A 144,179-nucleotide genomic window follows, 5' to 3' on the forward strand; every position below is an offset into this window, starting at 1 on the left:
AACACCACAGTTCAAAAGCATCGATCTTCCTTCGCTCAGCCTTCCTTATGGTCCAGCTCTCACAGCCATATGTTACTACTGGGAATACCATTGCTTTAACTATGCGGACCTTTGTTGTCAGTGTGATGTTTCTGCTCTTAACTATTTTATCGAGATTGGTCATTGCTCTTCTCCCAAGGATTAAGCGTCTTCTGATTTCCTGACTGCAGTCAGCATCTGCAATAATCTTCGCAGCTAGAAGTACAAAGTCTTTCACTGCTTCTACATTTTCTCCCTCTATTTGCCAGTTATCAATCAAACTGGTTGCCATAATCTTGGTTTTTTTGAGGTTTAGCTGCAAGCCAGCTTTTGCACTTTCTTCTTTCACCTTCATCATAAGGCTCCTCAGTTCCTCTTCACTTTCAGCCATCAAAGTGGTATCATCTGCATATCTGAGACTGTTAATGTTTCTTCCAGATATTTTAACTCCAGCCTTGGATTCCTCAAGCCCAGCATGTTGCATGATGTGTTCTGCGTACAAGTTGAATAGGTAGAGTGAGAGTAAACAGCCCTGCCGTACTCCTTTCCCAATCTTAAACCAGTCCGTTGTTCCGTGGTCTGTTCTTACTGTTACTACTTGGTCGTTATACAGATTCCTCAGGAGGCAGAAAAGATGACTTGGTATCCCCATACCACTAAGAACTTGCCACAATTTGTGGCAGTCAAAAGCTTTAGAATAGTCAATAAAACAGAAATAGATGTTTTTCTGAAACTCCCTGGCCTTTTCCATTATCCAGCGGATATTGGCAATTTGATCCCTAGTTCCTCTGCCTTTTTTAAACCCAGCTTGTACATCTGGCAATTCTCGCTCCATGAATTACTGAAGTCTACCTTGCAGGATCTTGAGCATCACCTTACTGGCATGTGAAATAAGTGCCACCGTTTGATAGTTTGAACATTCTTTAGTGTTTCCCTATTTTGGTATGGGGATATAAGTTGATTTTTTCCAATCTGATGGCCATTCTTGTGTTTTCCAAATTTGCTGGCATATAGCATGCATTACCTTGACAGCATCATCTCGCAAAATTTTGAACAGTTCAGCTGGGATGCTGTCATCTCCTGCTGCCTTGTTATTAGCAATGCTTCTTAAGGCCTATTCAACCTCACACTTCAGGATGTCTGGCTCTAACTCACTGACCATACCGTTAAAGCTATCCCTGATATTATTATCCTTCCTATACAGGTCTTCCATACATTCTTGCTACCTTTTCTTGATCTCTTCTTCTGTTAGGTCCTTGCCATCTTTGTTTTTGATCATACCCATTTTTGCCTGGAATTTACCTCCGATGTTTCTAATTTTCTGGAAGTGGTCTCTTGTGCTTCCAGTTCTATTGTCTTCTTCCACTTCTGCACATTGCTTGTTTAAAAATAATTCCTTATCTCTTCTGGACAGAGGAATTAAAGGATATAAAGCACACAAGAAGGGTTCCATGAGTGTTTTGTATATTTGTTTGCCCCACCAAGCCATTGTGAACCTATTTAATGAATGGGGTGTTAAGAGCAAGTAACTCAAGTAATGTGAAGTGATCACTGTCAGGGTAAATAACTACTTCAAAGTGAATTGCCAATAGGTAGCGTGTTGGATATTAACATGATGTAGCTCCTGGAGGACCCAAGACAGTAAATTTTTATTTCCTGTCACCAAGAGGTGAACGAGGATGGTTAAAATAGTCAATCTCAAACCTCCTTTTGTTATTCCTTTATCTTGGAGTGGGAGGGGTCAAGATGAAGCAGTAGTCAGACACAGTATTAGATGTATTAAATCATAGAAACAGGGATTTGTCATTGTGTCCCTGTCTGGCACTGAAATCACCTTCTAAATCAAATCTGAGTTATGAAATTAAAAAGTGAAATTTTGATATAAAATCCTCAAACTAGTCACAAGAAGCATGTTTTTGAGTTGTTTTCTAATGCTTATACACAAGATGCATTCATACATTGTGAAGCTTGGAATGGGCTCGAGTTATAAAGTAATTATCCCTTGGCTGAATTGCTGCTAGGCACCAATCCAGAGCAGCTGCAGAAGCAGGTACTTACATAGAGACTATTTGTGGGATGGTGGGTCCGGTAGTTCAGTGTTATGAGCAAGAGTGGATATAAGACTAGGCAAAGTAGAAGAAGAATGAGGTTGAACTGATTCAGTAATTAGCAAGAGAATGTAGGAACTCTGTCATTGACAATGAATTATTCTAAGGACTGTTTCATGGAGTTGACAGATGGGGTTGTTTTAAACAACGAACTGTCAGAGTGTAGTTTTAATAGGCTTTTTAGGTCCTCTATTCTGTGAAGGATAATTGCTTGCTCCAGCTTTGTTAACTGTGTAAAGGAGTACCAAGGTTTCTTTGGGGAGTTGAGAAAGTTAAGCAGTTCTTGGGCAAGTCATTACTATCTGTGCTCAGGGCTAGCTGATCTTCCGAGCTGATGTTATTTGGAACTAGTTCAGTTTTTCAGTGAAGTGACTTGGCCTGTGTTTTATACTAGGCATAAGAAGCTTGATGTTGAAGTCACAAAAACACATTTTAGGTAGCTTTGAAAGGATTGCAGATATTTTTTTACTTAGCATGAGTGGGATAGTTGAATTTTATCAAAATTCTGTGGCTGATGGGACTAAGAAACTCCTTTGTGGGGTGCTGCAGAGTTCAGTACTCTCTCCTCTCCTTTTTAATATCTACATGAAACAACTGGGTGAGATAATCTGTCTCCACAGGATGAGGTATCATCAATACGCTGATGATACTCAGCTATACATTTCCATCCTGGGGGAAGTAAGTGATGCTGTGGCTGCCCTTTCCAGGTCCCTGGGGGCTGTTGGGGTCTGGATGGGGAACAACAGGCTTCAGCTGAACCTCGGTAAGATGGAGTGGCTGTGGCTTAATGGCCCCTCAGTTCCCAGGAATTTGCCATCTTTAGTTCTGGATGGAGTTGCACTGCCCCAGATAGACACGGTGCATAACTTGGGGGTCCTGGTGGACTCACGACTCCTGCTTGAAGAGCAGGTGGCAGTCGTGGCCAGAAGGGCCTTGGCACAACTTTGTGTTCTGCGCCAGTTACTCCCCTTCCTGGAGTGAGAGGCCCTTCGAACGGTCACTCATGACCTGGTCATCTCACATGTAGACTATTGTAATGCGCTCTACATGGGGCTACCCTTGAAGAGTATCCAGAAGCTACAGCTGGTCCAGAATGCGACTGCACGGATGATTTTAGGTGCTTCAAGATCAGCACATATAACTCCGCTGCTCTGTGAGCTGCATTGGGTACCAGTTTGCTTCTGGGTCCAATTCAAGGTGTTGGTTATCACCTTTAAAGCCCTACATGGCATGGGTCCAGGGTACCTAAGGGACCGTCTCATCCCCATTACATCAACCCGTCCCACCCGGTCATGCAGAGAGGGCATGCTACGGGCCCTGTCTGCAAGAGAACCCCATCTGGTGGGGTCCAGGAGGCAAGCCTTCTCTGCAGCAGCTCCTGCCCTTGGAACATCCTTCCACCAGAAATGCGGTTAGCCCCCTCTCTTCTGGACTTCAGAAAATAGTTTTGTCACCATGCTTGGAGTGGGGAGAGGAAGAGCCATTCCTGGGGCTGGTTAGTTCCCTAGGCTGCAGGGACCAGGCTTATCCCTTATGGGCTGAATTTGATCTGCCCTTATTTGGATTTTATTGTATTTTATATTTTATATTTATTGAAATATTAGTATTATTTATAATTTTATTGAATATTATTTTTTTTTTATTGTGAACTGCCCAGGGTCCCCCATGTGGGGGAGATGGGCAGTTATGAAAATATTATAAATAAATAAAATAAATAAATAAAACAAGTTTCAGCCATCCAAGTCAGCCTCAAAACTGAAGATTGACAAGTTAATACCAATCTTGATGAAATCTCAGTAAGTCAGATGAGTTATTTGCTTCAAGTAGCCAATTAGACCCCCTACATTTGATAGGAAGTGAGTGTGAAGATCTTCAGAACAATGGAAAAAAGAGCCTATCCTCCTCTTTGTAAGTGGACTCATGGTCAGAACCTACCAAATAACTCAGGCTCAGCAGCTTTCTCTGAACCGGATCTGCTGGCAAAACAGTATTTTTTAATAGCTGACACAGGGTCTTTGATATATCTGAATCTTACAGCCATGAATGAAAAACGTGATACTTTGCACAACGTTTAAATTACTCCTCTGACTGCTGGAGAGCTGAAAGGCTACAGCTTATATATGGGGAGGGCCAATTTATTGCTCCTTGGAAAATACTGTAAGCAGTTTAAATGCCAAGCTTTTTCTTTGCTAAGTTAATTCAGAGATCTACTTACAGGTTTCTCATGTAATCTGCATTTTTACCCTTTGCAGTATTTAATATACTTCGCAAGAAGCAAGACAGATGCATATTATCTGTATATGCATGCATGCACACACACACACAAGCACACAAGCATTAATATATATGCACACATGGGCTGTTCACAGAACTGGAAGGACATGTTAGCAGATGCTCACGTGATCAGAGAAAATATATTTTTTCCTGTTGAATGAACACTTTATGAAAGATTACTCAGTTTTCAATGTGCTTTGCTTCATCTCTCTTTTTAGCTATTTAAAAACCTCTTAAACATGAGACATTTTTCCCATTAAGCCATGAACTACTATATGATTCAGCAGATGCAATTTTATTTTGCTCAGCTATTCAATTTGATTGCACTGTTTTTAGTATACATCTTTAAATTGTTCCAAATTACTCTTCCCTTTCTACCCTAACTTTGCATCTTGCCCTTAAATACGGTGATGCTGAGCAGACAGCAATGGCATAAGACTTGTAACACAAGATTGCTTTTAATTAAAGAATTCATGCAACAACAAAAACAGCCTTTTCCACAAAATGAAATTGGACTCATTCAGTGTGATTTATAAATGACCCCACCTTTAAAAATTGTGCTCTGTGTAATACAGAAATCTTCTTTCTTGCCTGTCTTAGATTAACATGGGATTGAAGCCATGGAGTGGTATACTTTCAACAAGCCTGAAGCTGAAATTTATACAACAGAGAGAATTGGCCTCGTTCCTCACTCATTTTTAGACTTGTAACTTGTACCACATAAAAGCCAATATTCCACACGTTGTAATATTTAAGCCAGTTGTTCTCATTCATAATTGAACAATTCAGTCTTTGGTCTGAGGCTGCTGCTTAGAGATTCTAGATAATCTCTGATTTCACTCCAGATATCTTCACATACCTTTTATTATATTATGGTTTGTATTCTTACACACAATTAGTGACTGTTGAGTTCTATATTAAAGAATGCTCATTTGGTTTTCCCAAAAAGTACATCATTTATTATTAACATGTAATAAATTAGAGGTTCTGAATTAGTACCAAACATGGCAGTTCTTTAATCTGGCTGATACTCTCATATGGTCTAGTGGTTAAGAAACCAGGCCAGAAACCATGAAAGCCATCTGGGTGACTTTGGGCCAGTCACTTTCTCTCAGCCCATCACACCTCACAGGGCTGTTGTGGGGAAAATAGGAGGAGGAAGGAGTATTAGTTATGTTCCCCACCTTGAGTTATTTATAAAAATAATAAGGGCAGGATTAACAATATTTTTTTTTTAAAAAATCATGCTGAAGTTTGATAAAGACTATGAAGAGTGTATATGTCATGAGTAAGGATGGCGAGCAGGGGGCTCTCACCCAGACTGTCAAGCGCATGCGTAGCACTGAGGAACTGTTCAGCCATTCAAAGAGACACAGATCGGGACCGCCTTAACCTTTGGGGTTTATATGGCTGGGTTTTCCCACGCTTTCTCAGTTTGTTAGGATTCTTGTTAAGTACTACTAATAAATATTAGAGACCAAGTCCTCGCCTCAGTGTGTTTCCTGGTAATCAGGACAGTATAAAACACTTCTAGTGCTTTAAGCTACTGGATTCATTTGGGCCATGGAAAAGTTTCTTGACCCAGGCGTAAGCCAAAAGGTCACTCAAAGTGTAAGCATCCAGATTTGACATTTCATATAACTTAAGGGGGGCACTATTGTAAATTCTACTGCAGTGTCTCCGGCACCCAAATACATAGCCAGACACATTTTCTATCAACTCCAATAGCCTATCCTCCTCTCATTTTTACTGCAGATATTAGATTCCCACACACTCTTTTCCTTTTACTGGATATCAGCTGAGTGTTTGAGTATGTATCTTGGTGAGAAAACCACAATGCATTGAATTTATATGTTTATTATTATTATTAATAATAATAAATGCCCATCCACCATAATTGCTCAATCACAAACCTATCTATGCCAAACAGTTTAGCCACATTTTTGGAGCCCACAGAGCAGCTTGAATAGTCTCTGAAATACACCATTGCCTCCTTTCTTTCTTTATCTGTCCTCTGCCTGGTTTACCTTGTGATCTCTCTGAAGAAACCATATATCTGAAAATTGATAATCAAAATATCTATTCATTATAATACTGTCTTTCTGGAAATTTGGAGTTGAAATCTGGAGTTTATGCTTTTGCTCTCTTGGGGCAGAATTTCTCCATGATTTTTTTAAAAAAAAACAGTTACTGCTGGTAAACTATAGACATTTTTCTCAGCTATTTAATAGAAAGAATGGGAAAACACCCAGTTCAAAAAACATATCGTTATTTTGAAATGCATTTAGAAATGAAATGTGGATGGTGTCTATACTTGCTGTGATTTAAGTACATGAGGTCAGTGATGCAGTTATTTGAAAACTAAAAATAAAAGAATGAAAAATGTAATTTTCAGCTGGACTGGAAAAACATATCAACAGACAAGAGAAGAATTCTTTTCCACAAGTTGTTTCTCCTCAGATGCTGACATATGAAAGATGTTGATAAACTGGAAAACTGAGGAGACACAAGAGTATAATAAAAGGTGCTAAGGAGTTTTGAGAGCATAATATATCAAAATTGGCTGACATATTTTGTAAATTAGCCTATGAACTATAGCCTGCTCTCATTTAAAAACTAAGGGGACAGTAGGTGCACAGTTAACATTTAAAGCAGTATTTTTCAAACTGAGTTCCAGAGAATCCATTAATTCATTAAAAATGTATTAGGCATTTAAAAAAAATGAGAAAGTTAGTAATTGCAGATGTTTTCCTGCAATTTTGGTAACTTTCTCTGGTAAGAAGGCCTCCAACGCAAAAGGTGTAACAAATGCTGGGGCAGAAATTTGCATAGTCAAGCTCCACTTTAGAGTCTCTTACAGCTTACCTAGATCACAACATAAAAAATTAGTGGCCTCTTGACATCGCCATTACTTTGCAATCTTTAGACATCAACAATAATGGCAGAGATAACAATCCCCAAGGCATACATAAGCATACTACAAAGGATAAAGGACTCAACAGCTAGCACAAACTAGTGTAAACCAGACCAAAGATTGCTCCACAAAGTGCCAGTACTATGTTTCCACAGCTGTGCAAAAGTTACTGGATACCAAGTCAACAATTGTGGCAAGTTCTTAGTGGTATGGGGATACCAAGTCATCTTGTCTGCCTCCTGAAGAATCTGTATAATGACCAAGTAGCAACAGTAAGAACAGACCACGGAACAACGGACTGGTTTAAGATTGGGAAGGGAGTACGGCAGGGCTGTATACTCTCACCCTACCTATTCAACTTGTATGCAGAACACATCATGTGACAAGCTGGGCTTGAGGAATCCAAGGCTGGAGTTAAAATTGCTGGAATAAACATTAACAATCTCAGAAATGCAGATGATACCACTTTGATGGCTGAAAGCGAAGAGGAACTGAGGAGCCTTATGATGAAGGTGAAAGAAGAAAGTGCAAAAGCTGGCTTGCAGCTAAACCTCAAAAAAACCAAGATTATGGCAACCAACTTGATTGATAACTGGCAAATAGAGGGAGAAAATGTAGAAGCAGTGAAAGACTTTGTAATTCTAGCTGCGAAGATTACTGCAGATGCTGACTGCAGTCAGGAAATCAGAAGACACTTAATCCTTGGGAGAAGAGCAATGGCCAATCTCGATAAAATAGTTAAGAGCAGAGACATCACACTGACAACAAAGGTCCGCATAGTTAAAGCAATGGTTTTCCCCGTAGTAACATATGGCTGCGAGAGCTGGACCATAAGGAAGGCTGAGCGAAGGAAGATCGATGCTTTTGAACTGTGGTGTTGGAGGAAAATTCTGAGAGTGCCTTGGACTGCAAGAAGATCAGACAGTCCATCCTCCAGGAAATTAAGCCAGACTGCTCACTTGAGGGAATGATATTAAAGGCCAAACTGAAATACTTTGGCCACATAATGAGAAGACAGGACACCCTGGAGAAGATGCTGATGCTCGGGAGAGTGGAGGGCAAAAGGAAGAGGGGCCGACCAAGGGCAAGGTGGATGGATGATATTCTAGAGGTGACGGACTCGTCCCTGGGGGAGCTGGGGGTGTTGACGACCGACAGGAAGCTCTGGCCTGGGCTGGTCCATGAAGTCATGAAGAGTCGGAAGCGACTAAATGAATAAACAACACACCAAGTCAACCTGGAAAGGTATTTCAGAAGATAGACTGTTGGAAATACTATTATCCAAAGTTCTTGGATGGCATTTGCTATATACCTAAAGTAGTTAAATCAAGGCTAAATGAGATTTTATGTGTAGTTTTGTGGACAACATATACATGAGTTCTTACAATAACCTCTTTGCAATCACTTCTGTGCACATATGCAGCTTCAGTTTAATAGATACAATCTACCCCCCCCCCCCTTGGGACTGTAACATCTGATTCACAAGTATCACACTACCACTTCTCACACTGTTTCCAAGGGCTATTTCTTTCTAAAAATAAATTTCCAGCCTTTTTAATAACTTGTTTTCTTTTTTCCAGAGGGATAAACATGCTAGAGTAATGTGACTGTTTGAAGACCAATAAATTATGGTGCACATTTTTATATAGAGTATTAGATGCATGAAATATATGAAATACTATCCTAAGGCTAGAATATATGATCTAGGGGTGTGGGATGCTTTGTCTTAATGAACAAATTGAATCAGATTGATTGCACTGCTCCACTCTCTTCAGTAAATGAAGGAATTCGTTATAATAGACCTATTCTAACTCTTCACTGAGACAATGCAACTGAGTATTTCAAGTTGTAGAGCTGTGTTAATGTAAAACAAAAGCAAACCTTGATTAGCATGTTTCTAATATGTGAACACTGATGGTTGGATAGTGATAAAGGAGAAATAGTAAACAATAAATTCAGAGGAAAATGAAATGCCAGAATAGCATTCAAGTGTTCTCCCAATTTTAAGAATTAATTTATATTGACATTTTGGGTGTTATATTTGTATGCATTTTGCACAGAGATTGGCCATTTTGTCCTATTTAGAGTGTGGTTAGATACTGCTGATAAGTAATGGCGTATATAAACTGAACATATAGAAGCCTGTATATATGGCATTTTAATTTAATGTCATTTAATATCGTGTAATACTGTTATTAGATATGGGGATAGAATTACCATCTAAATTTTCAGGACTAATTTTCAGCGTGCTTCATGCTGTTTAGCTTGTAGCTAGTTTTAGGTGTGTGTCATCTTTCAATAAATTCAGCCTACTTGCAGATCCTCAAAAATAAAAGCTTTATTGTCCAGGTTGTACTGTAGATAATTAAAGATATATATCAGCGAATTTTTTTCCTTGGAAGTAGAAATAACCACAAATAAGGTTTTGGTTTTTACTCTTCTCATATTTTTTGTAGCAGATTATAGGTTTCATGTACTACTGGATTATGCATTACTCTTATTAAATGAGTATTCAACAGATTAGAATCAATTTTGCAACACTTTTACCTCAGGTCTGGCCCAGATGGAAAGCATTGGTAGATAGGATATCCTTAATTGTCTTCAATTTTCTCTCCTTTGATGACAAACCTAACGGATCAGTCACCTGGAGAAGGAAAGCTTAATTTTCACAGTTGTGCATGCACTTACTGCTTTTTAAAAGGGTCCATGTACTATCCAACTTCCTCTTTGATTGCAGAGCTACATCTGCAGTGTTGAAATTCACTCTCAGTAAAAGGATAAAATGCACACCTCCATTCAGATGACATAGACTTCACCCAGATTTACATACATTGTAGAGGAAGGGTATTGTAGTTTAGATTCAACTTTGGTTGTAGCCAGAACAAAATCCTGCCAAATTTTCTGATTGATGGATATGAAAATGTGGGATTTATTACTCTTATGATGAAGAATTCCCAAAATGCATTTAATTTTTAAAATTGGGGATTGGTTTTGTCTCTTCTTGAACACAAGTTTCTTTTCTTTTGTGTAAAAGGAGAATTGTATCAATCATGTCTATGTTTAAACTAATATCTCAGATTTAACACAGTGGCCTGGAGACAGACTGTTCTATTGAGTTAGTTTACTTACAAATGCTACCTTAAAATAATTACAGTTTAAGTCATTGTTGGAAGTAATGAATATTTATATTTAGTATAATCATAGAGGAATCTGCATTCCAATTCATAATCTGAATAAACACAGCTTGCAAAGATAACTCTAGTTACATTATTTTGAGAACTGAAGCCATCTCCTGTAAATCTCAGAAGCATCTACAGGACATTCCACTTGCTGTAGATACCATAAACTCTTACTATGAGCAGCTGTTCCTAATGCAGTTTAGGCATCTGCTTTATAACTTTCACTTTCTTAATAGGACCAGATGAATTAAGTGTTTGCTCCAGCATTATAGATGCATGAGTAGTTTGCACAGTGACATTTTGCATGTACAAGTCACTCTGAAACTACACAACAATCTTGGTATGATGTTTGTTCATATAAGACAGCAGGATGGCAGAATCTAATGGGGTAATTTGCAAAGCAAAAGTAGAAGAAACAAGTAAAAAACAGGGAAAGGTTCTAGTTCAGCCCCATTAGAACTATTTTGTTTCAGTAATTGTTTGCATTATAGCTTTTAACCAGAGTGGAGTCTTCTGTTGTTCCGACTTTTTGGGCAGATCAAACTGAAGCCACTTGACCAGCAGGAAGAAATAACTGCCCAACCCTGCAGACACAATGTTACTGTTATTTGATCACTATTACATTTTGCCTGTGGTTGGTATTAAAGACAGTACGCATCATGGTGAATCTGTGATGGGGACTGGATCAAATCTGGTTGGTATTTTTTTCCAGGAAAGAAGGAAACCACAGTGGAGATAGACACAGGTTGCCCTTATTTCATGAAGTTGGTGAAATGGTTCAGAATGTTTTTTTTTTTTTAATTTTTAAAGTCCATCATATTTACAGTAATGTTGGGTTCTTTGAAGAAGAGGGGTTTCTTCCAACATTTCTGTCTGGTCACGTTACCAGGCTTCTACTTTGGTGCGGCTCAAAGTGCAAGGCCAATCTGTGAACTTTCCTATTGAATTTTAAATTCAAAACCAATAAAAACCAGCAAGATCAGAAATCTGTTTCCATCCCCACCCCCCACCCCCAAAGATGGATAAATGGAATGCAATAATCCTATCTAGTAATCTCTATAAGTGACAGCTTTAGCAATAAATACAGGATTGCTTGCTGGGAGTTTAGTGATATAAAGTCACCCTATAATTCAATAAATGCAATGTTTTTCCACATATAATGTACATATAATGTACCTAGAGGTTTATCATTCATTGACGAATCCATAAAATAATGGAGCAAATCAACCTGTAACTCAGTGACTTCCCTGTCCCTAACATTTTCTAAGATTCATCTCTCTCTAATTCTAAAGAAATGTTCCATAGCAACCTATAATATAGTAACACATGTTAAGGGTAGTATACATATTAACAGTAGTAGTATTTTTGTTTAATTGACCTATATTTCACACTTAGGAGTTAAAATATAGCAAATCATATACGTGTGTACAAGGATGTGTGTGTGTGTGTGTGAAGTCTCTATGTAACTGTGTTTCTATGTTTCTTTCTATACACACATATACACCGGAAAGTACAGAGCCCTGGCTACTATGACGAGAACTGATCCAAGAAACAGAAAGGTGTCATATATTACTGTCTTTCAGGGAATACTGTATAAATTTATGGCATGAAAGACAATTTATGGTTTAAATGATGTCACCATTAAATTATCAAAAACATTTGAATTTAGTTATTTGCTCTGAAAAGTTCCTGATATTTCCCATAGAAGAACTTCAGATGTTTGGGATTATCCTTATGACTTGCCAAAAACACATTTCCTACTTCTTGGACATTTTTAAGTTTTTAAATTACTGTTCACTATTAATATATTGAAGGACTCACTTCATATTTTCAGCACAGAGTGTTCACGGAGCAAGGATGTGAATTATCAACATGGTGCATTAATGTTGCTGCTTGTGAACCAAAACACTACAAAAGCTAATTGGAGAAAATCAAAACGAAATGCTTAAAATTTTAATCAGGTTTCTCTTCATAATTATGAACTCAAGTTTAGAATTTATAATTGCTATGAAGAGTATTTAGAATTAAAAAACTCTGGATGATGATGATGATGATGATGATGATGATGATGATGTTACAGTGAAGATTTAGAAAGGTGACAAAAGTTTTTCTTCATTAAATATCTGAGTTTGGCAATCAACTTTGATTCATAATTAAATAATAATAAACTGGAAACTTTCAGTTGGTTCCAAATTCATCTGCCAGATTTATAAGAAAGACTGTTAGAACATTCCTCTGAGAAAAGAAACTTCACTTTCAACTAAAGTAGTTACTTTTTTTTAAATAAATTGTGAAGTTGCTATATGGCTTGAAATTCAGATCTGCAAGTATAACTGAAAGATATAACTGAAACTGAAGTAGAGAGAAAGAAAGTGGGACAAAGAACATGAATTGTGTCCCAAACTCCAGCCAGATTAAGAAGATGCTCATAATGCCAACTACGAGGCTAGGCCAAGGATAGACCTTAGGCGTTTTCAGCCCAGAGTCCAATGGGGGTTCTGTGAGTTGTGAAGATCTGGATTTAACTGAACTTCAGTCAGCCTGTTTTCATTTCAGCTGGCCCTTGGTCCTTTTTGCTACTTAGAACTGGGATGTTAACCATAATGCTGAAAACTTCCAAAAATTATTTTTGTACACTGAACTCTCATTCTTTCCCTAATGTCTCTTAACAGATCATCCTCATAGAGGTGATCTTTGGGAATCTGAAAATAAAAAAAAGGAGTTGTTCTTATCCTTTCATCTGAGACCTTTCTCACTTTCCCATTTCTAGGACAGGAAATAATGCTTCTTTATTATAGAAATGCACATTTTAGTTCAATGTTATGAAAAACTTCTTAACAGGTGATAGAACTAATCATTTAGTACAGTGGTGGGGCCCCATTCATTTGATGTGTTCAGACAAAAGCTGGAGATCTATCAAGGATTCTGTAATTTGGAATCCTACAAGTTAGACTTGAAGACTTAAATGCTTCCTTCTAGCAGTATGGCTCTATGGTCCCATACTTCTGTCTCCTATGAAGATGATAACAGCCTTTTTGGGGATTTTTTTTTTTTTTTGGTTTGGACATCCGTCTTCATATCTTCCATTTGATACTCACTCCTTTTGGCCAACTTATACCTACCAATAAATAGAATCCAGTTCTGCATACAATCAGCTTGCACATTAGTGTAATCAGAGAAGTTCAGTTGGTTCCAGACTGATTTCTCTGCTGCCAAACAAAAGCAAATCCTATCCTAGTTCACACCAGAAAGAATCTTACTTTCTTAGACTTTCCTGTTGATTAAAGTATCACCTTCTGGTAATGCTTAGCGAAGTCTGTGACTTCTTGGCTGTTTTATCCAGGAATTACACTATTCAGAATTTACAGCTGTTCCTGCTTTCCTGAAAGTGATCTCATTCTGATACATTGCTTCCATTTTGCATTTTCCCTTTTGTTCTCTGCATAAGCAATGAAGTCAGCTTTAGATCTTCTGAGCAATGGAAAGGCAAAACAGTGATTCCATATCCTGCCTAATTATGAGAAACCTACAGTATAAGTACCCTTTTTTCATAGCATGATAGAGAAAGAAAACAAATAATGGCTCGTTTTCCTCTTCCTAATAATGCACTTTTGATGAGAGAATCGCATTTTCACTTTACATGAAAATAAGAACATAAATCCCAAGTGGTACTTAATGGATTGATTTTTACATGCAGTTTTGGAAACCAAGTGGCTGAAAATTGTGGAAATTTCAAATAAAAATAAGTGCAACACATATTTTAAAATTAATCTTTTCTCAAATAGTAAGCCAGAGTTTCTCAACCAGGGTTCTGTGGAACCCTAGGGTTCTGTGAGAGGTCACTAGGGTTCCATGGGAAATCACAATTTATTTAAATAATTATTTCAAATTTGGGCAAGTTCACATTAAAGAGGTAAGTTTCATTCTTTATTTTTAGTTTAAGAACACAGTTAATGCCTATATACAGGCCTACACATGAAACAAATATGATTTTGTAACTTCAGGCCTATATTTGAGCCTGAATGTGTAGGGGTTCCCTGAGGCCTGAAAAATATGTCAAGGGTTCCTGCAGGGTCAAAAGGTAGAGAAAGGCTGAGCTAAGCAATCTGACAACTACTACAGGCTTAAATACCCCTGATGCATGTAAGTTTTCCTAAGGAACCAGAGTAAAATCTCCAGTGAGTACTTGCTTACAAAAAATGGGTTGCTAACGTAACCTTTGAGAGAAATAATGCTAAGGCTCCCACTCAATGGGAGCTGAGGAGACGGGCTGCCACCACCCTTTGCCATCTGAGGTAACAATCATCCAAACTTCTTAGCCTTCAAGAAGGCCTTAGACTTTTTTTTTCTGTCATCTGAGAGTGTATTAGTCTTAATAGTAATAGGGCTGCCTTAATAGAATTAGATTGATTGAGGGTTGTAAAGTGTAAACTGCTTAGAATATTTTGGGGAAATGGGCAGTCAATAAATAATGATGGAAGCAAGGGAGGAAAGAAAAGAGGGAAAGGCAACTAAAACTCTTGTACCCAGATGCAAAAACATCTTAATAAATTAGATGAATTCATTAGGTTTTGACAATATACCATAAGTAGTTATATTGATAAATGATCAAAATGTTACAACCTAGACCATAATTTTCTTTATTAATGCACATGTATACCTACTTCTACATACTCTCCTTAATCTTCACTGAACTATGAGTTCACTGTAAGTTCTCTGTATATTTAACAGCTCTGAATGAACAGAGGAAAGGTGCCATATTGTGTAGTAGCACTTGATGCAGAAATCCCTTTCTGAGTACCTTATCCTTTAACATCTTATATCCTGGTAACAAAAGTACCCTTGATATGGGATCAATGTCTGGCTGGAAATGTCAAACTTAGTAATATTTTCCACAGAAAGCAGACAAGGCTCCTATGCCTTGAAAATGTTAACTTCTCCAATTAAATAGCTAAATCAAAACAATGCAAAAATAAAGAAAAACATCCAAATATGCTTAATGTATATATTTTATATAGGTTGTAGCATTCAGCTGTCATTGGCATAGAATCAGATTTAGCTTGGCATAAAGCAAACTGAGTCCTGTACATTCCCAAGACTTTGTAAGATTAATTACTTGCAGTTCCCTCATCTATTTCTTATTTCTCTCCAGCTGTCTTAATGCTTCTCTGCATCCTCCCCCATATTCTGTATACTCTGAACATTAGACAATGCTCTCTGAACCATTGTTTGCACCTGCATTTCACCTAAAAAAATCTTGACACATATGGATCTTCTTGGCGAGAACTCATGGACTCTTGTGTTTGGTTTTGGACTGTAAATAAATGTTGATTAATTGACTATCTCCCAATTTAATTATAGTAAACTGTCTTCGGCCTTGAGACCAAATCTGCAGCTGCTTCCCCTAAGCAACCCACACCCACTAAATCTGAAAGGACACACAATTTCCATCACCACTGGTATTCTGGCATCTTCCCAAGCATTACACTCCAACAGAAACTTTCAACGTTTCTGTAAGGTACTGTAGACCACTACCCTAATATGATATTGTCCTGATTGACTGTCTTGCAGTATAGTTAGATCAGACAACAGAAATTCAAGATCCAGATATAGTAAGAAGTAGGGATAATAATGTACAAACTTAAAGGCAGACTGTCCTGCTTACTACTATTTCAGCTATGGATGATGATTTTAGCAAAACACCCCCACGTACACTCCCACACACAATTAGCAATATCTAGAAGGAATCATTGATTGATAACTGGCAAATAGAGGGAGAAAATGTAGAAGCAGTGAAAGACTTTGTATTCCTAGGTGCAAAGATTACTGCAGATGCTGACTGCAGTCAGGAAATCAGAAGACCCTTAATCCTTGGGAGAAGAGCAATGACCAATCTCGATAAAATAGTTAAGAGCAGGGACATCACACTGACAACAAAGGTCCGCATAGTTAAAGCAATGGTGTTCCCCGTAGTAACATATGGCTGCAAGAGCTGGACCATAAGGAAGGCTGAGAGAAGGAAGATCGATGCTTTTGAACTGTGGTGTTGGAGGAAAATTCTGAGAGTGCCTTGGACTGCCAGAAGATCCAACCGGTCCATCCTCCAGGAAATAAAGCCAGACTGCTCACTTGAGGGAATGATATTAAAGGCAAAACTGAAATACTTTGGCCACATCATGAGAAGACAGGACACCCTGGAGAAGATGCTGATGCTAGGGAGAGTGGAGGGCAAAAGGAAGAGGGGCCGACCAAGGGCAAGATGGATGGATGATATTCTAGAGGTGACGGACTCGTCCCTGGGGGAGCTGGGGGTGTTGACGACCGACAGGAAGCTCTGGCGTGGGCTGGTCCATGAAGTCACGAAGAGTCGGAAGCGACTAAACGAATAAACAACAAAAGAAGGAATCAGGTCACACTTTGGTAGCATAAAATATGTTCACATCTCCAAAAAGATTAAGCTGATTCTCAAAATGTCTTTAATAATAGGAATTACTATCTTTAACAATAGGAATTATTATTTATTTTATAATTTAAACATTATTAAAGAACAGTAACAGGAATATGTAGGCAGTTATTTCATTGTAATTTCAAAATTTGAGTCACCTCTATAATCTAAAAAGCTGTCCAAAAGTGGGTGGAGCTGACTCACATAATTTAGGTTTTTTTTCCCTATTGAAATCGTATTTTTCAGGCAGTGCTCAACTGCCAAGGCACTGGTTTTTATGTGGCAGTAACTCTTTCTTTTTAACTAGGCTGTGGTACACGAAGTTGGAAATAGTAAGATGTTATGTAATCAACAGTTTCTCAATAAAGGTTCAGTAAAGATTTGGGAAATAATTCTCCTTTTGAAAGCAGGGGTGTGCTAATTTTTACTTTTTCAAATGTACCAACTGGTACTGAAATATATTACTTTAGCTATCCTTGAATAATGCTTAAACAAAATGAACATTTAAAGTTTCCAAGTGCAAGTATAATTACATAATTGCATGCAGTTAGAGTGAGATGCAGATAAATTTGCAATCTAAAATCCCCTTAAGAAATCTCCAACTGTGAATGACTATATAATTTGTAGTCCTAAATTGCTCAGAAAGTATCAAACTGGTATTTTAAGACAGAGTGGTGATATGGCAATACATAAATAGTAAATATATATAATATAAATAAAAATACTTTACTTGAGGTGAATGTCTTTTTTGGACACTTCAATATTAACTTTTCGCAATATTAATATTGTATTTTCTATTTATAATCTATTGTCCATAATATTAGTGCACAGAGATGAATTAAAACACATATGGACACAACCTGAAAAATGATACATTTTTTTCTAGAAGTTCATGTAGAGAAACAACCATACTATACCTCATAATAAAATGTATCAGTGCTTTGGACAATAAAAACAGGATGAAAAATGAAAATTGTAAGATGTTATCAAATTATTTAGGGCAAATTGGGTAGTTTTAAAATTACAGATAAGTGTTTTTTTCCCCTCAGAGAAACGAAACAGGTTGAGAGATAGCTGATTTGATACATCAAATGTCAACCGCCCAGAGTCGCTCTTTGAGTGAGATGGGCAGTGACTAAATTGGAAATATAAATCAATAAAAATAAATTTTACAATTTAATTCAAAGATTCAGTTTGAAAGTATTGTTCAGTCTTGTCATTACATTTATATAAATATTTGTCCAAGGTACTCCATGGTGATTTGCTTTCAGTGGGGAAAAGTAAATTGATTCAGTTTCTGTTCAGAACTTTTGGCTATGTTTGGGAACATACTATTTTTGTTTTTCATTAGTACTTTCTTGTGAACTGTAACAATAATTTGAAACTAGTATCTTTTCAGAGATTTTGACCAAGAACACTTAATTTGTAGCACACCAGTGCCACCTTGTGGTCAGTCCAAAATACTGCATTCTTTTGGATTTTTCATTTTTAACTAATTTACCGGCTTTTCTGTTACTGTGATACAAAAGCTGGTAAATTAGTGATATCTTCTTCCACACTGTTTGCATTTAGTGTATAAAACTAACACTTAAAAAACAATGACTTTCTATCTTTGTGAGTTTGGTTTATCTCCCAAACTGGGAAATAAGGGCTGGATCCTCTAGTCAGCACACCACTGCACTATATGGACAGAAGGTGGTATTATAAACATTATTTCAAGGAACTAACTATGGACTTCAGTTGCTTTTGGTCCCTTTCTAGCTGTTTCTCCTGGAGGTTTTCCTTCCACTGCTACTGCTGAGCATTGTATATCCTGATGCCATCATGGTCCTGGCTCCTCCTCCTCTTGTTCTATTGTTGTTTCCTCTGCTGGCTCCAGCTTTGTCCTCCAACTTTCTTCTTAAGGGTTCCATCACTTTCTCCTAACAGTTCCATCCATTTTTTTCTACAGTCCGTTCATTCACCTTATTCCAATCTCCACCAACATTCCTATCCTTCTTCTGGCCCTAGTTGTCCTATCTGTATCCACCAATCCACCAATCTGTATGCATCTGTCCTCCCCATGGCCTTTGGTACAGTCTTAGCCTGTCTCCTATTCTGACCCCGATCTCTTTCACTCCCCAGAGTGGAGCTTGAAAACCAGATGTTGCTTCAATTCCATATTAGGTAAAGGTAAAGGTTTCCCTTGACGTAAAGTCCAGTCGAATCCGACTCTAGGGGGCGGTGCTCATCTCCGTTTCTAAGCCTTGGAGCCGGCGTTGTCATAGACACTTCCGGGTCATGTGGCCAGCATGACGACTCGGAACGCCGTTACCTTCCCGCCGAAGCGGTACCTATTGATCTACTCACATTTGCATGTTTTCGAACTGCTAGGTGAGCAGGAGCTGGGACTAGCAACGGGAGCTCACCCGGCCGCGCGGTTTTGAACCGCCGACCTTCCGATCGACAGCTCAGCGGTTTAACCCGCAGCGCCACCGCGTCCCTCCAATGCCATATTACTATTTATTTAATTGGATTATGTGGCCACCCATCTTGTAAATGAGACTCTGGGCAGCTAACAACACATTTTAAAAAATACCCCTCTCCCCCCAAAAAATCACAAAACAACATACTCAGGAAAACTTATAAGCAACAGTAATGTTACATGGGCCAAGTAATGTCCCGATTCCCACAGAAACAGCCAGGTCTTCTGAACTCATTGAAAGGATGGTAGGAACAGGGCCAATTTAATCATGGGAGGTATAGTATTCCAGAGAGCACTGGAACAGAAAAAGCCTGCTTCCTAGATCTCATTAAATGACATTCTTTAATTGAGGGGCCTGGAGAATGCTTCCTGCCAGGCCTAGTGGAACAGGTAGAACCAACTAGGAAGGGCTTTATAGATGACAACCAACACCTTGAATTCTGTCTGGAAGCACAATGGGATCCAGTACAGCTGGCAGAGCAGAGGTGGAACATAGGTGTGCCATGATGCAGCCATAACTGCCCATGTTGCTGCATTCTGGAACAGATGCAGCTTCTGGATGATCTTCAGGGTAGCTCCATGAATAGTGCATTGCAGAAATTTACTCAGGAGGTGACTGAGGTATGAGTAACTGTGAGCAGTCTGCCGATACACATACATTATTGTAAGCTGCTTTTCTGTAAGTAGAAAGTGGCATACATTTAATATAATAATCATGTAATTATAATATAACATTAAGCAGAAGTATTTTTGGACTGAGTTTTATTTACAAATCACAGTGATTTTCATTGTGCAATGAAGACTGACTTATGCATTTGTACAGTACTTATACACTTGAGACAGAATTTGCAGGCGACCTCTCTTATATCAGTTAGCCTTGGATATTTTATCAATTTGGTTTTGTACATAGATGAAACTCACTTATTTAACTGTACATTGGTATTTATAAAGCAGTTGTTTGCCATAGAAAAGTGCAAAACAGGAAATCTGTACATAGTACAGTACAATGGAATCATGCTACATTTCTTGAAAGCTGAAAAATTCTGCAGTATAAGAAGTACTGGCTCTTAATTCCTCCATATACCAAGATGATTGGCTTGCTATATTCCATGTGGTTTTCAAGATGTGGTCCTTTAGCTAAACTTGGTTTAGTACCTAATTTTGATAGATTAACATTGCTTTTATACATATAACCTTGCTTAAAACTCAATCTCACAAATATTAAATAATTTTACAAGATAACCTATGGATAGATATGGATACAGCCAGATAGAAATTTACAGGTTGTTTGGAAAGTCTTAATGGTTAGTTGTTTTGACTTTGCTCACCGATCCATCACAAATGTTTTCCTGATGTGAAAAAACCTTCTGCTTGAAGTATAAACAAACATCCATAAAAAATATTAGTTCTAATAAAACATGTCTGTTTCTAGGGTGATTTAAAAGAAGCTGTTTTCATAAGCATAATATACACAATCAAATTGTCATAAGGTTTTCTGTTGCCCCCAGTAGAGCAGTGGCCTTGTATGCAGATTATAAAATGTAGCACTGATGTAAATTCAAATTAACTTCATAATGAGTGGAAATATTGCTCATAGCAGCTGTCTATTCTCAACGGAGGAACTGCTGTGTGTTTAATGGTAATTGTCTTGATGATCTATTACCATCTTTAATAGCTCGAAACAGCTTCAGTGCTACCCACAACACTGCCCATCCCATTTTGATTAAGATCTGCTGGAAAAGCCCTTTTGAGCTGCCATCACACACAGAATTTTGGAATACTTTCACTTCAGAACTAAGAAAAATGATTTGAAAAGGAATGTTAGATACATGCCACTTTGTGATTTGGCCGTGATAGGTTTTTATATTGTTTTAATTCTTCAATATGGTCTTATTTTTACGTGAGTTCTGGTTACTGGCATAATTATCATTTTTGGTCACTACTTTGGTAATGTCTGGTGGTATAGAAGTTTCCTGGTTTGAAGAAAAGGAACCACTTAAAAGGACATGAATTCCACTCCTTTCGGGAATGCAAATGAAGCAAACCAGCGATGTGTGCATACAGACATGAAGGCACCCTGGAAAAGTCCTTGAAACACCCATGCTGAGTGTTTCGAGAAAACTAGCTTTCTTGATGGTTTAAGGATGCACTTTTTGAATGCTGTGCACTGTTCTATTTACGACACTAATTGTAAACACTATTTTGGCATTTTTAAAAATAGGACATTTGAATTCATGATATAGAAATTTATGGATGACCAGATTTCCATATTAAAAAATTGGCTTGTGCCTCCATTTTGTTGCTTAATGGCTCACTCCCAAGCTTCCTCATTAAGACACACAAATGAAATACATTAAGAATCAGCAGACACAGAAGCAACATAGCAGCTTGAATAAATTAATTTGCTACTGGGGAAATTATAGGGAGCTGTGTAAATGAAAGTTGCACCTACTGCTATGTATAAGACCATTAGGATACTACAGGTAGTCCTTGTTTAGCGACCACAATTGGGACTGGCAACTCGGTCGTTAAGCAAAGTGGTCACTAAGTGAAACCGCAACTGTGCTTGTGATCTGACTTCAGCTTTCTTGCTTTACAGACCTGCAAAGGTCATAAATGTGAAGATTGGTTGTAAAGCTACTTTCTCATCACCATCGTAACTGCAAACAGTCACTAAAACAAGGCAGTTGTTAAATAAGGACTACCTGTATAGTCATTTCTTACTCCCCATATTTTCTACAGTGCACTTTAGAAACATATTCAGTGTCCACAAAAAGTGGTAGCTGAGATTTTTGGAGTGCTTTGGCTTCAGACAATCACAGCCATGCTCTGTGGAGAAAGCTCATTAAAATCAATATTAAAAATAGAGAATCCCTATACATATAGACTATTACCAATGTGTTATCAAGTACAGGAAGAAGAATCACTAGTTTAATGATATTAAAACAACTTCTAAAGATCATCTGGAAACTGGGTAAGCTTAAGCCCTAACAGTAGTATTAGCTTTGAACAACAGAGATCAGCAATTCTTAGTTTAATGTTAGTATCTCATAAATGTCTATTCTTACACTGCAGTTTATATTCTACGTTTGTCGTATATTCTGGCAGGACAAATTGCATGAGTTATTTCCATTTATAGAGGTTTAAAATGGAGAATATTCAGTTTCACAAGATGTTCATCCCCTAAAAATTCATGTGATGATATAGGCAGGCAAATTTTTGGCCCAGTAGACTCATTTGAATTTTGAGAATGCACTTTTAAAAAAACTTCCTTGCAAATGAGCAAGTGGTTAAACTTCCAAAGAAAACACTGGGCTGCCACCATCCCACCCATTTTTATATTCTGAGGGACCAAAAGGTCCCATATCTTGGGAATAATGTTTATTTGGGAATTTCGGACTTTGCTTTAAAACGTAACAGCCTCCTCTCTATTTAATATAAATTTATTTTTTTTTCTTTTATATCCTGCCTTTAATTTATTTTGCTTGCTACTTTTCACTCTTTTCCTGCAGCTTTGCATGAAGTTGCTTAAACTGAAAAGGAATTGCAAGATGGGTATGTATATATGCATTTAATTAAAAGAATTTTAAAATGTCAAATGTGGGTAGGATGCTTGGCAGTTACTAAGGTAAAATATCTGCAGGCAAACAAATGCCAAGTTGATTGCTAAGTTTTAGCTGATTATATAAAGAACGTGTTAAAGGTAATGTCAGGTAACACTGGACATTCAATTGTGGCTCTTAATCAAGTTGTTTTATCTACTGAAGTTTGCAATTATTCAATAATGGGCATGCAAGTGCAAATCTATGTTTAGATAGTGAGCTTGGTTTTGATGACCTTCAGGTACTTGAAAGGGTAATAATTAACAACACTTGTTTCAGTATATTTTGCTGTAATTTCTTAAATTTAAGGAATTAACAAAAACACCTTTTACATAGTATGTAGTCATGAAGAATTAGGACATACAGCCACACCATTTTAACATAACTTTGTAAAGAAAATACCATGCACAATGACAGGGGAAAATAGGACAATAAGTTGTACCAGGTCTTTTTTATCTTTCAGCTTTCAAGATGTATGGCTGCAGGTGTAAAGCACTGGAAATGTTACCATTTTCTCAAAAATTATGTGTATTTTTCTTTTTACAAAGAATTATAAAATGTATAGAAGATGCTGAAACATCTATCATTTCAAGATTTGTTTTACTTCTAGGCAGCATCTTGGAAAATATTTAAGAATAAAAACCATAGACTCTGTAAAATACAAAAATTTACATTTCTGCACAGTTTCTGTGCTTTAGATGTACTGATTTCATTATATACATATACACTAACTTGTGCTTTAAAGGACAATTTTAGTATAAACTTATATAATTAGTGTATGAAATAACTATGCAAATAAAATTTGGGCACAGCAATAAACAAAACTAAATTTGAATTTAAAAACCCTATAATTTCAGTATCTATATATCAGGGTAGGTGCGTCAGTATTTTTTAAAACTGAACTAATGCCAATTCTATACTATTGAACATATTATCTATTTTTTAACTTTTAACATTATTTCTTTAAAACTTATGCATAATGTGGTAATATTCATTTCCAAGACATTTTGGAAGTATTTTCTGTTCTTCTTTTCCAGTTCCCACCTATCACATCAATCTTCTTCCAGTTTCTAGCAAATAAATAAAAATAAATGTTCAATGTACTGGTATTCCATTGTAGTAAATATTTAACTTTTTTTCATTAAAGTTCAGAAAATAAGATTTTATTCTATCCTATCATGTGCAGAGATTTATACTTCTTTTTATACAATGAAAAATGCAAAATAAAACCCACCTAATAAATTGCAATTGTGCCTATAGAAGCAATCTATCCAGTCTTCACAATAGCCAAAATAATTCCAGAACATTGTATTAATATTATATTTTTATTAAAAGACAGTAATGGAGTCTTAAGGCATTTTTCCTTCTATTTTTAATTTAAAAAAATCAGTGTGCGATTTTATAAATTAACTGCATGCAACAGCGTAAAGATTAACATTAAGACCGTAAATACATTGGGTTATAAAATGGTGCTTTTGGAAGACAAGTATCTAATACCTTAATGACTTGTTGTATCACACATTCAGAAGTTTTTGAAAATTTCTAAATCTTTAGGAGGTACTGGTGGTATTTTGTTCCAGTCATCTTCAGGGTAAGCTTCAAAATTAGATGTATCACCATCATTTGATACTTTCGGCACTATAGGAGGCTGAATGAAACAACAACATAAGTTTTGAGTAAACAAATATAATCTCATATGAAGCTGAGGCCTGAAAAATATATTTTACCCTACTTTTTTGAGATTCTGTTGGCTCAAGAGTGCTAATAGCATCTGGGATGAGTTTAAGTTATCTAAGATTATTATTACTTGTTCTGTGGACTGGGGTAACTGATAGACCTTGATCCCTTCCAGTCAAGTTTCAGACCCAAGTGTGAGATGGAACTGCTTGTTCTTTTGGATGACTTCTGTTGGTCCTGGAGGGAGGGAATTCAAATCTCTTGAACCTATTAGAAGTCTACAGGGTTTTTAATACCATACTATCAAGCACGGTATTTAACAGGACTTGTTAAAGTTGGAGGTAGGAAACACTGTTCTACAGTGGTTCCAATCCTTCTTGACTAGGCAGTTCCAGGTGGTAGTTATAAAGGAAAGAGTGGTTCAACTTGGCCACTCATCTGTGGGGTGCCCACTTCACCCATATTGTTCAGCTGCTACACAAAACTGAAATCATCCTTCTGTTTGGGTTAAGATACCATTCGTATGCTAATGATCTAGTTATATATCTGTAGCTTGTGCAAAGCAGGAAATACAATCCAGCGGAGGTCATGCAATCCCTGCCTCTTTTAGTCTTTAGGAAAGTGACAAAATCTGACTTTTCCCACCATGCCTTTGGGGCCTAATGTTGCAATGGTAATTTTACTTATTGCCTTTTTTATTTTGTTAACTTTATTTGGTTTATTAGTTCTATTCTGGCTTGATTGTTATTCTGATTCTGGGTTTTATTGTAAGCCACCTGGCTTCTATTGAGTTAGGCTGGACCAAAGGTATGTAAGAAATACACAAAATATTATTATAACTGATATATGTTTTTAAGAACATTAGGTCTAAAGGCTTTGGATTTAATATAAAAGCTTGGACTTGCTGACTACTAGGACACACTAATTATATAACAACTGCATGTTGTAATTAATCATGAAAGAATAAATGTTGGGAATGTGCCACATAGCGATTGCATTCTTCTTTGCATTCTTCTGCTGGCTTCTTCCTTCTATCTGGAACTTGGTAATTAAATATGCCATATGTATGCAATGTGCACATTATTTCCAGCTGCTGAAAATTACAGGATGAAACTTCAATTTGTAGTATTCTAATTTCAGGTGTAGCAAATAACCTGAAAGTAGATTCTATCTTGCACTTGGACAAATTATTCAACTATGAATGGGTGGTTTGGAAGCTGTGCGGCCTGGCTACTCATAGGAGAAACCTGCATATGAAGCGCAGATGTACAGAGCACATCAGAATGGCAGATTCATCACATAAACATTTCAACATACAATCATAGGGTTGGAAGGGACCTTTGGAGGTCTTCTAGTCCAACCCCCATGCTTTTATCTTTAAGCATGACATATAAAAAGGCCATAATAGGTCTTTCATGTAGATTTTTAAACACAAAACCCCTAATGTTAATTAAATAAATATTTCTTGAATGAATTTATTCCAAAGGGGAATGTTTTTGTGCACTTCACCTTTAATTTCCTCTGTGGTACAGCATCCCAGTCTATAGACCTGAACCATCGGTGTCTCTTCACATCATCAGCTCCATTCTTTGGAAAAAAAACAAAAGTTTATTTAATACAAGAAAGTCCCTAAATATGTTATGGCATAAACTCTATATACTGAGATGGCACTGATTTCTGCCACTGTAGTTTGAAGGTATATGTCTAATACACATTGTTCAAGATGACCAATTTTTTGGGTATTGAACAAAATGCTGGATTTTCAGCAGCTTCTATAGAGGCTGCACGTCTCAACATCAGCAAGATGGTGGACAGAGTGTTGTGAGGTAAGCCCCTCCACCCGCTTTGTATCTACATCAACACTAGATGCCTATACAGAAGGAGCAGGACTCGCATCACAATGCTTTGTCCACTATCTTGCCAATTTTGACTCTTTCCCTGCAGATATCATGGATTTCAAATAAAACATGCCCTTAGAGATTGGTCACATTCCATTTTTAAGTGTCACTGTTAGAACTAAAGTGCTATCTTACAAACAGAGAATACAATTCTTCCTCTGGCTATTTAGAGTAGCAGCTGCCCTTGCCAATTCTGTATTTAGCAATAGTTTACTATGTCAAATTTATAGATGAGTTCACTATTTCCCATAAACCCAAAGCCACATTGGGTGACCTTATCTACTTGAATTGTTCTTTGGCTCCAGGACCAAATGTGCTGCATGAAAAAAAAAATGCACTGGGACATAACTCTGTATGTAAGATACACAGGTTTACATGTTTTCTAATCTCTTTAGATAAAGAATAATGAGCTAATGTGACCTTTGTATTACTTACATGAAGGGGATTTGTAAGCTTCAATGCTCAGTAAGACTATGAAGTTCCCCCAATCTATCTACTATACTGCAATGGGCCATGGCTAAAGTACATTAATTAAGTAAGCTTGCAATTATTTTGTGCCAAGTTTTATCAGTGTTAACAATCTCTAAATATAAGAACCAAGACTTAAGGCATAGGGCTTGCATGCCTGAAATCCATAGTATTAATATGGTACTACTACACAGTATCCATTATAGAAGTATTAATATTAGTATTCAGTTCTTCTGATTGCCCCCCCCCTTTTTTATCCATTCAATCGTGTCCAATTGGAGACTGCCTGGACAAGTCCATGCAGGTTTCTTGGCAAGATTTCAGAAGTAGCTTGCCATTGCCTTCTTCCTAGGGTTGAGAGAGAGGGACTGGCCCAATGTTACCCAACTAGCTTCATGCCTAAAGCAGGACTAGAATTCACTCACAGTGTCCTGGTTTCTAGCCTGGTGCCTTTACCACTACACCAAACTAGCTATCTGCAGTTTGTGCAGAGATACTATACAGTATAGATACTACACAGTATCTATTGTAGAAGTATTAATATTCATATTTAGTTGTTCTGATTGCCCATGTAGTATGCATTAAAAAATTACCTGATGAAAAGAAATATTGCTTCTTTAGGGGAAAAACTGACTAGGGATTATAGAAATTGCATTCCAATGCATCCAGCTTGCTACATGCTTCTGTCACATGTAAATTTGAAAACTTATTTCAATTCTATATTTAAAGTGAAAATATCACAATGCTAGATGCTTGACAAATATAAAACAGTAACCCACCCATGGCTTAAAGAGTCTTGCAGTTTTTATGTAATGAAAATACTTTTAAGTCTCTTCCCCCACAACATATCTTAATAATTTGAAATTTTTTCTTGAATAGAGAAACGTTTCCTTAATGAACTGAAGTAATGAAAAACTCTTTTTTAAAGCATACCTTCATGTTTCCTAGTCGTCTTGTTCTGTCAACCACAAGAAGCTTTTTAATAAGGTCCCTGGACAAATGAAGAAATTTTTTTTTAAATAATACTGTTCATATAGTTATCTTTTCACTGATGGAATTACATCTCTAGAAAGTTGGAATTGTATCTATAGAATGTTTCCAACACTGAGCTGACCAGCAAATAACTTTGACAGGGTGGGAGGAAATAAAGTCACCTATCTACCTGTTTCTGGCAGAAAATTAAATTAGTACAAAAGCAAACATGTGTGAAGGTAAAAACGTCTTATAAACTATAAGGTCTGATTAACTGGACCGTATCTCTAGCTGTGTTAGTATATAAATCTTTTTTTCCCTCAACATCTTCCATTTCGTTAAATATTTGCTAATGTCCTTTTAAGCGGTTATAAATAGAGTTAAGCAAAAAAAAAAGTTTTGGTTTTGGTTTTGCTTTATGTTTTTTTTTTGTTTGAAATCAAATAATGTCCACTCTCCCCTCAAATTTTCAGGAACTTTTTTTCCAAGATCTGGGTGCTAGCTGGAATTACACCAAAGTCTCCAAAGGCTTTTTATAGTTCCAAACAATCACAAAGTTCTTAAGCAGTCAAGCTAGTCACCCACCATGTTTATGAAACCATGGTGAGTGACTAGCTTGACTGCTTAAGAACTTTAAGAACTTTATTCAGGACCCGACTTGAGACAGTGGTCTCACTCTAGACTTGGTTTTCTTGTCGGAGCAGTGGCAACATAATCTGAGGGGAGAGCCGCATCTATCCCCATTGTCATGGTCAGATCACACCCTGGTGGCCCTGAGATTCTCCTATAACGCCCCCTCCACAGGGAGGAAGGACCCATTCAGTTGGCCCGCCCACAGCGACTGATGGACCCAGTGAGGTTTCAGAGGGAACTGAGGCTTGTACTCGAGGATCTGCTGCACGGTCCAGCGGAGGCCCTGGCTGCTGCCTGGAATAGGGAGGCAGCCAGGGCCTTGGACAGGATCGTGCCTGTGCGGCCTCTCTTATCCCATCGAACCTGACACTCCCCATGGTTCAAGGAGGAGCTGAGCATTTTGAAGAGGCTTAAGAGACGTCTAGAGAGCTGGAGGAAGACAAAGACCAAATCGGACCAAACACAAGCTAGAGCCACTATTAAGGCCTACCTTGTGGTGGTAAGAGTGGTGAAACGGCAATATTTCCCCACTCTTATTACATCCGCAGATTGCCATCCGATGGCCCTGTTTAAGATCACACATACCCTTTTGGGGAAGGTGGGCCCAGTGACCCACCTACAGGGCTGTGCGGAAGAGTTTTCTGAGCATCCACAGGATAAAATCACTCAGATCCGTTCCAAGTTGGACTCCATGCATGAAGCAGGGTCTGAGGAGATGCCGAGGGAACGTTTTAGCCTTGTTATCTGGGACCAGTTTGATCATGTTGGACCTGAGGTAGTGGACAGGATCCTCTGGGTTGTGAATGCCACCACCTGTCATTTAGATCCATGCCCCTCCTGGCTGGTGAAGGCAGCTTGGAAGGTGACGTGTGGTTGGGTCCAAGCGATGGTAAATACATCCTTGAGTGATGGGGTGTTCCTGGCTGCCTTTAAAGAGGCACCGGTGCACCCCCTCCTCAAGAAGCCATCGCTGGACCCAACTGTGCTGGACAATTTTTGTCCAGTCACCCACCTCCCCTTTTTGGGGAAGGTGGTGGCACTGCAACTCCAGAGGATCCTGGATGAAACAGATTATCTGGACCCCTTTCAGTCAGGTTTCAGACCAGGATATGGGACAGAAACTGCATTGGTCGCACTTATGGATGATCTCTGGCGGGAGCGGGATAGAGGCAGTGCATCCATCCTTGCTCTCCTTGACCTCTCAGCGGCTTTCAATACCATGGTATCCTTTTGGGACAGCTCAGGGAGTTGGGGGTGGGCGGCGTAGTTCTGCGCTGGTTCACCTCCTTCCTCCAGGGCCGATACCAATCGGTGGTGATAGGAGAGGAGAGATCCGACCCTCGACCACTCTACTGTGGGGTGCTGCAGGGTTCGGTTCTCTCTCCTCTTATTTAACATCTACATGGAACCACTGGGTGAGATCATCTGTCACCACGGGATGAGGTATCATCAGTATGCCAATGATACCCAATTATACATCTCCATCCCTGGGGAGGTAAGTGATGCAGTGACTGCCCTTTCTCAGTGCCTGGGGGCTGTGGGGTCTGGATGGGGAACAACAGGCTTCAACTGAACCCTGGTAAGATGGAGTGGCTGTGGATTGATGGCGCCTCGTCTTCCAGGAAATTGTCATCTTTAGTTCTGGATGGGGTTGCACTGCCTCAGACAGACTCAGTGCGTAATCTGGGGGTTCCCCTGGACTCACAACTCCTGCTCGAAAAGCAGGTGGCAGTTGTGGCCAGGAGGGCCTTTGCGCAACTTCGGGTTGTGCGCCAGTTACGCCCATTCCTGGAATGAGAAGCCCTCTGAACAGTCACTCACGCCCTGGTCATCTCCCATATAGACTGCAATGCACTCTACATGGGGGCTACCATTGAAGAGTATCCAGAAGCTTCAACTGGTCCAGAATGCAGCTGCACGGGTTATTTGTGGTGCCCCTAGGTTGGCACATGTAACACCTTTGCTGCGTGAACTGCGCTGGGTGCCAGTTTGCTTCCGGGTCCAATTCAAGGTGTTGGTTATCACCTTTAAAGCCCTACATGTCATGGGGCCAGGTTACCTGAGGGACCGTCTCATCCCTATTACATCGGCCTGTCCCACCCGATCATCCAGAGAGGGCATGTTACGGACCCTGTCCGTAAGAGAATTTCATCTGGCGGGGTCCAGGAAACGGACCTTCTCTGCACTGGCCCCCACCCTTTGGAACATCTTGCCCCCAGAGGTGAGGCAGGCCCCTTCACTCCTGACCTTCAGGAAGGTCCTGAAGACTTGGTTCTGTCATCTTGCCTGGGGCGTGAAAGTGGGCAACCATTCTTGGGGGTGGCTCGCACCCTAGAGTCCCCCCCACCAGCTTGGAATTTTATACCCTCTTGGATTTTATATTTATTTATTGCATTTTATAATAATTGTAATGTTTCTGGTTTTATGAGATTTTAACGTTTACAATCGTAGTTTGATTTTATTGTAAACCGCCCAGAGTCCCTCTCTTGGGGGAGATGGCCGGCAATTACATTTGAATAATAAATAAATAAATAAATAAATAAAAAACCAACAGAGTTTATGAAACCAACAAGCTTTCTGGATAATCTTGAGAAAGCTTCTTAACTGAATGAGCTAACACTTTGGTAGGGGGCCTTTGGTAAGACAACCTTTAGTCCCCCTTGCCTGCATGCAAGATTGTTCATTTAGAAGCTTACAGAAATAGTAGAAATAATTCTGCCCAAGAATTTAACTCATAGTGAAAAAAATTCCTACAACTGGTCAAAAATAAGTTTTGGGATTCCATGCCTTTTATATTTGTAGTTTGCCTGTTATATTTGAACTTTGAGAAAATACCATAAAGACTTAAAATAAATAAAAATATATGCCTATTTAATAGGTTTCAGCTACAGTTTACATCCAGAACTTGGATGGCATGAACATTTTTTGCAATTCACTTAGCTGTTATGTAAAATCCCCTCTTCGTTAAACATGCAGATTCTAATATGAAAATAAGGCCTAATGAAAGTCTGATTCTTCTTTAATTAAAAGGAGTATTTACAAGCTATCACTCTGAACTTAGTCCCCTGAATATTATCCAATGCCTGAAAAATGTACATTAGTCGTCTGTCTTAAATTAGTTTCCAAGATTTAATTTACATTTACTTGCTATCAGCATGGGAATATTTTAGGCAATGGCTTTTTTTCATTCTAATGGGAATATTTGCATAAAGAAATTGCCTACTGATTCTCCTTGTGAGACATCACTAGCAGCATGCCACCCTTCCTTTAGACTGCCATGACATACTATCAGGCAGTTAGGAACCGATACTGAGCTCCATTTGGAAAGAGTAGGGATTGCACATAAGTCTCCAGTTGGTAGCTTCAGTCAGTATTTTCCATGAAACATCAAATTATCCCAGATATACCTCCCCAACTTGCTGTTTTCCAGGTACGTTGGGACTAGAATTTCCAAATTCAATCAACAAGGCCAAAAGCTCTCCTGGCTGAAAATTCTGAGCATTACTGTTCAAACATGACTCTCTGGCTACAAGCCAAAGAAATCTTCATCAGAGATCACAAGAGCTCTAGCACTTTTAGCACAATTTGATGAGAGGCCAACTAATTTGTTTTGCCTATCCCAAAACTAGTACAAAGACAGGACAACCAGCTCTGGCAGCTTGAAAACTTAATTAAAATTGTAATTAAAAGGAACATATAATTGGGAAAAAAAAAACCCTAATTTATCCAGGAATTTTTACTTTGTTTAGAACAGGAAAGGTGAGTAGTCAACTCTTCAGAGCCTTATGTAGTGGGTTTTTATAAATCTTTTAGAAGGCTGATATGCTTGTGAGTGAAGAACCCCTCAAAAGTCACTTTTTCAAGTGTTAGGATTAGTACATCCTCCCAAAAACTTGGTGCAGATGCTTTGAGGCCTTCCAAGGACATCGGTACATCAGGCACATAAAACACTTTTGCCAGAACTATTAGTGAAGCAAAGGGGTATTTATCATGGAATACTTGAGATGCTAGTTTTGACCCTATTGTCCTTCTGTAAGACTATGATGATCTGGCTTTCCTCTCTGATCTTGGGGCTAAGATATTAGCAGAGCCTGATACGTGTGTTTTAGTGTTTGAATTGATGTGATCTGGTATGGCGCCTTTATTATTATTTTACTAGGATTATTCTTAATTGTATTTTGTTTTGTTTTATATTGGTTTTATAATACCGTTTTTTGTACTGGCTGCTGTCACTGTTTATGATGAGTGGCCATATAAATTATCTAAATAAATAAATCAGCAAACAAATTCATCTTCTCTGTATTGGTTGCTTTGGTTAGCTACCTAAAAGCATACTAACGCAAGCATATTGAGAACTGTTTATGTTTGTAAGAAACTTTGTTTATGCTGTGCCATCTATTATTTATGCTTCTTTATAGATTTAATAATAATAAAATACATAACAGATTAATAATAATAAATTAGTGTTATTGTGGTTGAATTGTTCAATCTTCCTTTCTGTGTTGTTTCTGGGAACGAACTGAGTAAATTAAATTTGTGCACTGCACATGGTAGATAATTGTGGAGAGTGGGAGATTTGACATATGCAAAGATATTTAAGAAAATATTTAAGGAAAATCAGTCTGCTGTGGAAGTATCCACAACATTGGTACAAATAAAAGGGCTTCCCTTTCCCATTTGATGTAAACTACTCTAGCTTGGAATGTTGCTGTAGCAGGACAGAGCAATCTTAATGCAAAGTGATATGGGGGCAGTTTTGATGAGTATATAAAAACTAAGAAGGCTAGTGACAGGAAGAAACTTTTACTGTTTCTGCAGTCAGAAATTTGTAGGTTGCCTGTAAACAAATTAAGAATGTAATACATTGCAGGACAAAATTGGTGAATTAATCAAAAAAACTAATTAAGTACAGGCTTGAACATTGTACATTGAAGTACAGCAATGATTTGAAGATTATTCTATAGCATTATTCAGGGTAGAAAAAATAAGACTTTAGTAAAAATTCTAAAGGGAGAGTTTAGAGGTTTCCAAAACATGGGAAGAGGCTATACCAGGACTTCAGGATTTAAAAGGTACTTTTACAAGGTTGCAACTAAAAGTTTAAAATGAATCTACTAAAGAAGTTAGTAGATTAAGTTATAAATAATGTATTTTAAAATAAGTTGATCCATGGAAATGATTTGATCCTTCTCTGTGTGATGAATGAGAATATTGGAATCATCCCTGTTGCAGCTAAATTGGCCCAGATAGTAGCTATTCAACATACTGCTACTAAATCTGGGAGGAAGGTCATTACACTGTGAATCATTTTGTCCTCTGGAGAAATATAAAATGCTGCTACCCTTATTGTCTCCCTTTATGAAAAACAAGCTTTAGAGTGATGTGTAGAATGACTATAACAGAACAAGCAACATTCCAGCCTTTAACCAGTCCTATGAAGGAATAGACAGTAAAGAACAAAGTAGCTCTAAAAGGAAGAAATGTTTTGATTATATCAGCAGTGGTTCTTGATGAAATATCAGGTTGAAAAATTAAGCAGAATATAGTGAACAAACAACAACAACAGGGCTAGGACTTAAAGGGCATTACTGTGTGGCCCTTGATAAGGAAGAACTTGGATCAACAGCAGGAAAGTTCCATTCCATTCCAGTGGTTCTTCCAAGGTCAAAAGGTTGAGAAAGGTTGCTTTAAAATATGATGAGCAACTTAACACGAACAAACAAACAAAAACTATGTAAGTTTCTTTTTTCCTGCCCATAGGAAGATAGGAAATATGATGATGATAAGGTGGTGTCACCTGATAAGCTGGGGCCATGTCAGCTTTTGGGGAAGTGGAAGCAGGATCCAAATGCACACTGTTGAAATAAGCCTTGCAGATGATCAACACAGATATAATTGGTGTTTTTCATTAAAAATACTTTATGTTTCAAGGTTGGATGCTAAAATGTAGCAGTCCAATCTGATTGGAGAAAGAATTGGTGACTACACCCTGCACATGATGCCCACTCCCACTTTAATATAATGCTGAAAATAAAGAAAATAAACTCATTTTTAAGATCACTTACTTTACATATAAATCCAGGTGCCTGGGGAAATCTATTTTACCAGCTAGAATCTTCTGATATATTCCAAATGGGTTGTCATCAAAAAATGGAGGAAATCTATTTAAAGAAACATAACAACTTCAGACAGTTGTTTCTGAAAGTCTGAAAAAATGTACATAGAGATACTATAACACAATAATCTATAATAAAAATGCTTCTTTCATTAGGTATGAAATTACTTTTACAATGCAGATGGACAGTACTTATCCTGATTTCAGTGACTTCAAATGTTACTTATGCCTGCCCTTGTGCAGGAAACAAAAACAAAAACACCTGAAATTATTATATGAACTTGTATTACCAAGTTTCTAGAAACTAGATTTTTACTAGTACTTATCTGTTGTTCCTTTATGTGATATATCTTGTCACATCAGGTTGGTATATTATATGGCAAGGTTTAGAAACTGATTTGGTACAATATTGTTTTGATGCTTATGTTAGACAGGCAATATTTGTATATGTAGATAGGTATGATATACATAACACATGAGCATTAGTTAAAAATCTATTTAGGATTTTTTAAAAATAAAATTACCTGGATCCCTCTGTTTTCTGTACAAGAGCTTTATATAAATGCTTATTTAGGAAGTATTTTAATAATACAAGAACACCTCTCAGTTTTGTTTTTATTATCTTAAAGGAAGTTTTACAGGAAAGGAAAAGCTAGTAAAACATAGACTAAAACCACAGGCTTTCAGTTAAATCTTATATTCAAGGCTCTCATTTTATTTATGTTTACAAATACAATCATTTGAAAGTTACTGCATTTTTGTTATTTGATAGCCATAATGATAAATATTTAACTACTGAATATATTTCTTAGAAATCACTGAAAGGGGAGGAATGAAGTAAAACCCTGACTTTCACACCCTTTTAGTTGCTTATTTGTAAGAAAATCTCTTTGAATATTATATGAAGTACAGGATGCAGTTCTATATTTAAAATGCCTAAGTAATTACCTGTAAGACATATTATTGAAGGGGAAAATCATGAATAAAGCAGTGAGCATCCACAAGAATTGATAGATACTGTCATTGAGATTCATTGCAAAGAACGTCTTTTTGTTATTCTACAGTGACTTAATCAAAAATTCTTAATACATTTTACTCAGTCGTTGTTAACTACACCTCATTTAAACAAAACAATTTATTAAACAGAATTTTCACTGCTGCTTTTTAGAAATGAAAAGCAGTGAGTCAGGAGCTACATAGTATGTGATTATGGTGCATTCCCCTTCTCCTTTCTTACTTTTACATACGCTCCACAAGAAAACACATACATACTGTACATACATATACAATCTGGTGCCATGTATTGCACGGATCTATGGAATGTTTAATTGTAGTTTGTTGGGTAATCTAAATTAGCTAGGATCACTTGTGAGGCCAAAATACAAGCTATATTGTATGAAGATGGGAGTGACAATCAACTAAATAGAGTGAGGTGCACAATCTAAATATGGAGAATGGCACCACTGGTCTCCTTTAAACTATCATAACCCTATTATCTAGGCTGGACATCCTCTTCCATCAACCACACAGCTGTTGGAGGGACACACATAGAGAGAGGCAGGTTACACCCACCTAAACAGCCACCTATCCTGAGAGAGGCAGAATATACCCAATTAGTTAGCCAGATCACCCTGGCAATTAATGGCTGACAGATGTTGCAGCCAGAGTGCCTTCACATCCAGGAAGTCACAACAAAATTCAGTCGGGCTTTCAGCTGTGGTTTCATGCTGCAATTTAGGTGTTCAATGAACATACGTAACTGGCAACCTGTGGATTATATACATGACATCTAAAGATATGTATGTAAAGTTATTAATGCTACTGACCACCATAAATTAAAATGCATGTTGATAGCACAGAGTATCACACAGAACCAAGTGTTTGCCTGAAGAAGAAACATGGAATGTGTAGGACAATTTTATATATTTATTCATTTTAACAATGCATATACTACTGTGAAACTTATTTTTTTTTGAGAAGGCTTATGAATAATACTTTGAAACAAACAAAAGCATTTAAAAATCATATATAAGGAGATGCTGCAGAACACTGTAACACTCATGCTTTATAAAGCTTCTACAATAATGCCTTGATTTATGTGCTTGTTGCTTTGTGATGGCATTGACTCAATTGTAAAAGATACTTTCTTCTACAAGAATAATTTTAATCTCCATTAACTGGAAACAGATAAGATGCATTCTCCACAGCTTTCAAAGACAGTACACAAGTAATCTAATTCATGTCATTGTCAAGAAACTGTAACAAGGAAAAACATTCAGTTCCAAATCTAAACTAAGTATTTGGATTTTTGGCCCTGGACATTTATTTTATGCTTTATTTCTAATAATGCTAGCAATAAAGCAAGGAGATCATCTACATATTGCTCTGAGAATGCTACCACCTAGTGGATTAAATGCATTGCTGGGATCATGTAACATTTAAATTCTCCCTTATTTACACCCACAGAAAAAAACAACCAACCAACCAACACCCCTGGAAGCTGAAAGTGGTAGCATGCCCAATCTAACAGGCAAAATAAGCTAACAAATTTTCGTTCTTTCGTAAATATGAGTCCCAAAATATCAGAAATGAAACATATAGGATTATCTTAATATACTGTGCACCCTGTATGAACAAAATCCTCCTGGAACTGGGGGCTATCCTAAATATATTGTTAGTTTACTATATTTATGTACAATATTGTTGGTTTCTTGCTGTTCTCTGAGCTTTGTTGTTTTCCTATAGACATTTCATTACCAAAGTAACATCAGTGCATGGAAGAGGGACGTTTGCTGGTTATTTACATATAGTAGCTGTCATGTTCACCTTTCCAATGTTGCTGGTACATCGTAACGTTTTGCATGTCATGTCATTTCACTGATATGTCATGTCATTTCATCTGGGAAGGGTGGAGGATTCCATCTCGGGGAGTTGTTATCTGTTGGCTGCTGGGTTGGAATGTGTTTGGGTTATCTCATGTGTTCAAGGTTACTTTCCCAGGATGGCAGTTCAAACGGTTACCAGCACCTGGGGGGGGGGGGAGTTTGCAACGGCAGGGCGAGGGGAGGGATTACGTTTGAAGCGAGGGTTTTTAGTTTGTATTTGGCGCGCTTTTATTCATTCTCAGCTTTCTCTGTATTTGCATACTATTCTTACAATAAATCAGATATCATTAAGTTCCTGCTTGTGAGTCTGACTCTGTTAGGATAGGCAATCATTACATAAAGCTGAGAATCTAAAAATTTCTTCCGTTAGCCCCTTTCCAGATTTATTTTGTGAGGGGAAGTGCTAGCGATGAGCAAACCAAACCCACAAGCTATGGAAAGCGAGGAGTCGAGCGAGGGGGAACCCAATTCTACAGTGGTAAGAATGGAGAGAGTCCCCCCTAGAGAGACTTCAGAAGTTCGGGAGGGCTTGAGCTTCAGCCTAGGGGATGAGGAGGCTGGAGCCAAGAGAGCCCCTGAACCGACCGGCGAGTCACCGGGTGAGTTGATCACCTGGGATGAGACACAGGGACCCCTACCCGGGATGTCAAGAACGTCTTGGAAGCAGCGGTACCTGTTGTCCCCAACCGTGGTGAGGCAAGAGAAACAGGAGGGATCCCAAACCCCTGATCGAATAAAACTGCTGGAGACTAAATTGGAGTCCTTAGAATTTATGTTCCGAAAAATGTCCATGGACTGGGGTCCGCGAGAGAGGAGGAGAGAGGAGTCCAGTCATAGGTACTCGACTTCTTCTTTGCCCCCACCTTCCCCAGAGGAAAGAAGTAGGACCAGACACTGAGAGGAAGTAAGAGCGCCGAGGGTGAGAATTTCAAGGTCCCCTCCTCGAAAGCAGAGATCCTTGGGGGCTACGAGGAAGCCCCATCATCCAGCTGTGACGAAAGGGCCGCCTGGAGTGGGGATAAAGGACTTTACCATTAAGTTTGATGGAGATCCAACCAAGCTGTCGTTCTTCCTTACCAATGCAAGAAGTTATATGGACTGGGAAAGTGCTTCCATTCAGAAAGGGCCAGGATTAATGCCATTGCCACTAAGCTCAAGGGGCGGGCGGCCGATTGGTACGTGCAGTTGTGTCAATCGGAGGCCCCTGAGTTATAGGAGTTTGAGGAATTCCTGTGGGCATTAAAATTACACTTTGAAGACCCGTTAGCTAAGGAAAGAGCAAAATGGGCATTGAAGGAACTGTGCCAGGGGCCACGATCGATGGCAGACTACGCTCTGGAATTTAAGGCTTTGGCTGGGAAAGTTGAGGATTGGTCCCAATCCACCTTAATAGAACTTTTTAAGGACGGTTTGAATACGGAGGTCCTAAGGTGGTCACTTGGGCGAGATGATCCGGACTCCTTGTATGAGTGGATACAGCTGGCAGGGAAGGCTGAGCATGCCCAAGAAACTTTTGCTCACCGAAGGGTGATGAAATATGCTAAGCTCAGCAAGGGTTCCCGCACCACTGCACCCACTGGAAAGTCCAGGCAACGTGCGTGGGAAGAGGAGAGAGAGCGCCGCTACGCGAAGGGACAGTGCCTCCGATGCGGGAAGGAAGGTCACCGAGCGGCGGCGTGCCCGAAAGGAAAGACCGAGGAACGTCCGGGAAAGTCGTCGGGGAAATCTCCCTCTTTACCCAGGAAGATGAAGGTGGCTTTGGCTGAGACCGAGGCAGAGGAAGTCCCTTATTTCGGGGATGAGGGGGAGCCCGATCTGCTCCAGCCGGCGGGAAACGCCAGCCACCTGCTTTAAAGGGTGCCGCTGGGCAGGTGGTAGAGGAAGGGTGCGACCACATTTCGGTGAGTGGCAACTATCCCACACTGACAGTGAAAGTGAAGCTAGGCTCCTGCACAAGAACTGTTGAAGTGTGGGCTTTGATCGATTCAGGGTGTTCACGTTGCTTGATGCACCCTGATGTGGTGGCTGCTTTGGAGCTACCCAGGTTTACGTTAAAATGTCCCATGATTTTTACCCAGCTGGATGGTTCTATGGCGGGGGGGAAGCCAGTCACCCATTCCACGGGCATGGTGGCGTTGCAAATGGGCAGCCACCATGAGGGGCTGCCGTTTGTAGTGGTGCTGGTGGGGGGTTCTTTGGTCATTCTGGGGATTCCTTGGTTGGTCCAGCAAAACCCGTATATAAATTGGGTGCACAGGACTTTGACTTTTGGGGATGGTTTCTATCAAGCCCCTGGAGAGGACGACGCTCCGCAGGCTGCAGTGGGGAGGGCGGCAGCAGCAACCCCGCACTTCGCTGCCACCCCACTGGAAGGCTTGCCAGAGCAATACCAGAGTTTTGCAGATGTGTTTGGTGAGAAGGAGGTGGATCAGCTCCCACCTCATCGAAAAACTGACTGTGCCATAGAGTTAGTCCCAGATGCACAACTACCCAAGCCAAAAATCTATGCCATGACACAAAAGGAACTGGCGGCGCTGCGGGAGTTTGTGGACAAAAACTTGGCCAGGGGTTTTATTGAACCAGCTAATTCGCCAGTGGGCGCCCCCATTTTATTTCGAGCGAAGGAGGATGGGACATTGAGACTTTGTACAGATTACCGTGGATTAAATGCAGTTTCGATATTAAACAAATATCCTTTGCCAATAATAAAAGACATGTTAGCACATCTGGCCAAGGGGAAGATCTTCTCTAAGCTAGATTTGAGGGAAGCCTATTTCCATATCCGTATACGGAAGGGGGATGAGTGGAAAACTGCTTTCAATTGTCCTCTGGGCTCTTTCCAGTACAAGGTTTTGCCTTTTGGATTGGCGGGGGCACCTGGGGTGTTTATGCAATTGATCAATGAAGTGTTACATGAGCATTTGTTCAAAGGGGTACTGGTTTATTTGGATGATGTTTTGATTTATACTGAAACGGTGGAGGAACATGAGCGCTTGGTGAAGCAAGTACTTAGCAAACTGAGAAAGGCTGAGCTTTATGCTAAACTGTCTAAGTGCCAATTTCATAAGACTCAGCTTGACTATTTGGGGTACAGGATTTCAGACAAAGGTATTGAAATGGACCCTACAAAGATTCAAGCTATTCTGGAGTGGGAGTGCCCGCACACTTGCAGGCAGCTCCAGAGTTTTCTTGGCTTTTCCAACTATTATCGCCAGTTCATTCAGGGGCTCGCAGAAATTGCATTACCTCTCACTGATTTGTTACGTACGAGGGGGCTGGGGGATACACGAAAGGTGAAGAACCCGGGAGCATTGCTCAATTGGACGCCTGACTGCCAACTGGCTTTCGACAAACTCAAAAGCCTGTTCACTGCTGAACCTATTCTGCAACACCCTGATCCCACTAGACCATTTGTGGTTCAAGTGGATGCTTCCGATTTCTCAATTGGAGCACTCTTGCTGCAGGCGGATGCTGCAGGCTGCCTGAAACCCTGTGCGTATTTGTCCCGCAAATTTTCTGAGACGGAGAGGCGATGGCATGTTTGGGAAAAAAAGGCTTTTGCAGTCAAGGCTGCTTTGGACACATGGCGCCACCTCTTAGAGGGGGCCAACTGTCCTTTTGAAGTTTGGACTGACCATAAGAATTTGGAAGCGCTCAGTACGCCCTGTAAACTCAGTCCTAAGCAGATCCGCTGGGCTCAATTTTTCAGTCAATTTGATTTCAAATTGAGATTCATTCCGGGCAAGAAAAACTTCCTGGCTGATGCGCTTTCCCGACTGCCCCAGGATTCGGTCCAGGCGCCTGACGTTGTGGGTACACTGTGGACGGAACCCCAGTTGGGATTGCAAGCTGTCACTCGCAGTCAGACTCGTGAGCAGCTGCCCTCAGATTCAGTTTCACCAGCTGTGGGACGACCGGCGGTTCCTTCGCAATTGCAACAAAAGTTTCTCTCCGAACTGAAATCTGACACTTGGTTGCAAGCGAAGAGAGACAATGTTACCTTTGACAGAGGCTTCGCTTGGAAGCAGAACCACCTCTATGTCCCTGACAGTTTGCGAAGAGAGGTTCTGAATAGATCTCACGATGATAAGGTTGCTGGTCATTTTGGCTTCGTGAAGACCTTACACCTGGTACGCTGCCAATTTTGGTGGCCTACATTGAGACGTGATATCAAGGAATATGTTGCTTCGTGTCCTACCTGTGCCATGCCTAAACAGAAGGGGGGCAAACCGCAAGGCTTGCTGCAGCCTGTGGCCAGTCCCTCCCGCCCTTGGGAGGAGATCTCCATGGATTTATTGTTGAACTGCCTCCTAGTCAGAGAAAGACTGTGATTTGGGTGGTGAAGGACTACTCTCCCAAACAAGCCCATTTCATTCCCTGTGCCTCCATTCTGTCTGCTCAGCAATTAGCCCGGCTATTCCTAGTCCATATCTACAGGATTCACGGGAGCCCCTTCCGCTTGGTCACAGACCGTGGAACACAGTTTACTTCTCAGTTTTGGCAGGCATTTTTGAAACTCGTGGGCACTAAGCAAGCATTGTCCACTGCGTCGCATCTGGAGACTGACGGATCTACAGAGGCTCTTAATTCTACTCTTGAGCAATTTTTGAGGGCATTTGTCAACTATCAGCAAGACAATTGGGTTGATCTCCTGCCTTTTGCTGAAGTGGCTTACAACAACGCCGTCCATCAGAGCACAGGGCACACCCCTTTCCGTACTGTGTTTGGCAGGGATTTTGTTCCCATTCCTGATTTACCTCAACCCACAACACCGCCCTGTTCTGCTTCTGATTGGGCTGAGCACCTGGGTGATTCCTGGCCAGTTATTCAACAAGCATTGGCAGATGCCCAGTCCACCTACAAACTGCATGCTGATAAGAAACGAGCCCTTCAACCTGCTTTCAAAGTTGGTGATAAGGTCTACCTTTCCATCAAGTTCATTAAGTCTCCTCAGCCCTCGAAAAAATTGGCTCCTAAATTTGTTGGTCCTTTTCCCATTATGGGAGTTGTGAACCCTGTCACGTTTAAATTGGATTTGCCTCACAACCTTAGACATTTACATCGTTTTTCATTGCAGCTTGCTCATGCCTGTCAACCACTCCAATCAGTGGCATCTGCAACCTACACCTCCTGCGCCAATTATGATTGACGGACAGCAACATTTTGAAGTGAAGGAGGTCCTTGATTCTCGCAGGCTTCGTGGCACCTTGCAGTATCTCATTCGGTGGAAGCATTTCCCCTACCCTGAGTGGGTGGCTGCACACGATGTTCAGTCTCCTGTTTTAGTTAGATGCTTTCATCTCGCTTATCCTATGAAACCTGCTCCTTAATTTTTTTTGGGGGGGCGGTATGTCATGTTCACCATTCCAATGTTGCTGGTACATCGTAACGTTTCGCATGTCATTTCACTGATACATGTTTCATCTGGGAAGGGCGGAGGATTCCATCTCGGGGAGTTGTTATCTGTTGGCTGCTGGGTTGGAATGTGTTTGGGTTATCTCATGTGTTCAAGGTTACTTTCCCAGGATGGCAGTTCAAACGGTTACCAGCACCTGGGGGGGGGGGGAGTTTGCAACGGCAGGGAGAGGGGAGGGATTACATTTGAAGCGAGGGTTTTTAGTTTGTATTTGGCGCGCTTTTATTCATTCTCAGCTTTCTCTGTATTTGCATACTATTCTTACAATAAATCAGATATCATTAAGTACCTGCTTGTGAGTCTGACTCTGTTAGGATAGTAATGATTGCCTATCATTACAGTAGCTTGATTTGGGTGTGGTTTCTTCCCCAATTGTTTATCTGCTTATTTGCATTTTGGTTGCTAGAAAGGATGTGCTCTAGGTTTATTTCCTTATTGACTTTGGGTTGTATCTTTTAAATTGCATGTAGATCAGATGTATATAATATTGTAGTATCACATTTATATTCCATCACCTGAAACCCAAGAAATGCATATAAAGATCTTCTTTCCTTTTAATCTTAAATTGATAATGACTAGCCCAATCATACAGTAAGTTCCAAGTTTCAGTATATTGTCTTTAGACTCCATTTTGATTCTACACATCATAAATTGAGAGGGAGAGGGAGAATCCTGCTAGAAAGAGGGCTGAAATTCCATTTGAACTTTCCTGACACTAAGATACTATCTAAAGGGCATCTTTAACATGATATTAAATGTTAAATTTGGCATATTTATCTATTTGATCTTGTACAAAATAAGTTCATTCTGTGCCTCCAAAACTGTTTCTATACACAGATAAAATTAATATTTGGGACATTTCAGTTTTTGCATTTTCTTAATTCCACAATTCCTTACCCAGACAACATCTCAAATATCAAAATGCCTAGGGCCCACCAGTCTACTGCTCTTCCATGACCTTTACTTTGTATGACTTCTGGGGCAAGATACTCTGGTGTTCCACACAGTGTCCATGTCCTAAATAAAAACAAAAGAAAACAAAGAAAATTAGAAATGAATTTCCTATTAATTAGGATTCAGTTTCCATAAAAGCCAGGTCATTCCTTGGAGTCAGCTTTAAAGATGTGCAATTATTACCATATGATAATTGCATATAGACACAACTCTCCTCTCAGAAACCAAAGAAGGCCTGAAACATCTGATCAAAAGATTAAAGAAGAAAGCAAGGAATTTGGGCTTTTCCTAACATCAAAAAGACCAAACTCATCACCACTGTGAGGAATGGAAATGTCAAAATAACAACTGACAGTGAAGAGATCGAATGTGTGCAAGAATTCACTTTCCTAGGTTTGCTGATTGATCAAAGCAGTGAATGCAGTCCAGAAATAAAGCATCGAATCACACTGGATCACATAGCAATGATGAGCTGAATCGAGTAAGGAAAAGCAAGGATGTCAGCCTGGCAACTAAATGCAGATTAGTCTGCACTATTGTGTTTCCTATAGCTACTTATGGTTGCGAAAACTGGACCATGAAAAACCTAGACAGGAAGAAAATCAATGTGTTCGAGCTGTGGTATTGGAGAAGACTCCTGCACATTCCTTGGTTAGCAAAGGTAACAAATAAACAAATACTGGAGTGTATAAAACCAGACGTATCACAAAACTCCACCTTACTTATTTCAGCCATGTCATGAGATCAAAGTCGCTGGAAAAGGCAGTTATGCTTGGAATGGTCAGCAGTAAAAGGAAATGAAGCCGCAAAACAAACAAACACAAACAAAAAAACAGTGGCTAGACACCATCAAAGTTGATACCAGCCAGAGCATAAAACAACTAAAAGAAGCTATACAAGATCAGAAAAAGTGGAGAGAGATGGTCCATAGAATCACTGAGAATCAGACACAATTGAACATACACCATCATCATCACCAAGGTCAACAACAAACCACCCAGATATAAACAGCATTAATTTCATTTTAAAAATTTCATAAAAATCAAGTATTTAAAAATCCAGAAAGTCTGGACATTTTGTCTCGAGTACTGAATTTCCAGTTTGATGACTAAATATATTACACTAAACAATGTTCCATTAAAATTGAGAACTTAAATTAGTATAAATAAATAAAAAAGTATTAATACACAGGGTATACCAAAAGCATACACTGATACTTTATTATATAAATTACATTAAATGCTTGAATTGGTTGCCTTTTCTTCTAAAGACTTCCTTACTCATTTCACACATGGCCTTTGAACTCTAACTCTAACACACTAACATTTTCTCTGGAAAAACAAACAAACAACAACAAAAACATATTGTGACTGGCTATGGGGCTGAATTTTGTTACACCCTGTATATTAAAAACAATGTCATCATTCAAAGTAGTTGTTGTAAAGCAATGTAATTTTTGCCCATTCTTTTGAAATTAGAGGTATGGAAGTCACAGCTCTATGTAATATTACAGATATTGTCAGACTTTTGTGACCTACTTATTTCAAGGAATTTAGTAGCTTGGTTCTAAGCATGAGCTTGACATCACCATGACAGACAGACAGACAAGAACAATAAGTGGTTTGTTAAAAATGTCCTTTATAGTTCCTTTCTATAGAGAATAGTACTGAAGTTCAAATAAAAGGATGAGACTGCTTAGATGTATAAATCTTTAATATGCTTAATTCTTGTTCCTCACATGTAAAATACAGTAATGTCATAATAAAGCTTCACATCTTGTACCTCAAATTAGATTCTGAAACTTTTCCCCAGCCAACCTCTCACTATGAGGAACAAGTGATATATACTAATCTTCCTTTGCCTCAAGTAACACATTGGCTCCCAGAATTTCCTGCTAAGTTGCCCTTTAATCAGACCTTCATGTGAAGCCTTCTGGTATTCATTCTGCCACAAGGCTGAAGCTTCACCACAACCTTACTACATAATTTTCCTGCTCCGACCACCCGTCTATTCATATGCCTTTTCCAAGTAGGATTCTTTCAAGGACCAGCCTTCTTTTTGTCAATTGTGAACTATGCTTCAACTGACAGCCATGACCTCGTGATAGATATCTCCTTATTCAATTGTTAGACTTCAGTTGAAGCTTTACTTTTGTAACAGCCATAACAGCTGATTGGAATCCAATACACAACGATAAAGCCAAGCTTCTTTCATGGACTTGTTACATTATATCTTCACTGGATTTTTCACATTATCTCCTCTATACTTTATTCATTACTTCTAAAATAAGACTTTATGCCAAGATCCTGGAAAAGTAAGGCATGCACACTTCCTAATCAAAACAACCCAACTGTGCTACTGTACTCCAAAAGAATAATGATTCAATTACAGCAGCATGGAAGAAGTGATAACTTCACTCCCCCTTCACCGGATCTCTAAAATATGTTGCTTTGCATGTGTTTAAAGAGTTACCTTCATCACTTCTTGCAGCACAGTAGTGCATTTTAATTCAAAAAGTTACTTTTTTCTTTTTTTTGTCAAACAGAACACACACATTAAAAGCTTATAATGTATACTTTGTTCTTATATCCCAAATACTAGCATTTTGGATTTAACTTCATCCTTCTATAGAAAAATATGCACAATCGTTAACCATGAGATCTTGGAAGCACAAATATCCATGCCCAGAATAGCATGTTTTATTTAGACTCTTATGCTTCTATATTTAAATATACCAACTTTAAGGCCTGGCCTTTTGCCTACAGCTGCTGTATGCAAACTATTTTACACTACATACCCCATTGTAAATACTTAACTGGTAATAAAGTAAAATAGTTCAGCACATACTTGGCAAGATATTTTCCTAAAATACAATGTGAGCTGTCCTTATTAAAACAAAAATAAAGCTTCATAAATATGAAACCTCTATATTTCCTACACAAAACATTCTGTATTACAAAAGTATTAACATTTAAGAAATAAACAATCAAGGATTTTAAACACCAGTCACTCATACACTAAATATCGTTGAAACAGTTTTAAGAGTCTATAAGGGAAGGTGCTGGTTATCAGTTAATTATGCATTCCACCATTCCATGCTTATCTAAAACAATTTATCCCAGATTAAAGCTGACTTCAAATACATGCAAATATATCTTCCGTGTAGACCTTAACTATCAGTGCAGCCATATGTTATCCGTAGCAATTGACCCTTATACTTCCTTTTCCCTTGTTCAATTTTTATTCATTTCACTTGGTATTTTTTTCTCTTGTAATGAAAGATAGGTAACACCATTCCAAGAGAAGAGAAATCATTGAAATAAAAAAAGGAAGTTGGGTTCTGTTAACAAAAATGGAAATATTTTTTGGCTTAGATTTTACAAAACTCCAGGCAACAAGCATCTGCCTTCATATTGTCTAGACCATTTTTTCAGAGTAGTTCAGTAAGGAATAGATTTTTTTTTTAAAAAGGCATCTTTTTAGTAGTTCTGAAGTACGATGTTTTCAATTAAGCCTGTTGCAGCCTATTAATTCCTACAGTATTTTAATTGTGGTTTGTCCCATTTAAAGAGAAAGGGAGCCTTCCAAGTCCAAGGCATCACACTAAATTCCGATTTGGTATACTGTGTGCATAAAGTAATATTTCCTATCACTGAAGGCAGCATTACCTCCAGTAGCATATTTGTACTTTTTCGTATCTTATCCACATGGAATTCTATGGCAACTAAGGTCTCCTCCTCCCACAAGAAATTGCAACTATATAGTTATGTTCACCTAGGACTACTTAATCTACGGTAGAAAAGCAATGCTGTTTTACTTATGCTCATTAGAAAATATGAGGATGGATAAAATATTGATATTTTGGAGGATTAGGGTGGACATTTCTAGCCTCATGGGACTGGCAATTAAGAAGTTGCAGAATGGGTAAATCAATTCTACCTCTTTATTTCCTTTTCTCAATCTTCAGAAATCCATATGGTACTAGGAACTACTATTTGCTGTTAATTCATATTCACCATGCGTATTCTGTTTTGAATATTTCTCGAGAATCTTTATGTTATTAGATTTATATTCCACCCTTCCTCCAAGAGCTCAAAACAGCTTGATCACCATTTTATCCCCACAACACTATGAGATGGATTTGGCTGAGAGAATGACCCAAATTCACCCAGGGAGTTTCCATGGTTGATGGTGGACTTGAATCTGTGTCTCTCCAATTCTCATCCAACACCTGAACCACTATACTACATATTTACTTACTTCCCATGCTATTCCCTTCTGTTTTGTAATTCTATTTCCTTTCACCTTAATTGCTCACAGAAAAAAAAAACAACTTCCACAAGGAGGTGGCAAAATGAGCAAGTGAAAGGTGAAGACAACTGTGAAGGAAGTTTCACAGCTCACATATTATGAACCCTTTACATGTTATGTTAGCTTTCAGTCTGTGTTTCAACCAAGTCATAAGTCACATGTAAATGATTCACAGAGCAATCTTAGGCTTGGTCACTTAGAAGACAATATTTCTTAAGCTGTACACCCAAGAAAATATGCATATAATTAAAACTGTTGTATGCAAAGCAGCTGGAAGACAGTGGGCAGATGATGATTCACCCTGCAGAATGAGAGACACCAGGTTTGTCAATCCATTCATAACCTGGAAGAGATCTGCTAAATGGCATTCCATAAACTTAATAATAGAAATGTCTGTCTTCTTCAGTTTATTCATATCCTTTAAAAACAAACACAGATGGATGCTACAGGATGTTATCAGCATGAATCAAGCACCAACTGCTCTGTAGTTATCCAGCTTCACAACCTACTCATTGATTAGAAGTGAGTTCCACAATTTATAGCAAGTCAAAAATTGTGTTGGTAAGAGCCCTAACCTCCCATTCTTCATGTTTCTGAGATCATTGCTCTACAGTAGATCACACTGTGATCCACACAATATTGTATACATAGAATTGCAACTGTGTATCTTAGTTGACTGGCACAAACCTAGGAATCATCTGAACATTTTCTACCTTCCAGGAACACCTTCCATATAATTTGGTATGCTGAAGCATTTCTGCATACTGCAGAGAATCCTGGAGTTGGGTCTGTAGTACACAGCCAGCTTTCATGTAGCTGCATGTTGCTAGGAAATGTTAAAGACAGAGGGAAAGTTGCTTCAGATAAGTTTGCCTCCTGCTAATAGTCTTAACGCTGAAGGTAATATGACTGAAAGATACAGTATTTAACTCTTGCTGGCTAAAGCCAGTCCAAAGGATTCATATCAACCATCTCTAAGTAGGGTTTGTTGTTACTGTTTATAAACCAACCTTTGCCCTCTCAGTATGGCTGGTTATAAAATAGTTAACTAAATGGTGCCAATACCTATTGCATTGTATGCAGTAATGTCTCAAACTTCTTAAGACTTCTGTTTCAGACACTGACCTGGATTACTTGTATAACCTAAAACTGTATTTTGCAACTTCTGTATATGAGTCATTTGGTTCTTTGACTTAGCTTAAGGCCTACCATCTTGGTTCCTTCTGCTCAATGGTAACAATTCTTTGTTCCCTACCTCTTGATCCTATAAAAAAATAATAAATTGTTGTTCTTTGAAGTATAGCCTATGTCCATTGATTATTGCCTATTTAGATTTAAGGATTTGTAACAGCTTTGTTCTGTAAGTTGTGCTTAGCACAACAGTTATGGCACTCAGGCTTCATAATCTTTTTCTTGAGGTACAGGCTCATACCACAAGCACATCCTGGTTGTACTCTGGAACCAGTTGCCTTTTACATTACACATGGGTTATGATAAGGTTAGGCTTCTAGTTTATATAGAATTTATTATAATGTACATTAACTTATGCTTTATACAGCAAGGGGATTTTCTCATTTTATTTCTTATCATTTCCTGGTAGTCTTTTATACTAACTTGAACTGTTAGAAGACTTCTGGGTTTTTGTGCTGCTTCTTTTTCCCAACATGCTGGCAGTAACCTAGGTAGAAGTGAAACTCTCTGGTACCTTCTTTGGTCAATGGGTCTGAAAAGAACTAATTTTCTTGTGTTAGTATCAAGTTAATTATATCCATTATTAATTAGTTACATCATGTTCATGTATAACAGGAAGGAGGGAGCTGTAACTTAGATATGCCCTTAACAGTATATTTTTCAGAGTCCCCTTTTTGGGAGAGATGGGTGGTGACAGAAATTTGAGAAATCAATCAATCAATCAATCACTGTTGTGTGAATGTATTTTGTTGTTGGATATATAAACATCTCTTAGAAGATTTTATTTATTTATTTATTTGTCAATTTTTTATCACCGCCCATCTCCCCAAGGATGTTCTAATGAAACTTTCGATCTATAACTGTTAGTAACACCAGGTATAAAACATAAGACCTTAGCATATTTTTTCTATATTGTTAATTAGTATAGTTTTAATGAACTGACTTGTATTGCTGGTTTGGGTTTGTGTGTGTTCTTAAGTATATCAACATTCAACAATTGTATATAGCACTCACATCTAGTTCCTGAAGCCATGGTTTCTGACTTAGACCATAGCTGATAGGCCATTAGTGGGAAACTGTTATTAACATTTAATTCCTTCACTTTATAATGCAAGGGTCTTCTTGTCATTAGTACTGGAAAAAAATAATAAATTGAGACTAGTCAGTTTATTCTCAAAGGATTTTTTTCTTGCTAATAAAAAATTAAAAGCTCCTATTAAAAAATGAGGTAGTACAAGGAAGCTGAACAGGAAACACAACTCAGTATTTCAAGAAGTATAAAAGTTCTGTTGCAGTAAGACCAAGTTTTAAGACATTTTGATACCAAAATGTAGACAATTCTACTGCAAAATGTATTTCCTATTTATCATTCCTAAAAAAAAAATTAACAAAATGTAGACCTTGATCTATTTTCCCACTACTTTATTACAGTATCCATGCTTCTTTCATAAAAGGCATTTTTTTTAGTAAACATGAAATACCTAACTAACATATAGCTAACATATCAGATAGAATAATGATTTTGAATTCTGAACCTTTAATTATATTGTATGCCTTTAGAACAATGTTTCTCAAACTTGGCAATTTTAAGATGTTTGGATCTAAAATCCCTGAATTCACCAGACAACACATCTTAAAGTTGCAAGTTTGAGAAACACTGCTTTAGAACAAGATTCCACACAAACTAAGCAACTTACTGTTTAGGAACAATATATATTGGGCAAAAGTTAGGCTGTAAAATGAACAAAAGAAAGAAAAAATAAATGTCAATAAAAAAGCAGCAATACAATAAAAATTGGACTACAGACTTAATCATAATCTGCTTCAACTAATTCATTATGCTTTTATTTAAACTTTATTTAAACTGTTGATTCATTGCTATTTTTAAGTGTCAGCCATAGAATCTTCACATAAGTAGGACAGCAAATTATACTGTTTACTGCAACGTAAGAGTATACAGCAAGTTATACTGTTTCCTAAACAGCGTGTGAAGGAAATAAATGCCTACAGAGCTCTTTATCTAGTTAGAAGTTAAAACTACTGACACAAAGAAATAGCAGTTTTGCCAACCATAGTATTTTGTTCTCTATACAACTTTGTTCACCATGTGAGCCATAGTTTTATTTCTAAAACTGCTTCACCAGTATGGGATATAAAATGCTTAGTTAGCATCTGGATGGTTTGGAATACTTATGCAAAAGTTTTCTGTATGTACAAAACTAATTTAATATTAGCCCCTTTTTCACAATGGAACTTTGTTCAAGCACCCTGAACTATGCAGTTAGATCTAACCAAGCATCCTCTTTTTTTGGGGGGGGGGGAGGAGAGCATTTCTACTATTTGAATAAATATTTTCGATTCTTTCTTGTAAATGATACATGTCTGATTGTGCCCAATGAAGCTAAATTAAACTCAGGGGAAAGCAGGGGGAAAAACCTTTCAAGAAATTGTGAATCAGATTTCAGTTCATCAGTTATAATAGCAAGTGATGAAGATGCCCACACAAATTAGCTTTAACATAAATTAAACATAACTCAAGTACTTTTCTTCAATTACCTAGAGTAAGTAGAATTTTTTAAAGTTTTCAAACATGCTACCTTCAAATTCTTCAAAATTTATATTCAAACATTTCTAAATCAAGTAATTGAGTGATGACCTTATTATGGAATAGTGTCATGTTCACTGTTTCAATGTAGTTTATACATCGTAACATTTCACATGCCATGGCGCTGACGCACATTTCTGTTTGGGAGGGAGCTGCTCTGAGACCTTGTACCAAGCTCTGTATCCGAATTCATTACAATGGAATGTGTTTGGGTTATGTTATTTGTTCAAGGACTTTTCCCGCAGACCATCAGAAACCGTTAGGAGCACCTGGGATTGTGAACTTGGGAAGATTCTACGGGGGGGGGGGATTTCATTTGCACCGAGGGTTTTTTAGTTTGCATTTGGCGTGCTTTTATCATTCTCAGCTTTCTCTGTGATCCTGCATACTATTCTTTAATAAATCAGGTATCTTTGAATTCCTGCTCATGGGTCTGATAGTGTTTTAGAATAGACAACCATTACATAAAGCTGAGAATCACCAAAGTTGTACTGTTAGCTCCTACCAAGATTAGTTTTTTGCAAGGGAAAATAGTTAATGATGGCCGAGTCCAAGATCATGACTGGGGGACTTGAGGAGACGGCTAGCTTGATGCCCGAGTCGACGGTCAAGAGCGGAGAACTGAGCCTTGCCCCAGAACATTCAGATTTCTGGGAGGAATCGAGTTCCAGTCCTGAGGTGGAGGAATCTGACGATGGGGGAGAACCAGAGCAACCAGCACCCAGCGAATCGCCTGCAGAATTGATCACCTGGGATGAAGTGGGATAAACCCAGCCAGGGACGTCCCGGGCATCCTGGAAGTATCGGTTCCCGCTGACCCCAGACATAGAATCTACTACGGTGTCAACAGACAGACAGCCGAACATGCGAGGGAGGGAGGAATCTCAAACCCCTGAAAGGCTAAGAGTGATGGAGGCCAAAATGGAATTGATGGAGTACATGCTAAGAAACCTGTCTCTGTCATTGGGGGGGCAGGGGAGGCGCGGAGGAGATCCCAGCTTCCCACAACCATCCCCCATCCTCCCATCCGGACCGCCAGTGGAGCGGGGCCGGAGACGGCTCTGGGATGAATCTCCACCCCGCAGGGCTCGACCACCAGTGTCCCCACCCCGAAGAGGGAGAGCTACTGTAACCTGGGGCCCAACCACTCAAGTAGCTGCTGATTCCGCTCCAACCGGAGTGGGGGTGAGAGACTTTTCTGTCAAGTTTGATGAGGATCCAACAAAGTTATCTTTATTTTTAACTAATGCTAAAAGTTACATGAGGCAGTTTGGAGCATACTTCCCTTCCGAATAGGCTAAGATAATTGCCATTGCCACCAAGTTGAAGGGTCGAGCAGCTGACTGGTATGTTCAATTAAGTGATGCTGACTCCCCTGCACTTGATGATTTCGATTATTTCATGTGGGCTTTAAAGCTGCATTTTGAGGATCCTCTGGCCAAGGCAAGAGCTAAAAAGGCACTGAAGGATCTTACCCAGGGCCAAATGTTATAGCTGATTACGCCCAAGAGTTTAAGGCTCTAGCTGGGAAAATCCCCAACTGGTCTCAATCAACCTTAATAGAACGGTTTAAAGAGGGACTCAACCGGGACGTCCTATGGTGGGCATTGTGTAGAGACGGCCCAGAGTCATTGTACGAATGGATCTGTCTGGCAGGCAAGGCTGAGCACGCTCAGCATACCTTCATGCAAGCTAGAAGATCTGAAAGACCACCCGCCACCATGAGGGGACCCTGAAGTGCTGCGACTGCTGCCCGGCCAAGCTACAGAGCCTGGGATGAGGAGAGAGATTGGCGCTACGTGAGGGGTCAGTGTCTCCGATGCAGAAAGAAAGGGCATTGAGCAGCTGATTGCCCAAAAGCCAAGGCTGGAGATCGAGTGGGGAAGCCGCCGGCCAAATCACCCCCCCCCCCGTGGTGGATGACAGCAGCCAAGGGTGGAGCTGACGCTGAGGAAGTATTCTACTTCTCGGGAGAGGCTGAAGACGACTCTAAGGAGCTGGCGGAACGCCAGCCACCTGCCATGAAGAGCGCCTGTGGGCAGGTGGAGGAGGATGGGCGCGAAGATGCTATGGTGAGTGCTGACTGTCCCATTTTAGCAGTAAAAGTGAAATTGGGCTCCCGCATGAAAACTGCTGAGGTCTGGGCTTTAGTTGACTCTGGGTGTTCCAGGTGTTTAATTCACCCTGATCTGGTTGCTGCTTTAGACCTACCGAGCTTTCCCCTCCAGCAGTCTTTGATCTTCACACAGTTGGATGGTTCAATGGCGGGGGGGGGGGGGCGGCAACCCATTTCACTGGAACTTTCGCAATGCAAATGGGCAGCCAACATGAGACTTTGAAATTCATTGTAGCACCTGTTGGCAATCCCTTGGTAATTCTGGGGATCCCCTGGTTGATCTATCGAAGCCCTTATATAAACTGGGAAAACAGAACTGTGACTTTTACAGATGGGTTTTACCAAGCTCCTACAGCGGAGAGAGCTGCACGTGCGGGGGTTGGAAGGGCTGCGATTGCCACGCCGCGCCCTAACTTGGCACATTTAGAAGGCTTGCTTCATCGATACCAAGACTTTGTAGACGTATTTGGGGAAATGGAAGCAGATCAATCTAGATCTGCTTTAGAATAGGCAACCATTACAAATAGTCTGTCTTCAGGGTGGTTTTGCTTACTTTGCATTGTTCTGTTACAAGATAAGTGTTTGTATGTGTTGTTAAAACAAAGAAAATCATTCTTTGCCTAATTTATTTAATTTTATTTATTTTCTATCCCGCCTTTATTATTTTTATAAATGACTGAAGGCGGTGAACATACCCAATACTCCTTCCTGATCCTATTTTCCCCACAACAACAACCCTGTGAGGTGAGTTGGGCTGAGACGGAGTGACTGGCCCAAGGTCACCCAGCCGGCTTTCATGCCTAAGGAAGGACTAGAATTCTCAGTCTCCTGGTTTCTAGCCTATTGCCTTAACCACTAGACCAAACTGTTAGTTTGATGAAAAATTCATCTTCTGTACCCATTTTCCCCTGCAGAAAAAAAAGGAAAAAAAGAAAAAAAAAGTCAAAGTCAGCATGAAATAACTTACCTATCAACAAGCTTTTTAGCAAAGCCAAAGTCTGTGAGTTTGATATGCCCCTCTTTGTCTAATAAAATATTTTCTGGTTTTAAGTCTCTGTAAACAATTTCTTTTGAGTGGAGATATTCTATTGCACAAATTATCTCTGCAGAATAAAACAGTCCAGTGCTGTTATTAAAGCGTCCCATATTGCGTAGATAGCTAAAAAGTTCACCTCCAGGTACATATTCCATCAGCATGTATAAAAATCGTTCATCGTGATTAGTCCAAAATCTGTAATAATAAAAATACATTCAGTTTTGCAGAAGTTTAAAAAATTCAACATATTAATAAAACATAAATATTGCAATTATTTAAGGATATGAAATAGAAACTTAAAATAAAATTTATAAGGTTCAAACTGAGTATGTACTATTGCATAATTTCAATTAAGGTCAAATACTTCTAAGGTCAGAAACCTTAAAATACTTTCTTTATCCCAGAGACTCCAGTACGAGCACTGGGCTTACTCATTAGATGGCTAAAGGTTGACAGAAACATCACAACTTGGTCCTAAAAAGGAGTTCCACACACTTACAGGAAAAGGAGCAAAGGAGTTTGAAGGCAAGTAGTCAAACAAAATCACTGCAATTTTTAAAGATTAGTCTGTACAGGGATAGATGCTTAATTCTCTGTGGGTCTCTGTGATTTTGCATCAAGGTTGAAGTACAATTACCAGAAAACAAAGGAAGAACAATTAAATGAAATACAAAGTTGCTGAGTGGGTTCTCTTTATCTAGTTTCATGACTTTTGTGGAGAACAGATCATGTTTTAGCTCATATTTATGCGGAAACAATGAAAATTCAAAAGGCTTCATAAACCTTTAAGCAGCACTGTATATGAAGCTCTGAATAAGAGCTTCAGTTAAAGGAAACAAATGGAACTTCAGTTTGATTAGATATAGCATGAAATAATACATAACGACCAGCATCCATCCCTTCTATGGAGGACAGATCCATTATATCAAAATGTTATTACTTCTAAATAGCCTTAACAAGAATGTGACACCATATATTCTGCTAAGCTATACATACAAGAAAGCTACCAGGTTCGTACCCATTGGTCATGGTTTATATACCCTATTTATTTTAACTTTGTCATGTATTTTTATGATTCTGTTATTTGTTTAAAATTTTTGCTTCTGCTCTATTGTATTATTTTTGTTTTTATTCTTGATGCAAGATTTCCCAATTGCATATACAGGTAGTCTTCATTTACCGACCAGCTGCTTAAAGGCTGTTCGAAGTTACGATGGTACCCCAAAAGTAGATTTCTGACGGGGGCCCAAAATTATGACCCTCACAAGGCCTTTGCAATCATGTGACCTGGATTTGGCCACCTTGGAAGTGGCAGCCATTTTGGGTCACATGACTACCCTTTGGTACCAGGAAGTCCTCCAGGCTTACGATGCTGGATTTCTGAGGCAGCAGGCCCGGTCACATGGTCGCACTTCTTCCTGTGATTTAGCAGCCTGCAGAGGGAGCCTTGTGTGTAGGAAGCTGTACAGGAGCCTTCCTGCATAGGAAAGGTAAGTACTTTTTCCATGCCGTACTATACTTATGCTTGCCTTTTATTTTTTCCCAGTTTTTGTTTAACTTTAGTGAAGATTTGTATGGTGGCATGCATGTTCATTCCCCTTCCTAATTTTTAATTATATTTAACAATACTGAATGCTGGTTTACTATTTTTAAAACAGTAGTTTTGTAAAAATCAGATTTATATACAGTACTGTACAGTAACAAAAGCTGCAGAGTTTACTACAGCAGGAAAAAAAAGTTACAGTACTGTACAGTACCTTTACAGTACTGTACTACAGAACAAAGATTCCAATGAAGACCTTACAGTAAAAGTTTTTAATAATCAACCATTAATATTAGTTGAAATTAACAATACTATTAACTGAAAATAATACTCCTGTAGCCACAGAAGCATTTCCATAGACATGTTTTGGTGGAAAACATATGACTATCACACTCTGCCCCCCCCACAGAACTGCAAAGTAACTCCTGGTTCGCTTAACAACTGTGCTGTTCAGTTAACAACTGAAGGAAACCACAAGCCCCAATCTTGAATCACTTAATGACCACTGTGACTTGCTTAACACAATAAAAAAGGTTGTAAAAACGAATCTGGATTCACTTAACAACCATTACAACTTACAACCAAAAATCTGGGCTCAATTGTGGTCGTTAAGTGAAGACTAGCTGTATGCAATTAAAAGAGTTAAAAATACAATGTTCTTGGCAGGAAAATAAAGTATGGTGTGAAACAGACACATATACAAGGTATCATTAGAATCTTCATTAATATTTTTAAATACCCCAGAGTTGGGTCAGTGCTAGAGGAAAATATTCTGCTGAAGCAAGACAGAAATATCCCAGCATTTGCTGGCCTCCCAAGTAGCAATTTTTTGGTAGCTGGTCTGGGATTTTTTTTTTTTTCCAGACTGAAGCAAATGGAAAGATCCTGCCCATTTTAGAAATAAAATCCAGACTTGCAGCTGAATCTGCAATACAGGTGATGTAACAGCATCCTACACTACACTTGAGGGACACTTCCCGAATTAGGTGTTGTAGGATAGACTACATGGAACACCTAGCTCTGCCCTCCCAGTACCTCACAGCTCTCTGCATTCCCCCAGATCTGCTGCTTGAGTGGGCTGCTTCAGTCTTTCCAACTATAATCAGGTCTCCTTTCTGAAGTACTTTCTGGAGTCCCAAATTCAGAGAGCACAGGACAAATAAGAAAAATGAGTTGGCTGTCTCTTGTAAACAAAAGTGCTTTCTGTTAGGGGAGGGTGCAAAGATTTATCCATCTAAGGCAAACAATCTAGAACTCTATAAATAGCACAATTAAAGGTAGTTCTTTAAAGGTAGATTAAATTACTTTAATCCAAGTTATGTCGTATCTAATGTGCATTCAAAGAGGATTGCATAAGTGTCCCACACCACTTTTTGTAGCATGCCACAACTCTAAGTAGACTAGGGCTTCACAGAACCCAAAATCTCAGTTCTGTCCACTCTCTACTATGAAAAGTTGTTCAGAATATTCCATACTATCTTGAGATCTGGGGTTTGGCTCAATCTAAATATGTTCCATAGTTTTTGTTTGTGCAAAGCCATACTCAGGTATATCCAGTAGTGTATTTATTAAAGAAGGAAAAGAACAGCAACAGCAATGGCAGGCATTTGTATATAGCTTGTGTTGTATGAGTATTTTATCATTCTTTTTTCGTTCAATCTTTAAAGTATTATGCATTTTAAGAAAATGGATCAAGACAAAGAATTTAAGGTTCTTTTTGCTTAAAGCTGTGGACAAACATGTTTGTTTTAGCAGAGCAGGGTTGGTAGCTCGTTTTTTAGAATTTTTTAGACTCAAGTTTCCAGAAGACTTGAGTCAATACTGCCAAACACCACAGATGACAAGATCTAAATGGCCACAACCAGATCCTGCATTAGCACAAAACCACCTCTAGAGACAGTCCAATAAATTTAGTATCCCAGTGCACTTCTATTTCTTCTCTCCACTCATTCCTTCTGAATGAATTGACCATTACTTGTATAATTTACAACAAAATTGGTTGAGGAGCACTCAGAATTTTTTTACAAATTTATTTATCAGAGTCTTTACTGGTAGACAAGAAATGCATTTTTAACTGAGCTTGCTATCCTTTGTTTTCTTTGTCAATTTCATCTGATCAGGATAAAATCTTGTTATGTTGAAATTACTTTCACAATAGTACTTACACCCCTCCCTTTCCATCTAGTTTAACTTGTGAAATGCTGACATTTCCGGTAGTGTGCATTACTCCACCCATTACCACAAGATATTAAAAAAAAAGTAATGAACTATATACAGAAACAGATTTCATGCAGTTTCAGTCAGAGGGAATTGTAGTTTGTGTACTGTCAACATTCTGCATTCATCAGCAAGTACAGTATTAAAACACACTGAAAAGGGAACAAAATCTCTAAATTCTTTCCTTCTAAAGAAGACTACTGCCAACTCTTACACAAAACTGCTGCATTTGAGAGAACACATTCAAAATGGGAGTAATTTTACTTATTGAAGACATAAACTTTCATGTATTCATTCCTCCTTATATAAAAAAGGAATAAGGTAGTGTCTAATTGACAAAAGGTGACTGGAGATAAATAATCCTTAGCTACCAAAAGTCATACAAGTGGAATACCACTACAGAGATTTTTCTTGTAAAAGGGGAAAAAGTGGTATTTACAGATTCCACTTTTGTTCTGCAGTACCCATCTCACTGCTTCCAATGACTTAAAAATGTTTCAGAGCTAACACTAGAGATACAGGCAACCTTCTCTCTTGTGTTAGCAAAACTTTGGTGGATTAGAGCCTTTTCTAGGAATAAAACTATCCAAGGCTTGTGTCATGAGAAAAATGTGTAAAAAAGCAAGCTGAATGCACAAAAAGGAAGGTGGGGAACAAAATTCATTGACTTTCAGAAATATTCTAATATATACACACACAGACGCACCCCCCCACCCCCCATGAAAAACAGTCTATCCCAAGCAATGCTATAAAACTCATATATCAGTGTAATCAGTGTACCATTTTGGAAAAGCAAACAGAGACAACAACAACTTGTTTATAAAGTATATATTCCATTTTTTTCATCAGATAGGTTTCCGGTTACTATTGAATATAGAAAGAAAAAATTGAAAATTTGTCACCCATAGACTTTGATTGCTAGAACTGATCATGTCTGAACTCAGAGGATGAAGCTTACAATCTGATCAGAAATGGATGATTCACTTCCTTCAAAACCGATTTTTCATTGTGTACATGCTGTTCTTGTTTTAGCCGAATAACGTCTGGAATGCTCATTACTTTCAATGCGAAGTAGCATTTAGCAGCTTTCTCTCTCACCAGATGAACCCGCCCAAAAGTACCCGTTCCTGAAAACCAGAGAGAGAGAAAAGTCTATCAGACATATGGTCACATTATAAAATGAAACATATGTAAGAAAAAAGATCCACATAAACCAACCAATAGGTGTCATACATTCTTGTATAGCTTGGGCCTCACTGATACAAAGTTCTGAACGACAACTTTTAAAAAGGAAGAGGGTAAAGGAGTAGCCACATCAGGTCTCCTGGCTGATGCACTTTTACTTAAATCAAGGTAAAGGGCTATTTGATGCTCTTTTCTGTAATGTGAATATTAACAAAGGCTGGAACTTTTTGAAGCAGCTCTTATACATGATGAACTACCACCTGACAACCTCAAGATATTTCAGATTATAATGCCCATTAACTTAAAAAAAACATGACCATTCTCTGTTTTAGGTTTGGGTATAATCATAGGAATATTCTTCACCCTTACGTTTAGCAATAAAAATTCCTTTGGTAATCTATCTGCCTAGGTAATCTTTGTAGGGAGTAATTATTTGTATAATGGTAAATAAGTACACAGTATATTCTAGTAATGCATTTTAGAAGTATTTTTTCCCTTTGTTTTATGTTACTTAAAATCATTTAAGTGACACAGGATTTATCCTATTTTTTTCCTACATAAATAGTTTAAGATGATGATTTTATTATGTAGTAACTCAGAATAGATTCAACAGATCAGATAGTGGCTAAAACCCACAGTAATGATGTTGGTGAAGATACAGATACAAACTGAGAAGAAAGCAGTATAAACCAGTAAAGATACCAGCTATAACAACTCATATGTTTATTACTACTTGCTTGGACTTCTGTAATGTGCTGTGCATGGGACTGGAGTTGGTTCAAAATGCTGTGGCCTGCCTATTGATTGGTGCTCACTGATATTACATGTATTTTGCAGATCCTATGTTTGTTATCAATTGGTTTCTGGGTCTAATTCAAAGTCCTACTTTTGACTTACAAAGCCCTATGTGATTTAGTGCCAAGGAACTCATATTATCACCTTTTGCAACTTTGGTCAGCCCATTATGAAAGAAGATGCTCATTTTTGTGAGATGAAGACAGCTGTTGCCATAAAGTAGTATTTTTCTGTCATAGCTCCAATTTTTTTTTTTGAACAGCCTATCCCAGAAACTAGACTGGCCCCTCAGTGACAGTATTCCCAAAGTCAATCAAAACTGAACTCTTTTGGGGGCTTTTGGAGTTGAGTGTTTACTATCTGTCACTGTGCTTGTCCTGTGGAAAAACATGGCCCCTGAGATCCAGATGGGCCTGACCCTGCCATGATTGAAGGTGAGGTAGACACAGTCTTTCCATTCCTAGTTCCATGCTTTAACCTTTGAAATTGATAATTTTTATTGTTAGTTTAACACTTACAAAATTTGTATTACTGCCTAACTGTGAGAGAACCTGATACCAGGATCTTGGGGAAACACTTGATTACTACTCACATCTGGGAGTAATAAGAGGGGGGGATATATACATGTCTGAACATCTGCACTTTGCAGCACAATGCAACAGCATACTTGTATGACAATAAATCTTTAAGAAATTTAATTAGGCCCAATTTTTTATATCTGATATAAATATGTCCAGATGTTCCATTTTTCTTGGTGGAATAGCAACTTCAGTCATCTAGCTAATTTTTTAACTCAGCATTCTTGTATACATATATCCATAAATACCTGTCACATTATTCCCTTTCAGAGTAAGTTGGTGTATACAAAGTGGGAAAATTTTCTGTAAGCTGCTAGGAATCACCGTGTGTGAGTTGAGTGCCCATATAAATTTGTCTAATAAATAATAAATAAATAAATAAATAAATCTTGCTCCTTTTTGTTTTCGTACTTATACTTTTTCAGTAACTGATTCCCATTGCATTCAGCTTATTTCTGTCTTTCTCCTGATATACCCAAGTCTCGCTTCCATATGGCAAAGTGGGGAGAGGATCAGTCTTGTACATTCATTCCTTGTAGCAGACCATATCCCATCCACTATCTTCCAGCATCTACACATCTTAAAATTTATCCAACTTTTTTCTCCATCTTTAGTATGGGACAGAAATTCATACATTTGCTTGATTATTGGGGGGGTGGGGAGTTGTCAATTATGTATTACATGCAATGGTTGCATGCTACAGCCTAGCATTTGCAGCAAATCATTTGAGTTCTCAGCCAGCAACATGAAATGTATGTGTAAGTACACACAAACTCACAACTAATATACCTCAATATCAAAAAAGCTTATTAAACAAGCAAGGGAACATCACATATCTGTCTCTTACTCCCTGCTCAATGTTCAACCATTTGCTAAACATTCAGTTTATCTGCATACCTTTTACTTCCATCATATTCCATTCTTTCTACATCATATTAAAAAAAAATCTATTCTTTAAGCCTATTTACTTTATCATATACTTTTTCTAAATCACAAATATATATGAACTTTTTTTCTCACAAATGCAAAAGAAAGGATAAATACTATCAATCAACTACAATCAACTAAATCGACTTTTTAAAATGCTAAGACAGTTCTGTATAGATCATTTGGTAGCTAAGAACATGGCACAAACTAATGTACTATTGTTGTTTGCTCATTAAATTTACCCCCCCATTTCCCCCCCAAAAGAAGTGCAGTTTGTTTAGTTTCAAGATTTTAAACACAGCAATTCAAAGTATAATTTTTAATCCACAAACTGTAAAAGACCTTTCATACAGTTGTTTTGAAAGTTACTATGTCAAACACACAATTTAAGTTAGTGATTATAATCATTTGAGACACACATACACACACACACACCCTGTTCTCTAGAATGAGGTAGCTCAAATTAATAAGTACAGAAGCGGAGGGCAAAATCTTCCCTGAGGCAAATACATAAAGGCTAAAAAGGGCAAACTCATCTTCTACTCCACCTATGCATGAATTTGTAAGCTATTCTCTTCACAAGGTACTAAATAAATTCGTATGATAGAACAGTTACTGATACATTATAGCAAATTACTATAGCAAAAAGCCCAGTGATTTTAAATAAACATAATTCCAGTATAAATTCCTATATGAAATATTACTAAACAGGTTCTTAACTTGTTCATAAATTAACAGAAACAGACTCATATCAGTAAAGACAAAAATAATCAAATACCTTCTAAATGCAAACTGAATTGACAGCAATTGCTTATCTTACCCTGCTTGAATTACAGTGCTTTGATGTAAAAATAGAAATTGTAAACAGTTTCTAGAAAATGCCTATTAACCTATTCAACCATGTCATTTAATCACCTTGGGAAATTTTACATTTGATTAAATCCCTTAACACTGTTGTTACATTGCATAACATACTAGTAAACAACCTTGTTTTCATGGTGGGCTTGCAAAGCAATACTACTTTGATTAATATAGTAACTTTGTAGTTTAACTGGAACATAATCTATACAATTCTAAATCAGGATGATGATGGAATTATGCTTTTGATATTTTGCTTTATGCTTATTGTACTACTATAGTGTCTGTATTTTTCTTCTTGTGAGCTGCTTGGAATCAAAATGACTGAAACAGCAAAAAGCCTTTGTAACAAAATGAATGTAATATGTGTAACATTGCAGGAATTAAGAATACCAATTTTTTAATAATATAGTTTGGCTAGCAATTGTTAAAAAGAAGTTATTAAAATATAGCATTACAGCAGCTGAGAAATATGAAGGTAAGAACCACAATACATGAAAAGTGTCTGCATTTGACTATATTCATCTAGCAGTGGCATTCTAAAAAGTAGAGTCACTGATGAAATACAAGTAAAACTAGAATTCCTATGCAAAACAAAATATTTACCTTTAGGACTTCAGAATTTAGAAGTGTTCTAGGCAAAACTATTCAAGTAAGTCACTCCTACCTTGCAAAAGGTCAACTCTTCTCACTGATTACCTCTAGCACCACACGCAGTGTGAGAATCATAGGTTGTTGGGGCAATATGCCCTTTTTTAAAATTCTATCTAAACATCAGAACTGGTGACCTCAGGCTAGTATCAGATTATGCTTATGATAATTTAATATTTCTTCTCTCTCTCTCTCATGCACACACACACAGAGAAACATATATACATACATGAGCGTGTGTGTGTGTGAAAAAGGCAGAGAGAGAAAATTATTGCAATTCTGTGAATTGTGGAATTGTAAATATTGCAAATATTCACAATTTCATGTTATGACTTACTCTGTGCTAACCATGTTTTGCTTACAGCTTAAGCGATTTTCAAGCTTTTAAAATGATATAAAATATTCAGTTATTAACAATCAATTGTGAGTAATATACTGTAAAATTATAATCTCTATGACCTTTGTAAATCCCTTTACTCATTTGTATACTACTCCTTTTTCCCTTCCCTGTTTATATATTTTCTTTAAAATGTCTAATTAAAATATATTAAAAATAAAAATAGATATCTGGTTGGCCACTGTGAAAAAGATGGGCCTTGGTTTGATCTAGCAAGGCTAGTCTTAAATTCTTAAGAAAGATAAAATAAAGTTACTTCTTGAAAACAAGTATATTACTGTTTTAAGGACCACTTAAAAATATGTGCCTAAGCCAACAGCAACAAAACCAACCGATCAAACAAAGAATATATAATACATAATCAATATAATACATTTTTTGCATAGCACTCATTTCTTTCCTAAGGAATTCAGCTAATTATATTCAAGGGTATTTTCCTATAAATAAAATACATCAAAGAGCTTATTAAATATGCCAATGGCAAACTTGCTATTATGATGACAAAAGACGCAGACAAGAGTGGCCACTCATATACCCTTCAGAAGTTGAGATTTAATTATATGTCGCTGAATGCTCAAGCATTTGCATTTTTGCATTCACAGCAAATTCTGAACACACATCAAACATACCGTAGCAGTTGCAGGTAAATGGATAGGGTTGGTATGCACAAGAAAATGCAAGACAATAAAGCAATTAGTTTCTTTTTTCATTGTTAGCATTCCAAGTTTCATTCTATGTAAAACTTTTTTGCATAACAAGTTATAGCTATTCAGGCAGGGCCCAGTAAAATTTGTTGTTTTGCAGAAAGTTACAATGCAGCTTTTAAATATCTCTAAGCCCAAAAGAATCTTTAAGTTAAGAAATGGCACAGTAATGAACAGCATTAACAAACCATTATTGTCCACTTGCTTTAAAATTTGATAGCTTTCCTTCCCATAAAAATATTCACACGTTTTATTTTGGAAATCCTTGTTAAAGAGATTTTTCACATCATGTACGTTATTTTTTTAAAAAAACCTTCAGTTCAGATTACATTTATAGGTATTACTGTTGAGGATTTTTTAAAAATGAAGTGTATTCTGCTGTTCACTAAATCTATATATGATGTAATGAAATCTTACAGTGCTTTTCTCTAAGACTGAAGAAATAAAAAGCTTCCTTTCTTTACTTAAGTAGTATAAGAATTGTTATTTACATTTTTTACATTTTTAATCCAGAAGTTTGATACATCTCCTCTTCCTCTTCCTCCTCCTCCTCCTCCTCCACATACATATACATATACAAATACACACACACACAGAGACACAGACTCACAGTACAATGGCAGCATGAAAGAATTCCAAATGTTCTCTTGGTAGAGAATCATGATATGGTCCAGCCTTTTTGTTGTTGTTGTTAAGGTTCTAAACTTTGGACATCAGCCTTGGCCATTCAGTAAGTTCTTCTCAAAGAATTACACTAGGGAAAGCTATTTGCACACCAAATGTGTTGCCATGTAGACTGAGATAAAGCAGCATGTACAACATAGGTTGTTTTTTTTTAATCTATTTTTATTTGAACTGGATATCTCCCTACTACAGCTCTGCAAAGCATTCAGGAGGCATTTCACAAAACATGTTAGTGCAAGTGAAGCACCTGTCATCAAAGCATTAAAAGCTGCTGCATCTTTTGGAAGGCTCCTTCAACTTCTTCAAAGGCTGTCGTCCAAGAAACTACATTCAGGTATTCAAGCAGAAACATACTGAAGCTGTGAATGAGCCTTTCAAATGATAAGGAATCTTTAATGCTTTGAGGAGAGATGCTGCATTATGGTACAACACTTTTTAGACCTAACATTGTACAGGAGGCAGCAACTAAAACCATCCTAAAGAAAAAGAAATGCAAGAAAGCAAAGTGGCTGATGAGGCTTTAGAAATAGCTGAGGAAAGAAGGAAAGCAAAAAGCAAGGGAGAAAGGGAAAGATATAAACAACTGAATGCAGATTTCCAGAGAATAGCAAGGAGAGATAAGAAGGCCTTCTTAAATGAACAATGCAAAGAAATAGAGGAAAACAATAGAATGGGGAAGACTAGAAATCTCTTCAATAAAATTGGAGATATCAAGGGAACGTTTTATGCAAAGATAGGCATCATAAAGGACAAAAAAGGCAGGGACCTAACAGAAGCAGAAGAGATTAAGAAGAGGTGGCAAGAATACACAGAAGAACTATACAAGAAAGATCTTAATGTCCCTGATAACCATGATGATGTGGTCACTGACCTTGAGCTGGACATCCTAGAGACTGAAGTCAAGTGGGCCTTAGGAAGAATTACTAACAACAAAGCTAGCGGAGATGACAGTATTCCAGCTGAGCTATTTAAAATCCTAAAAGATGATGCTGTTAAAGTGCTGCACTCAATATGCCAACAAATTTGGAAAACTCAACAGTGGCCACAGGATTGGAAAAGGACAGTTTACGTCCCAATTCCAAAGAAGGGCAATGCCAAAGAATGTTCAAACTTCCGTACAATTGTGTTCATTTCACATGCTAGCAAGATTATGCTCAAAATCCTACAAGCTAGGCTTCAGCAGTATGTGAACCGAAAACTACCAGAAGTACAAGCTGGGTTTCGAAGAGGCAGAGGAACTAGAGATCAAATTGCCAACATTTGCTGGATCATGGAGAAAGCAAGAGAGTTTCAGAAAAACATCTACTTCTGCTTCATGGACTCCACTAAAGCCTTTGATTGTGTGGATCACAACAAACTGGCAAATTCTTAAAGAGATGGGAGTACCAGACCACCTTACCTGTCTCCTGAGAAACCTGTATGCGGGTCAAGAAGCAACAGTTAGAACCGGACATGGAACTACCGATTGGTTCAAAATTGGGAAAGGAGTATGACAAGGCTGTATATTGTCACCCTGCTTATTTAACTTATACGCACAGTACATCATGAGAAATGCTGGGTTGGATAAATCACAAGCCGGAATTAAGATTGCCCGAAGAAATATCAACAACCTCAGATATGTAGATGATACCACCCTAATGCCAGAAAGTGAAGAGGAACTAAAGAGCCCCTTGATGAGGGTGAAAGAGGAGAGTGCAAAAGCTGGCTTGAAACTCAACATTAAAAAAAACTAAGATCATGGCATCTGGCCCCATAACTTCCTGGCAAATAGAAGGGGAAGAAATGGAAGCAGTGACAGATTTTCCAAGATCACCGCAAATGGTGACTGCAGCCATGAAATTAAAAGGGGCCTGCTCCTTGGGAGGAAAGCTATGGCAAACCTAGACAGCATATTAAAAAGCAGAGACATTACCATGCCGACAAAGGTCTGTATAATCAGAGCTATGGTTTTCCCAGTAGTAATGTATGGCTGTGAGAGTTGGACTATAAGGAAGGCTGAATGCCAAAGATTTGATGCTTTTGAACTGTGGTGCTGGAGAAGACTCTTGAGAGTCCCTTGGACTGCAAGGAGGTCAAATCAGTCAATCCTAAAGGAAATCAACACTGACTGTTCATTGGAAGGACAGATACTGAAGCTGAAGCTCAAATACTTTGGCCACCTAATGCGAAGAGAGGACTCACTGGAAAAGACCCTGATGCTGGGAAAGACTGAAGGCAAAAGGAGAAGGGGACGGCAGAGGGTAAGATTGTTAGATGGCATCACCAATGCAATGAACATGAATCTGAGTAAACTCCGGGAGACAGTGGAGGACAGGAAGGCCTGGCGTGCTATGCTCCATGGGGTCACAAAGGCTCAGACAACGACTGAACAACAACAAATTCCAAATACCATCTATAAAGACAGGACGTTGCTTAAACAGGATAATTATGAATAGTGCACCTGCTTTACTATACCAAGCAATCCTAATTAGTTTTTATAATGTATAAAAACTGAGACAAGTAAATAATGTTTTAAGTAGTGGTTAGAGCTGCATGAGTATTCAGTCTGAAGGTGATTCAAAGACAACACTTTTGACTCTCCAAACCAAATTAAGTTTTCAAATCAAAATGAGACTTCAGATTTAATTGTTGAATTAGAAAACTTTGAAGCAATCTTATTTTGAAGCTTTTTATAGATCCACAAATATATTTCTAATCTGAAAACTAATCTAATTCCAATTATTAAAATGAATTCATATGTCCAAATAGAAAATTCAGATCAATGTAATGATTGAAACTGAATGGATGATTTGAATTTGCATCAAGAGATATGAACTAAAACTTAAAAAAATCTCAGCCTCAAATCCCTACACACCATTTTTCTCTCATTCTGAACTTCAATATACAAATATACACATGCTAAAAAAAAGTATTGTTCTCATGTCACTACAGAAAAAAAAATCAATCTACCATACCTCTTTTCTCTAAAATCTTATGCCTGGGTACAAATGGATTACCTGCTTCTCTTGTATATGATTGAAGCCATTCAATAAAAGCCTGGTTAATTTTCAGGAAGAAAGGACTTCCTTGGAAATTATTCAGTATGGTGAGCTCAACAAACTTTTTTTTTTTGGAACTTGAACAATCTGTTTTATGTATTTAGAGCCGATAGATTTTCTGAACTAATCCAAAGGTTTAGAAAACTTCTTTCTGCTGACCATACAAATGTTTACAATTTTTTAAAGTCCTCCCCCATCAGCCCATAACTGGAAAATAATGGTGAAAGAGGCAATGGTAAAAGTTTGGGGAAAACAAAGATGTGACTCTTTGCTTCCTCACCTTTTACAGAGTTCCAGAGCAATTCTTTCAAAGGCCCTTATTATAGAATTGGAACAAGTTTTTCCACTAACCTCAGAGTTTACACTGTAGTACAATATTACCCAATGTGTCAAGTTCAGGAAAAAGCTTCCCCAATTCTGCCTATTCAAACTTGAAACCTTGAAAGAAAAAAAGAACAAAACCTAGGAACTTTAAATTACTCATACTTTGAAATATTTGCTTGCTTGTTTTTTAATTACTTCCTGTAAGTTCATATAGCAGTTTGGCTCTGGAAAACTAGCCAAGTCCATTTACTGATTTTCAGTACAGGTAGTCCTCATTTAGTGACTGCCTTGTTTAGCAACTGTTTGCAGTTACAACAGTAATGAAAAAGTAACTTTATGACTAATCCTATCATCTACAACCTTCAGAGGTCTGTAAAGGAAAGCTGAAGTAAGATTATAAGCACAGTTGTGATTTCACTTAGCAATTGCTTCCCTTAACGACTGAATTACCAGTCTCCATTGTGGTTGCTAAATGAGCACTGGGAAATCTTAAGATGTGTTGCAGAATCCTTTTACATCTTCTCTTTAATCTGCTTTTCCCAATGGGCAAAAAAGTATTTTATAACCTAAATCTTTTTTTCTCTGAAAAGGTTTGACCAATTTTTCAGATGGAGAGGCCCTAGTACAACAAAATCCCTTTTTAATACATTAGGACGTTTTCCAGACCCTTTAAAACAGCTCTGCTGTGGGTCAGGTAGAATGGAAGTTTTAGAATGAGCCATTATCCATGCCTCTCTTATAGAATGCATTTGTATCTTCCTTTCTTCCTTTGCTCCCTCCCTCCTTCCTTCCTAATCTGGCCCATTTTCAAACTTAATACATCCTTTGCTGGATTCTTCCCCAAATTTGGTCCAGTTCTTCCAGTTTTCAGAGAATTATCCTGACAATGGACAAACAAATGAATGGACAGACAGGGTCCTGACCTTCTTTGCATAATTTTACTCCACATTCTGTTGGAGTAGAAAGAATAAAAATGCTCTAAATTGGTCATCCAAGAAAGGTCATTCAAATCACACTTTATGTAATGGACTGCATGTGAACTCAAAGGCAAACATGTACCTTATAATATCTCTATCTACCCAAAATTATCTGACTTAATAATCTAAATCAAGTACTTTTAAAAAATAAGCCATGGAAAGTATAAAGGTATTTTTTTCACTGTTTCTAGAATGCAGTAGAAATATACTTATATTATACTGGAACTACAACCTGTTTTACTCATGTTGTATAGAAGCTTAATTGCAGATAAGTTTAATATAATATACCACCTAGTGTTCATTGCAATTAAACACAGAAATATTTATATTCTGCCAGAAATAAAATAACCCAATTCTTAGTAAGCCACATCTGTCACTGGATACTGTTGAAAATTGACAGCACTCATACATCTCAAGGGTATCCATCCACCAATGCTATTATGTCTGGTTTATCACCATATTAAAATATTTGTCTATTTATCAATGTTATTTAATTATGTACCTGAACATTTCAAGTTGAAATCTACTTTCTTCTTTGCAAAGACATTTCTGATTTATGAACTACTTTTATTACAGTATTCAAAATCAGCTTGTTAAAAAATATTCAAAACTGGCGGTTATGAGCAAATGTGTGCAACAAGCAAAGAAATAAATAACCAAGCCAATTCAACAACATATGCTGGCTAAGTTGTGTACCCATTAAACATGCTGGAAACTCTCTATTGCTTAATTGGTCAAGTAAGAGAAAATACAAAATCTAATACATGGAGAATCATTCCATATTCCATAGATCAAAAAAAGATCTATTCCTCATTTTGCAATATAAACATGCACTGATATGAACTGAAATAGATCAAGTACCTATGAAAAGTAATAGTAAAAAATACACAGAGAATATATGCAGCTCAGGGTTGAACTGTGGAATCCTTTTGAAAGGGCTTGCAAACTGTGAAACGTCTGCAAGCAAACAACCAAGCCAGTGATCACCAAGGACTCTAAAGAATACATCTTATTTAAAGGGTGGGCAACATGAGACAATCTATATGTTTGGACTGCAATTGCTATCAATGCTGACTAAGGCTGAAGAGGGCAACTTAGGCCCTATCCCTTAAATTGACTTCATTGAAACTTATTTCTGTTGTACTAGATGTACTCGTTAATATGTATTGAATAGTAAGACTTACATTGATTGTACTGTGGGGAAAAAAAACCATAGGAACACTTTTGAAAGTCACAAGGGTCTAACCAACATGTTTATATGCAAGATGAAAAAAAAGGCCTATCATTGGTTAGTTTTCAAATTTAAATGTTAAATACGAAGTGCTAGGATTTCTTAAGCTACAAAGCACAGATTTAAGTTAACAAGGTTGTCCCTGAGGGCCACACTATTTGTGGAACAGGGAAACTCTTAAAAAAAAAGTATACGGAGGGAAAACATTATAACTGCTTAAAAACCCAAACAGAGCTATCATTAATGTGATAATAAGCAATCACAAATCATGAGATCAATTGCCTCTCCCATTCTAGAACTACCACAATTTTTATAGTGCTATTCAGATTCAGGGGAAGTGCAGTAAAGAAGACAAAACCCTATAAACAACTGGGCCTAAGGTACATGATAAATTACTTTTTATTATGCCCGTAACATTTGATATAAGCTATTTCTCTTATATAAGCAATGAAATTCCACCATTCCTTGTAAAAACAATGATTTGCTATTTTGGCTTTTCTTACAATAGATTTTATCATTTTATCAGTATCATTTTCCCAGCACTCCTCACTTCAAATAAGGTAGATCCGTTAAGCATCTTTCTACTCATACTACCTGGGAAACAACATGTACATTGGTCCTTGATTATCATACATTCTAGTTGTAGTCCAGATATTCATGGCAACGCTGGGAGAAATGTAATGAAATGGTCGCCACTACTACTAAAGGGCCATGAAGCGAAATTAATCTGGTTGCAATAAATAAGTAATCTTAAAAGGAGCAGCTTTATCAAAACTTTTCCTTAAATCCTGATGACTCTGAAGAAACCCATAAGCATACAGTAAGAATAAGGACATTTATGAAAAAGAAGCAAAAGGAAATAAGTAAAACATTGCTCACACCTTTAAAAATGCAGCTAAGGGTACCTGACTTTGGATTCCCTGCTTCTCCTTTCAACATCTTGTGTAGATGCTACGTCTGAGTTGATGTTCCTGAGTCCAGTGGCAATGGTTAAATAAGGAAACAAAGGCATTTTACAGGCTGCCACAAAATGTTAACACATGCAATCCTCTGTGAGATACTAAAAGAAAGAGGCCCAAAAGCTGACCGTTTTGCTTTTGGTATTACTCAGACTCATTAGCACTTTAAAGGAAGAAAAACTTTCTGAATGTGCAAGACAATTACTATCTATAGGGAAATTACAGAAAGGCATAATGCAAGAAAAGAGGAAGGACTCTGAGGACACTACTAGAATAGGATCATATTGAAAGCTAAACAATTGTCTGATGAACTGACCTAAACCCCATGAAAGTCGTGAGTGCTAAAGCAAAAAGTAACAAGATTCAATACACGGTGCTCAAATTCACCAAGGGTAGCTGTTCACTTAAGAACAAAGAGCTTCTGGGGACAATTTTAAAAATCTATGGTTTATTTGGAAATAAAAATATACCTAACCTACCCCTTGATAACCACCAGAGTGCAAACACATACTACTTCTCTGTATTAAAATTGCTGGACCCAGAAACATTTGAGTAATTCAGTGAGGAGCTAGACAGGGTGAACTCTTTGTAAGAGGACTGAGCTGGTAAAGTGTCATTTTTTTTTTCCAGATCTCATTTTGTATCATTTCTGTATTAAAATATATTAAATTATTTCATGTTGTACTATGTCCAGAGTCATGATGGAGTCAGGTGGCCTATAAGTTTAATAATACATTAATAAATAAATTATTCTCTGGATGTATCTTCAGGTTGCTCAAAAAAATAGTATATTTACTACTAATTTACTTAAATATTAAAGTCAATTCAATAGCTTTTAACTGCTTTTAATATTTTGGTAAGTTTAATTTATACATTAAAATTACATATTGTACATCTATTCAGATTAGTGCCATCTGATGATTCCTTAAAACCTCATTTTGTAATAACTAAAAACGAGGAAATGAACATTTCTCAAGACAAATGAACTTCATAAGCTTCAACCTGCATTCACGAACATACAAATAGATATGAAAAGATAAGACAGTACCTGGCTCAACAGTAATGCCCATGAGAGGGATCTAGGTGTCCTGGTGGACCACCACTTAAGAATGAGTCAGCAGTGTGCTGCAGCTGCCAAAAAGGCAATGCAGTCCTAGGCTGCATCAACAGGCAGATAGTATCAAGATCACAGGAAGTGACAGAACTGCTCTATACCACACTGGTGAGGCCACAATTGGAATATTGCATCCAGTTCTGGTCACCACAATACAAAAAGATGCTGAGGCCCTAGGAAGAGTACAGAGAAGAACAGCAAAGATGATACAGAGTCTGAAGACTAAATCCTATGAAGAACAGCTAAAGGAACTAGGTATGTTTAGCTTAACGAAACGAAGACTGAGGGGAGACATGATAGCAGTCTTCCAATTCCTGAAGAGGACATTGATTTATTCTCCATAGCACATGAGGGTAGGACAGGAAGCAATGGGCGGAAGCTTGTCAGAGGGAGATTCAATCTGGAAAAAGGAGAAATTTCCTAACAGTGAGAGAACTATTAAACAGTGGAACAGCTTGCATCTTGGAGTTGTGGGTGATCTTTCACTGGAGGTTTTCAAGCAAACACTGTCCGAGATCGTATGAGGATTCCGTGCCTTGGGCAGGGGGTTGGACTAGAAGACCTCCAAGGTCCCTTCCAACCCATATGATTCTATGTTTCTATGAAAACAGGTCAAGACTTTGTGATGAATTTAGTTTTAATTATAATTCCTGGAAGAAATGACAGCACAAATATTTTTAGAAGAAATTTATGCACATTTAAAAAATACCAAATTGGATCTCTGATTTTGCTCCCAATCACAGCAAAACAAGTACCAAAGTGATAGTTTACACACATTTCTAAGCCAACACAATAATGCTCTTGAACTTTAAAATAGCTGAATAAACAAACAAACAAGCACCAGTAAAATTTTAAGATGACAGGGAAGGCTTCTACCATTTCACAGGGAAGCATTTACTTTTTATTTATTTATTTAGCATATTTTTATCACCGCCCATCTCCCTCATACAGGGGACTCTGGGCATTCCACTGTTTACTTTAACAGTGTTCTTCCAGGGTCTTCAAATACAGTTGCCAAATCACCAAAGGAGGTCATATGTTTCTGGCCGCTAGAGAAAAAACACACCGAGGAGTAATGGGACTTTTAAAAAGTCACTAGCAACACATGGAAAGGTTCCCCCACTCCCCAATATATGTATCAGAATTTAGCTTGCGCCAGGACACAGCATCAGCATCATTAGTAAAGGGTGGAGGTAATACAGATATATACCTCCCACTCGATACAGTACCTCCTAAAACTTGTTTGTTCAGCAGTGGTATTAATATAGGGTATACTTACTTTGCCTTGGTGGAGCAGGAAATTAGGTTGTTAAACTTGGCTGGTTATTTGAAATGAGAGTTGACTAGCAAGCCAAGTCAGTATTTTAGACTCTCCTTTTTCTCAAACATTCATACTACTGTAGCATATTCTACTATAGTACTTTGTGGTTAATTATCTAAGATACAGGTAGTCCTCAAGTTACAACCATTCATTCAGCAACTGTTCAAAGTTACAGTGGCACTGAACGAATGATACTTATGCATAGTCCCCAAAACTATGGCCATTGCAGTGCCCATGTGGTCATGTGATCAAAATTTGGAGGTCTGGCAGCCTGCCCACACTTACAACTGCAGGGGCACTTCAACTTCCTCCTTCAGCTTTGTGAGTTGCACCAGTTGCCAACAGCCTCTAGGTTCTATTCTGGTTATCACCTACAAAGGCCTTCATGGCATCAGGCCTAGTTCTTTGAGGGACACTCTTTTCTAATTGTCTCTTTTGGCATACTTCAGATTCCATTATTAAGCAATTACAGTATATCTTATGGGATCCAGGAAGCATGCTGTCTCAGCCACCCGCTTTTGCAATCTGCCCATTGTAAAAGCATTCCTTTGTGGTCCGGATAGCTCCTGACGCTGCCATTCCTCAGGAGAGCTTTGAAGACCTGGCCCTTTCCTTTTCATGAAGTATGTAACCACTGTGGATAATTCTTCTGCTTTGCATATGGCAAAGGGTTTATCTATTTATTACTGGTTTAATATTTAATATTGTAAGCTCCCAGAGTCATTGGTGAGTAGGCAGCCCTAGAAAGTTAAATAATAAATAAATACTTCATATTCACTGATACAAAAAAAGTCAAATAAAACTAAATTAAATGCTCATGCTCCAGACCTGAAGAAAAAGCAAAGTGGTAGTAGAAACATTCAATCAAATCATGTTTTCCATAAGCAGAGGATGCTTATTCCCTTGCTCGTGCAGTTCTGAAACTTATATTCTAAATTGTAGACAAGTTCTGTTCTCTTTCTCTGAATGTGATGTATATTTCTCCTACTTAAAATGTGTTACATTCTAGATGGCTTTTGGAGCTGGGGAGTGATTTCATTAACTTTCCAGAATATTGTGTGCTTCATATCAATTCATTTATATGTTTGCAAATGTTTGGAAAACATTTTAAATGAAAACATTACAGGAAAAACACATCAACCCTGTGTCTTTTTGCCATTTTTCCAAGCAAAACCCCATCCTAATTATCTGCATTTTCATAAAAAAGAATGTATTTCTATTAGGAATAGCAGAATATAAACTCTGAATATTCAGTATAATCACAGAGTAATGTCTTCAAGCACTTATTTACAAATTATAATTAATTTCCTAAGCCAACATGGATGAGATGTCATAAAAAAAATTCTACATTTCTGGTAAAAAGAGCTAAAAATTGCTATGTAAACCTGATTCTGTAACATAACTTCATAATTAATACATTTAACTGGTGGAGAATTAGTATAGTCTTGTTGCAGAGATGTGTTTTCATTTCTTTTAAAAAATGGAAGTTAGAATATTGGAGAGGTATATATACATTTGGAAAAGAAGAATGAAAAGATACGTTAATTCAATATTTAATTTTAAAAGACCATATAAATACAAAGATAAGACTCAGCTGAGACATGAAAGGAGGTGAAAATCCTCCATGAATTCACAAATTTTCATGCAAATTTTATAGCTGTGCTCTGAACAAATTATGCCTCAGTTCCAATAAAAAAGATTCAACAATAAATATATTTTCAGAAAGTATCCACACAACTCTGAGATCAGTGTAACAAGAGAGTAATTCCCTGCTTCCTCTGAAGCTCCGAGCTGGGGTTAAAGGTTCTGTTATCCTGAAACCTCAACCAGACTCGGAAGAACAGCAGAACATTTCATTAGAATAAAAGATGTTTTTGTAAGCAGAAAACATCTATTTGCTTCTTTTACCACCAGTACCATGGGAACTATCCAAAAAGACTTCATGAAAAATATAGCAGCAATGACTCTAGGGGGTGGCACTCATTTCCGTTTCAAAGCCGAAGAGCCGGCGTTTGTCCGTAGACACTTCCGTGGTCATGTGGCCAGCATGACTACATGGAACGCCGATACCTGCCCGCCAAAGCGGTACCTATTAATCTACTCACATTTGCATGTTTTTGAACTGCTAGGTTGGCAGGAGCTGGGACTAGCAACGGGAGCTCACCCTGTCATGCAGATTCGAACCGCCGGCCTTCCAATCGGCAAGCTCAGCAGCTCAGCGGTTTAACCCGCAGCGCCACCACTTCCCAAAATAGAAAAGAACCTGCTTACAATCCATCATTCTCTAATTTATATATGGCAAAACACTTCCCCCAGATCCAAAGTGAGATTCTTTAATATATGTAAGATTCTTTTTAATTCCTGGAGGTATTTACTAAAGCAAACTAAAATTCCCTTCATTATAATACAAGTCACTCAAAGGAGAAACACAAGACACTGTTATTTCCAGCAGGTTTTACTTTAAAGGTTTTACTTTACTTCAAAATGCAAAATCTGTTTCACTTCCTAGTTCTGATGTGAAGTGAAACTGACAAACATTATTCATGAAAGAAATAGAAAATAACTTTCTGTCCTTTCCCCCAGCATACTATACTCTAATTATATAAGGTTAAATATGCTGCATGTAACTAACCATGCCATTTCCATCTAGATGTAATAAGAACATAATACAGCAGACACAAAGAAAGAATATGGTAAGGAGAAGATCAGTCATCCAAGTTATTACTTACAATCCATCATTCTCTAATTTATATATGGCAAAACACTTCCCCCAGATCCAAAGTGAGATTCTTTAATATATGTAAGATTCTTAATTCCTGGAGGTATTTACTAAAGCAAACTAAAATTCCCTTCATTATAATACAAGTCACTCAAAGGAGAAACACAAGACACTGTTATTTCCAGCAGAGTCAAAAAGTACTTGGATTATATTCCCTGAAGCCTTACTACAGAGATGTGTTTATTAAGAATATTCTTTTTATGTTTGCTTTCTTTAAGTTCTGTGCAGCGTGAAGAAATAACTTTGCCTTAAACAAGAAGAATGCTTACAAATGTCTTTCACATACTTCTGCTGTTCTACCTCTCCACTTTCTTTTAAATAAAAGCTAACCATTCTCTTAAGAATAACACAAAAACTACAACCAAAATAGAACCTGGCAGGTCTGTTCTGAGAAACATCATCAAGAAACTTGTTTTCCCAATTCTGATGGAACTGTACCAGCTGCTCTAGTTTGAGGGTATATACTACTGCGCAAGTATTACGATGTGCATTCCATCACTAGGAATATTTTTTTATAGAAATAGGAAGGTGTTCTCTTGGACATTTATTTATTTTCTATCCTGCCTTTATTATTTTTATAAATAACTCAAGACGGTGAACATACCTAATACTCCTTCCTCCTCCTATTTTCACCACAACAACCCTGTGAGGTATTATTTTTATAAATAACTCAAGGCAGTGAACATACCTAATACTCCTTCCCTCTCCTGTTTTCCCTGTGAGGTGGGTTGGGCTGAGAGACACTGACTGTGCCAAGGTCACCCAGCCAGCTTTCATGCCTAAGGCGGGACTAGAGCTCTTAGTCTCCTGGTTTCTAGCCCAGCACCTTAATCACTAGACCAAACTGGCTCTATAGTGCCCCAATTATGGAACGCTATAAGCCAAAAAGTTGAATGCTATTAATATTTCATTTTAGTGCCAAAAAGCCTGGTTTTTATGCAAGATTTTAGGTTTCAGTGACCATATTTTGGTCTTTTTGTCTATTTTTGGTTTTTTTAAATCCTATTTTTATTAACTGACTGTACTTTACCATGACATCTGTTGATACAGGATGCATAATAATTATTTTATAATAAACAAATAGCTTATTTCCATCTCACTTCAATCTGAATGCACTGCAAAACTAGACAGTATCTTTAGAGGATTTCTGTCTAAGGCCAGGAATGATCCTGGTGGCAAATAAGGAAAACTTTTGATGATGAGTGCTTAAAATAATATATCGCTGTTCCCTTGGATTCACTAAAATCATTTAGTAACAATTCAGTAAAACATCCATGTAACAATGATGAGTTCCTCTTCTAAAAATAAAGTACCATTACTGTTTCCGACAACTTCATTACTGCTTTATAATGTAAATCATGGAAGAAAAACTTGACTATCTACATACTGTAGAAAAAAAGATTAGGACTTCCTCACAGTTACTTTGATATTGCAGAATTTAGTTCTATTATAACTAAAGACGTACAAGATTGGTCATATAAACAGTTCTGTTTATTTGTTCTTTGGTTAATTTAATATTGGATCTATTGTTTTCTGCTGTTCAATTAATTGCCCCAAAGTATAATTGTGAATATTTGGAAGATTTAAGAATATTTGGAACAAATTCATAATATTTGTTTTGAATTGGTAACTGGGATACCAACAGAAACAATTTTGCACAATCAAGATTCATGAAAAGTAGCTCTCTTGAAAGTGGGTAAAATAGAGAGGAAAATAGGTCCATACACAGTCCCTTACTCTCTTTGAATTCTGCATGTTGCAGAATATAACATAGATAAAATGCTCAACTGGTCAGGTAAGTTGTGTGTTTGTGTGTATATACTGTACATTTGCATATACAGTAAGAGAGAATAATTTGCATATACAGTAAGAGAGAGAGAAAGAAAGTTGTACATTATTTATGTCATGAGTACTGATGGTGAGCAGGAGGGGGGCCCTATCCAGGGGGGAAAACGCATGCGTAGTACTGAGGAATTAAGCAGCCATTCAAAGAGACACAGATCAGACCCGCCTTGACTTTTGGGGTTTATCTGTCTGAGTTTTTCCCACGCTTCTTCAGTTTGTTAGGATTTTCTGTCTAATGTAGCAGCATAAAACACTAGAGATCTATTCCTTGTCTCAGCGTGGTTCCTGGCTGTTAGGACAATTTACTTTAAATGTAGCAGGTTGTGTTGTTTTTTAAAAAAAATCTAATATACAGTCTTTTTTAGAGTACAAAAACTAATCCACAAAATAGTAAATTGAATCAGACAACACAAGGTCAATGTTACTCACTTATTTTATGTCAAGACAAAATAAAATTCCATTACTAATTATTTGAAGTTTATCTGTTATTTAAAGTTTTGTTGCAAAATGAAACTTAGTTCGTAATTATAATTGTGTGCAAAATTATGTACATCAAAATCTTGCTGATTATAAAGGAATTTTTTAGCATAAATGTGGGTTGGATTTAAGTTTCACAGAAACTTTAACTAAGAAATACACTGCACTGCAAAGATCAAAGAAATTTGAGGCATGCCACCAAGTACCATGGACATCAGCCAGGCAGAAACATTTTGTGACTTTTAGGTAGAGGATAAGATGGCACACACTCTCTATACTATGTCCTGAAGTCAGCTGGATTAACATTTAAATCTTACTTCTACACTGATGAAATACCATGCTCTACAACTTTGGAAGCAAGCTAGATAAAGACTGTATGCAAAACTCTATATTATCCAATATAAGGGAATAGCCAGGAGTTCAGGAGGTTTTGTGCACTGAATTAATCACTAGCTCTACCACAAGGATAAGGAGAAGATGTTTCAGGTTTCTTTTCAAAATTGTTTCTTTTGTAGCTTTGACTAACAAGCAAATATTCACCCATTCCCTTCCATTTGAAAGATATACATCCTTTACTACTTTTGATAGAAATGAGAAAAGATTGTTAACTAAGAATCCTTCTCATAATTATACGTATTAAAGCACAATTAAATTGCAGTTCAGTCTGAGAAACTAGCCTGGGCTACTTAATTTGAGGAGGAAGTTTAAGCATCTTCTAGCATTCAGCAGCACAGAAGAGATAACTTTTACAATTTACCTATAAAGAACTGAATTCATGAAGAATAAGACTAACCAATATTAATCAGTCATTATTCATTTTTTTTACTCTCTTACGTTTTGCCATATTACACATTCTCTGAATTCTCAGAACAAATACATTAAAATACAATACACAACAATACACACCAAATATACAGATCTTAAGTCAACATGTCCAGTCCATAAGTTTTTATAATTAAAAGCCTCAATAAAGATAAGGCATCAAAACTATTATAGAAAATCAGTATCAGAGAAGAATGTTCCATGACTGGGAATTCAAATACAAAACAATCTTTTTACTTAGTGTCTATAACGAACCACTGAGCTCTGGAAGTTCTGTAAAGCCATTCGCTCATTCACTCACTCACTCACTCAATTTATATGGCATCAAATCCCAAACCATTTTAGAACAGCCACAGTTAAGCAGAAACAAAATCCAGAACCCTTTTATTGTTCTAGGTTTTGGCTGAAACCAAATCCAGAGGCACCTTGAAGGGATCTTGAAGTCATTTTATGGGGTAAGTAGGGCAAAGCTGGTGTGCCTAATTGCTTCTGCCCACTCCCCTTAGCAGCTCCAAATCATACTGCCTGCCCACAACCTGATTTTTTCCAGTGTCTCACACAGAAACTGCCACTAATATACTCTTATTCCTCTCCCCACTTCTTTCCCAGAAACAACAGTGTTTCAGTCCATATCCTGAACAAAATCACCTCACTTCATTCCACTTGAAACTTAAGCGCGTTGGTTCAGACACTGACTGCCTGAAACCAGCTGTTCCAGTTTTTGCACTGAACATTTTACACAACCCTAATACTTAGCTATCTTAATTTTTTTCCCCTGTGGAATCGTTCAAAACAGGGCCTCTGCTGGAGATCAACTTTGTATAGGCAATACTAAACTAAATGGACTGGAGATAATTCTCTGTATTCTTTTAGCTGTTGGAGTCTGAGTAGGTAAAAATAGAACAATATAGGATTTTTTTTCCAGAAAATGTGATCCCAAACAATTCTAAGACCCTAAACATTAAACTAGCATTTAAAATAACTATTTAAATGCTGTACAAAAATGAACAATGGGGAATATCTGCTGCCTTTCTTGCAAACCTCCTAGAGGCAACAGGCTAAAGGTTAAAAACAGAATGTTCGAATCAACAAAGCTGCTATTATGGAACAAGAAAATTTGCTACTGTATTGGACTACTAGCATTAATTAGGGACAGATCATCACGGAGGAAATCTATCTAAGTGGTCGCTAAGAGTCAACACCAATTTGATGGCACATAATCAATGATCAGTTTAAACATATGCATTTTTGAACTGTTGACGATATAAATCATATATATTTCATGGTTATGTAAACATTCCCAGTATTAATGATATGAACTTCTTATACTTAAGTTCATATTATTATGATGATAATTCTTCTTCTTAATAGGCCAGAAGAAAAGGCTGGGAAGGAGAATTTTCTTCCCAACTATGAATTTTCAACATCTTTCTTAAGTGCTATAAATACTATTTATCGCTTCTAAGAGTAGAATCATGAATATTTGATCTTGAGCTGTTTTGAAAGAGTCTATTAGTAGTAATTGTTTCATGGAGCTAACGTGAAGTTGGTTCATCCCAATACCTAGCTTCTTTGTTAAAAAATAATGGATTTTAAAGTGGCTGTGTTAAACTTTTTTTTAAATGTACATACTCATTTTCCTACCGAAACTATTCCAGGTTTAAGGATTACACAGAAGTTACTATCTGTTCTCAGTTTCAAGGTGCAGATCACCATACAGTATATGACAGTTGCTAATTAAAAATAAATAACTCCTACCATATTGGTAAACAGGACTCAGGTGCATAGCACAAGCTCAACATTTAGCATTATGTGCTAACAGCCCCATATATGGTCACAAATTTAGCACCCAACGAAATAATTTGAATATATAACTTAAAACTCTGTTTACTGAAGTGCAATATGACATTTATTCTATTTTTTCTATTATTCCAGGATAATGTTATGATAAAAAATATTTCTGCGTTCTAACCATCCTATTAATTATTCAATGTATTATCTATACACTAGTGTACACAGAATACTTTAAAAGTTTTGTGTGGCCTAACCACGGCTATGCTCTAAAATTAACTGAGGTCAGGCTCTATTTTTAGATGAGTTAAGAAATGAGTGCCTTAAGTACAAAATAGCTAAATTGTTGACCCTTCTGCCTGAGGGGCAAAAAAGGGAGGTTTATGGGGTGCATATAGCTCCCAGATCAAACTTGCCTTAAAAGGTTGCTTATGGTTCTACTCCGTATTATTTTATTTTGGCAGAGTACCATCGGGATTTGAACACTAATTTACCCAAACTGTGAACACCAAATTACTGAGAAAAGAAATTAAAAAAAAATACTTATTACTTCTAAGGATCAGTTCTTTCATGATCCTCAAACTTCTGGAAACAATGTTAAAATGATGGAAGTTTCACAGTATTAAGATTTACATACAGTCAGTGAAAATTCCTATAGTTTATGAAACATTGGTTAAAAAGCTAATACGTACATAAGCTTTCCCAATAAGTTTCATAAAATGAAGAAAAAAGAAATCAGTTAAAAATATAAGTGACAGTACAAGAGATAAAACAGATTACAGAGTAGTGACTACAACTTTGTTGATGTGAAGACAGAAAGCAAACCCAAATTAAAAACAAATAAAGGATGTAATTTTGTATCTTAAACACCAAAATAGAGCATGATGCTATGAACAAGCTAATTTCCTGTTGAAAAAAAAAGTGCAAAAAAAATGACAAAAAGCTCCTCACTATTTCATTTTCCTGTTCATATGCTGCACAACCAGATTTTCCCAGGTGACAGTAGAAGGGTCCTTCTCTTGCGCCGGCATAGCTGGGGCCTTCTTTCATGCACTGAACTGGTCCTTCTTTTGTGAAAGAAGGCCCTGGGCGGGGTACTAATGGAGGCCCTGGACTGGGAGCATGATAAGCCCCAGCTGGCACATGAGAGAAGGCCCTAGCACGAAAGAAGGCTCCACAAAAGAAGCCCTGGCCAGTATAGTAGTGGTGTGCAGTGCGGCAGGCACAGCGGTAGGCAGGGGAAGCTGGTGGCAGTGGTTAGGTGGGCAGCCAAAAGGGCACGGGCAAAGATGGGGGGGAGATAGGTGGCTGGGAGGAGTTGAAGAGGAGGCAGTACCTCACCTTTTTCCAAGAATGAATTGGATTTGGGTGGATCCTCACCTAACAATCATGTGGGATTCACTCAACAACAACAACTGGGATTGCCAGAACTGCTGTGCTAAGTGGAGTGGTCACATGATGTTTCACTTAATGACCACATCACTCAGTGACAGAGCTGCTGGTTTACTCAGGGTCGTTAAGTGAGGACCACCTGTAATTTGATTCGGATCAACCAAAAATAACTGGTTACAGTATAATAAACAGTTGTAAACTTTATATCCAGAATTATACACTTCAGATTATTTTGAGTGATTTTGTGACGTGATACAATGAAGCTCTTAACAATCTTGGATTAGGTCCCAAGATACCTTGTTCTAATTCAATCATATCTCAGACTGGGTAGCTTTGGGCTAATTGACCTTCTCTTTCGGTCAGCTTAGTTTACTGCATAGGATTCTTATGGGACCAAAATAGAGAGCAAGGAACAACCACGATGGCTGTCTGGCATTTTGGAAGAAAAGGTAAAATAAAAAGCAATAGATCTAATATTTCTAAACATCTCTCAGCATTTAATCTATTATCTGAAAAATTGCATTAAAAATAGATGGCCAAAACATCTGTAAGAATTCATTTTCAATTGACCTATTCCTTTATTCTCTCCTTCCACAGTAACTTCCAGCATAAAAGAGTAATACATTTTGAAATGTTCCCTTCCATTAGGTTATGTTGTAAAGATGCAAAGTGTCTGTCTTCATTCTAATGCTGAAACAATCACCTAGTTCATAATTTTAAACATCCTTTGTTTAAGGACTCTATCAGCCAATTCTTAATTTCCTTGCTGTTCACAGGGATGGCTGCTTGAAACCAAATCTTTATTTGTTAATATTAAGGCACAGATGGCTAGAGTGGTTCAAACCTATTAAAGTCAATGGGATATTAAGAAATTGCCTCAAGGACTGCAACCCATAATATCTCTTGTTGGAAACTTTTTAACATTACTACTACAGCAGCCACAGGTAATGTCACAGTTTTATAGTACAGTCTTAAACATTCTTAACATACAAGCAACAATTATTTATTTCATGGGGTAAGCATGCAAAAACATCCTTACTTCTGTATTTCACAATTTATGGTTACCACTAAAAATCATATGTTTAAAGCACAGCTTTTTGATTATGTGGCATCAAGTCATTTTCGACTCCTAATGACCACACAGAAAGATTTTAAATAGATTTTAAGCACAGCTAGCAACATTTAGATTCAATTCATAGGTCTGCTTACTAGGAGGAGTCATAAGCAACATCTGTGGAGAAAAATCCCAAACATAGAAGAAATTAGAATCTTTTTCAATTTAATCAACTAAGTATGCTTGGGGAGGGGGACATCTATTGTCTGTTCACAAATACATATAATTTAATTAGCAAATAAACAATTGCTAAAACTGTATTGTCAAATGAATATACTTTGGGCATATGCAAGATAGAATTAAAGCAGCACTCAAATTTCTTAAAAGGGATTTAGAACTACTGCTGCATGCAAAATGTATTACATACACATTATTTTTGATCAAGAGAGAACATAAAGCATTTACAGAATTAAATATAATATATCCACCACTAAGCCCCTGATTATTAGAGGCCAGATGCAGTGGGTGGGACACATTTATCACCTCTGTGCCCACAGATTACCACCATATGCCTCACCAGTTGCACTATAGTGTGACCTCGAGGTCAACCACGCAAGCGCTACAAAGTTGCTGCGAAAGAAACTCTATGCCACTGTGACACCCAGCCAAGGGAACTAGAAGCTGCAGCTGCTGACAGAACCCACTGGCAAGCCCTGGGCTACGAAGCCTCCAATGGCTTTGAAGACAGATGCTGCCAAAAACTGATAAAAAACCATGAACGGCGTCACAGAATAACAGCCATAGCTACTACAACAATGGACTTCCAGTGCGCCCATTGTGCTAGACTCTGCGCTTCCAGACTGGGACTGCAGAGCCACCTCCATGTCCACAGATGAAGTGCACAACGACGTGCCTTCTTCGAACCCAAACGACTGCTATATAAACGGTTAAAAGTGATTGTTATTCAGATGACATTTAAATGGCTACAACATCAAATATTTACACAACGTATTTAATAAAAATATATTGTGTTTAAGAAAAAGAAAACGGCACAGTGAACATAAGAATGTATGCCTACTGTAATATGTAATGAATCCATCTATATTTCCAGCAACTACATACATTTAGAACAGGAATTATCAAACTTATTTCTTTTAAAGGGCTGAAAATTATAAATATCACACATTTACAGATCAGTAGAATACGTGATTGGAGCGAGAGCAACAAACAGTATCACTCAATGAAAAATAATTTAAGAAATGCTGATGGAGACGAACTTTAAATGTTTGTCTAGAAAATGTTACTTTGTTGCCTTCCAATGTTTATTATCTTTTTGTTCTTTTATCATATATAAGGCTGAGCTTATCTACATATTACAAGAGTCAAAAGTGATTCCCACTATTCACTATTCTTAAAAATTAATTCAAACTATTTAGGCACCCACCAAAATACTTTGAAGGAAATCAAATATTGAAAAAATCATTTTTTGGGCTAAAAACTCAACTTTGTGCTGTTTTTCCAGGCCTTATTTTAAGATATCCATGCACTGAGGACAACCTCTCAGTGGCCATGCCTGAAAAGTGGTTGGTCTAGTGCTTAAGGTGCTGGCCTAGAAACCAGGAGTCTGTGAGTTCTAATCCCGCCTTAGGCATGAAGGCCAGCTGGGTGACCTTGGGCCAGTCACTCTCTCTCAGCCCAACCCACCTCACAGGGTTCCTGTTGTGGGGAAAACAGAAGGAGGAAGGAGTATTAGGTATGTTCGCCGCCTTGAACTATTTATAAAAATAATAAAGGCGGGATAAAAATAAATAAATAAATGTAATTAATTAATTAATTAAAATGGTGAAGACCCAAGAAAGTCAAAAGTGCTGGAGGTTCTCCTTCTGAAGTACAGCTCCATTTTCAATAACATAAAAAAATGTGATTTGTTTTTTAACAGATGTGAATCTGCACAACAAATTATATATAACTCATGAATGAGATGCCAAGTGAATCAACTGGCCTATAAGTAGCCTGTACATTTTTGCCCGATACTGAAAAATAAAGTAGAACAGAGAACTATGATTTGAAAATCAAACGTTCCTATTCATTTCTCTGTCCATGTACACATGCAGCTGAGGAGCTATTTGTGAACTGATCAGTCAATATTATGGTGATGTGTGAACATGTGATTCTACCATCTATTTAACCATTTATAAAAAAGAAACAGGATATCCCTTCATTCTCTGGCTTCTTTAGGGTTAGCATTAGTCAGAGTCATATCTGCACATCATAGTTAGCTATAATAGCCAAGGCATGAATAGCTATCACCACACCCACTTGTAGGCAGAACCAGCAGGTGTATGTAGTTGCAGTTGCTGATAAAATCAGCACATGTAAACAAGCTCTAAATTAAAGCGAGTACAGTACATTAACCCAAAAAACAATGACATTGCATATTAAAGCTAACTACATAAAAGGGTTTCTTACCTGCAGCTGACATGGGGATGCAGGATCCTAAGCTATTGATGAAAAACACTTGTGGGATAATTGTGGTGTTGGTTGCTGTCATTATTATCAGAAAGAGGAGGGGCAGACAAATCAGTCCCTTCTACTCTTGACATGATTAGAAATCGGTCCTGGTCAGGACAACCAAATGAGTTGTTAATAAAAGGCTGCTATAGTCCTTTGTATAACAATCTACACTAAGTTGGATGTGCCCCCAAACTACATCCAGTAAATATATCCAATAAATGCAAATAGACATTTCTCTGCATAGCTGGAAGACCAACCCCCGCTCCAAACAGTGAATTTCTACACAGATAAAGGTCTGAATCCAGCTGGTGCATTTAACTAAAGGAAAGAGTTGATTTTCATAAAAGACCTTTTCCAGCATATATTTCACATTAGATTTCCTTACGGTCCCATGGCACTGCTTTCATGCTCTCTGTTTCCTCCTTTCATTATAGCTAAAACTTGCTAACACTATCTATGAAGATTACAAGTAAACATCTGCCAAGAGGAGGAAGTTGGGAAAGAAGACTATGTACAAATAAAGGACCCTTCTCTCACTGGATCTATTGCAAATTCCATGTATTACCTGCATTTTGAAAGGAATGCAGGGATACATTCCAGCTTATTATATGAGCAGTGCTCAAGTGGTGAAGATACACTGAAACTTGAGCGGCTGAAGGGAAGAACACACCCACAGTGTTTAATATTAACAGGACCTGGGATGGAATTTACGAACATTCTGTAAAAGCATTTTCACATACTCTTAACAAGCTTGAATCTCTCTGAACATACTATAACTTAACCAACTACTTCACATTAAATATTTGGAAAAACAAACATCTAAATTCTCTACAGCATAAAGCTATGATTAATGTAACTGCTTATTTTGGGCTGAACCCCCACTGATGTTGCTGGGACTAAAAAAAGGTGCGCGGATTGCTTTAAGAGGTTAAAAGGCTGAAAACTCAGCTTTTTTTGTATTCTCAGATAAACAGAACCACACACTGTTTACAAACTGGCTTAGTTTTATGCCAACATGGAGAGAAGGGAGAAGAATCAGAATCACTTGTTTACATAAAGAGAGAGAGAGATTATCAGACTTGTTCATATTGTGCTAGAGGTTTTGAAGCTACAGTGGGCACCTGCCAGCTTTTCAACTGACATTTGTAAAACTTACCCTGCTTTGCCTGATAAAACAGTTGTACAACCTTTCCGGATCAAAACACAGGAAGGAAGGAAGGCACTATGCCCTCACCATTCCACGAGAGAAAATCAAGATGTCAACAAGCAGTTGCTGCTGGGGCGTATGGGGTGTAGAAACTTGAAAAATCTAGCTAACAATGAGACTGCACTTTCACAGGGATGGCACAGCTGGCAACATCCTTTGGGGCTGTGCCCAGGGGAAGAAGAGCGGTGACAACAGCTCTCCTGTTGCCTTGACTCTCAGATCATGATTTCCAAACGAAGGGACACCGCAGGACTCTGTTGCACCAAAGCTGCTCAACAGACTGCAGCGGTCTGAACCAAGAACCCTCGATCACGCCGTCCCGCGGGGAAGAAAGGGGGTCCCTCTCACGTCAGCTACGCCTTGCGAACCTAGTGGGTGGTCACGGGACGGCGCGCAAAGGGGAGGGGGGCTAGACTACGTTCCACTCCCGCGTTCTTTGTTTTTCATTGGCTGAAGCCCAGCCTCACTCACCCACGGTAGCCAAGGTCTCCAGGTCCTCAAGTCGGTAACCGGGGGAATCCGGCGCCGGCGGTGCTGGAGAGCCTCGGGCAGCTGGACCCGAAGAGGAAATGGGCTGGGGCTCGCCGATCCCTGCTGCCTCGCAGCCGCCGGGGCTTCTGGCTCCTACTTTAGCCCTCACGGCGCTCAAAGTCTCCATGTGGGGAGAGGCAGAAAGGCTCCTCCCGTCAGGGCAAAAGGGCAAACTTGGGAGTCTCCGGAGGCGGCCTAGCCTCTTTCTCCTCTCAGCAGCTGCAGAGGTCCCGGACTAATCCTTGGTTCCCTCTCTCAGCAGCTGCAGAGCGGCTGCTGGCGCTCCGCATCGCGCCAGAGCGCAGCTTCCTTCCCGCGGCGCTTCTACTTTGCTCCGGTGTAAGTACGCGCGCAGGCACGTCTCGGGGGGAAGGTCGCCGCCGCCGCTGGCTTCGCTTCTCTCGCGCTTCCCGCCGGCGCCTCAATGCAGACAATGGGCTTGCCGGGAGAGCGCCGAGTCTCATTCGTCAGTCAGCCGGTTGCACGCGGGGACGAGAGGGCGGGGTTTGGCTCCCTGCAGCTGCGGCAAGAACCCTGGAGTGGGCGGGGAGAGCAGCCAGAGAAAGAAGGGGGCGTCGGGGGAAGTTGCCGCGGCGGCGTCCTTAGAAATCGTTTGTGGTGGGGCTGGGCGGAAGATGCTTACGCTTCTTGGAAAGTCGTAGGAAATGTAGCTGTTTCACCTGGGCGTAAAAGAGTTGCGTGCGGGAGCATATAGTGCTGCTCTTCGCAGAGAGCGACAGCTTTTGCTATCCAGGGAAGCGCCTCCTGGGGATATTTCCGAGTCCCTCCCTGGCTCCCTTTGCACTGAGACTTTTCTGTGTGTGTGGAGTCCTTGGTGCTCTCTGAGCCTTGTTGTTTTCAGGCAGACGTTTCATTGCCAGTCTAGGCAACATCTTCAGTGCAAACTGTTGAAGCTGTTGTTGAAGCTGTTTGCACTGAAGGTTTTGCCTAGTCTGGCAATGAAACGTCTGCCTGAAAACAACAAGGCTCAGAGAGCACCACGGATTCCACAGTTCAACCTTGTGCTACAGATATTCGCTTCGATTGGTACTTTTCTGTTTCTGATGGCTTATTCCTCCTGACCTGGAGCGTACCCACCATTACAGAATCTCTCTTAGGTGACTTTGTTGAAATGAATGGCACCAGGGCATGGAAGCCTGGGCAGAATCTTGAAGTTGCCTTCTGATAGATGGACAAGACAGTGCTAATTAAGAGGAAACTTCGATAAAGGAGTCTGAAGTGGTTGTTTAAAACCATAAGTTTAGAATGGGGTTTATAGAGAAAGCTGTAAGGATGGGATAGAAAGACAAAAGTCTTTTCTGTCTACCAACTGTTCTTTTCCCCTTAGTATATTAGTTGACTTGACATAGTAGGCTAAGCCAAAGCAAATTGCCTTACTATTTAATACAGTATTTCTCAACCTTAACAACTTTATGATGGGTGGACTTCAACTCCCAGAATTTCCTAGCCAGCATGCTGACTGGGAATTCTGGGAGTTGAAGTCCACACATATTAAAAGATGGTGTATGAGCCCAGCTCATGGCTTCATAGTATGCCTCATCACACTATGTCATACAGTAACGAGATACAGTTTGGTCTAGTGGTTAAGGTGCTGGGCTAGAAACCAGGAGTCAGTGAGTTCTAGTCCCACCTTAGGTTAGGCATGAAAGCCAGCTGGGTGACCTTGGGCCAGTCACTCTCTCTCAGCCCAACTCAGTGCAATGTAGACTAGCCTCCTCGTGGTGCACCCCAGGCAATGTGACTTATCACTGCTAAATAATCTACACATCTGGCTGCTGGACCTCATAAGAAGTTCCCAGCAAGAAAAGTAGCATGGTGTGGAGAATCTGATTTAATACATACTATGTATTCTAAAACTTTTAAAGGATGTCTTTCATGCTGCAAGTTTAACTTTAGTTTATGGTTTTAGAGTGCTTTGTAACCTGCTATGAAACTTATTTGGAAGAGTAGCATATAAAGTCTTGGAGGTATATAAAATGCTTAGAAACAAAAATGGCCCAAGAGACCCAATCACACTAACTCACTGAAAATATTATCCTGTATACATTTCCTCAAAAATGTAATGAATGCTGTGCAACAATCATACATTCTCTATGTAAATACTAAGACCAGTTTGTCATAGTATTGTCTTCTGAGTGCAATTCAAGATGTTGGTTATTGCTTACAAAGCCCTACGTGGCATAGGGTCTATCTATTTCAGGACTGCCTGTCTCCCATAGTGTCTGCCCATCTGGTGCCCTCCAACAGTGTTGGTTTTGTGTCTCACAATTAACCAATGTCATCTAGTGGGCTTTCTCTGTCACTACACCTGCTCTTTGGAGAAGCATCCCCCAGAGATTCATATGGCCCCCACCGTGCCTGTCTTCAAGCAGTTTTTTTTTTAAAAAAAATTCTGGCTTTTCCTCCATGCCTTGGAATAGAGTGATTGCACAGGCTCCTTTAAGCCATGGGGTCCTATGGAAGCATGGCATGTTGTTCCATTAGAGTATTGTTGGTTTTTCTAATGCTGTTCTTTAACTTTGTGAAATTGCCCAGAGTCATGTAGTTGGGTGGTCTAGAAAGGCTAATATGGAGCATTTGTGCAGTGCTGGTACACAATGATATATATTTGTGAGAACACACACAGGACACTATGTCTTTGCTATATTTGGAATCAAGGTTTTACTTGTGAAACTTTTCACAGAACACATCCATGTGAGTTCTACTCCCCAGTCATATCAAAGCAGTTCATAACAGACCTGCCCATTGTCTTACACTTAATATCTTGTAACGCTGGCAACACAGTGAGTAGTCTCCCACCAACTGGCTGATAGAAGCCTCTAAAAAGTCAGTCACTTCTTCATGGAATGTACTGCTGGTTATACAGCAACACAAAATTCCATACCTTTCATTCCACAGGAAAAAAAAATGGCTGTCTCCTCCAACCCATGTTTTCAGTGCCTGTCACATGCATGTTATTTGCAGATCAACCAACCAACCACAACACCTGTAACAGGATGAAGCTGCCTAGCTATTCAGGTACCATTCCTCCTATACTGATATTCCCATTGAAAGTTGTGAAGACTGCATGATATGTCATGAATTATGCAGCCAAGTGCTTTTTCCAGTGACTGTAACTATGGTTTTATGTCACAGTAACAGTGAAATAGGGGACAAGGGGCAATTCATTTCAAACAGAATACAGGAGCAGGAACTTACTGTAAGGGCATTTTTATGCTATCACTGTTTCCATACCAGATGAGTAACCAAAATAATTTTGTTTGTCCCTGCTTCATACTAAAGAGGGGAAAAAAAGAAACCATCTAAAAAGACTGGCACTTACCATTCCATCCCATGCTGAACTGGAAGGGAAAAATAGACATAACATTCATCTGTCTCGTATCTGTTAAGTCAAGCCAGCATTCTTGCAAAAGGCCTGCTAGGGTGGCTGAAGCTCAGGATTCAGGCAAGATTCGTCAAAGAAGGAAAAGGATTGCCGGCAAGCTTGCAAAGCTTCATCATTGCAAAAATAAAGTTCAGTATTATATGCCACAGTTGAACTGCGAATGAATCAGATGGATTTTGCTAATCTCATGTGATTGTAGAAGTTCTGAGCTGCTTTTGAATTGATGTAGAGTTGTATAGAAGTACCCATAGCAAACTTCAATGTCTGATCAGAAGAGCTTAAAACGTTATGATTATATATGCATTTTGGGAAATTTAGACATGTTAGATGAAAAACCCTGTCTAGACTGCTCCTATGTTCTTGTCTCAGTTGAGAGCAAAATGTCCCAGACCTTTTTGCATATTAATAGAGCAATCTGATGGAACCGGGAGGGTAGGGGATCCATAGAATTGCCACTTGAAAGTTTAGGCCAACAAGATTGAAAGTTGTTTGTGAGGAACTGTTTACTTTCTCCTGTTGAATACATTTCCTTTTATAGGTTCAAGCAACAATACCAACTGTATTTAGGTTGGTATATATTTGCTCATGTTCTATAGGTACTGTTAATATATTTTCTACTACAGATTAAGGTTACTATGGTAACTAATCATTTTGGCCAGGTGAAGAGGTTGAATTTAATTGTCCTCTTTTCGGATGTTAATTTTTGCACCTGGGGAGAAGAACTTGCCTGGACTTGTTTTAGTTTCAGTTTCCCTTCTGTGTAGGCATGTAGAGAGTTAAGCAGCTCTCACTGAGAGCCTGTAAATATGTTTGCTTTCTGTAAATAAAATTATTTTTATAGAAATGCCTGGTGTGTGACTTTTCTGATCTCTCCTGGGCCAAATGCTTTTCTAGCACTCTGCCAACAGGTACATCCAGGGAGCTGGAGGGCTTTGGTTAAGGCTCTAGGCTAGAAACCAGGAGACTGAGAGTTCTAGTCCTGCTTTAGGCATGAAAGCTGGCTGGTGACCTTGGGCCAGTCACTCTCTCTCAGCCCAACCCACCTCACAGGGTGGTTGTTGTGGGGAAAATAGGAGGAGGAAGGTGTACTAGGTATCTTCGCCACCTTCAGTTATTTATAAAAATAATAAAGGTGGGATAGAAAATAAAATAAAAATAAACCCCCCTTACATACTTTTTCCCTTTTATAATAAAATATCACTGATATTAGGACAGTTTTCTCTCAATCAATGGAGAACCTATGCAGAAAACCTTGCTATTTTCCTGTTGAGAAAAATCAGGAATATTCTAACTTTCCTGAGTTCTTCTTCCAGGGACTTTTAGATACAATGATGATCATGATGATGGTGGTGATAATGATAGTTCAAATGTCTTAAAAAAGGGCTTGATAGAGAAGATACATTTTAGTGGCCCAGAAAAAATGAGTAGAAGCTTGTTATTTTATCTGTCTTCCATAATATCTATTTTATATTTGAATTGGTCAGATTTAATAGAATAAATGTGAGCCCACCATAAGTAATTTACTGTATAGATAAGACCAAATTTCACAGAAATTACCTCATATACTATAAGGACAATTTCACTGTGCAGTTTTTTTTTCACAGTATAAGAGATGGTAATCGGTATTAGGTGTGAATTAGATTTGTCATTCCATAAATCATCATAATAGGGCTTAATTACAGAAAAAGCTTGAACCAAAAGACAGACAAAGTGAATTTGTAACTAATTACTGTATTTCTTCAACTCACAACCCAAATGTTGTTGAATATTTTGGAAGTTAGCTTTTGCTGTTAAGCTGTCATGAGTAAGGATGGCGAGCAGGGGGCTCCCACCCAGACTGTCAAGCGCATGCGTAGCACTGAGGAACTGTTCAGCCATTCAAAGAGACACAGATCGGGACCGCCTTAACCTTTGGGGTTTATATGGCTGGGTTTTCCCACGCTTCCTCAGTTTTTTAGGATTCTTGTTAAGTACTAGTAATAAATATTAGAGACCAAGTCATTGTCTCAGTGTGTTTCCTGGTAGTTAGGACATAAGCTGTACAAAAGTGTAAGTATCAAAAAATAATGCATTGTAAGGGAAGAAAAAAGAAAATAATGCTGTTACAAACTTTTTTTTCAACGACAAATATATATTTTCCAAAGCCTGGTGGGCAAATTTCTGATACAAGTTTATTAGATTCACTGCTAAAGACTCACTGAGTAAAATGTCAAACTACTCTTGTGCAAAATGACAATAATTACATTTTGTTAGACTGGATTCTTTGCTTATTATACAATGTATTTTTATATTTTTTTTAAAAAATGAATCTTACGTATTGTTGTATTCTAATGCAGCTTTCATTAGAAGCAGTATGATAATGCAAATGTCCCTAAATATTTGAAGATGCCTCTCACCTTAGTAATTAACTTAGGTAGCTAATGAGCAAAGTTCATTATACAGGTAGTGACAGGATAGAGTCAAAATGTCAGCAAGAAACTTAAAAGGAAGTAGTGTTGAATTACAACATAGGACACATGTGAAATAAGTAAATATCTTGTTTCAAATTCAAACATAAATCAAACAGTGAGATATGCTATACTTCGTCCTTTTGTAAGGTTTTAATCAAACAACAGTACATTTATTTATTTAACTGTAGTCATCAGTTTCCCTTTAGTTTTATCTATAAATTAACCTGCACTATTATCTCAATATGCATAATTCCAGGAATATATGGGGCCAAAGGGATGACTTTAGTAGCTTTAATAGACATTTGTTTATTAGATTAAAATTTGAATTTTTTTGATGGCAAAGATAAACATTCAGTCTTTGGATATTTCAAATATAATAGTTCAAACTTCATTTTGGAGTTTGCTCTTACTTAGGTGGGGCTGACCAGTTAAAGAACATAGTCTACTTACTTTGAGTGACAAAAAATGCAACACTTCATAGAATTCTGTAGCATATAAAGCCCCAGTTAGGGTGCCATTTAGCATGTTCTGTTGAATGCATGTTCATGGACTCATTACTGGGCTCCAGGATAAAGCAGCCCACAACATGTCATTATGGCATCAACATGATGCATGTGGTGGTGATACCATGACACAAACTCTCCTGCTATCTGACACAAATATATAAGAGTATGTTTGTCCCCCTAGTCCTCCTCATTCATGCATTCAGTACAATGACATATTCTAGAGTTCTCTGTGATGTACCTTTGGACATATTTTCCTGCATTTGTGCACTGTTTTTTATTTGTTGAGGCTTACCTGAATATTTAATAATAATTTATTGATTATCCATTAGGGCATATCAAAATGCAAATTAAGACCATGTGTAACAACATTCTCTTAAGGACATATTCCACACCAAACTTAATATAAACTCTTGTCCAAATCCAGTAAAGGAGTCCAATATGAGCCTCATAAATAAAATACAAGCACTGCTGTCAGGCCACAGGAGTGGCTTCACAGAAGTCATTCTAAAAAATGGCATTGCAAAAGATGAGTTCTTGGTGCCTGGAAGGTACAACTTGGAAGCAAGTGGATCCATGTTCTTGCTTCACTTGCCCAGTGTGCCTGGATATGTTTATGAGTCCTGTATGAGGTCCTTGCAATCCTATCTTTTGCATACCATGCATTCAGGAATGTCTTAAGCCCCAAAAGCCTGTTTGTGGAGTTTGCTGCAATACAGTGTCTCACAGCAGCAAAGCTCTGGATTTGGAAAAGCAAATTGACATGACGGGTTACTTGCAATGACTGCAGTCAAAACACATATCTCTTAAAGTGGCAAAGTCATGCAGCTGCTCGTTCAAACTACCAGAATTATGTAATGGAAAGTGTCCCCAATAGATTCACATTGCCTTTATTGCAGTGAAAAAAACCTGGACCAGGAAGGACTGGTAAAAACTATCTGCAAAAACTATCACAGCAACAATGAAAAGTGAATGGATTACCCAATCTGTGCATCCCTGCCATGCGAGATCCACCCTACAGAAATCTAACTTAATGGAACAACTTCAGTGACGCTATCAATGTTCATATGATTTTTTATAGACTATGATACTGGTGAAGATGATATGATGGCTCAAGTACTGTTGCTTTACTTGAAGGATCAATGAACAAAGCAGGAAATGTCCCTAATGCTTGGCTTCCATTATAGGAAAAATACCAAAGATAGATGGATGGATGGATGGATGGATGGATGGATGGATGGATATTTGGATGCTGGTTTTTATTATTTCTCTTAGGTTTTATTGATGTTTTTGTGAGCCACCCAGAGTTGTAACTGTAAGATGGATGCTCATATCAGTCTATTAATAAATAAATAAAATCTTGTTTATATTTTGTATTTTGCAGTCTTAGATTACAAGATGCAATATAACAGTTCTACAGCTAAAATTGAATTGCTTTAATTTTGGGTGGGTTCTGTACCATCTTATATAAGTTTTTCAGATTTGAAGGATTGAACCAATATTCAGAAGGCAATTGGAATTTAGTTTGAAACACAGGACTAAAACATATACTTCCAAACTGATTTTGAAAGTTTCAGACCCAGTTTAGGGGCTTAGTCAGGCTTTTGCACAAAGCACTTTTTTCCCTGAATTGATTCAATTTATTGAATTAATTTATTAATTTTAATCAAATCAGGGCTGATTTCTACACCTTTACAGATTTGTATAATGGCACTGTTTTTGTTTGTTTGTTTGTTGTATATTTTGTTTTTAAGTTGACAATTCCTAAAATATATTTTCATCATTTCCTGTATATATTTTAACAAGTCTCTTGTATATGTTTATATGGCCTTGATGAGTTATGCTATCCTAAGCAGGTGACACAAGCTCAAGTAAATTCTGATGAATCATAAAAAGTCTTTAGTCTTTATGTAATGGTTTAATAGCATCCTGTCACAATCTCATTTTTTTCCAAACAAAAATGAGCTAATTATCTGTTCCCAAACAACTGGTCATGCCATATTATGTATCACAGCCTAGGGAAGCTTGGGGAGCAGGTATGGCAAGTTTGCTGCCCAAAATGAATTACTAATTTTTCCAGGTAAATAATTAACTACAAAACTAGGACTGTAATTCTATAAATTCATATCCAGGCAAAAACTTTACTGTGAAAAGAGAATCCTTTTCATAGAATTATAGATTGTAAATGTTAGAAGGACCTTGCAGATCATCTAGTTCAATCCTCTTCTGCCTTAACCTTCTATCCTTCTATAATATAGGGTCACATGGTTCAATCCTTTGTGTGTGTGTGTGTGTATGTATGTATGTACTGTATGTGTATATATCTATATCATCTATATATCTATGGGATTAGAACTCAGGGACTCCTAGTTTGTAGTTTGGTGCTTTAACCACTACACTAAGCCAGCTCTTTGGTATATTTACAGAGGAAAAAAACTCTATGCAGTGAGACATACTTTCAAGTAATATGTCCCGGATTCACTGCTTCATAGTAAATAATAACAGCTATTACTAAACTGCTACTATTGTTATAAAGCTTGCTAGTTCTAAGGCCCAGTTCTACTGTTCAAACTCCTCATTAGCTATCATTAGCTAACCAAAGTGGGTAAGGATTATATCTAAGGTGGGTTTAGCTGACAATGTAGTAGTAAAGTTTATCTACTATTAGGAATGGCTGTTCACTAGAAGATGAAAATATTTGAATACAAGCTAATGGCTCTTTCATGTCTACATACATACTTAGCAAAAATAAATACAACTTTGTACATTGATTATATGTGGTCAATTCATCATGTCTTTTGGGACATATACACATATCTATTCAATATTAATAGCACCTATAGTGACTTCCTGAATCCTAACCAATATATGACCCAATCCTTTGAAACTTAGTTTGTCTTATTTGTTTTATATATATATATATACACATATATATATATATATATATATACACATACACATACATACATACACACACACACACACAGTGTATGTGTATGTGTGTATGTATGTGTGTGTATATGTGTGTGTGTGTGTATAATGTGTGTGTGTGTGTATTTATAAATATATAAATAAGTACACATACAAACATACACACAGAAACACATCTGTTTTTCTTTCTAATATTGTATTATAATATTCTTATGTATCTTAATTTTCCTTCTCTGTGCTTAACCTGTTATGCTTTACCCTCACAGAATTTAAACAAAATAAATATAATTAAAGAAATACAAGAGAATATTATTTAATAAAGAATTCATAATTCTGACTACTTATAAGGTTTGGCTAAAATTTACACAATTGGCCTTTCTCTCTTGGTAACCCAAGATGCATTTGTCTTTATATATTTTCACTAATCTACCTTCATTTTTTCCCCAAATTTACTGGCTTCATATATATCAATTGTTTTGACGATGTTTACACTTTTTTCCTCTCCCATCTAAATTTGGTGAGGGCTTCCAGGGCTTGAGAGTCAAACTTTTAGCAACCAAAAATACCAGCCATTCTACTATGCAGGTTGCTCCAAGCCATTGGGACTCCAATTATGGGGTGAATTAAAAAAATATTAAGATAGAATGGTGGCATAGCACAAAAACTTAATGTGAACAGATCAATCTAATCTTGATCTGAACAAGATTTCTTGCTAGATGAGAATGTATGCTCAAGTTATAACCAGGTGCTGATTTCTAATGTTATCCAATGCGAAATTTAGATTTTCAATTTTTTGATTCCCAAATCAAATTGTAGGGTGAGTGGTGGGTTCAGAATCAGATTGTTTTCCAAGTTGGGGTCCAGAATCGCTTCTATTCAGTATAGCTCCTTCATCCCTTAATTCTGCTTCCCTCATAGTTGTCCTCCTGCATATGATTCTTCATTTCCTGTACATCATGGCTAGATTGAGTGTACAAAGTTGGAAGGGAAGAAAATACTAGAATGAAACATGTATGTGTGTTATGGCTGCTTGAACTTTCATTGGCATCATTGTTCATTTCTAATTTGGTGCATTGTTTTTGCTTCTGACATTTGATGTGGCCTGTACATGATTCAAATACTGCAGAGAAAAAGTATGGTTAATAGAGATTTTACCTTCTCACTTATTTATGCTACTGTTCTTATTGGAATCTGTAAATATTATAATTCACTTTTTCATTGAAAATTAAAAGACACAAACTTTGTGCTGTGTTTTTTTTTTTAATTTAAAAATCTGTGAAGTATATTTGAATCATCCCCTTCAGACTTTATGCATATTTGAACAATAAAGCACCAAGCAAAACAGATTTTCAAGATTTTAACAATCTGGCTGTTATTTGTTTAGAAATTGGTGAGGTTCACATGACTATAAACGTAGGCAACGCTATGAGATTCCTTATCACATATAAGGAAAAAGTATGGGAGTGCTGTGTGTGATGTTCTATTTGTGACGCTGGCTTGTTTGGCATTTGTGATTCATGACATATCTCAAGCTCCCATCCAGTTAATCATGTAAACACAACCACTAGACTTTGGACCTTGTTCAGACATATGCACTGAATTATTGAGTCAGAGTTTCTTCTGCAGATGCAATTGTGCATATCCAAATTTTACGTGTGATTTCAGTTAATCCCACTTTATTTTCTAATTTAATATTAAGTTTGGTTTAAACTGAATAAATGCTAATAAAAGTTTATATCACTTAATTTTTTTTATCACACTTAAAAATGAAGCTTGTTAATAAATCCATATTAATAAAACCTTTAACACTTGGAAGAATGTAATATCACTGATTGTGTTTTGGTGTCTACATTTGGGCATGCATTCTCCTGATGAACAATTTGTAGGTACAATCAATATTTATTTAGGTACAGTTACAGTATATGCAAACACTTAGCTCTTCTAGTCAAATAATATGTGTCAGTGAATAGCTAAGTGAACAAAATACAATCTCAATAGAGTACAAAATTAAACACTATATATTTCTGCAAATCTGAATATATACTTACTATTTATGCACAGTTATTTACAGATTCAGAATAGAAAAACAGTGAATATAGCAAGTACAGTAGTTGGGATATGCTTTGAACACACTGTAGAAGCTGTTAGTTTATGTTCACTTAGGGATTCATGGAAATATATAATTTGGTCAGGATGCCAAAATGTTAGCACACAATTGTATTTGCACATAGCTAAACTAGCCTTCATCTTTGATTTGAAGATGGTATATAATAGCAATGTGCATCCTTTGAAAATGATTCAAAAGAAGTGTTCTGGACAAACATGGCATGTCTCTGCTGTTCATTAAAAAACTTGATCTTTTGGGGCTTCTGCACAAACCTGAACAAAGTTGTGGCTGCTTTAACAAACTGACTTATTAAGATTAAAGTGCTCTCTTGGTCCTATATGATGTCTAAATAGTTCTTCCATATAATTTTTTGATTTTACACAGTTCTAGTGATAACATGCCAATATTCATCTAAGCAAAATGCAAAAAATAATAAAGTATACAGTGATGAGAACAGAATAATATATATTTAAAAAGCAGCAGAATAAAAGCTGGCAAGCTAAAAGAGGTAAGCAATTATTAACCTGCAGGGATAAAGGTGAAAACAAAATAAAACAAAAGCTGGATTTACATGAAAGGCTAAGCCATAGGTTGTTGATGAAGTTGAATTCATACAATGCAGTAAACCAAAACAAGCCATATTGTGGTTTAGCCCACATAGGAAGCGATGTGAACTTGTAATACTTAGTCTTAAGTGCTTCTGTGACAAGCCCAGAATTTGAAAAATAGTAATAGCTGAGTATGATGAACAAAAGTTTGATGAAATAAATAAACAGCTAAATTTAGGTTGCACCATTGGAAAATAGAGGAAAGATGCTAACTAAAAATATGACCTTGTCCAATCAAGAATTGTTGATGGGTAAGACTGGCTTCAAGACTGAAAAAAAAGTTAGATATTTGGGAGTGATTTTATCAACCAGGAATAGTATGTTGTTTCAGAATAATTACGTTAAAATTTGGAATGATGTGAAAAAAGATTTGTTAAGATGGGAAAAACTACAACTGTCTCTTCTGGGGAGAATATCTGTAATTAAGATGAATGCTTTGCCTAGGATGTTGTTTTTCTTTCAGACTACACCAATTTTGACAACAGATTTAATAGAAAAGCCAAAAGACCAGAACACCTTCCCGCCAGCGATCAACACCTAGATATGCGAAGATTAACACTAGGATTAACACCAGATGAACAATGAAACAGCACAATATACCCTAATCAAGTAACTATTAACTCAGTCAATCAACCAAGCAGCAAACAGGCCAATCAAGGAACTCCCAAGAACAGAACAACACCTCTACCAACGCGAGCTGGACAAACCATGGTATATAAACAGAGAGCAAGACCCACTTCCTCTTTGCACTGAAGATGTTGCCTAGTCTGGCAATGAAATGTCTGCAAGAAAACAACAAGGCTTGGAGAGCACCAAGGACTCTCCAGTTCAACCCTGAGCTACAAATACTCGCTTCAATTGGTATCACAAGAATGAGTCTGTTTCTTTCATGCTGTGTAATAAGTCAGGTCTTAAATATTTGTAAAATAGGTTCCTTTAAAGATCCAAATTAATCTTGTGATACCTTAGAATTGGGGACGCGGTGGCACTGCGGGTTAAACCGCTGAGCTGTCGATCGGAAGGTCGGCGGTTCGAAACCGCGCGGCGGGCTGAGCTCCCGTTGCTCGTCCCAGCTTCTGCACACCAAGCAGTTCGAAAACATGCAAATGTGAGTAGATTAATTGGTACCGCTTCGGCGGGAAGGTAACGGCGTTCCGTGAGTCATGCTGGCCACATGACCCGGAAGTGTCCCTAGGGACAACGCCGGCTCCAAGGCTTTGAAACGGAGATGAGCACCGCCCCCTAGAGTCGGACACGACTGGACTTTACGTCAAGGGAAACCTTTACCTTTACCTACCTTAGAATTAGAGACCCAATTTGGTGTAGTGGTGAAGGCACCAGGTTGGAGAACGGGAGTTGTAGTCCTGCCTTAGGCACAAAGCCAAATGGGTGACCTTGGGCCAGTCACTGTCTTTCAGCCTTTTGGAAGCAGGCAATGGCAAACCACTTCCAAAAAATCTTGCCAAGAAAACTGCAGAAAACTTTATTTTGAGAGTCGTTTGCTATAGTGGTTAAGGCACTGGACTAGAAACGGGGAAATCATGAGTTCTAGTCCTGCCTTAGGCACAAAGCCAGCTGGTGACCTTGGGCCAGTCACTGTCTCTCTGCCCTAAGAAGCAAGCCATGACAAACTACTTCCAAAATCTTGCGACAAAAAGGATTTGCAGGGATTTGTCCAGGCAATTGCCAGGAGTTAACACTGACTCAAGTCAATGGAGTGCTCGCGCACATGCACATGCACATACACACTCACACACTCCTTAGAATTAATGTTTCTCTAATAATTACTAAGAATATAAACATCTATATATTTCAGCGAAATATCTTATTATCTGGCCCTGTCAGTTAATATGTAGAATAAGATTTGAATATCACCAAAAGGACATTTTACACATGCTTTTCTGTGAATTTCGAAGTCCAGCTTTCACAAGCTTAAATAATTGCAATAATTGTACAATCGATGAGACATTAGTACAAAGACTTCAAGAAATACTCAGTAAATTAGGATATTAATGCTCCAGTTCCGGTAGCATATAAATAGACCAAAAGGTAACTGCCCTTCCATTTCTCATCTTCCAGAACATATTCTTAATGTTTATGTGTCTGCTGTATGTGTTTGTGTGTTTCTGTATTAAACATTTATTTTTGCTTATGTCACCAGTGCCATTAGATAGCTGAATTTGATCAACTAACTAGCTTTGACTATGCAGTTAAATCCTAAAGTATCTGACTGTACTTGCATTACTATAAATAAAATTTAAGTTACTCTCTCTTGAATGAAATCATGATGTTATGTGCTATCCTCTACTTCACTGCTGTTTAGCTGGAACATGCCCTGGTCATCGTTACTAGTACTGGAAAAAATTTATCACTAATAGTACTACTAATTGCATTTTGCCATTCTTTGTTGGCATGCTATCTATACCTCCTCAAGTGATTAAAAAAAAAATTAGGATGGAGTGGTGGAAATCAAGAGAGAGCATTCTTGATTCTTAATAGCTGTGATGACATTATGATGGAAAGCATAGAGATATCCACTTTTCACAGGGTCTTCCTAAGACTTTATCTTGATGATAGCTAGCCTCATGTTTGACATTTCTCATGATGTGCCTCACTGGGGAGAGTTATAGTGCTAAATATGCTGAGTATGTGAATTCCTTGGGGCTCTGGAGGGCAATAAGAAGAGTTAAATGATATGTGTGTGACACACCATAATGCAAGTGATGAAATATATACTTGCATCAAATGCCACACAAGTACTAAATTGGATCCTTTCCACAATGACATGCAAATGTCATTTTGATGTCATCATGACTTGGAAATTCCTTCTGACCACCATAGAAGCCTGCTTCAACAGACTGCTTTAATCCATATACGTATTACCTAATGTGACACAAAAGTTCCATCCGTCAGAATGGCACTTAACATAGGAACGTTTTTTGTAGTTATCTTAAAGACAGCTGGATTCAGAGAAGCAGATTTTGCGTTTTTGTTTTTGTTTTGTTTTCTGTAAGAGAACAAGTGCTTTCAAGTGGCATAATGTTGGCCAAGATAAACTTTTTTTTAGTGCTGAGGTCAACACTTTTGGCCAATTTTGCCCTTTTTGAAAGTACCCAAATTCAATCCAGATGGATAACTTTGTAAAAATAAAATGCAATGGATTTGTGCATGCCTGTTCCTCATTAGAATGATCACTCTGTGGCACACATATGACCTGATCACCAACCAAGTAAAGTGATAGCTTCTAAACATGGAAATTCAAAGTGATAGTTACCATGAGAAAGTCTTCTTTTAGCAAGTTTCAGGAGGAATATGGATATTAAAAGTTCAGAATAATTATTTCTGTATCCAATTATAGAACTGAAGTTTTTAAAGTGTTTATCGTTGTAGGGTGATATTATATAAGTTTGCAGATTATAGTTTCTCTATGTTCTATTTGAAACACTGAAAAGTATACATTTTTTGCTGGTTTGTGACTGTAATAAAGATTTGATTTAATTTAAGTATACATTTATGAAACCCTATCTCAGTCAGTAGCAAAAGCTTTATGATAAAATGTTATCTTATTAAATGTTTGTGTCCATCAATAAATAGTACAGAACAATCATTTGTTAGACCACAACCAGTTGTATTATTTAAGGGCTGCTGTTACTCCCACCAGGACAGAATTTCAAAGTGGTAGTACAAACTTCACACTGTAGTTTTTACTATCATAATAACATTCCCTACTGGGCAAAACTGCTCCTTTTAGAACAAAAGAATCCAGTCACAAAACAAAGTAGGGAAAGCGTGCAGAGTAAGGATTCTGAAGTTCTTTCCAAACCTTTTACCAGCAGGGACAATATGTTTATGCATATATATATATGTGCTGGAAAGCATGGGATAGTGTGCACATTCTATCTTCTGAATCATATGCCTGGGAGGAAGGAGGGAAGTTAAAATGGAGCATTTGCCAATATCCCAAGCTGTTTCCCAATTGGGCCTCCCATAGAGATGCACTGGGTGAATGTTTTAAGGATTTTTTTTCTCTGCAGCCTCCAGTCTGATCTAGCCCATTTTCAAATTCTGTCTTTCCTTGCTGTCTTCCCCCTCACCATTCCCCTTCAGCATAAACTCTTTCAGTAGGACTTAGAAATGTGCATCAAGTATAATATCAGCCTTTGCTGATCTTGGCAAGAATGTTGTATATAGTCTAACTATGGACTGCCCTGTTTCAGTCTCCAAGGGGTAGGACTAAGTCACCATTTGATTACAAATCTACTTTTCCTCCTCCAAGACTGAGGGAGAAGAGAAACTGGAACTGAATGTACTTGACATTCTGCAGTTTCAGACTCCCGCACCCCAGGCCAGCACTCACCTTCACCAATATACTGGCAAGAGGAAGGTCTGCAGCCCTCCAACAGGGCATGATTCTTTTCTTCTCAGTACATGTATTAAAACTATGCATTTGAAATAGGATGTCATTTAAAACCAACCTCTCTCTTTTTTTTAACTAGATGCCTAGATTATGGCTGAGAGCAACAATGAACAAACTGTAACATTTGTGGAACAGTTATTAGGTGAGAAAAATGTTTATACAGTTTACCTCAGATACAACTATTACTCTTTCTGTTTAAGCGTGTCTATATATGGGAGTGACAATTTATTGAAATAAAAGTTGAACTTTGAAGAAGCAAGACAGAATATTAATACTTTTGAACTTTGGTACTGATTCCTGCTTCAGCAAAGGATCGTTACCTTGTCGTGGTGCTGGAGCTTGAGCACCTCAATTATGCCATGAGCTAAACCGTGAAGGACCACCCAAGACGGGAAGGTCATGACAGAGAGGTCAGACTAAATGCGATCCCTGGGGAAGGTAATGGCAACCCCCCCCAGTATTCTTGCCATGAAAACTAAATGGATCAGTACAACCAGAGATATGTTGGTATACCATCGGAAGATGAGATGCCTAGGTCGGAAGATGGTCAAAATGCTACTGGGGAGGAACAGAGGATGAGTTCAACTAGCCCCAGACGTGATGATGCAGCTAGCTCAAAGCCAAAAGGATGGCTAGCGGCCGACGGTGCTGGTGGTGAACGGCGAATCTGATGTTCTAAGGATCAACACACCATTGGAATCTGGAATGTAAGATCTATGAGCCAGGGAAAATTGGATGTGGTTATTGGTGAGATGTCAAGATTAAAGATAGACATTTTGGGCGTCAGTGAACTGAAATGGACTGGAATGGGCCATTTCACATCAAATGACCACCAGATCTACTACTGTGGACAAGAGGACCACAGAAGAAATGGAGTAGCCTTCATAATTAATAGTAAAGTGGCTAAAGCAGTGCTTGGATACAATCCAAAAAACGATAGAATGATCTCAGTTCGAATTCAGGGCAAGCCATCTAACATCACAGTGATCCAAATATACGCCCCAACCACAGATGCTGAAGAAGCTGAAGTAGAGCAGTTCTATGAGGATCTGCAGCACCTACTGGACAACACGCTTAAAAGAGATGTTATTTTCATCACAGGAGACTGGAATGCTAAGGTGGGCAGTCAAATGACACCTGGAATTACAGGTAAGCATGGCCTGGGTGAACAAAACGAAGCAGGACATAGGCTGATAGAATTTTGCCAAGACAACTCACTCTGCATAACAAACACTCTCTTCCAACAACCTAAGAGACGGCTTTATACATGGATTTCCCCAGATGGACAACTCCAAAACCAGATTGACTACATCCTTTGCAGCCAAAGGTGGCGGACATCTATACAGTGGGTAAAAACAAGACCTGGAGCTGACTGTAGTTCAGATCACGAACTTCTTGCACAATTTAGGATCAGACTAAAGAGATTAGGGAAGACCCACAGATCAGCTAGATATGAGCTCACTAATATTCCTAAGGAATATGCAGTGGAGGTGAAGAATAGATTTAAGGGGCTGGACTTAGTAGATAGGGTCCCGGAAGAACTATGGACAGAAGTCCGCAACATTGTTCAAGAGGCGGCAACAAAATACATCCCAAAGAAAGAGAAAACCAAGAAGGCAAAATGGCTGTCTGCTGAGACACTAGAAGTAGCCCAAGAAAGAAGGAAAGCAAAAGGCAACAGTGATAGGGGGAGATATGCCCAATTAAATGCAAAATTCCAGAGGTTAGCCAGAAGAGATAAGGAATTATTTTTAAACAAGCAATGTGCAGAAGTGGAAGAAGACAATAGAATAGGAAGGACAAGAGACCTCTTCCAGAAAATTAGAAACATTGGAAGTAAATTCCAGGCAAAAATGGGTATGATCAAAAACAAAGATGGCAAGGACCTAACAGAAGAAGAAGAGATCAAGAAAAGGTGGCAAGAATATACAGAAGACCTGTATAGGAAGGATAACAATACCGGGAATAGCTTTGACAGTGTGGTCAGTGAGCTAGAGCCAGACATCCTGAAGAGTGAGGTTGAATGGGCCTTAAGAAGCATTGCTAATAACAAGGCAGCAGGAGACGACGGCATCCCAGCTGAACTGTTCAAAATCTTGCAAGATGATGCTGTCAAGGTAATGCATGCTATATGCCAGAAAATTTGGAAAACACAAGAATGGCCATCAGATTGGAAAAAAATCAATTTATATCCCCATACCAAAAAAGGGAAACACTAAAGAATGTTCAAACTATCGAACAGTGGCACTCATTTCACATGCCAGTAAGGTAATGCTCAAGATCCTGCAAGGTAGACTTCAGCAATTCATGGAGCGAGAATTGCCAGATGTACAAGCTGGGTTTAGAAAAGGCAGAGGAACTAGGGACCAAATTGCCAATATCCGATGGATAATGGAAAAAGCCAGGGAGTTTCAGAAAAACATCTATTTCTGTTTTATTGACTATTCTAAAGCCTTTGACTGTGTGGACGATAACAAATTGTGGCAAGTTCTTAGTGGTATGGGGATACCAAGTCATCTTGTCTGCCTCCTGAAGAATCTGTATAACGACCAAGTAGCAACAGTAAGAACAGACCACGGAAGAACGGACTGGTTTAAGATTGGGAAAGGAGTACGGCAGGGCTGTATACTCTCACCCTACCTATTCAACTTGTATGCAGAACACATCATGTGACATGCTGGGCTTGAGGAATCCAAGGCTGGAGTTAAAATCGCTGGAAGAAACATTAACAATCTCAGAAATGCAGATGATACCACTTTGATGGCTGAAAGTGAAGAGGAACTGAGGAGCCTTATGATGAAGGTGAAAGAAGAAAGTGCAAAAGCTGGCTTGCAGCTAAACCTCAAAAAAACCAAGATTATGGCAACCAGCTTGATTGATAACTGGCAAATAGAGGGAGAAAATGTAGAAGCAGTGAAATACTTTGTCTTTCTAGATGAGAAGATTACTGCAGATGCTGACTGCAGTCAGGAAATCAGAAGACACTTAATCCTTGGGAGAAGAGCAATGACAAACCTCGATAAAATAGTTAACAGCAGAGACATCACACTGGCAACATAGGTCTGCATAGTTAAAGCAATGGTGTTCCCCGTAGTAACATATGGCTGCGAGAGCTGGACCCTAAGGAAGGCTGAGAGCAGGAAGATCGATGCTTTTGAACTGTGGTGTTGGAGGAAAATTCTGAGATTGCCTTGGACTGCAAGCAGATCAAACCAGTCCATCCTCCAGGAAATAAAGCCAGACTGCTCACTTGAGGGAATGATATTAAAGGCAAAACTGAAATACTTTGGCCACATAATGAGAAGACAGGACAGCCTGGAGAAGATGCTGATGCTCGGGAGAGTGGAGGGCAAAAGGAAGAGGGACTGACCAAGGGCAGGGTGGATGGATGATATTCTAGAGGTGACGGACTCATCCCTGGGGGAGCTGGGGCTGTTGACGACCAACAGGAAGCTCTGGCGTGGGCTGGTCCATGAAGTCACAAAGAGTCGGAAGTGACTAAACGAATAAACAACAACTGATTCCTGAGAATACCATGGAAAACCAAGAAAACAAACAAATCAATCCAGAGTTTTCACTTGAGGCACAAATGGCCAAGTTCAAATTATCACATTGTGGGCACATTATGTGAAGACCCAGCTCCCTATAATGGTAGAGGGAAAGAGAAGAGGATATCTAGCAGTACAATCAATGGATTCTATTACAGATGGCAACAGGTGCACTGTTGGGAGCCCTGAAGGGCCAGGTTGGGGACAGATCATCCTGGAGAAGGTCTATCTACGTGATCACTAAGATTCAATATCCACTTGATTGCATGAACTCTCTCTCTCCTCTCTGCACAAACACACTTACTTATATACAAACACACACAGGCAGGAGGAAATGATGTCATGGGTGTTAAATTGCTTTGTACATCCTAGAATTCTTGATAGAGGGAGATTACAAATTTAAATATAATGGAAAAAGGGTCTCTGAGAACATTAAATTGTAATGCAGCTTTCCTTGTCCTGGCTTCCTTCAGATATGGTGGGACAATACATTTTCAGCAATTACAATCATCATGGTGAAAATTCAGCATCTAATTTCCGCACACATGGAGACCACCAGATTGGGAAGGGCTAATATGTCTCATAAACTAAGTCATGGGACCAGTGGGCTGCCCAAGTAAGCTGAATTAATTCAAGACACCAGTGTGATTAAACACCAGTAATTAAGAGTAATGAAACAATGCTTGGTGGCTTTATTTGAAAATTGAATTAAATGTCCTGTGTCAGGAGGGTGAAAACATTAAGTTAGGAATTATTTCTGTCTGTAAGCTTTCTAAAATCACAGATTCATGTCATCTATTGCAAATCATTTCCAGACATGACTCATATCATGAACAAGACAGGAGCGGATACTTTTGGGGGCCTGTGGAGACATTTGGTTTATTTAAGAAAGTGCTGTGGATACAACCATAAAATGGCTAAAGTGGGGGCATGGCTATAAAAAAAAACAAACTACCATGTGGACATGGCAAGGCACAAAAATTTAAGATCTCCTTTTTCTCTGTCTCTTGCAGAGAGAAACAGAAAGCAGAGAAAAATAAAAAGAGCAGAGGGCTAACCAACAGGCATAAAGCATTTGTCCTTATGCAGGTAAATTTCTTCATTCAGAGGTAGAAAGAAAATAAGGAAGAGGGAGCAGGAGCAGGAAGAAATAGAAAAGAAGGAACATAACAAAAATCCAAAAGGGAGGATAAGCTCATTCCACAAATTCCACAAATGATCTTGTTTCTACCCCTATTTTCAGTAAAGGGGAAATCATTCAAATTCATTTGAAATGGGTGAGTGGGTCTGAGAAAAGCATCAGTGTGATCTTGCAGTGTGATCTTGCAGATATAGGGCATTGTTAGCACTTCGTTCAAAGATTTCAAGCATAGAAAGACATTACTGGGCAGAAAAAAACAGATTTACTCCCTGACCATTCTCAGGACATCCCACTCACTTTGGCAGACATACTCATTGAGTCAATATACAGCAAAAATCCTATACTTCTCTATACTCAGAAGTAAACCCCACTGAGCTCAGCAGGATTTGTTTAACGAAGGTAGCCAAATTAAAGTCTCTCTGACAAATGGTCATCTAGCTTCTTTATGAATATATTCAGTGAATGGGAAGCCACTATAGGTAATTCATTCTGCTGTCAAACTGCTCTTACTGTTAGGAGATGTTTTTTTTCCCCATCTGACATTAAATCAGAACCTGCCTTTCTCCAACAGTAAAAGTCCTGTACTTTAGAACAATAAAGGGTAGGCTTGACTTTTTGTATGACATCTTTCAAGTGTGCTTGTTTGTTTGCTTGTTTGTTTATATAATTTATATGGCCCCCCAACTTACGGCAGTGACTCTGGGTGGCATATAAGGTGAAAAACAATTTAAAATCCAAAGTGTAATGTCTGAGGTCACAAACAATTGTCCCAACTTATAAGAAAACAGCCTTAACTGGCATGAATTAAGAGCTGCCATCTTATCAAGGAGTTTTGATAGTTAGGGTTGCAGGCCATGGATTAAGAGACTCCTCTTCTTTAGATATTTGTGTTTTTTATATGTTATCATGTAACATATAAATCCTGTATAAATGGTACAAACATAGCCATCATACTGCTATTCCTGTCTGGAGTCAGCATTATAGTGATAATCAGTAGAAATTAGAGCCATGAGGTAAGAAAAAAAAAATAGGCAAGTCTACCTTGTACCAACACAATTTGCTATATCTCACCATGCCTTTCTATCTTTGCAAATGATCCTTGTTTCCAACTCATCCATACCTCACTTTATAGATTGCCGTTGTTCTTTTAGCTTCTCTTTTCTATGATCTGATCATTTCCATCCAATCACAGCATTCTTATTTTTACTTGCCGTATTACTCTTTTTCATATACATGCTTTGCAATTCAATCCTCATTCAATCAAATTACTTCAACGTACTTCTTTCATACTTTTGCATTCAATTCACATTCATTCAGCACCAATTTATTCTTGACCTTATCCCACCTTGTTCTCTCTCTCTCTCTCTCTCTCTCTCACACACACACACACACACACACAGAGAGACATCTACAGTAATCTATTTCTACCTCATTCAACTTTTTCTCTCTATTTATTATACAACATCTTTTATCCACATTTTTGCAGCAATCATTCTCTTGTATGCATTTTTTAAAAATCATCCTCAGCTCCTTCATCTAATCTTTCCAGTAGGGAGCCTTTTGTTAGCATATTTCAATATACTTCCATGGCATTCCATACACTTTTGTTCTGTTTAACATTGCAATTTTCACTGTGTTCAAGCAACTTCCACATCCCTTCCCCACCTACACTTTCCATTCATTCTGGTTTGATAGATTACCCTGTCTTCTAATATTTTTCATACATAACTAATACTTTCTCTTCTTGTAGTCATTCTACTTTACATTCTTTAGTTCTCTCCTTTTCTTCCATATCCCTCCTTTTCCCCCCAAGGTCTTCCATTGCCACTACAAAGTAATGGTCTATCCCACATTTAAAGCCTCTAATCATCCTTGTATCCTTTACTAATTCTCTCAGTCTTTCATCAGAAACAATCCAGTCATGTTTTTTTAGTAATTCCTTTGACATTTACTTATTTATTTAAAAGACTTGAATGGCTGCCTACCTTATGTGTCAAAATTCTGGGTGGCTCACAAAATGGTAATTAAAAAGCAAGAGAGATTCTAAAACCAGCACCCGTCAAAATTCTGGTGCCCTAAAAGGCACTGTCCAACCCATCAACAATTACAATCTTTGGGGTCCAACCTCACCTATTTCCAGTGCCGTGTACATGTGAATATACATGTTTAAACAGACATTTTTCCAAAAAGATGCTCACCAGTCACTACTTTCATTCAGTATTCCTTCATTTCATTCCCACCCATCCATTCATATTACCAAACAGAATAATCTTTCCCTAAAACATATTCATTAAGAATTTTGCATGTTTATACTTGTGACAAAGATTGAAAGTCACTTATTTATATATTACTTTTCTTTTTCTTTATTTCACTCTTCCCTTTTTTTTTCCTATTTTTTCTCTGCACTTTTTATTCTCTTTACTTTTTTCTCTCTCTGAGTTTAGTTCGTATTGGGGGTCTGCTATAGATACATATAATATTAGAATGTAAATAAATAAAGATGTTTTGTTCATGTAAAAAAAATAAAGAATTTTGCGTGATTTTCCCCAAAACTTATACCTGGTTCTCTATTACCATCATTTACTAGAGTGTAATACGCAATTATCACCAACCTATAAATTTCTGTTTTCGTATATACTTTCTGCAATACATTTTAGCCTTCATAATTAAGCCTACACCTTCATTTCCGTGCATGTATTCATCAACTCTATTCCACAAGAACAGAGCATCTTTATTCAGATCCTTTACTCCCTCTCCTCACTCTTGATTTCACTGACACACAACATATTTATTTGTTTTTCTTTCTGTTATTTCATTTATTAAGTCATGCTCCTCATGCATTCCAAGTTGTAATCATCTATATGCCATGGTTAACAACAGATAGGCCTATGAATATTGATCTCACATATCCATCATGGCTTTGGTCAACTGAGGCTTTCTCTTACCAAAAAAAGTAAATTAAGTTACTAGCCTCAGTCATAACTTTGCTAAATATCTCAGTGCCTGCTCACAGTAATAACAATAACAGTCATTTGGGGCATATTTTGACCACTATGCCACAAGTACAACCAAAGTCTAATTTTACTCCAAGAAAATTATTCATTTTACTCATATTACTCTATGTACCTTAAATTCTTTAATCTAAAGTCTAGTTAGCAAACCAACATAGAGTTGCCTGCATTTTACAGACTAGTAGATGTAGGCATCATTCAATAAATAAGATTCCTTTTTTAATGTTCTATTGTGAGAAAACCTTATATAGCTACAAGAATACTGAAAGTGAAGAGGGCTTATAGCTTAATCATTTCCACTATATGGTGAAAATGTAGATGCCAATATTTTAGGGAACTGGATTGTTTGGATGTGTTACATCTGTTAAACAATTACAAAAAGTATGAATAATACATCATTTATTCTTGTGGACCCTGATAATGTGTATATGTATATGTGTTGGTATCATTTTTAGTCCTGAATTGTAAACTGTCCTTAATTTCTACATCCACAATCCAAAAATACAATACTGCACTTAAATACACGTTGAGAGGCAAGGGTAGTTTTGAATACAGCAAGGGAAGGGATCTGTACTAAAAGTGGTGTCTCTGCGAGTAACATATCACTGCATGACTACTAAATGGCCAACATCAACTTGTGTGGCTGCTAATATCAAAATCCAAGAGTTACAATGCTGCCAGATATGTCACGGTCATACCCCTTTAGCAATGTCAACAGAATCCCCTTGCTTCATCCACTTTGTTATATCTCTCAGGATAATGATCCTCCTCTTTCTCAGCCACAGTTCAGTACCAGTGATTAAGTAAATATACACCAATTGTCTGGGTTGAACTATGGAACAATTATAACAAAAAGTAACATGTAAATGTGTTTTTCCCTCATGCAGTGAAGAATCACAACATGCTTTTTGCTATTCAGGGCAAGAAGTGACAAGTTCTCAAACCAACAGATACTGCAAGAGGAATGCATGTGGGCAGTGTGTAAAAATAAGTCTAGCTTTTTGATCACATTCCAGATTGGCTAGCAAAACTCCTGACTCAAATACTATGATATTTTTAATGACTAATAATTTTCTTTGTTTATATAATCCTTTTTTAAATCGTGTAATGCACACTTTGTCATGATTACAAAGCACAGAATACCCAAATAAAACTGAGATAACATTTGTTAAGGATTTGCTTTGGAATTTGAATACATTCCTGAAAGTTACTAGAGTGTCTAATTTTGAGTGGGAAAATATGGTATGCTTTAAGCATGCTGGTTATATGAAATGGAAAACTTGAGATCAATGTGGATTGAGACACATAATTGTATATAGTTTATCATATTGTAATTAAATGTTTACTTTTGAAGATGACCAACAGTTGGAAGTCACTTGAAATTACATCCACGTATGTAGTTTCTTAGGATGTAGCAACTCATCCTACCAATTGGCAGTTGCCATTACACACTAGGAAGATAAATATTTGGTGCTTGTGTCATTCCAATAACTACATTTGACCTCTGGTGAACGATTGAACAAAAACATTTCCTTTCCAGGAGCACATTCATAAACCTCAGGCTTGACTCATCTATTTTTCCTTAAAAGAACTCCCACCTCCATAAATGAAAAAAGGTACCAAAATTGTAGGCCTATCCTCCATTGACATCACATCACTAGTCATGTTGCTGTGGCCCTGAAGATGTGAGGAAGCATAAAATGTGGCCTCTGACTGAGCAAAACCACCTGGGCCTCAAGCAAGATAGATGTTTATATCTGATCCATTCATATGTTACTTCATATGAAATGACCCTAAGAATATTTGATTAAAATATTCAGGTTTTACCACACAGGTGCTGATATTTTTGTGTTTTTCAGATGAGATAATATGCTGTTTTCAACAAACATCAATCCAGGTGGACTGCATTGAAAACATACTGCTAAGTATATCTACTAATAGTTTTTACAGTTCATTTCTAGCATACCTGAAATTTGAGATGTACCCTGGATTCTCAGTTGCCGGAGGTGAGTATGAATTTTACTCATGGCAAAATTGATAAGTACTTAAGTATATTACAGCCTTGAAAGGAAAATAAAGGAATAGGTTTATGGTTTTTGGTCTCTTCTGCTTTTCCTTCTAAAAGGCTACCAGACACCTTTGTTCAGCCTCAGGATTTGAAAAGCCAGCTGGCTTTCAGGGAAGGGATTATGATTGCAATCCAATTGTATGTTTCTAAACCACTATTTTTCTTGAAAGGATCCTGGACTGGCAAAGAGTGAGAAGGGAGATGGACCTGGGCACATGGGAAAAGAAGTATGATGGGTGACTTACACAATCTCAATCCAGCAGCACAGAATTGTATAGGAAAAACTGGCAACTGACTCACAGAAACAGGTCTACACTGGCTAGAAAACACCCCTACCTCTGTTAGCAGCATAGAAGGAAGCCATGTGAATTTTTGTTATGTGGAATTTGGGCTGGAGGTGGGAATAGTTTGAAGCCATAAATTTTAGTACTTGCAAAATGATATTTGCAGATGGATCCTATGCTGTTTATTAAGAAGTGAATATTTTAAAATGTTGAACACATATAGAAGTCTGACTAATAAGATTTGCTGCTTTTTGCTAGCAGCTTTCAGACAACTATGTGATGGATGCTTGCCTAGATTCAGACAGCTGCATGATGGATAGTTGAGACTGCTCTTGCAAATCCATCAGGAAGCTTTTATCTATTGCAGAATCATTTTGGGCTAATCTCTTTTTGTGATGCTTTAATACTTCCTAAGGACTGAATGCATTTTATGTGTTAGCTGGAACTGTTATAGTTTAAACTTTATACAGCAATGCAATCAACAGTTGTATAAAGCAAATCAGTGATTGGCAGTATATCTAACCCAGCTTTCTACAATCTGTAGATTTCAGTTCTTATAATCCCCACATTATGAAAGTAGAATTACAACACATATGGAGGACAAGTTGGAGAAGTTGTCAGACTTGGCCAGATCTGAAAACCTAAACAAGGTTAGATTTGGAAAGTAGGAGATAAAAAGGGCTAAAAACTATATTTAGAAGTAAAAAAAAAAATCTGGAAGTAGACAGTGACAAATCACTTCCACACAGTTGCCAAAATAACCACATGGATGTGTCCATAAAATCACCACAAGGGTGAACTTCACCTGAAAGAGTCAAGCTTTACTTTAAAAAATGTTCTCACTATAAATCCGCACTGACGTATCAGCATTGCCTGGTACTGCTGTAATTGGGGGGCGGGGGGACAGATCAGTGCAGTATTACTACAGCAACGTACCTTGGGAGAGGCAGTTCCAAGTGAAAGCAGATGTAGCCACCTGTATTCTAAAATAAGATTTGCCAAATGCATGCATAGAATCATAGTAAATTGGGATCACGAGTGGCGGGAAGCTATGCTGGTGGATCCAAAAGGAAGCTGAGCAGGCCAGAGCAACAGAATAAAACATTTTGGCAGTGCACACAGGACTGCCCCTCTGCTCTAGACTGAGGCAGATATCGCACATCCTTCCCACCGGAACAGTCGCTGACTATCTTTCCCTGTAGGTATGTCATGCACATCAAGGACCTGTTTTTAGATGGTGCTACTAATTCCTACATCTGAAAACCCCCAAAAAGCTTAATAAAGTTGCCCATGTAGGGCCAAATTGTGATATGTAAACTTAGTGGTCTCATAAAGACTTTGAAGTAACTTGTAGGTTTCAAGTTTTAACATATCAGTGTTAAAGAGAGTTGAATTCTGTCAATATAGTAAGACTTTTATTTCCTGTTCATCCTCTTTCATCCCAATCCTATCAAAAAGCAAAGAAGAATCCTTTACATGCTCATTTTTATGTATATAAAAATATAAGGATCCATCCTAGACTTGAACTAAATTTGTTCTCACCTACAGTTTAGTTCTCTCTTTGCAGATTGTGAAATCTGAAGGCATTTTGGTGATTTAGGGGGAGAGAGTGGCATAGAAGGATCATCAGAAAGCAAAGAGATTGAGGACATGAACTGGCAACAATATTTCTTGTCCTTACTCTGGAATGTTCTGATAAGAAAGCATTTAAACAAACAGCAGACTGATATATGCAATAATAGAAAACATGCTGATATGAGGCTCATGCAAACAAGAAAGAGCAAAAACTGAAGACTCAGCCAAACAAACAAACAAACATCTCCCCCACATCCTCAATTTTCAACAAAACCTTCTGATGGCTTCCAGCTATATATTCACATAAGGGTATGGTGAGAATGAGATCCCAGTCAATGACCATTCCAAACTCATTATCTCTAAAATAAAAATATAGCAGGCATTGCTACAAATAAAACAATAACTCTGTGTTAACCTTAACATACATATTAATTTATTTTATGGTAAGGAGTTAAGAATATAATGCCATTGCCAGGTACTATAAACTGTCAGCTTTGTAAATACAGGCCGAAATATAAATAAAGCTGCTCTCAAATATTAAAAGCCATGTGGATTACAAGGATGGAAAACTTTACTGCTGTTATTATGTTGATATTTTGCTCTATGTTTGAATACACTAGAATGATAAAATAATAGGTGTTCCTTTCAAGGAAAAAACGTTATCAGACAGTAAATCCTGCTTTATCATTTTAAGAGATACTTATACTTTCTTAGTCAAAAGAAATAGCCAGGTTTTTTTTTTGTAATGGTACAAACAATATGTCAAGAAGTTATAACAAAGAAACTATATTTTTCAGAATAAATAATCTATTGAAGCTAATGATTATAAATTAGGGATTAGTGCGGTGTACTACAGAATAAAACTATAATTATGTTCTTGCACATGAATGAGATATTTTAATTGGCTATACTAATATAAATAAATTTGACATCTATAAGGCTAACTACAGAAAGTGTTTCTTTTTTTAAGCAACGATATGCCACAGCTAATATCAAGGTAGCGGCCATGAACAAATACAATGAAAGTTGTGTCCTTAAAGAATTTAATGATCAACACAGATAAATATTAAGTAAAGCCAAGAAACAAAAGAGGCAATAAATCAAACTTGGGAAGGCACAAGAACCAGATGGGCTGACAGCTCAGCCACAGCACAATGAATGAAATTAAAGAGACATGACAGTACCACACTCTTGGGAAGAAGTACAGATAACTTTGATTTACAAAGAAGGGCATGATCCAGACAAACCATAATCATATAGACCAATTTCTCTGTTGAATGCTTGGTGTAATTTTTTCATAACAATATTAGCTGAACAACCAAAGAAATGCATTTCAGATACAATAAATATTGACCCCAAGAGCTAAATCCCAAAGAGGAACATAAAGAAGCACAGCAGGTTTATAATTAATACAATATAATATATCAAAAATAAAAAAAGGAAAGCAGCAGTTACTTCTTAGATGTAGAAAAAGCCTTCGACAATCTGCAGTGGCCATTTTACTCACAGAACTGAACAAAATAAATCCCAGAGAAGAGTTAGAGCCTGTGTCAGAAGTGTATATCAGTGGCCAATAGCACTTCTGGCAGAATTTCAAATAAGCAAAGGTACCAGGCAAGGATTTGTTTCTTTAGAAAAATCTGTTTCTTCCTAATTATTTACCATTACCTTAGAAATATTGGCAGAAAAGTTTTGAGGTGACAAATATCTAGCCCCCCAAACAATGGACAAAAATATAAGTTTAAATGTCATGCAGATGATGTAGTATTAACCATTACACAACTACAAAGTGTAATTAGAGAGTTGATGAAAACAATCAAAGGCTTTGGAACATTCTCTGAATATAAAATTAATGTTCAGAAAACAAATAATTACAAGATAATGCCAGAAGAAGAAAATTTCCTGCAGAAGGGAACTGGCTGCCAGATAATAGATTCAATGAAATATCTGGGTTTGCATCTTATAGGCAATCATCAAGAAGTATATAAAAACTATTATATTAAACTATGGAAAGAAATTTCAAAGGACAAATTATAAGACAATGTTTGATGAAAGTAGGAAACTTGATTAGAAAATTAATTAAGTCCAACAATTTCACTGATAGCTTCTCCCTTAAATGCTTTTTATGCTGGGGATAACTATAGCAAGAAAAGTAAAATTACATATGCGGATATGCCCCCCTTAGATTCCATGAATGGACTAAAGACACAGCAAGAATTATTTGGTAGCCAGAATATACCATGGTTGGCATACCTACAAATTGTTGGAAGAATAAAAACTGACCTAAAAAATGAGGGAGGGTTTCTAAAACATTTGAAAAACTCATACAGAATCAAGACCACCTATTAGGGTGTGTGTGTGTGTGTTTGTATTACTTAGATGTGACATGGAGACTTAACAGATCAACAATTGTATGATAAAATGGTTATAAAATTTCCAAGAAACAATCACAAAACAACAATGGAAAGAACTATGGAACAAATCAATAAAATTCACCCAAAGTTACTATTTAAGAGACAATTGGTACAAAATGTTTTATAGATGGTATACAACTCTGCCAATAATTACCATGGTAGAGAAATTATACAGTAATAAATGTTGGAAATGCCATGATGCAGAAGGAAGATTTTATCATATGTGGTGGTCATGTAAAAAAACACACACACACAAAAGTCCTGGTAAGAACTACACAGTACTATTCAGAGAATTTTAGAATTCAAATTTGAATTGAAACCACATTTTTTTGAAAAAAAAGGCATAATTCCAGGACATAATCAACAAAAAAATATCTGTTGGCTCCAATGATGGCTTCACCAAGAAAGGTAAGACTTTCTCCAAGAATAAATTCACCATCACCCAAACCCAACCAAATGTCTCCTGGGAGGTTTTGACCAACCAGGAATGGCATATAATGAGCCCCACTATGTATGTAGATCAGAGCAGGAAATCAACTCCACAGGAAGGCTAAAACTACGTTTATTGAGATTGGCTATAATAACAGAATCTTGCAAGTCGGATTGTGCTGCACCTCCTCCTCCTTTTTATAGTTCAGTGAATTAGGGAAGCATCTGTCTGAGCCAAATGTTATTTCATTGTTCTGGGCTTAAAAAATGCTTCATCCCCTTTTGCCTAGGTAACGATTCTGAGTATTTCCATCAAGGTCATCTTCATGACTCTCTACACATGGATTTAATTACATAGGTGGCTGCTCAAGGGTCCAATCCACCAGCAGACTCGACCTCCTCCTGGCTAACCAAGCCAAACTGTGCTTCAATCAATTCATAGGACCTGCACTGCTGGAGTCCCACCCAGAGTGAATCCAAATGACTTTATCCAGCTGATGCCTTGAATAGTCCTCACAGGAGTGCTGTAGATGTTTGCCCAGATTCTCCCTACCTAGGAGGTACTGGGCCACCTTAAACAGACATTTGGCTGGCAATCTACGGATGCTGTAAGAACAGAAACCTAACTGTCTTTTGGCTTAGAGGTTGTGAAATTTCAGCTATAGAGATGTAGTCCACAGCTGAATCCATGAAAGAGCCCTTCCTAAGTAATTGGCTCAGATATTCCCATGCAGTAGCGGGGTATCAAAGTTCTTGAACTGAACTATAAAAACACAGTTTATTAACTATACCTGTGAATGCATTTGTTTGTCTAAGCTTTTTGGTTCGAGATGTTGGTTGCTTATGTTTTGTGATGGCATGTTTATGGAACAAGCTTGTTATCACCACCACAGGGAGATAGGAAGTATCACTTAAGGTACATATTTTGAGCCCTTTCAAATGTGTGAGACATATTTAATCATCAAATCATGTTTTATCATTTCAGGACCTTCATTTCATTACAAATGAAGTGTATTCTCTGACACTTTGGGCACTTCTATTCAAAATGATAACAGATATTTACTAGAAGAATCATGATAAAACAAAAGAGCATTTGCCCTATAAATGGCAAGTATAACCAACATCATCAATTTCCCACATCTTTGTTTCTTCTGTAAGAGCTTCACTACTCCACTGTGCCTGCCACTCATTGCAAAGGCATTCTCTGAAACAAAAGGCTCACAAATCTCTGAGTTGAGTCCTGAATTAGAGAGACATTTTAATGGCCTTTGCCATACCTTTAGATATCTGCATGACATCTGCATATGTCTGCAGTATATGGCCATGTACTGTGGGCTTATCTAGAAAGTGAGTCTTCACTGAAACTTAAGAATCTTCAAGGATGACAAAGAATAGTCAAAATACCCATCTGTACTCAGTATTTTTTTCTTTTAATCACCTTAACTTTGTGATAATTATTTTTGGATAGCTCCCTCCTCTTTTTAAAGTGACTGGCACTTGAATACATATTTTTTTAGTCATTTCATTGCCTGAAACTTATTGCATCCAGCTTATTAATCTGTTATCACATCAGATTTTGCTGCAACAAAAAATCTCAGAAAAAAGGTAATTCTGTATTAACTGTCCTGTTACACTGGGCTGTGTGTATTGAATCCTGCTTGGGAAGATTTTGACATTATCTTTTTGTCTAATGCTTAACAGGATCTATATGCCCCTTCATATAATAGGAGACACGGAGAAGACATATAGGTATCCTTTTCGGGGTAGCTTTAAAAATATGCCATCCTCTGCAGAACAGGAGGAACTGAGTGTGAATGTCATGATGTTTTTGTTTGGATTTCTCTAAGTATAATTGAATACGGAATTATATAAAAAATGATGTTTTTTTTCTTTTGCATTTAAGGGATAGGGCACATTACTCATTTCTACTGTGACAAACACTACTTCAGCTCCAATTACTAATATCTTGTTTTGCTGGATGTATCTCTTTAGAGATTGAGAGACCAGATGTCTGTGTTCACACAACACAATAAGATTAAATGACTTTTTTTTAGTTTTTATCCAGCCTGTATTATTTTTATAAATAACCCAAGGCAAGGAACATACCTAATACCCCTTCATCCTCCTATTTTTCCCACAACAACCCTGTGAGGTACGTTGGGTTGAGAGAGAGTGATTGGCCCAAGGTCACCCAGCTGGCTTTCATGCCCAAGGCAGGACTAGAACTCACAGTCTCCTGGTTTCTAGCCTGGTGCCTTAACCACTAGACCAAACTGGCTCTCTATTTGCACCTGGTAAGCTCATTATTGACATTCATTAGTTTTTTGTTTTGTTTTAATATATATGGTTCAGTTGGATGTATAACCAACCAAAACCCAGAGAATGGCTAATTCAGTAACCAGGTAAGGACATTGTGAAAATGCATGCAATGGATATTGGGGTGGGCAGAGGCAATAAAAATTATATCTGTGTATCACCCAGAATACATACTGAAATTATTAACTTCCTGGAGCAGGTTTTTTTCCTTGGATCCTCATTCTCCTTTTCAAGGGCATTTTTTACTTTATTTCATAGTTAACTGAATTATGTGTTCTGAATGTAAAGGCCTTAGATTTTGAATTTGATTTACCTTTTCCTAGACTATCCATAATTTACTTCTTATGGTGAAAATTGTAATTGCATCTGGTTCTTGGTTAAAATTAAATGGTATCAGAAAACTCTGAAGTTTAGTTTTTCATTAAGTTTTTAGAATAATGCGCTTTGAAAGTTAAAACTTGAGGTAGAAAAAATAATTAAATGAATAATAAAATAAATAATGTTTGTGCCAGGGATTTTATGTTTCTGCTTCTGTATATTTCAGAACACTTGTGAGCATTTTAGCCAGAACTCTCTTTGTTTTGACGAAGTTATTTGTAGCAGAATATCTGCAGTTCATCTTCACCAAGGGAAAGTTATCAATTTGATAGAGAGTAAAACTTCACACAAGAAAAGGAAAATCAGTAGAGAGTATGTGGTTAGGCTGGAAGCTGGAAATCTGAGTGAAGGGTTCCAAGCTGAGAATGATAGAGTGCAGATGAAGAGGGGATGAACATAAGGGAAGAACACTGTAGAGTGAAAATTCCATGAATGCAGGGAAAGAATATTAGAGGGAAGAACAGATAAGAGGAAACTTAAGAAAGGAAACTTTGTGGAAAGAGTTGCTATGGAAATGGCACCCAGAAGACCTTCAGGAAGAAACAGCGTATTGACAGATAGTAGGATAGAGGTGAAACTTGAGTGCTAAACAGACGTGGATGTTGGATAGTCAAAAGGAAATGGAACATAATGGTTTGGTTGGCTGAGAACCAGGGTTGATGAAATTACTGATGGTGAAATAATGAAGTGGAAGAAAGGAAAGCCGAGAAGAAACTTGTGATGGAAACACATACACATATACAGATAGATGCAGCAATGCAGCAATGCAGATAGCTGCATTCTCAGGAGAAACCATGGCTGAGCAAATACGGAAACTACAGGCAAGTCAAACCTTGCTAAAAGAGAGAATTGCTTCAGCTAAATCTTAGAATTTCTACTACCTTCCAGAGCAGGGATGTAAAACATGTGGTCTTTAAACCATACATGACCCACCAGATTTCAGCTTTTAAGGGGTGAAATGTATAACAGGGCGTCTGCCCTGGCCCTATCCACTTTTGAATTTCAGCCTCAACTTGCCATATAGAGCCCAGAGCAACTTTCAAGACCCTGGAAATTACGTAGTTCTAGAGATTCATATGAAAGAAGACTCCATCAGGCTTGCTTCCTCCCATCACTACAGAATAAAGCAGAACTTTATTATTATTAAAGGAGTGGCAGGAAGTAGGATATAGTGGGACACTCATGGTAGTAAATGTTCTGAACCACTTTTTTGCCTTGAGTCCAAAGTGGGACACAGCTGTGATAAAAAAAATTCTATCTGTAGTGAAATAGACTTTTTCACTATTTTGATTGCTTTTCTAAAAAATAGAAATAAATCTTGCCATCTGTTCTTGCTGAACAAGGATGTATCTACCACAAATCTCAGTTCCTGAAAAGAACTTTGCAATGAAAGTTGGAAGCACAGGATGTAGATCAGATGTTTTCCCTTATGTAGTTTCTTTTCCTTAGAAACACCTTTCCATCCAAAAATGCAGAGTCACTTGGGCATTTGCAGCCTCGATTCAAGCTGTTATTTTAAAAATAAAAATAATGTAAGTTCTGTGTTTTGTCTTCCTCCCTCTCTTCCTCCTTAGGTAGTTTGCATGCTACATGAACTACTCTGAATCCCAAATTAATTTCTGTGAATTTAAGTTCAAGGCATACATGTTCTGGCTGTTGCTTTTATAAAGGAGGAAAAGGGAAAGCCAAAAATGTGTATTTACAACAAGCGGGATGATTATTGATATGCGGAGATTTTCATGGGTGCTGGGCACACTGTTAAGACTAATGTGTAATAGCATCTACATAGCATCTATAAACTTACTTATATACATTATATTTACCCATCTGTCTGAATTATAGCCATTTCTCATAACACATATGAGGAAAAAAAGCCATTCTAATTTTGGGAAGTGGACTCTGTGTTGTTGTACTGCAATTAATTTAGGTACAATAACAGCATTTCTAACCAACCCATATACAGGCAGGGAGGGCATGCTACGGACCCCATCAGCAAAGGAATTTCATCTAGCGGGGTCCAGGAGGCGAGCCTTCTCTGCAGTGGTGCCCGCCCTTTGGAACATCTTGCCCCTGGAGTTGAGACAGATTTCCTCACTCTCGGACTTCCGGAAGAAACTTAAGACCTGGTTCTGCCGCCTTGCTTGGGAGGGGGAGAGAGATAGCTCCCCCTGGGGATGGCTGGCGCCATAGTACCCCTTAGTTGTCCATCTCCACTTGGATTTCATGTTTGCTTTTATGTATATCTTAATGTAATTTTTATCTGGCCATGTTTTAATGCTATTTTTTGTAAACCACCCAGAGTCTCCCACTGGGGGAGGTGGGCAGTGATATAAATTTAATTAATAAATAAAATAAATATACCCAATTGTGTAACTTGTTTTTATACTTGCAATACTACTGATAAGGGGTAAGAATTGTGTGTGTGTGTGTGTGTGTGTTATTTATTTATTAAATTTATATGGCTGCCCATTACAATTGCGTGTGACTCAGAGCGGCGTACATAGTTAAAATAAAAGTAAAATAATATTCTACATTAAAAACAATTTAAAATAAAAACGACATTTAAAATACAATAATAAAAAGACAGAGGAGAGAGTACTTTAGCAATATAACCATTTAACAGGCTCCGTATTCCCTTGGGACCCCCAAGCCTGATGGCACATCCAAGTTTTAAGGGCCTTCCAGAAGGCTGGAAGAGTTGGGGCCAATCTCATCTCAGGGGGAATGATGTTACAGAGGGCAGGTGCAACAGCAGAAAAGGCTCTCTTTCTGGGTCCTGCCAAACAAAGCTCCTTGGGTAACAGAACCCACAACATGCCCCATGCCATGTAGGGCTTTAAAGGTCATCACCAGCACTTTGAATTGGACCTGGAAGCTAATTGGCAGCCAACACAGCTGGCAGAGCAGAGGTGTGACATGTGCAGTTCCTGGAGTACACATAACTGCTCACACCACTGCATTCTGTTCCAGTTGAAGCTTCCAGATACTCTTCAAGGGCAGCCCCATGTAGTGCGCATTACAGTAATCCATTCAGGAGGTACTAGGGCACAAGTGACTGAGTGTAGGGACTCCTGATCCAGGAATGGATGCAACTGGCATACAACATGTAGCTGTGCAAAGGCCCTCCTGGCCACAACTGCCACCGGCTCTTTGAGCAGGAGTCATGAGTCCAGGAAGACTTCCAGATTGTGCACCAGGTCTATTTGGGGTAATGTGACCCCATCCAGCACCAAAAATGGTAAATCCTCAGGTACAGAAGGTTCCAAAACCCAAAGCCACTCAGTCTTGCCAGGGTTCAGTTGAAGCCTATCATTCCCCATCCAGATTCTCACTGCCTCCAGGCACCAAGAGATGTCAACACCATCACTTAGGTCACCAGGGGTAGAGATGTATAACTAGGTAACATCATCATATTGATGCTGCCTCACCCTATGATAACAGATGATCTCACCCAGCAACTTCATGTAGATTTAAATAGGAGTGGGGAAAGTACTGAGCCCTATGGCACTCCACATAGTAGGGCCTGGGGGCCAGATGTCTCACTTCCGATTAACACTGACTGGAACTGGCCTCAGAGGAAGGAAGTGAGCCAGTGCAATACCATGCTGACTCCCAAAGCCGGTCTAGAAGTATACCATACTGAAAGCATGTGTGTGCGCATGCGCGCGTGCATACACAAACACACACACACACACACACACACACACATATATCAGACACGCTGTAGTGAATTCTCCAGGAGGTTGGGTCAAATGTCCTGAAAGATTCCTTCCCATGATTCTATGAAATGCCTCTGGGGAATACACAAAGTTGAGTGTGAAAATGAGGGGGGGGGGAACCCTTATCACCGATATAACAGCTTGCTTTCAAGCTGTTCATGTCCTAACAACCAGGAAACTGAGTTGAGACAATGAACTGGTCTCTAATATTTATTGCTAGTACTTAACAGGAATCCTAACAAACTGAAGAAGCGTGGGAAAACCCAGACATATAACCCCCAAGGGTTAAGGCGGTCCCGATCTGTGTCTCTTTGAATGGCTGAACAATTCCTCAGTGCTACGCATGCGCTTGACAGTCTGGATGGGAGCCCCCTGCTCGCCATCCTTACTCATGACAGTTTCATGCTCAAATTGCAGCCTTTTGTGTCTGATTTCAGAGGCAGCGTTTATACATCAGGACTACTCAGTACTGATTGTCTTGTCTTTCTGTTTGGCTAGAATCCTAATCATCATACCTAGGAATCAGTCTTAATTTAAGTCCTGAGTAAACATATGAGATCATACCATGAGCTCAAGAAAGGTCCCTCCAGATTTTTCTGATTATGGTAAATGGTGACGAATTCTAGGAACTGTTGTTCAGCATGATCTTTCTCCATCTGATAAAGATTCCCCATCTGATTTTTTCATATGTGTACTCCTGCAATACTTTTTAAGCATGCATGTAGAAATACAAAAGTGTCAATATGCTAAATGTTGCAATTGTGAATTACACAATAGCATTAATCAGCAAGCTGAGCTTAGCTGTTTACTTTGGCAAATACACAGTCCATGACGAGGCTGGATTTGCTGTTCTGGCATATCATTGACCACTAGATCAGATCCAGCGTCATCATTTGGTACACCTCCAAATGCAGTGTCCCATTCATTTCTAAAACTTCCGCAAAGATCCTGTTCGATCTCTCCTTTCTCTTTTCGCCCACAGCCATTCTGGAGAGTAAAAATGCCAGAAGCAACTGCAGTGATTCACTGCCATACACCTAAACTCATTTTTGAAAATCAGCAAAATAGAAGAAAAAGGATGGAACAAATGGACAAGTAGGTTTTACTCAGTAGGGTGAATTCCTAGTAGGTGAAAAACTGGAAGCGGTGGGAGAAATGGAGGGAGGACATTTGGACTGGCCTCCAGCGATGATATTTCCCAGAACCCCTCAACCCTGATTTGCCATTGGGTTGGAAGTAAATATAAGGTCTACTGTAGCAATAATTGGAAACAAAAGAATAGTGCAATGCTTACTTCTGTTTCTTTGAACCTATTGAACCAAAAATAAAATGAAAAGACAGAATTCTTTCATTTTGCAAAAATTACACTGTACGTCATTAGAAGCACTTCCATAAATATTAACTTATCTAAGTAAAATGAACACCTAAGCACAAAACTGTCATAATTTTTTCTATAACAAGCAAATAGTAAGCATTAATTCTTAATGATAATGAAAGCAACTAAAAGTGAATCACTGCCTTTTTAAAACACTTGCCTTCTAATGCTGTAAATCACAGCTACAATTTTAATACACTCTTAGCACAGTACTTAGCATAATAGGTGGTCTTCTAGATATTGCTGAACTAGAGTTCCCACTACTGGTTTGTGATTGCTGGATATTTTAGTGTGGCAACATATGGGAGGCTGCAGGTTCCCTATCCTTGTCAAAAGTCCTGTTTCCATACTCACTTCGTTTTGACAAATTAATCTTTCAACATGTATTTTAAATGAATATCTTCATTCTCATAACACATCTCTAAGATACTGCCTTTTAGGATACGCATTTCTAAACACATTTGCCCACAAACAAATTACTTAAAATGCCGACTGATCATTTAAAGCCAAAAATGTGTTAGATGATTTGGAAAGGGCTACAGCTGATAGATACCTAAGTTTTGACCTGGAATTTAGTCCAGGAGACAGTCTTCTCCATCTTGGAACTGCCAGATCTTTCAGGAGCTATCACTTCCCAAATTCCTGGACAGCTGGTAAGAGATTATCACAATTTCCAATAATAAAATCCCTCAGCAGCATAAACACTGCTTTCCATTTCTTGTCCAAATATAAGGTTATAGATATTAAGCCCTTTGGAAAGAGCTGTACATACATAATTTGTGGGTATGAGGTCCAATGTTGCGTAACTCCTCCTCACTCATGAGAATAATGGAAGATTAACTTTTTGAATGGTGTCAGTTTCCATCCCCAGTCTGTAGATTAGAACTACATTTTTATTTATTTATCAGATCTCGTCACCACCCATCTCCCCCAAAAGAGGGACTCTGGGCACATTTGCAAAGGGCTTGTTCAAAACTAGTTTGAATTGTTTCCACTTAAAATTAAAGTCTCTTTTTAAATTACCTAACTATTATATTTATTGGATTATCTGCACCGACCAGAAAAACTAGTGTCAAATACTACTACTAAGAGTGGAAGCCTATCATGGGAAACAAATACACACAATCCAAGATAATAAACACATCCAAGTAATTTAATTTAAGAACCAACCTGATAGACAAACCCTCAGTAATTTGAATCAAATCCTTGCTTTGTTTGAGGGTGGATTCACGACTGAGTCAATTAATTTGCAAGCTGAAGATGTTCAACTTTTAAGCCTTTGGGGATGCCAAGTGCTCTAACATGACACTGAAGAGGGAAGACAACTTTCCAAAATAAGCGTGCTGACGTCAGGGACTTTTATGTTGCTAAGAGAAAAGAGGAGCATGGCTTGGGAAAAGCATGCTGTTTCAACACATCCATTTGAGTTGGCAGCCGAACCTGGCTAAAGATAATGGAAACAATTTACAGCAATATGCACTGGATTGTTACATCACCTTAAGTTAGAAAAGCTAGGAACAAATGCAAGGTTATTGAAAATCATGTGTGCGAAGATGATAGCCCTTTGTTTCATGACGAATCCAAATTCCAAGATTTCTTTAAAAGTCAATAATTTGCTCAAGAAATAAGAGACAAATGACTTATAAAGCTCTAATAAGCATAAAAAGGGTAAAGATTATTTAACAAAACATAAGGAATTTCTAGATCTACTTTTTTTAACCAGTGAGTTCGCCCAGTATGTCTATTAACTTTAAACCATTAAGTTTAAAACTATTAGATAGATGTTGACTTACTTTTCCTATTTTGTCTAAATGGAGATGTTACACACATTTTTAATTTCTATTTAAATGCTATTCTCAGTTTTTTTTAAAGGTTATGAACTCATGTTTTAAATAATTGAAATGAGGGTAAAATGTAGTCAAACTCTCAGGAACTATACACCAAAGAGCTGGATGAAAATGAAGGTGCCAAAAAACACATGAGCTGGAAGCTACTGTATATAGTTCTGCCCCAGTTGTAAAACCTGATTACAGGATTTCTTACAAGTATTTGAATATATCATGAATTTTTGTTGGGGTGAGGATGAACATAGTGACAGAACTTGGCACTAAATACGTAAAATTCTAGTAAGCAGTTTGACATATGGAATTCAGAGGCAAGCCATATAGGCACACTGCCTCAGTTTAGCTACCTTCAAATGCCTGCACAGGATTTTAGCATCGCTTGATTATATCTTACCCTTCCACACACATCCTTTTTGCATATTATATTATTCTGAGTGATTTTCTCTTTTTTGGTACTGGCCAGAAATGTATGAATTAAACATTCTTCATGGATCTGAACATAAGAATGGGGTGAGCAATGCAACTCCACTCCCTGTATCCCCTTCAGGTTTAGAGGGCAAATTTCTGTTGTCTCATCATAAATTGTATGGAAAGTCTTTATTAGGCTGTGCAGCAATTTGGTTTTGATTCCTCAAAGGTGCTTAGAAGTACATGGGAACATTAATGTAGCACTTATATGCAGTTCTTTAAAGCACCTGAATCTTTTCCCAGGATCATACAGCTGCCCTTTGTAGCTGTTGTTGAAGTGGGGGTGGGGGACATGAGTCCTTCATCCCTCAAATCTGAAAAGACATAGGCTCACAAACATGGTTAAAAGAGGCTTTGCATTATAGTCATCCTCCAGCAGAACTACCAGATCTGGACTGCAAAATCTGGGAGATCATAACAGCAAAGAGCTGAAGTAATCTTTAGTTCCTTGCTCCTATCTAGAGTTTATATGGAGTTTTGTAGCCCAGACTTACTTATGGTGAGTAAATTTTAAATTAATGACTTCTATACAGCAAGAACTCAATTGCTGTATTCTTATTGGGGGATTCATTTGTTAATTTTTTTTTAGATTTTTTTTTTAAATCCTGCCTTTATTATTTTTGTAAATAACTTAAGGTGGGGAACATACCTTCCTCCTCCTATTTTCATTACCACAACAACAACCCTGTGAGGTGAGTTGGGCTGAGAGAGAGTGACCGGCCCAAAGTCACCCAGCTGGCTTTCATGCCTAAGGCGGGACTAGAACTCACAGACTCCTGGACTCTAGCATGCCTTAACCACTAGGCCAAGCTATCTGATTTTTGTGCCCTGGTGGATATTGTTTTGCTAGGATTGTCCGTCTTTACTTTTTGGAATTCTTGAAAACTCATGCTTCTGTCATCAGTGACAGTACCAGATCACCGCCTCTTCTCTTGACCTCTTTTTCAGTGTTTCATTTTCCAAGCAACAGGGTCTTCTCCAGTGACGCTAGATGTCACATTATGTGTCCAAAATATTTAATATTTAGCCAGCTACTTCATTTAATATTGAGTTACACTAGTGTTCTTGTGATCTATACAGTTAAAAACCTTTATGTAATCAGTAAAAGCCAAATTAGATGTCCTTTGGGATCTCCCTTGCCTTTTCCATTAACCTTGGATTTAAGCAATGAGATTTCAGGTGACTCTGCCTCTTCTGAATTCAGCATGTATATCTAACACTTCTCATTCCATGTATTGTTGAAGTAAGATGTGCAAAAACTTGATCATTACATTACTAGCATGTGGTATAAGGTTAGTTGCTTATTAATTTGAACATTCTTTACCACTACTTTTTTAATAGAACGTTTTCAGAAATAGTTTTAGAAAAAAATATTAAGCATTTTATTTTCAGTAGGATACATTTAAAAAAAAAATTCTATTTTTTTCTCTTCACATGTTAACATTCCCTTAGGATCCTTTCCAATAATTTTCTTTGTGCCGTTTGTTCATATATGCTTGAATATATGTGCCAAAATTTCCTTTTAGAATTGTAACTCTTCCAGCAAAATGATAGTTTGTATTATTAGCTGACTTGGACAATATATGATGCAGAATTGGTTTAACCAACTGTTCACAGCTATTTCTATTTTCTAGTAGTAGAGGCCATAGCAGGTGGAGGCTGTGTAAGCTGAAACTTCTTTTGTTGGCCTAGCTATTTGGAGTTATTTTCCAGTGCACTCTCTGGTCAGGGATAAGGTGACATTATTCAAAGGTATCTAATATCCAAATCACTTGGACTAGTGATAAGAAAGGTTAAGGCAATATCTTTGCTTTTTTCCTGTAGCTTTAATGCTTGGAACTAAGATACTTTCTACTTTCAAAGTTGGAGATTATGACTATGTATTAAACCAAGGAGCAAAAGCTCAATGTCTCAGTATACAAGGTGAGAAATCAGCCAATTTAAGGCCAAGTCCTTGAGGGAATGTGAGTCTGTTGCAGGCATAAGCAGCCTGCTGCAGCAACTGGAGACACCTTCTTCTGTTGCCCTCTACACTCAAATATATCCCAAGGCACCCTTACTTCTGCTGCCCTGAAAGCCCACAGCATAATCCCACATGAATTGACTGCATCTGAGCCACACTGCAGATGTAACAATATGCTTAATTTTTCAGTATCAGCAGCAATATTTATTCTCCCAAAGCCAAGGAAATAATTCAGACAAATTAGACAGAAAAAGCTTTTGTTTCACTTCAAGGGTTCCCCTCCCACTTTTTCACTTTCTCATTTCTTTAAAAAGGGGTTAAAAAGTATGACCTCAAGGTTCCATGGCCTCACCAGCCAACATTCCCTTTGTGACTGCTAAATCCCAGTCAGAATGGGTGGGGCTTATGTTGCATATTTTGGATGTTTTGCGGATTATTGAGCAACAAGCTCACTTAAGGCATCAGTTAGCCACTTAAACCCCACTAGATTATGAATGGGCATGGTTCTGCCCATTCTTGGAGTGAATTTCTCAACATATTGCAGGAAGCCTGGTGTGTCCTTCAGGCAATCGTAATTGTCCACTTCTTGTTTACAGAATTCCATCTCAGCTAATATGATCTGAATCAGATATTGCTTTAGGCAATGGTTTCTTTGAACATAAGTTATTATTATCTTGATTCACACAATTTATTAAGCTAAAGCAGGACAAAATATATAATCCAGTGTGATGAATGAATGAACCCAGTCAAACTATGGATCAAACATGGGGAAAACCATAGCATGGTATGCATGTTTTTGGCTTAGGGTCTTGTGCAATCCCAACCACTTATAGTTAACCAAATCAGAGTTCAACCCTCTTTTCTTCTTTCATGGTAGACAACATGTAACTGTATATTGCTCCAGGAAATTATATCTTCATATAATATTCAACTCAAAACAGACTGAAACCCAAGACATCTGCAAAGTTTGCAGATGTAATACCTTCACTTAAAAAGTTGTAGAATATGACTACAGATTAAACATTAATATTAGGCATATCTTGGAGAGACGACACCAAGTGACATCGGTCTTGGGTTATTGTAGAACTAAGGACCCCTTTGCCTGGTTCTGGTTCATTGAGCACCAGATCTTCAACACATACAAGTTCTTGTGTACAAGGCCTGTCCATCTCCCACCATCACTTCTATCCCTTGACTATAAATCCTAATACTGTCCTGACATCTGCCTTGCAATTTCTCAAAAACCTTTCTCCCCTGCAAAAGAGACTTTTCTTTTTCAACATTATTCTCATGGTGCTAGTGCATTTTCTTTCATGTTTCTCTTGATGGAGCTTTTGAACTTATTTTGTCAAAGTTGCTGATGGTGCTACTGCTGGTATTTTTTTCTGTTACACATCTTTCCATCACTCTGAACCCTTTCTGGCTGTGCATAATTATAAATTTATCAAAGTCCACTGGAAGAAGTTCCCTCATATTTTCTCTTGAGATTTAATTGAGATATAGAAAGTCAAGGAATCTACAGATGGCTAGAAAGCTGATTGTACAACAGAAGATGGAACATTGACACATACATGATCTGCATATTGTAATTCAAGAAGTACAAGAATACCACACCTCACCCCTAGAGTTTTCTCTAATATCGTGTTCTTCTTTGAAATAAAATCATATAAACAAATTTTCTTCAATAAAATTGAATAAGTAGGGGGAAAAATCAGAATAATTTTTTATCTGGCACTATGGACTATTATAGTTTGCTACAGTTATAGAAAAAAAAAACATTCATTCATTTATTCATTTATTCATTCATTCAATTTATTAATTAATTCATATGGCACCCAGCCCTGAAAGGCTTTAGATAGCTAATAGTTTCATAATAAAATGAAACATTAATAAAAATGAAGATGCACAAATACAAAAACTTCACCCATCAGAACTTTAAAAAATGAAACCAGCAAAATAGAAGTTATGCACATCTTTTAAGGGAATTGACAGTGAAAAATACTGCCAATGGATTATTCATCTCAGTTATAAATGCAGGGCACAGCTGAAAGATCTGACAGATTTTACCTCAGATGGGAAATGCACATTGCCTATTTAAAATAAAAATGATTCCTGTTCATAAGTACATTAAAGAAAATTACAAGTTTGCAGAATTCATATGAGTAATTGCTGTGGCATACATGCATTTTGTTTTCAGGTGTGCCTAGAAGTGTAAGGAGAGCTTAACCTTCATTTGCTGTAACTACAGTAGTGTTCAGTTGACTGAAAGGAGAACAGTCATTTTCTTGTTGCTGATCATGCTAGCTGTATGAAGTGTCACACAGATGTCTCAGAACTATCTTCGGATTGATCTACCCTCACTTCACAGTGGCATTTTCAAAATAGCACTTGCACGGCTTCTGTCAACCACATCTGAAAGAAACTTGCTCTTCCAACCTGAGTAGTTCTCTATCTGTTTCATCAAAGGATGGGTCAAATATCCATTTTTCCCACTGCCAGGTGGAAGTCAGGTGCAATGCAGGTGTTCCAGGCAAATATTTATGCAATATATTTGCCCAATCTGCAAGTAACAAAATTTGTCATCAACTCATGTTCCTATATTGTATATGCCATTAACTGAAGACTAGAATGGGACACTAATCTTCCACCATGCTGAAATTCTAACCATTTGGGTAAGTGGATCTTAATGAAGTACTGCAAGCTTCCCATCTAATCAGTTTTTGTTGCCTTGCTTATGTTGGCTGGGTTGCTTTTCCAATAAGTTTGCCCCTGTTATATTTTCATTCAGCATTTCACAATTAATGGAGCATGGCAGGATTCCAAAGCAAATCTGAATGAAGGATTTGGAGGGAAGGCAATAAAGATATGGGCTCCACTATAAGTCAGAGTCTCTTTGCACCAAATTATGAATTTGATCTGATTGGAAGGTCATATAACTGATCTCTAGTTTCAAAAGACCTGTGAGCATCCTCAAAAGTCTATTCTTTGTCAATATTTGAAACACCTGCAAAGATCTGCAATTCTACAGCATCTTCTGCTTACAGTGCTCCTTCCTCAGTGCTTAGAAACATTGAATATACTGTCTTACAGTATCTTTTCCTACCAGAGAAAGGTATTCTTACTTCCTACAAGCAAATTGATGTTCACATTACCATTTTTACTGGGAATATAAGGCTCTGAGGACTCAACCTGAGGTTTAGCTGAGGGAGTGTTTACATGCATACATAAGTACATGCAATGGTTCTTTTGTATTCTCCCTGCTTCTTCCTATTTTTCATTCAATGCATTGTGTTACACTATTGATCTGGAAGGCATATAGATTTTGGAGGAAAGGGGAAGGAGTTCTTTTGTCTCCTTCACAAAGTTGCTCTAACAATAACTTGGACCAAGGGCTGGCAAGAAAGATCAGTAGATGATATGTCGCAGGTTAGAAAGGATTTCTGCAACTGTTTATGGATATTAACAAATGACTTTCTCTCCCCTAAGCAAAATAAGACTTTTTCTCTGTTGGCTTACATAGGATTCTTAGTCTTTTGAAGCACCCTGTCCCCAGCTGATTGTTTTACAAAATGCTCAAGAAAGCATACACGGTTGCTCTTATTGCTGAACTAAATAACTTTGGAATGAAAAAAGCAGGTCTTATTTTTTTTTAAAAAAACTGTTGTTCTGATCACAAGAAATCTTGGGCTTAGAAAATCTGGGCAGGGGTATTCTTGAATTCATTCCCCTGGTGGGACTTGGGTTCTAGAAAAAGAAATTACAAACAAACCTGATAATCCACCAGTTTCTCTTCCATATCAATGCCTTCCTGGATATTACAGAAGGTATCTTCCACAGCCTAATGCTGGATATTGTTATCTGCTGATTAAACCTAAGGTTGTCAGGTCTTGTTGTTGTTTTGATGCCTTGAACAGAGGGAAAATTGCCTTTGCAGATGTATGCCCACCAAACATTTAATGAAGATAAATGAACAAAACCAAAGCAGGCAGCAGCTATAGGCCGGTGGTAGAACACTTGCTTTCTAAACAGAAGGTCCAAGGTTAACTTGCTAGCAACTTCCGATACAGCTGATAAACCACAGCAGAGTCCGTAGGCTTGATCAGAGCATCCCAAATGCATCTATTGTAATCATGGTATTGATCGTACATTGTTTTTATGATATACTGCCTTGAGTTGTTATCCATTTTACAAATTCTAATTATCATCTTTATCAGCAGCAGCTGGGAGGCCCATTTGTAATATTGTAAATATGACATGAGCTCACACAACAATTGCATAAAACAATTTTTAATCACAAAATAAAGTATTTACCAAAGAGCAAAGTGGTAAGGTTGCTTCCTACCATTCTCTCTAGTCCCCTAGAATGGTCTCTGCCATTTTAACTTACCTTTGTCTATTTTATTGGGCAGGTGAGCACACTTCCAGACATGCACTCTCTTTTTTTTAATGTCTATTGGGACTAGTGACATACAGAAAATAAAGACACAGATTTATGTTTTGGTTTGCAGCTTGCCAGTTTCCTACATTTATTTTTTTAGTTCAAAGATTCTTAAATAAATAAAGTTAGAAGGCCTCCCATCGAGAGAGGTGCTGCTGATAACATTAGTGACTATACTGTGGAGTCCTTGGTGCCCTCTCAGCTTGGTTGTTTGCTTGTAGATGTTTCATTACCTGACTAGGTAACATCATCAGTGCGAGTGAGAGTGGAATTTGCTCCCTGTTTATATCCAATAGCTTGCCTTGCCAGTGGGGGTGTGGGTGTGGTTTTCTCTTTGGTAGTTCATTGATTAGAGTATTGTTTTCTGCTTGATTGTTTGTTAGTGAGTATCCTGCTGGATAGACGAGCTGGGTGGGCCAATGGTCTAATTCAGTTTTTGCTATTCTTAACTAGACAAGGCCAGGGTCTCTCCTTTCCTCTTCTTTCAGCATGTGAATATAGCCCCAAATGGTGCCTTGCTTCAAATGATGTTAGCTCCTGTAAACACTCACATATCAGCTGCCACATGGAAACCAATATGTGTAAGGTCACACAAGTATCATAAATGATCACAGTAACCTAAATTTTTGAGTGACATTGGGAGGGTGAGGGCACTTGAACAGGGCCTTGTACATATGTGTGTGTTTTCTTGTTCATTAGCAACCCTGTGTGAGCATGATACAGTACCTCCTAAAAAACTGTTTTTTTTTCCTTTCAAGGAAATTTTAAGCCATGAGAATTTCACATGCTGCCTGCATTCCAAATAAAGACTTTTTAAAGCAGGGCACAGCTTTTAAAATAATCCTCTTGTTTTCCTGTAGCACAAATAATGGCTACATTGTCATCCTGAATATTCCCTCAAATTCTATTGCATCAGATAATGAGGCAGATTATGCTTATGAAAACAAGTAAAATTAAGCACACACCCCAAGCACTATTTCACTTGCTTTTTAAGCCTATATTACATTAACTCATAGACTAAATGCAGTCTATGCCTTTTAATGTTTTTTTTAAAAATCCTTGAGTAACCTGAAAGAAAAGATACCACCCCCCAAAAAAAAGAACAAAAAAGGAAGGATCTACTTTTAGCATAGGGGACTGCCTAAAGGAAAATATATTTTTCCTTCTTCCTTTTGAAAACTGCCACTATCCTTTGGTTAAAAATAGTTTTTCCTCAACAGACTTAATTATGAGTTTTATCTACAATGACTCTAAATGCACAGCTTTCAACATAGGACCAGCTGAGTGATGCCAAATGATGTTAATGTATGAAGCAAGTTGTGTGTAAGGGGTGTGTGTATGTATAAACAATTTTCCTTGCTATTACTTTCAGGTGAATTTAGTTCAACTTACGGGGTTGTGGCAGATGTGAACAGTTTCCTCAAAAGCCATTTCCATCTGGAAAATGTACCCTGAAAATAGACCAGCTGAAAATACTGGTACCTTAGCTACACTGATGGCTCACCCTCACCCTTTAACACATTCTTCAAAGACTGGGTTCACGTGGCTCCATAGCCCAGGTATGGCAACATGGCATAGATGGGTATTTACTGGGGAACATTAGCAAGTGAGAAAAGGATTATGCACATTGTTTTCATACCTTTCTCCCCCTAAGCACCCATCCCTTCATCATCTTCATGGTACAGCCTTACCATTAAAAAAAAGTCTTCCGTAGAGTCTCTTAGTCTATAATTCCTACTGATTCTCATATGTTCTGTTCTTTTTGGAAATTCTAATTTGTAAACTTATCATAACTTTGATGTTATGTGCACTGCTGTATCAACCTTATTCTTATTCAACTAAGTTTGGGTTGAGCAGAAGTCTTTAGTCATCATAAAGTGTATTTGCACATGGAACGCTAGATTTGCCTCAATACTCCAAACCATAGAAAAGCGGGTGGCTTAAGATCCTTATTGCTCTTCCAGTTCAGTTTTGCATAAATTCACCCTTTATTGTTTTGACAGCTGATCTGCATGATGAGAATCTGTAGGTATTAAGACACCTTCAAAAGGAGAAGAGCACCCTCTTCTGGAATAACTAAAGTAATAGTCTTTCTGACTGAAAAAGTGCATGTCTTGCAAAATCTGATACAGAAATGATCACACGTTGCAAAAACAAGAGAAAAGAGTTATTAAATAAGCTGCAGTCACACCAATCAAATATATTTGATAGTGTGTATGTGTGTTTAGGTGGGAGTAGAACCAGATTTAGGTAGGAATGTAAACTAGACACAATTATTTAATTATAGCAAATATAACTATTTAAATGTAAAACAGTACTCAGTTGTGTTTTATTGTAATCTTTATTTAAGCAATTGGCTTATTGGATAAAAGTATAGGTAATTCATTACAAAAGTACTTCTGAATCATCACATAACTAAAGGCTGTTTTAAATTTGAACTGAAGATTATTAGCACACTTTTCAGCTGAAATTAGATTATTGGGGGGAAAAAAGAAGAGGTTTCTGCAAATTCCCCTTGAGGTCATCATTTGTTTCCAACTGTTCAACTGCCAGCATTGATAAGTTCTTGGGAGTCCTGGTGGCTGAGAATAGTACTCTTTTCTCATCTCTTTTCCCCAAAGTCTTTATATACTTATTCATTTTACTTTGTCATTTTTCTCGGGAGTTCACAGTGTCAGTCCTCTTCCTCCCCAGTTCCCACTTTATTCTTACCACATGTCTGTGATAAAGGTTAGGTTGAGAATTGGTCACTGACTCAGGATAACCCAAGGAGCTTCCTAGCCTAGTGAGGACCTAAATTCAGGTGTCACCTCCAGTTCTATCAACACTTTGCTTTGATGGATTCCATAATAATGCTATATTAAATAGCATGACTATGAAGCCAGAAAAAGCCTTTCTTTCTCTTTTTAAAGTCAGGAAAGGGAAGTAAGGAAAAGAATAAGTCTGCCTGTTGCTCATCTTGACAGCCACAGTACACATTTGCTAGTGAAAATGGGCATCATGAACTTGCAGTTTTCACAGCATCCTATTACAGTGGACAATGGCACAGCATCAACATTAGGTCAAGAATATCTGAAGGCTCACAGGTTTCTTCTTCTTGGACTGAACCTGAATAAAATAGGCTTCTTTCCTTCAAAACTCTTTAGACTATGGGCACAGAGTCTATGGCTTTCAAACACTTCCCAGAACTGCTGATTTGTCTTTCAGTAGATCGCACATGTCCCCTGTAGTGTCCAGGGCAGCTCATCGGTCAGCTGAATCACATTGGTCTGCTTGTTGGAACCAAAGGATAAGGTAGGGGCTCTCTATTCCTTCCAATAAATGCTGGAAAAAGCTGTCCTTTGGCTGCCAATAGGAATGAAAACACATGCTTTTCATCTAATTCTCTAGCAAATTAGCTAAAATCCAAGTGTTTCTGCTTCCATATTTTTCTCCATTCCTCCCGTCCCCAGCTTTTCTTTTCTCCCACCATTATATAAAACATTGTGGGAAGCATTTTGGCAGAAGAATACAGTAAAATACTATTTTAAGTAGTGAAACATATTTCTTGGCTGAGAAAATTAAAAAGTCACCTAAAAGTTTCACTAAAATACAGTTTTGGGTAGAATGATTTTAAGAACTAATATACGTGTTTATGAAATACATGCACATATATTCTTTTAGGTATCTTAGTTGCACTGAACACAGATACTATTTCCTCAATGTACCCCATTGTAGGATAGCAGATTTATGCAATGGTATAGACTCCCCCTTCTCAAGCTGGAAATACAGATAGCAATTTTCCTTTCCCTATCCTACAATATGGAATACTATGTTATATGCCAATGAAGTCTGTTACAATATTTGTTCAGAACAAGAACAGAATACAACAAATAAATAAACGTGTTGTGATCCAAGTCAGTGAAGAATCCTACCATTTTTTCCACCCTCAAATGGCTCTTGAATTAATAAGTCATCCATTCTCAGGAACCTGCCTCTTATATTTTTCTCTCCCTCCTTGGATGATGGCTTCAACTGCTTTAAAATCAGCAGCTTGCATTTTTCATCTCTTTCCCTGGAAGTGATGTGGCCCTTACCTTGCTCTGTGAGTGGCAACAACCCAACCACAGCATCCAAGCCAGGAAATTAAGTAACAGTAATGTTTATTTGGTCAATGATCAACAAAAATTTAAAATATCCAACACAAAAGTAAAATCAAATGGGTGAGATAAAATACTAGCATAACAAGGAGTCTCTTTAATAAAAGTGTAATATATGCTACTATAATGGTATGTTAATTAACTGTGCAAGCATAAATCTGAAATACTACAATCTATGAAGTAAAAATACACATCATCTAAAACAAGATAACTAACACATATTAAACCTGAAATGATGAATAAAACAGGTTATTCCTGTAACCAGTTATGCCTTATTTTGATTCCAGCAACATAGAATTTGGCTACTGCACAAGTGATGAAGGCTTTAAAATCTTCTGGGAGATGATTCTTATAGAAATTGTCTGGCCTTCCTGGGAATTTACATATTAAGGGTTGAATTTAAGAAATGGACTCAATCTCCTTGCCATCAGTCAGGCAGGTATGCCCAGCTAATGGAGTTTTGAAGTATCTGTTCTGCAGCAATGCAGATGGTAAGATGTTGTACCTGGCTTTGAAAAATGCTATCCTTAGCTTGGAGAAAGTTAGATTGCAGTATTTTGCTGGTTCCCAAGTGCCCTTCTGTTTCCAGTTCTGCCATGCTCGAGCAACTTTGGCCTGGAATTCCATATCCCTTCTTTTTTTGGGTGAACAGTTGTTTGTCTTGGTCATACCCAAATAAATTAGGAATGGTGCAGAAAACCCATATAATGCTAACTTCTGCTCTACAGCCAGTTTCCATGGAAAAGGAACATTATCTGGATTGCAGACATTCCTGTGTCAAGGCTTAACTGGTTGTTTGCTGTTCTACTGGGTACAGCAAGAATTGATCTCAAATATTTTGTTTGAACTGATTCCAGTGCATCCTTCTTTGCATAATTCCCACTTGTGTACCATAAAGGATTTGGGACAGTGATTTGGCCTCAAAAAGTTTTAATGCTGCAGGGATTAATTGATCTCCACTTATGTAGAAGAAGCACTTAATAGCACTTGAAGATTTAAAGGCTAGCTGTACTACATGATTCTGGTGCATACTCCAGGTATCTTTAGAGTGGAAAACCAACCACTTAAGGTTTCATACTAAATTAAATTGTGTGTGTGTGATTGTTTGTGATTGTGGGTGTGTATGTATAGAGAGAGTTAAATTAAATTAGATTATGTGCATTGGGCTAGAAACTGGGAGACTGTGAGTTCTACTCCCACCTTAGGCACAAAGCTAGCTGGGTAACCTGGGCCAGTCATTTTCTCTCAGCCCTAGGAAGGAGACAATGGCAAACCACTTCTGAAAAAAACTTGCCAAGAAAACTTCTGGGACTTGTCCAGGCAGTCTCTGAGAATCGGACACCACTGAACGATTAAAAACAAGTATATGCTAATTAAATTATATTAAATCTGTGTGTATGTGTATGTATGTATGTACAGTATATATATTTGCGGGGGTGAAGCTGCCCCAAATGTTCTTTAACTGCTCCATGAAGGATAGAATGCAAGAACTCATAATAACACATTGAACAAATAGGATATGGTGGTACATACGGAAAGGTTACTATACAGCTATGGAGCATTTTGGCTATGGCCATGACCATCATTAGCTGAACACCCTGATAAATTTTCCCCATGGATCAAGAGGTACCCAGCAGAATGTATCCTAATACCTTAAATACAGTTTGAAACAAACTTCATTCAATCTCAGTGCTGTGTCTTATTTTCCAATGTACTATAAATATTGGTGAAAAATTCCTTCTCTTGCACACTATTACTCAGCCGCAATACTCAATTTTCTTTAGGTCTTAGCTAATTTATTCTTTCAAATGCTATCTTGTTTTCCTGCCCATAGGCAGCATGTTGCACTATAATGCTAAACTACTAATGTTCCAGGCAAGGTAATCTGGAAGTTACTATTTAACTGTAGAACTCTGTTAGTTCTACAGTTGTAGAAACCTAACCCTACAAGGTAAACCAGAGCAAGAAACAGACACCGTGTATACCTAAAGCTACTTTTATTAGAATGGCTACAGTACAGAATCTTGCAAGTCTGAATGTGCTTTCCCTTATCCCTTTTTTATCTTCTTGTGAATTTGGGAGGTGCTTGCCTAAATCTCTATTTTTGTATGGGCTTAAGGCTGCTAATCTATTGCCTTGGTAATGGATCTCCCCTTGTTCTGTCAAAGCCATCCTCTCTACAAACTCAGCTGCCTCATGCTTGGCAGTAGGAGCAGCTTTTGTAATTCTTCATTGGCTTCTTGTCTGTATATTCTTAATTATAAATAAAAAAACTGTGTATGACTCAAACAATAGCACTTTTAGGCCCTACTTGTATTCTCAGAAGGAGAGACATATCTGCTGAACTCTGCTGTTACAAATGAGTGAGATAAAAATAGTTTAATTTGAAGGATCATATCCTTTCTTTTCTGCCATCTGAAGGCTAAGCACTTAACTGCTTAGGCTTCATTTTTCAATAGGTTTCCAAGAAAATATTATTTAGATTGCTTGTTTCTCCTTTATGTTTTATTTTACACATGTTTAACGATGCTTGCAAATTTGGTACAGTAGAAATAAAAAAATAAAAATGCATTACTTTATATAACTGTTGAAAATTTCCTATAAATTAAAATTGTACACTGCCTCTACTGGCTGATTTGGAAATGTTAATCTGCAGGACATTTTCAAAACCTGTTTGTTTAAACTAGGGATACCACAGCTGACTTGCAAAAATCCAGACAACCATTATATGGCAGCAGAAGGCTACAGAAAAGTGCTGCCATCTAGAGGACATTTACGATTTTGCAATGCTAACTTAAATTAAGAAAAACATTTGCCTTTAAACAGTGATCCTAATTGGCCACAGCAGATGCATAAATACTTTGGCCTGGTAGCTGTAATTCACATTACTGGGGACATAAAGATATGATAACAACACCAATGCACTCTAGTTGTTACAGAAATCCTGAATGCTTCTGTTGGTAAAGAGTGCCAACTTTCTGACTTCAAGTATAATGGACATCTGGGGAATGATTTGATATCATAAAGGATGGCCATTCAGTAGGGTAACTTCTTGGCAAAAGATTCACATTTATCACAAGAAAGTTAGGAGAACTTTGAATGTACAGAAAGGGCAGATGGCAGCTGCTGTAGGGCGTTTCTGCTTGCTCTTGCTGCTCGGTATTGCCTTAATGATAATACCAGCAGAGATTCTGTGGTTCACAGTATCAGAGATACCAAATATATACGTATATATTTGAATGGCTCTCTATAAATGTTTAATCATTCCCTCTATTACTCATGCTCAATTTTTGCAGGCTTGTGGAGCCAACATTATAGATTCATAGAGTTGGAAAGGACTTTTTAGGCTGTTCAATGCAGGATTTCAAATTAAAACATTCCTGATGGCTGGCTGCTAGCCATCCATTTGAATACACCCAGCGAATGGAAGCCCTCTACCCTTCTGGCTAAC

The 144,179-nt window shown here is 37.9% G+C and overlaps 1 protein-coding gene, 1 long non-coding RNA gene and 1 pseudogene across 2 annotated transcripts; 2 read left to right on the top strand and 1 right to left on the bottom strand.

The window, feature by feature from the left end:
- Positions 1-23,585: 23,585 nt before the first annotated feature.
- On the bottom strand, positions 23,586-89,323 carry PRKX (protein kinase cAMP-dependent X-linked catalytic subunit). The gene is made up of 9 exons (XM_063305052.1): positions 89,137-89,323; positions 60,000-60,168; positions 55,213-55,476; positions 43,966-44,085; positions 34,718-34,813; positions 27,981-28,038; positions 26,191-26,268; positions 24,502-24,652; positions 23,586-24,074 (listed from the first exon to the last, which is right to left on the bottom strand). Exons 1-8 carry the CDS (start codon positions 89,321-89,323, stop codon positions 24,527-24,529), a joined length of 1,098 nt encoding a protein of 365 aa, XP_063161122.1. The 3' UTR covers positions 23,586-24,074; positions 24,502-24,526.
- A 125-nt stretch (positions 89,324-89,448) lies between these two features.
- On the top strand, positions 89,449-94,132 carry LOC134498782 (uncharacterized). Its single transcript, XR_010068062.1, has 3 exons — positions 89,449-89,533; positions 92,116-92,235; positions 93,926-94,132. It is a non-coding gene; the product is annotated as an uncharacterized LOC134498782 (long non-coding RNA).
- A 1,618-nt stretch (positions 94,133-95,750) lies between these two features.
- LOC134498295 (E3 ubiquitin-protein ligase RNF114-like) lies at positions 95,751-96,753 on the top strand (annotated as a pseudogene).
- The last annotated feature ends 47,426 nt before the right edge of the window (positions 96,754-144,179 follow it).

This window comes from Candoia aspera, chromosome 5 (genome assembly GCF_035149785.1).
Source record: "Candoia aspera isolate rCanAsp1 chromosome 5, rCanAsp1.hap2, whole genome shotgun sequence".
Taxonomy (NCBI): domain Eukaryota; kingdom Metazoa; phylum Chordata; class Lepidosauria; order Squamata; family Boidae; genus Candoia; species Candoia aspera.

Bases quoted from the DNA above. Each gene is read 5' to 3' on its own strand.
- PRKX (XM_063305052.1), bottom strand. From the start codon at position 89,323: ATGGAGACTTTGAGCGCCGTGAGGGCTAAAGTAGGAGCCAGAAGCCCC. The intron at 55,477-59,999 runs GTAAGCTTCATC...TTATTATTACAG, and splicing joins CATCCATTTCTGATCAGATT to ATTTTGGACTAATCACGATG. The intron at 28,039-34,717 runs GTAAGTGATCTT...TCATTTGTCCAG, and splicing joins CACCTGGATTTATATGTAAA to GGACCTTATTAAAAAGCTTC.